Genomic DNA, 108,600 nt, shown 5'->3' on the forward strand with positions numbered 1-108,600 from the left:
GGGCTGGGGCTTCAGCTGGGGCTTTGGTGGGGGTGCAGGGAGACACACCCTCTGTGCGAGCTGGGGGCAGAGCAGCCCGGAGCCGGAAAAGCCTGCTTGGGTGGCCGAAATGACAAAACTCATTCGGGCTGTGTCGCTACAGGCGGCACGAAACACAAGCCCTGGTCCCAGGGTCTGCTGGGGTTGTGGCCAGCCAGGCCATCTGCGCCGAGATTGCCCCATGTCCCCCAGAGCTCAGAGAAACGGCTCGGGGTCCGCATAGACCGGGTAGTGCGGACCCTGGCTTTCTATCCCAACCACCATCATCTTCAGGAGGAGCCCACCTGCACAGACGGGAAGCAAGGCTCCACTTCCCCCAGAAGCAGACGAGGGCAAGCGGATGGAGCCTGTTGTTGTGGTGGGCCGGACCTGTGTTGGGGACTTTTGTCATGTCCCTGTCACTGTGGAGGGGGTGCCCTGCTCCGCCCTGGTGGACACTGGGTCCACAGTAACCCTGGTGAGGCCAGATATTGTGCCAGGTTGGACTCAGTGTGAGCCTACAACTGTGCAGCTCCGCACAGTCACAGGTGAGCTGGCACCCATGAAAGGGAAGGGAATAATGACTCTGACAGTAGGGGGCAGGACTGTGCGTCATCCTGTGTGGGTGGCGGCTGTGCAGGACCCTTGTATCCTGGGGTTGGACTTTCTTAGGAGCACAGGCTGCCAGTTAGACCTAAATAGGGGCACACTGAGCTTCCAGGGAGGGACGGAAGTCACCATGGCCCCCCCTAATGTCACATTCACTCAACCCAACAAACCCTTTACTCCAACAGTTAAAGCAGCAGAGACTCATGGCTGCGCCCCTCCCCCACAGCTGTGTGTGACTTTTCCCCAGTCCCCCTGTCACCTACGGCGGTGTGTTACATTCCCCCAGCTACCTCCATGACACAGCCCTCTGTGAGCCCGGGCCGCAACCCCCAGCCCAGCTACCCCAGATGGGAGAGGAGAGGACACTGTCTGCAGTGAGGGAGATATGGGGGAGGAACTGTGTTGGTCTTGACCCCGAGCAGCAGGAACGGTTGTGGCAGTTGCTGTTTGAATTCAGAGACAGTTTTGCGTTGAGTGAGGGAGAGGTGGGTCAGACTCATCTGGTGCAGCATGAGATCGACACAGGTGATGCTCGACCCATCAAGATGCGTCCCCGCCGTATCCCGCTGGCACGCCAGGAGGCGGCAGACAAGGCTGTGTTGGAGATGCAGCGGGCAGACTTCATTGAGCCCTCAGACAGCCCCTGGGCGGCGCCAGTCGTCATGGTTCCGAAGAAGGGGGGCAAGCTGAGGTTCTGTGCGGACTACAGGCGGCTGAATGAGGTAACCAGGAAGGATTCATACCCCATACCACGTATCGATGAGTCGCTGGACCTGGTTAGGGGGTCCTCCTGGTTCTCCTCACTAGACCTCCGAAGTGGCTACTGGCAGGTGCCCCTCTCCCCAGAGGCCAGAGCCAAAACTGCGTTCTCCACTAACAGAGGACACTGGCAGTTCAAGGTCCTGTGCTTTGGCCTGTGCAACGCTCCAGCTACTTTTGAGCGTTTGATGGACAGGGTGCTGGATGGCATCCCCCGACAGCAGTGTCTGGTATACCTCGATGACATCCTGGCCCATGGCAGCTCCTTCCAGTCAGCCCTGGAGGCGCTACGGCGTGTGCTGGAGAGGGTGGCTGCCGCAGGTCTGAAGCTCCACCCCGAGAAGTGCCACTTCATGAGGAGAGAGGTGTCCTTCTTGGGCCACCGAGTGGGGAAGGAGGGGATCAGCACCATGGAGGACAAGGTAGGGGCTGTCAGAGACTGGCCCACCCCCACCGACCAGCGTCAGCTGAAGAGCTTCCTGGGCCTGGCCTCGTACTACAGGAGGTTTGTACGGGGCTTCTCAAGCGTTGCTGCTCCACTGAACCGCCTGCTGCCGAAGGACAAGGCTTTCACTTGGACAGTGGAGTGTGAGGAGGCGTTCAACACCCTCAAACGTGCACTGATCGAGGCCCCCGTGCTCGCCCCCTGACCTCACCTTGCCCTTTATCCTGGACACAGACGCGAGCAATGTGGGCATGGGTGGGGTGCTGGCCCAGGTGGGGCCAGAGGGGGAGAGAGTGGTGGCGTACTTCAGCAAAACATTTGACAAACATGAGCGCCGCTACTGTGTCACCCGGCGGGAGCTCTTGGCTGTTGTGGCTTCCGTCAAACACTTCAAGTACTACCTGGGTGGTCTGCCCTTTACTGTAAGGACTGACCACTCTGCTCTCCAGTGGCTCATGTCGTTCAGAGAGCCAGAGGGGCAGGTGGCACGCTGGTTGGAGGAGCTTCAGCCGTATGACTTCACGGTGGTGCACAGGGCAGGGGCACGCCACTCCAACGCCGACGCCATGTCCCGTCGGCCCTGTACTGCAGACGGCTGCCGCCACTGTGAACGGAGAGAGGGACGGGAGAGAGAGCTGCGGGCAGAGGAGGGTGTCTGTGCCACAGTGTGTCGGGCGGCGGGCCTGTCTGCTGCGAGCTGCAGACTGTCGACGTGGCTGAATGGCGGCAGCAGCAGGGACGGGACACAGACCTACAGCCAGTGCTACAGTGGGTAGAGGCGCAGGTGAGGCCACCATGGGAAGAGGTGACAGCGCTCTCACTCGCGACCAAAGGGTTGTGGTCGAAGTTTGAGAGACTGCGGCTGGCTGATGGCGTGCTACAGCGGGCATGGAAGGAGTCAGCTACGGGAGAGGAGAGGTGGCAGGTGGTGGTCCCAAAAGCATTGCGGGAGGCTGTGCTCCAGAGTACTCATGGGGGTGGGGACTGGACACTTTGGGGTCACAAAAACACTGCGCCGTCTCCGTCAGGGCTTCTACTGGGGGCAGCACAAGAGGGATGTGGAGGACTTTTGTCGCCGCTGTGACAACTGCACAGCGAGAAAGGGCCCCCAGGCCGCTCTCATGCTCAGCTCCAACAGTTCCCAGTGGGGGCTCCCATGGAGAGGGTGGGAGTGGATGTAGTTGGGCCGTTCCCCACCACAGACAGTGGAAACCGCTGGGTGCTCACGGCCATGGACTATTTCACAAAATGGCCCGAGGCCTATGCTCTGCCTGACCAGGAGGCAGAGACCATCGTCGGCGCCCTGACAGCGGGGATGTTCAGCAGGTTTGGAGCTGCAGAGTCCATCCACAGCGACCAAGGCAGAAACTTTGAGTCCCGTGTGTTCGCCACCATGTGTGAGAGGCTGGGTATGCACAAGACCCGCACTACTCCTCTCCATCCTCAAAGTGATGGCCTTGTGGAGCGCTTCAACAAAACGCTTGGACAGCAGCTGGCCATCGTCTCTTCCAAACACCAGCGTGACTGGGACAAGCACCTGCCTATGGTCCTCATGGCATGCCGCTCCGCTGTCCAAGACTCCACCTCCTGCACGCCTGCCCTCCTCATGCTGGGGAGAGATCCGCACCCCTGCGGAGATGGCGTTTGGTCGGCCCCTGGATAGCCCTCATGTTCCTCCGGGGCCGGAGTATGCCCGGAGACTCCAGGACCGCCTGGAGACAGCCCACACCTTCGCCAGAGAGCAGCTGGTGAATGCAGGTGTGAGGCAGAAAAGGAACTATGACGTGCACACCCGGGGAAGGCACTTTGTGGCTGGGGAGCTGGTCTGGGTCTACAGCCCCCTAAGAAAAAAAGGCAGATGCCCCAAGTTGGACAGTCACTGGGTGGGACCCTGCAGTGTCCTGGAGAGGGTAGGGGAGGTTGTGTACCGGGTGCAGCTTCCTCCCAGGGGGAGAAAGGTGGCACTGCACCGGGACAGGTTAGCCCCATACAGAGGGGCCTCTTTTCCCCAAACTCCAGGAACCCCCACAATTCCCCTCTCTGGCAATGACATTCTCCAGGCACCCACCCTCAGGTGCCGCAGACAAGGCTCCAGACAGCCCACTCCCCCTGTCTCCCCCCCTGTGTCACCGCGTGGTTCCCCAGAGCCACGGACTGTATTACCCGTTCCCGCTTCCTTGTCCCCCATATCCCTGCCTTCATCCCCTGGTTCCCAGGGGGGCACTCTGCGACCATCACGGCCACGCAGGCAAAGGAGACCTCCGGGTCGCTTCAGAGACTTTGTTTGTTCCCTCGGGGACGAGGGACTTTGTGGTGGGGGGGCTGTGTAGCGACCCGCACAGACAGCTGTGTGTTATGTCTTAGGCTAGGATGTGGTTGTGTTGTACTGACCAGTACCCGGTGTTCGCGGGGTCCGACATGTCAGTCAACCTGCTATCTGCCAATCACGGGAATGCCTGGAATGTTCTGATGCCGGGCATCCTGGTGGTTGGCGGAGTGGCGTGGAGGGGGTTGGGCAGGGGGTGAGCATTGGAAGTTAAGACCAGGTTCAGCCTTTATTCTCTCTCTCTTACGTCTGGGCTGCCCAAGAGAAGGTCACGATTGGCTTATGGGTTATCTGTTATCTTTTTGGCGTGTGCTACGGCCCAAACAGTAGCCTGTGTAAAGTTGGTTTAATAAACCGTCAATTCGCAAACTCAAGCCTCTGTCTGGACAATTGTTCCTTTATGATCTAGTCAGGTCATTACAATATTTATAATGTGCAGGAATACTGGAGTGATAGAGGTAGATATGTACAGGGGTAGGGTGACTAGGCATCAGGATGTATGATAAACAGAGTAGCTGCAGCATATATGATGATTCATTGCCAATTGGATTCCTCTATCCTACTTTCTCCTTGTTCGACTATCTCTATAGCGGAGGGTTGTCCCTAGTTTACCACGGCCACAGTCGAAATTATGGCTAAACCCTGCCCAGTTCTACAATTTATCTTATTGAAATCTGATGTTAACCCTAACCTTAACCACACTGCTAACATTTTGGCTAACCCGAACCTTAAACTAAGACCAAACATATATATTTTTTGTTTTCATAAATGTGTATGATACAACCAATTCTGACTTTGTGGTTTTGGTAAACTAGTGAAAACCTCAGCGGAGTTACACGTGGTCACGTCACGTGTGCCATCATTCAAGATCAAGATGGCAGCCTCCGTGTGTCGGTGCTATGAGGTGAGATTATGCACATTCGTTTCACATTTCTCCCCCTGCTGAAGGGTGGATGTTGACGAAATTGTTTTAGGGCTCTATATTTAACGTTTAAGAGGAACACTCATTTTACGTTATTTCGTGAAAACGTTATATCATCTGAAGACAGTTATGAATATATGAATGGGCCAGTCGGTGTTCGTTCGTGAACATATGCTAGCTAGTGAGATCGCTAAACATGTCAAGCATTCTCCATAGCCTATTAATATTGTACATAACTGGTCAGTTCGTCTGCTTGTCGGAAATAATTCGTACATCAAACACGGCTGTAAATAATAGCTCACCATAGCCAGGACAGTTAGAGCATGTTTTGTAATAGCTTTAATTGTAATGTTTTTATTTTTTTATTTAACCTTTATTTAACCAAGTCAGTTAAGAACAAATTATTATTTACAATGACGGCCTAAATTTCCCCGGCCAAACCCAGACGATGCTCGACCAATTGCTGAAAATCTCCCCGAAGTCAGAACCCCACCTTTCTAATTGACTTAATTTTGTGGCTAGACTTTACAAAATACTAGTCGAATAAGACATTGGAGAGGACGAATTTTGGCAAAGATAAATATTTATAGACGAATACAAATCAGTAGCGGATTTAGGTACGGGCGGCATCTTGGCCGCATCTTGGGGCTGAAGGGGTGGTTCGCCCCATACAAGCTAGAACCGCCACATACACTTGAAACAAGTAGCCAAACCGAAAACTACAAAAATGCTTTGTGCTACTATACTAAATGAAATGTAGGCTAAACTGACAACGGAGTGAAGAGCAGAAATCACATCTATCAAGTAAGTCAGTATGAATGTCCTGTCATAGCGTCAGTAGAAATGTCTTGTCATAGCGTCAGTAGAAATGTCTTGTCATAGCGTCAGTAGAAATGTCTTGTCATAGCGTCAGTAGGAATCAAATCAAATTTATTTATATAGCCCTTCGTACATCAGCTGATATCTCAAAGTGCTGTACAGAAACCCAGCCTAAAACCCCAAACAGCAAGCAATGCAGGTGTAGAAGCACGGTGGTTAGGAAAAACTTCCTAGAAAGGCCAAAACCGAGGAAGAAACCTAGAGAGGAACCAGGCTATGTGGGGTGGCCAGTCCTCTTCTGGCTGTGCCGGGTAGAGATTATAACAGAACATGGCCAAGATGTTCAAATGTTCATAAATGACCAGCATGGTCGAATAATAATAAGGCAGAACAGTTGAAACTGGAGCAGCAGCACGGCCAGGTGGACTGGGGACAGCAAGGAGTCATCATGTCAGGTAGTCCTGGGGCATGGTCCTAGGGCTCAGGTCCTCCGAGAGAGAGAAAGAAAGAGAATTAGAGAGAGCATATGTGGGGTGGCCAGTCCTCTTCCAGCTGTGCCGGGTGGAGATTGTAAACAGAACATGGCCAAGATGTTCAAATGTTCATAAATGACCAGCATGGTCAAATAATAATAAGGCAGAACAGTTGAAACTGGAGCAGCAGCACGGCCAGGTGGACTGGGGACAGCAAGGAGTCATCATGTCAGGTAGTCCTGGGGCATGGTCCTAGGGCTCAGGTCCTCCGAGAGAGAGAAGGAGAGAATTAGAGAATGCACACTTAGATTCACACAGGACACCGAATTGGACAGGAGAAGTACTCCAGATATAACAAACTGACCCCAGCCCCCCGACACATAAACTACTGCAGCATAAATACTGGAGGCTGAGACAGGAGGGGTCAGGAGACACTGTGGCCCCATCCGAGGACACCCCCGGACAGGGCCAAACAGGAAGGATATAACCCCACCCACTTTGCCAAAGCACAGCCCCCACACCACTAGAGGGATATCTTCAACCACCAACTTACAATCCTGAGACAAAGCTGAGTATAGCCCACAAAGATCTCCGCCATGGCACAACCCAAGGGGGGGCGCCAACCCAGACAGGATGACCACATCAGTGAATCAACCCACTCAGGTGACACACCCCTTCCAGGGACGGCATGAGAGAGCCCCAGTAAGCCAGTGACTCAGCCCCTGTAATAGGGTTAGAGGCAGAGAATCCCAGTGGAAAGAGGGGAACCGGCCAGGCAGAGACAGCAAGGGCGGTTCGTTGCTCCAGAGCCTTTCCGTTCACCTTCCCACTCCTGGGCCAGACTACACTCAATCATATGACCCACTGAAGAGATGAGTCTTCAGTAAAGACTTAAAGATTGAGACCGAGTTTGCGTCTCTGACATGGGTAGGCACACCGTTCCATAAAAATGGAGCTCAATAGGAGAAAGCCCTGCCTCCAGCTGTTTGCTTAGAAATTCTAGGGACAATTAGGAGGCCTGCGTCTTGTGACCGTAGCGTATGTGTAGGTATGTACGGCAGGACCAAATCAGAGAGATAGGTAGGAGCAAGCCCATGTAATGCTTTGTAGGTTAGCAGTAAAACCTTGAAATCAGCCCTTGCTTTGACAGGAAGCCAGTGTAGGGAGGCTAGCACTGGAGTAATATGATCACATTTTGTGGTTCTAGTCACTAAATAAACTTCAGTTAGTGCTAAATACGGCTGCTAGAAAGCAGCCGTATTTAGCACTAACTGAAGTTTATTTAGTGCTTTTCCGGGTAGCCGGAAAGTAGAGCATTGCAGTAGTCTAACCTAGAAGTGACAAAAGCATGGATTCATTTTTCTGCATCATTTTTGGACAGAAAGTTTCTGATTTTTGCAATGTTACGTAGGTGGAAAAAAGCTGTCCTTGAAATGGTCTTGATATGTTCTTCAAAAGAGAGATCAGGGTCCAGAGTAACGCCGAGGTCCTTCACAGTTTTATTTGAGACGACTGTACAACCATTAAGATTAATTGTCAGATTCAACAGAAGATCTCTTTTTCTTGGGACCTAGAACAAGCATCTCTGTCTTGTCATAGGGTCAATAGGGATATTTTGTTATAGCCTACATCAGGGATTATTTTTTGGAAATCAGACTTGGTCTCAATTTGCTGTTGAGAAGTATAATTTATTTTAGGTTGCTAAATTAGTTTTGCAGTCAGCTATCTAAACTTATGGTCGAATTGCCCAGGGGCCCCACTGATTTTGGTAGTCAGTCTCACTCAAATATAATATTTAAGAAAAGATGCAAACATTTCTCTCCACCCTACGGCAAAATGTGTACAATTGCTACAAACTTTATTTTAAAGGTGCAACATTTTCTCTACACCTCATGGCAAAATGTGTAGAAATGCTCGAAATTAGCTCTAACATGTAGAAATGTTCTCTCTGCTGTCAAGAGCGGGGCCACTAATGTTTTGCTCGCAAGGGGGTGTGTATGGATGTGGGTATGCAGCTCCGCTGGGTACGCAGATCCCGGCTCCTCATGATGAGTTCAGATTTTTTGTGGTCCCCATCAAAGTTGCCCATCCCTGGCCTATGTTGTTGTTCTCTTTAGCTGGTCGGAAGACGTCTTCTGCTCCTGTCATCACGTGCTGTCGTCTCCTCATTCAATAGAAGAGATGCCTACAGGATATGTGGGTCTCTGGCTGTCCCTGTGCAGGTAAAGACCAAAGCGGTATCACCATTGGCCTTCAAATAATGATCGATCTGGAGGTAGCTAACTAGCGTTAGCTAACACACAAACTCTTAACATTGTATCTGTCATTCACTCATAATTGTGCCCTCTTTCTCCCAGGTGCGGTATGCGTCAGAACGACCTAGTCGTAAAGGCTTTTTCGGGGAGTTTGTGGAGAACCTGAGGCAGGAGTTTGGTAAGGACAAGGAGATGAAGGAGAACATCAAGAAGTTCAGAGAGGAGGCCAAGAGGCTAGAGGAGTCGGATGCCCTGCAACAGGCTCGGAGGAAATTTGTAAGCTTAAATTTTTATTTTGGAATGTATTGTCTCTTTAAGGCAAATGGTACCAACCTTGGTTGTGCAGACTTTTTTTTTCGCCAGCCCATCACTAATCTTCAACTATCGAAGGTCTTGACAATAAGTTCAAAAGGTTGTGTCAGTGCTGGGCTGAAACAAAAGCCTGCGCACAATGTTGCTGTCCAGGACCGGGGTTGGTGACAACTGGATAAGCATTTTTAACCTGTGTTACACACACATACTTGTGATCAAGGACACTTATCAAGCTCATTTCTTTATTTCCTCCAGAAAACCATTGAGTCTGAAACCGTTAAGACCTCTGAGGTGTTCAAGAAGACCTTTGGAACTCTGTCTGAAACTGTGAAGGAGGTGAGTCATTTTCACACTTACATATGATTTCTAGAAGAAAAGTTATTGACATCAGAAGTTAGTATTAGGCCAAAGTGCAAGTGTTTCAAGTCCTTTATATCTTATCAATGGGGTTTATCTATATTTGTATATTCCTTAATATAATTGCATGTGTTTACAGTTTATCAGTTGAACTTCTATCTTAGTGCCAACCCAGAAATACAATTATAAAGTACTGTTTATAGTAGCGTGCTACACAGGCTAATGTGATTTTCCATTATCCGTTAGTTAGAGGATAGGTACTGTTTGGCTTAGCACAGATATTTTACGACCAACTTTAACTTGGCGATACTATCTTCGTTCTCGATTCGGCCGAACACCTGTCTTCTAAAATGTCCGTGTCCAAGTTGCAGGTGGTTCATTTTGAATTTAGAAAATACTCCGTTATTAAAATATATTTTTTTTGCTCCATGAAGTAACCAAAAATGTTTACCCCGTCATCTTGCCTGTTTCAAATCTTCTCTCATTGATCGAGACAGGTGAGTGTCTTCGTGACTTGCGTCACTTTGGGGTGAACCCACCAGTCTCAATCGATGAGAAAAGATTTGAAATGGACATTGTTGGATTGCTTTGGCGCATTTTTCTAAATTCAAAACGAACCACCTGCAACTGGACACAGACATTTTATAAGATACATGTTTGACCAAATCGAGAACAAAGATAGTATTGGCCAGTTAAGGTTGGTCGAAAATTTGCGGTGCTACAGTAAAACAGCACTGTCCTGTAACAATTAATGGAGAGACAAATTAGCCCATTACAAACCTGTAGTTATGTTTTAAAGTAGCTCACCACAACTCTTTCTGAAGTCTTTCTCACATCCATGATAACGCCTGAACTCTGAAGTCATTCTGTCTATGTCTGTCTGTTTGTCCAGGGCCTTGAGGAGGTGACCCGTACAGACCTGGGGAAGAAAATCAAGGAGGGGGTGGAGGAGGCAGCCAAGACTGCCAGGCACTCGGTTGAGTCTGTGTCCAAGGGGGGAGATAAGCTGGGAGTGACCAGCGCCTTCAGGGCCATCTTACAGGTCAGAGACTGACATTTAAACAAGCAACCCACCTCTCCATCGAAGGCCATGTGTTAACGCTTTATTCTTTTTAGTTCTTGGTCTGCTTTTAACCCAGCTCCTGCTTAAGAATTGGCTTGGTTACATGGTTATTACTGATCATTATGTAGAAGGTGTTACCAGTTGTTTTGGTTAAATACCAGCTGTTGAGGGACATTGAAGCATCAACTCAAGGCTGAAAATGGTGTAAAATGTCATGGATTCTATGGCATCATTTAACTGACCTCATCTGTTACCCTCTGTGTGTACAGGGGATGGAGTCAGTGAAGAGAGAGATTGATGTGGTGGACGCTGGTACTTACAGGGCTCCTTCTCAACTCAGGAAGACGAGGGAATTCTCCTCCAAGGGAGGGGAGATCGACAACCGAGTGTTTGAGGCCAATGAGTATGTCCCTTGTTCATAGCCATGACATACTTATAACAGATAAGTTTTCCCATTCACTGACAATGCTATGGGTGTCCATTCAGCCATGCTTGAAATTATTAGGAAATACAACTTATTGATGTAACCAGTCTGTTGATTTATAGAGAGGACATGGGTGTTGTGCTGCACAAGGATTCTAAGTGGTACACACAGTGGAAGGACTTTAAAGACAACAACATGGTTTTCAACAGTAAGATAATGTTATTGTATTTCATCAGATATAGTTACATGAATGATGTAATCATAGGTCACATTTTATGGTTGAGTGCACTTCACTGGCCTGTCAGCAGGTGGCACTATATTCGTTGGCAAGGTATACCTCAATGTCAAGCCTATCAGAAATGGGATTTTTCCTGATAAAGAAACATTTTCTGTGACATTGTATCTTATTCGATTATCTGTGGATGGTCCCAGAGTCTTGGAAGTCTTTGGGATAATTTTAGTTCAGTATTTCTTCTGTTGCTTCTCCTCTCTCAGGGTTCTTTGAGATGAAAATGAAGTATGACGAGAGTGACAACGCCCTTGTCAGAGCATCTCGAGCCTTGACCGACAGAGTCACCGATCTACTAGGTAAACAACCTCTCCTTATTAAAAAAATCTGTCTGTTGAATAATCATATCAGTCAGGGGTTTAGTGGGTGCATTCAATAGTTTCTCTGTTATATTGTCTGTTATGTCAGTGGCCACTAGGTGACTACCCTCTTTTCTTTCGTAAGTTCTGATAGATGGCAGGACTACATACGTTTCCACTATTTTGCCATTAAATCTTTGTTTATTTGGTTGGCAGGTGGTCTCTTCTCTTCTCTACCACAGAGGTGCTGACGGAGATCTTAAAGGCAGATCCCAGCTTCGACAAGGACTCCTTTCTCAAACAGTGTGAGAAGGACATCATCCCCAACATCCTAGAGGTAAGGGGCCCGAACACTTTAACACTTTTTAAGCATTTTTGTAGATCAATGTTTTGCTATTTTCAATTGTAATAATACATGAGTACTTTTGAGATGCGTAACACTAGTGCAATCTATAGGCCACTAGAGTTGAATAGATGTTTCAAACATATAGATATTGCATGCTAAATATCTATGTAAATTAACTACATTTACATGCATCCAGAGCGACTTACATTTCATACTTTTATTTTCTCTCCGTACTAATGTCCTTGAACCCACCTTTGTCCGCAGGCTATGATCCGCGGGGAGCTCGAGATGCTGAAAGACTGGTGCTATGAAGCCGTGAGTACTTTCATACAGACAGCATGCTTTCTTTTCCTTTCACCCTTTCCACTTGTATTGATGTCTGAATAAAAGGGTTTACTTTGTGTTCTTCCGTTTGAGATATTTTGTGTTCGTTTTTCTTAGCAGGCCACGTACTTTTCAAATGAAAGGAACCTCTCAAGTTCTTGTTCCAAATAGAATTCTTCCTTCAGATGTTTTTATTTTACCTTTATTTAACTAGGCAAGTCAGTTAAGAACAAATTCTTATTTTCAATGACGGCCGAGGAACAGTGGGCCCTGGGTCTACTGCCTTGTTCAGGGCAGAACGACAGATTTTTACCTTGTCAGCTTGGGGATTCGATCTTGCAACCTTTCGGTCACTAGTCCAACACTTTAACCACTAGGCTACGCTGTGTGGTTGATGTCTTGTGAATGTGTTTTAACCCTCCTCTCTCTCCGTCCTCAGACATACAGTCAGCTGGCCCACCCTATCCAGCAGGCCAGGGCCCTGGGTCTAATGTTCCAGTCCAAGGTCCTAGATATTGACAACGTAGATGTAAGGACATGACTGTGTTGCTCAGGCCCAACCGGGCAATGTCCTGTACAAGTCACCAACGTTTTGGAAGCATGCTGATTTTAGTCCTTTTTATATCTTTGTTATATAATTTCTGTTCTCTCCTCTCTCATTTATTCATTCAGTTACTCTTTCATCTCTGTCTCTCAGTTGGCGATGGGGAAGCTCATGGATCAAGGCCCCGTGTTGATCAAGGCCCCTTCCAGGCCCAGGTGGTCATGGTGATTCGTAGTCCCAAGGGAGACCTGGTGGAAGGAGATCCGGTGAGTTGCCTCCTAAAAGGGTTCTCTCTATCCTGGCAGATTTTGTCTGGGTCACTTTGCCCCTAAACCTGTGTCTCTCCTGCCTATGATGGTATCTTTTGTTCTACTTCCCTAACCCTGTTCCTAACTCTGTTTCTTCTGTCCCGTTCTTCTAACCGTTGCCCTTTTTCCTCGACTGCTGGTGATAAGTCTTGTTGCTCCCACCTTTCCTTCACTCCTAACCCTGTTTTCTCTCTCTCCCCTCTACCCAGGAGAAGGTGTTGAGGATGATGAACGTGTGGGCTCTGTGTCGGGACCAGGAGGAGCTCAACCCCGACGCGGCCTGGAGACTACTGGACATGTCTGCCTCCAGCACCGCGCAGGCTCTTTGAGAGATGAGGGACCCGACAAAGGGACGGTCTCGGGACACACACACACATCCAGGATCTACACACACAAGCCAGTGTATACTGCAACATCACACATATCCAGGAGCCACACTGTATGTCAAGAGGACGTGGCGGCATGTCACTTTCCAGATCCGTACTAGAGTGGTGTGTTTGTGGTTAGTCCTCATGGCGCAGATGGGATCTTCCACTGGTGTGTGTGTGTGTGGTCTTAGGAACGAAATAGAGTGTGTACGGACACGAAGTGAAAGGACAGTTTGTTTTCAGTTGTGCACCGGAGCCTCCCACTCTTTCTATTCTGGTTAGGGCAAGTTTGCTTTCTGTGAAGGTTTGCTTTCTGTAGTATACAGCTTTGTACGAGATCTTCAGTTTCTTGGCTATTTCTTGCATGGAATAGCTTTCATTTCTCAGAACAAGAATAGACTGACGAGTTTCAGAAGAAAGTTCTTTGTTTCTGGCCATTTTGAGCCTGTAATCGAACCCACAAATGCGGATGTTCCAGATACTCAGATATGGATTAATGTTGTGAGGCCAGTTTTATTGCTTCTTTAATTAGCACAACAGTTTTCAGCTGTGCTAACATAATTGCAAACTTGTTTTCTAATGATCAATTAGCCTTTTAAAATTATAAACTTGGATTAGCTAACACAATGTGCCATTGGAACACAGGAGTGATGGTTGCTGATAATGGGCGTCTTACGCTAATGTAGATATTCCATAAAAAAATCAGCAATTTTCGAGTTACAATAGTCATTTACAACATTAACAATGTCTACACTATTTCTGACCAATTTGATGTTTTAATGGACAAAAAATTTGCTTTTCTTTCAAAAACAAGGACATTTTGTTCGAATGTTTTATGCTTTTTACGGGAAAACAAACTGAAGATAAATAGGATATCTATATATGTTTAAAGATCCATCGTGTCACGTGTCCAAATACTCATGGCAATTCAGACTAACTGTTGAATATGTCAAACTGCTTCATTGCAAGCTAGGGTGGGACCACAGTCAGGCTTGTCTTAAGGCCGCTACTTTTTCAGCTGAATCTCATAGACATGGCACTGTTGTTCTCAGTACTTTCAGATGTACTTATATGGTACTGTATGAGAGACTGCCTGCAACGGGTATGTATATGGCTGTTTTTAGATTTTAAAAAAATTACACGTTTATTTTTTGTCTTTATTACACGGTTTTCACATCAGGAAACTGGAATACTGGTAACTGAAAGGGTTATTTTTGTTAACCATAACTCAATAACAGAAAATAATATTTCAGGGAGTGTTGTCGCTAACTGATTTGAGTGTTTCATTCAGAGTTGGTTCGAGCATGGGGAAATGTGATATCTCATGACAAAGGGCAATATCATATTTCAGCCGTCTATATAGATAACATGTAAATCTAGTGCTCTGAGATGGACTATTCATCAAAACAAGGACCATCAACATCATCCATTAATATTGATTAATGTTGTGAGCTCTAGATTAAAGGATATAAACCAGGAGTTTTTATGGAAATGTTTAACTTGGACCATGAATGTGTTGACAGAAGGGTGAGTTTCTAACAGAAGAATATTCAGAAAATATTCAGACCCCTAGACGTTTTCCACATTTTGTTACGTTACAGCCTTATTCTAAAATGGATTAAATAAATACAAATCCTCAGCAACCTACACACTACTCCATAATGACAAAGCGAAAACAGGTTTTTAGAAATGTTTGCACATTTATTAAAAATTAAAAACAGAAATACCTTATTTACACATACATACAGTATTTACACTCTTCGCTATGAGACTCAATTGAGAGCAGGTGCATCCTGTTTCCTTTGATCATCCTTGATGTTTCTACAACTTGATTGGAGTCCACCTGTGGTAAATTCAATTGATTGGACAACAATTTGGGAAGGCACAGTTGACAGTGCATGTCAAAGCAAAAACTAATCCATGAGGTCAAAGGAATTGTCCGTAGAGCGCCGAGACAGGATTGTGTCAAGGCACAGATCTGGGGAAGGGTACCAAAACATTTCTGCAGCATTGAAGGTCCCCAAGAACACAGTGGCCTCCAATCGGAGGAGAAGGGCCTTGGTCAGAGAGGTGACCAAGAACCCGATAGTCACTCTGATAGAACTCCAGAGTTCCTCTGTGGAGATGGGAGAACCTTCCAGAAGGGCAACCATCTCTGCAGCACTCCACCAATCAGGCCTTTATGGTAGAGTGGCCAGACGGAAGCCACTCCTCAGTTAAAGGCAAATGACAGCCCACTTGGAGTTTGCCAAAAGGCACCTAAAGACTCAGACCATGAGAAACAAGATTATCTGTTCTGATGAAACCAAGATTGAACTGTTTGGCTTGAATGCCAAGTGTCACGTATGGAGGAAACCTGGCACCATCCCTACAGCGAAGCTTGCCATGGTGATGGCAGAATCATGCCGTGGGAATGTTTTTCAGCGGCAGGGACTGGGAGAATAGTCAGTGACGGAGCAAAGTACAGAGATCCTTGATGAAAACCTGCTCCAGAGCTCTCAGGACCTCAGACTGGGTGCGAAGGTTCACCTTCCAACAGGAAAACAACTATAAGGACACAGCCAATACAATGCAGGAGTGGCTTCGGGACAAGTCTCTGAATGTCCTAGGGTGGCCCTGCCAGAGCCCAGACTTGAAAAACCTAAACTTTTTGCTTTGTCATTATGGGCGATTGTGTGTAGATTGCTGGGGGGGACAATTTAATACATTTTAGAATAAGGCTGTAACAAAATGAGGGGAAAGGCCAAGGGTCTGAATTCTTTCCAAATGCACTGTGACTATCGATTTAACCTTGTTTTTTGGGGGGTGTTTGTGGTTGACAGATAAGGTCCATTTGAATGTAGAAGTTGCCCCTCTAGAATTAGATTTCCCCTATGCCCAAACCTATATGTAATAATTAGACGTGTAAAACGATATCTGACCCTAAAACGGGTTGGGGCAACTCAAAGCTCACTGGAAGTTGAAGAAAGTGATCGGCTCTTGAAGTGGCAGAAACCTCATACTCTACAGTATATCTAAGAACAGGGTTCTTTTGTGAAAAATTACCCTGTTCACGCTGGGCTGAATCCTAACTTGAGATACATTATTTGCCACCATTGAGCACGAGTATGTTGATTGGAGATTTGTGGAACTCTCAGGTTATGATTCCATCCTAAGAGAGTCTCACTTTTGTTTACATCTATTTGCGTCGACCAAAGGAAATATCTATGTATTGTATCACTTTATTTTTTTGCCTTGAGAAAAGAATGCTGTATGATACTGAGGCTTTGTTCATGTTTTTCATTGTCTGTCATTCGCCAGCATTAGTCTTTAGTGGTATAATAACCAGCGGCGACCCGTCATTCAGGGCAGGTTTTATTTTGGCATTAAGACGTATCACATATCAGTTTGCAAACAATGTAAAAAATATATATCATAAGGTTAATAAAGCTGCATACACACATGGCCTCTTTTTTTTTTTTTCTTGACTAAGGCAGCTCCAAAATGCAGGTGTTTCAGCCTAGCTCAATGCTTTCTGTGATGGAGGGGCAGCCAGCAGAAAATAGGAGCATTGCGCCGTGATTGGCTCAGTGTTCTGTCATTCATGGGGACAGTACGTCATCGGCAAGTTTAAGTCCTTATTAAGGGTAGACATCCAAAATTTCAGCCCTTTGGGTCCTGCCACAGAGTTACTACAAGTGCCCTTCCAAGAAGGCTCAAGGTCGTTGTTCACAGATAAAATTACATCGAATCACGTTATATCTATAGTAGCTTTGATTGGACTGATCATGTCAACATCTTGCTTTCATAGTCTTAGCTAGCATTCATAATGAATCAAGTTGATTAATCTAGTGGAAAATCATTTTTAATCCTTGTCATATGAAGAGAAATTAAAGATAAAATGAATCTGTGCTCATTGGACATAAAGATTACACAAGTTGAGATGAGTTGTTTGGAAGGAATCAGCGGCTAACTACAAGCATTGCAAAGCAACCACAAACGTTAGCCTGCTATTCAATGGAGTGGTGGTGGGGGTTTTTTTTCCTTTGAGTTCCCATCATAACTCCAAAGAATGCCAGACTTTGATGACAAAATGTGCCCACAAAGGACTGCCGCACCACCGGGTGAGTCCAAAAATGTCTTGTATGCTGCTGCATAAATTATGTAATATGCAAGGGAGATAAGTGTAAGGATGCTAAGAAAGTAATAGTATGTGTATGTTGTGTAGTAACCTGTTAGTAGGCCATGTGCCTCACCCTAATAATTTGGTCTATTTTCACCAATGCGGTATTGTAAACACCTCATTCGTGGCCAGTGTGTGCTTGTTTGCAAACTTTTTTTGTACAGCTTTTGTACAGCTACAGATGGTAGTGGTGGCGCTTGGCTTGCACGTGCAAATTCAGCACACACAACATTCTATAATAGAATTGTGTTATTTGACGCATCAAATAGTGTTATGTAACTTGTATCTTTTTTGGCACGCAAAGACCCAAACGGTGTTCAAGGTGCCTCACCCTAATAATTAGGTCTATTTTCACCTCTTAATTTCACCTACTGTTCTAACTTGGTGGTGCACATGTAGCCTATAATCTGTTTTAGATAAATGTAATCATAGAATATTGTAAGAGCTTTCATTGTCTGTTTATATGCCCCCTTTATTTATCCTACGGTTATGACTTGTTGTACAGGGAGAACACTGTAAGAACAGCCCTTGTTCGGAATTATGTTGCTGTACATTTCAAAAGTGCTGAACAAATAGTTATATTGACTACGTCTGTCATCGTTTGCTCATTGTCTTAATCGGAATTACGGATTGCCTCTTACACGCTTGTTGTCCCTTTATGCCATAGTTTGTACATCTCAATTGTCAGTAGAAACCACATTTGTTTAAGCAAGTCAGCCATATCAGCTATGTTTTTTTAAAGGCAGTAAATGAGGCTGAAAGAACTTACGGGTGTAGCAGTGGTAAGGTGTTGGAACTTCTGTTAGGATAGCTTTATGTAGGCCCTAGCAGTTTGTGGGCACCGTTTGTTGCTGTTGTAGTGCAATTAATGTGTTGTGTAGTGGCTTTGCTAGCATGCATCACACTTTTTTTTTTTTGCCCCACCAAGATTTGCATGCTAAAATCGGCACTGATAATAACTACATATAATTTTAATGTAGCACGTGTAAGCACATCGTTTTTGTTTTTCATCTGTAAAATTGACACACATTGTTTGGATTTGGCCATTGAGGCTGATAAATAAGCTATGGATTTGCCAATATAGGCTGATAAAGTTTCAAACAACACACACAGGGCCAATAACAGGGGAGCCTATGCCACTGCTGTCTCCTGTGATAAATGGCTCAGGCCATCAGTGCTACTCCTCTGTCCTCCTTTCTCCTCTACTCTTTTCTCTTACTGATCTCTCTTAGAATTGTTCATGCAACTTTAGTTGTGATAAAAAAAACGTTTGTTTCGATTTTTTTAATACATTCTAAGGCTGCATGATGAAGTAACATGAAAAGCATGAGCTCTGCTTTGTTATTTGCGCAGGCTGCACACACTTCGTGAGTCTCTCATTCACAATTTGACAAGAACTTGATAATGCCTCAAATTTAATAATAATGCCTTGATTTCCCAGCGGCATCCCCTTTGTGTGGCCGTAATGCCCCTAAAAGAATCCATGCCTTTTGCGGCCAGTGGTCATTGTGCCCTTAGGCTGAATATGATCATTATAATTCTCTTCTCCTGGCTGCATGCTCCGAAGCACCTCTCACTTACATGGCTCTCTCAGATAGTTCAATTCTTATCAGCCAATGCCCATCACCTGATTGGGTCTTTCTCACAGGCTACAAGTGAAGACCGACACATCGGGTACGCAACTGCGCGTCCTTATCCAATTCCCGAGGTGCATATTGGAAGAACTGTCCACATTTACTTTTCGTGCAGCCAACAAGATGAGTAGACCTAACGAACAGCAAAAGCACTAGCCTATCAACTTTTGTACTGTGGGGGATAGTATATAGTCATAGGCTGCCAATGTCAATCTACTATCCCCCATAGTATAAAAGCTGACCCATTCTGTGCGAGATATTAAATATCCAAACAAGGTCTGGGAAAGTTGTGGGATGTGATATATCCCAAATGAATACAACCACTAGCATCCAAAAAACTTGTTTAAGCAATGAGGCTGACACAACAGATCGGAACATTTATCTTAAAATGTTGCTGGCATGAAGAACATGTATTTGCTTTCCCCTCAATGCTTAGATCCAATCAGATAATACCGGGTCATTTCTGGTGTTTCTCCAAGCTTGTTTTGAAGTGACTGATGTGTTTTCCACTTGTCTGAAGTAGAAGATGTCCACTTGGCTTGACTCCAGCTTGAGCACAGGTAGTGGTAACCTGGAAAAAGTCTGAATTGCAGTGCAGCTCAGACTTGCAGTACTTGACGCTGTAGGTGTGTGCTAACAACAACAAAGCCATCGTTGCTAACCTCGGAATGAAGCATCCGTAGTAATTCAGTAACCCCAGGTAAGAACTGACTTTTCATTCCCGTGCATCTGCAAGTAAGCTTGGCAGAAGTCGATTTTGCTGAACTTTTGACCTCCAGCTAAGCCCATGAAAAAGATTGTCGATGTGTTGTAGCGGATACTGTTCAGTGGTCAACACTGAGACTCCACATATCCTGATTCCACCGTCCTTCTTAAGGACTGGTACGATGGGTGTTGCCCATTCACTCATGTTCTTTCTTAGAGTGTCCAAGTCATCCTTGACCTTTGGTCTGATAGCATAAGTTACGGGTCGTGCTTTCAGAAACTTTGGTTTGCTGTTTGGCTTAGTGCCTAGCTTCACTGTAATGTCTTTCATACTACCCAACTCTCCATGAAAGACTCCTCCACGTTTCTTTAAGATGGCAGGTAGGCTTGTCTCCACGTCTTAGTGTTCACACTGATGGCCTGTCCAGTGTGATTTTCTCCAACCACAAACGTCCCAGTAGTGGTAGATAGTCCCCTTTCACGACGTAGAGCGGCAGCTTGTCAGTTTATCGGCAGCTTATTCAGTTTAACTGAACTGTGACATCAGTGATGCCTGTCACGGAAACAGTTTCACCTGTGTAAGTCTTTAACGTGATGTGTGTGCTGGCTGATGTGGAAGGTGTTTCATTGTCTTTTTGTTGACTGTGTCTGACGCCAGAGATAGAGCTACCCCTGTATCAATCTCCATACGCACCGGCTGTCCCTCTAGCAAGTGAGACATAGTAGCTGTAACATTTTCTCTGAGCTACTTTTGTTTTTTGCAGGCTCGTTAGGAGTTTTTACCACAGGCTCAGAAATCCATGTCCTTACAGCAGCATTTTTATTTTTTTTTATTTTTTTATTTCACCTTTATTTAACCAGGTAGGCTATTTGAGAACAAGTTCTCATTTACAACTGCGACCTGGCCAAGATAAAGCATAGCAGTGTGAACAGACAACACAGAGTTACACATGGAGTAAACAATTAACAAGTCAATAACACAGTAGACAAAAAAAAGGGGAGTCTATATACAATGTGTGCAAAAGGCATGAGGAGGTAGGCGAATAATTACAATATTGCAGATTAACACTGGAGTGATAAATGATCAGATGATCATGTACAGGTAGAGATATTGGTGTGCAAAAGAGCAGAAAAGTAAATAAATAAAAACTGTGGGGATGAGGTAGGTGAAAATGGGTGGGCTATTTACCAATAGATTATGTACAGCTGCAGCAATTGGTTAGCTGCTCAGATAGCTGATGTTTGAAGTTGGTGAGGGAGATAAAGGTCTCCAACTTCAGCGATTTTTTGCAATTCGTTCCAGTCACAGGCAGCAGAGTACTGGAACGAAAGGCGGCCGAATGAGGTGTTGGCTTTAGGGATGATCAGTGAGATACACCTGCTGGAGCGCATGCTACGAATGGGTGTTGCCATCGTGACCAGTGAACTGAGATAAGGCGGAGCTTTACCTAGCATGGCCTTGTAGATGACCTGGAGCCAGTGGGTCTTGCGACGAATACGTAGCGAGGGCCAGCCGACTAGAGCATACAAGTCGCAGTGGTGGGTAGTATAAGGTGCTTTAGTGACAAAACGGATGGCACTGTGATAAACTGCATCCAGTTTGCTGAGAAGAGTGTTGGAAGCAATTTTGTAGATGACATCGCCGAAGTCGAGGATCGGTAGGATAGTCAGTTTTACTAGGGTAAGCTTTGCAGCGTGAGTGAAGGAGGCTTTGTTACGGAATAGAAAGCCGACTCTTGATTTGATTTTCGATTGGAGATGTTTGATATGGGTCTGGAAGGAGAGTTTGCAGTCTAGCCAGACACCTAGGTACTTATAGGTGTCCACATATTCAAGGTCGGAACCATCCAGTGTGGTGATGCTAGTCGGGCATGCGGGTGCAGGCAGCGATCGGTTGAAAAGCATGCATTTGGTTTTACTAGCGTTTAAGAGCAGTTGGAGGCCACGGAAGGAGTGTTGTATGGCATTGAAGCTCGTTTGGTGGTTAGATAGCACAGTGTCCAATGACGGGCCGAAAGTATATAGAATGGTGTCGTCTGCGTAGAGGTGGATCAGGGAATCGCCCGCAGCAAGAGCAACATCATTGATATATACAGAGAAAAGAGTCGGCCCGAGAATTGAACCCTGTGGCACCCCCATAGAGACTGCCAGAGGACCGGACAGCATGCCCTCCGATTTGACACACTGAACTCTGTCTGCAAAGTAATTGGTGAACCAGGCAAGGCAGTCATCCGAAAAACCGAGGCTACTGAGTCTGCCGATAAGAATATGGTGATTGACAGAGTCGAAAGCCTTGGCAAGGTCGATGAAGACAGCTGCACAGTACTGTCTTTTATCGATGGCGGTTATGATGTCGTTTAGTACCTTGAGTGTAGCTGAGGTGCACCCGTGACCGGCTCGGAAACCAGATTGCATAGCGGAGAAGGTACAGTGGGATTCGAGATGGTCAGTGACCTGTTTGTTGACTTGGCTTTCGAAGACCTTAGATAGGCAAGGCAGAATGGATATAGGTCTGTAACAGTTTGGGTCCAAGGTGTCTCCCCCTTTGAAGAGGGGGATGACTGCGGCAGCTTTCCAATCCTTGGGGATCTCAGACGATATGAAAGAGAGGTTGAACAGGCTGGTAATAGGGGTTGCGACAATGGCGGCGGATAGTTTCAGAGGGTCCAGATTGTCAAGCCCAGCTGATTTATACGGGTCCAGGTTTTGCAGCTCTTTCAGAACATCTGCTATCTGGATTTGGGTAAAGGAGAACCTGGAGAGGCTTGGGCGAGGAGCTGCGGGGGGGCCGGAGCTGTTGGCCGAGGTTGGATTAGCCAGGCGGAAGGCATGGCCAGCCGTTGAGAAATGCTTGTTGAAGTTTTCAATAATCATGGATTTGTCGGTGGTGACCGTGTTCCCTAGCCTCAGTGCAGTGGGCAGCTGGGAGGAGGTGCTCTTGTTCTCCATGGACTTCACAGTGTCCCAGAACTTTTTGGAGTTGGAGCTACAGGATGCAAACTTCTGCCTGAAGAAGCTGGCCTTAGTCCTGACTGACTGCGTGTATTGGTTCCTGACTTCCCTGAACAGTTGCATATCGCGGGGACTGTTCGATGCTATTGCAGTCCGCCACAGGATGTTTTTGTGCTGGTCGAGGGCAGTCAGGTCTGGAGTGAACTAAGGGCTGTATCTGTTCTTAGTTCTGCATTTTTTGAACGGAGCTTGCTTATCTAAAATGGTGAGGAAGTTACTCTTAAAGAATGACCAGGCATCCTCAACTGACGGGATGAGGTCAATGTCCTTCCAGGGTACCCGGGCCAGGTCGATTAGAAAGGCCTGCTCACAGAAGTGTTTTAGGGAGCGTTTGACAGTGATGAGGGGTGGTCGTTTGACTGCGGCACCGTAGTGGATACAGGCAATGAGGCAGTGGTCGCTGAGATCCTGATTGAAGACAGCGGAGGTGTATTTGGAGGGCCAGTTGGTCAGGATGACGTCTATGAGGGTGCCCTTGCTTACAGAGTTAGGGTTGTACCTGGTGGGTTCCTTGATGATTTGTGTGAGATTGAGGGCATCTAGCTTAGATTGTAGGACTGCCGGGGTGTTAAGCATATCCCAGTTTAGGTCACCTAACAGAACAAACTCTGAAGCTAGATGGGGGGCAATCAATTCACAAATGGTGTCCAGGGCACAGCTGGGAGCTGAGGGGGTCGGTAGCAGGCGGCAACAGTGAGCGACTTATTTCTGGAGAGAGTAATTTTCAGAATTAGTAGTTCGAACTGTTTGGGTATGGACCTGGAAAGTATGACATTACTTTGCAGGCTATCTCTGCAGTAGACTGCAACTCCTCCCCTTTGGCAGTTCTATCTTGACGGAAGATGTTATAGTTGGGTATGGAAATCTCTGAATTTTTGGTGGCCTTCCTGAGCCAGGATTCAGACACGGCAAGGACATCAGGGTTAGCAGAGTGTGCTAAAGCAGTGAGTAAAACAAACTTAGGGAGAAGGCTTCTGATGTTGACATGCATGAAACCAAGGCTTTTTCGATCACAGAAGTCAACAAATGAGGGTGCCTGGGGACATGCAGGGCCTGGGTTTACCTCCACATCACCCGCGGAACAGAGAAGGAGTAGTATGAGGGTGCGGCTAAAGGCTATCAAAACTGGTCGCCTAGAGTGTTGGGGACAGAGAATAAGAGGAGCAGGTATCTGGGCATGATAGCATGTACAGAGTCTTCAGAAAGTATTCATACCCCTTGACTTACTCCACATTTTGTTGTGTTACAGCCTGAATTCAAAATGGATTGTTGACACAGTACACACAATACCCCATAATGACAAAGTGAAAACATTTTTAGAAATGTTTGCTTATTTATTGAAAATTAAATGCTGAAATAATATCTAATTTACATATACTACTGTTCAAAAGTTTGGGGTCACTTAGAAATATCCTTTTTTTTTTAAAGAAAAGCACATTTTGTTCTCCATTGAAATAACATCAAATTGATCAGAAATACAGTATAGACATTGTTAATGTTGTAAATGACTATTGTAGCTGGAAATGGCAGATTTTTTAAAAATTGAATATCTACATAGGTGTACAGAGGCCCATTATCAGCAACCATCACTCCTGTGTTTCAATGACATGTTGTGTTAACTAATCCAAGTTTATCATTTTAAAAGGCTAATTGATCATTAGAAAACAATTTTGCAATTATGTTAGCACAGCTGAAAACTGTTCTTCTGATTAAAGAAGCAATAAAACGTCTTTAGACTAGTTGAGTATCTGGAGCATCAGCATTTGTGGGTTCGATTACAGGCTCAAAATGGCCAGAAACAAAGAACTTCCTTCTGAAACTCGTCAGTCTATTCTTGTTCTGAGAAAGGAAGGCTATTCTATGCGAGAAATTGCACTTACGAAGGTGGTTTGAAATATCTGATTCCATGTGCTTGCTGGTGTTCAGACTGCAGGAAAAAGAACAGATTTGAATCAGATTTACAAAAAAATAAAGGATTTGAGTCACTTCAAATTGCCAATGTGAACAAGGCTTTAGTATCAACTATTAGTCTTGTCTTGTCATCTTGCCTCAAATTAGGAAACTTGCTAAAGGTGGACAATGAGTTCAGAGCTGGTAGCTGTTTCTATTTTTGCTAACCAATGACCTCATCTGGTAACCTGGGGTACTTACAGCTCCATTTAGTGCCAGTCCTTCGTAGCTTGTGTCATCACCAGTGTTCTGTTGTTTTGTGGTAATGCAGACAAACAGAAATCCATGACTTCATGACGTGATTATATGGGCATGTAAACATATGTAATGACTAGGGTCAGGAGTGTTTCACTGACCATGTGAACTGACCAGGAAAGACTCTGGGCCCTCACTCATTACATTTCTAGTACTATTATCTGTACCTTACTTTTCTCAGTTAGGTTGGTGTACACACAGCAAACTCCCAGGAGTCTAATTCCAATATGTTTCCTGCAATTCCACCTCCTAGTGAGTGAGTGACCTACAACAGTTCACAATGGCCCTCTGTGAAGGCATATCCGTTGGCCCTTTGTAATTACAGCTTTAGCAATGAAAATGAATGGTGTGTGATTAGTGACAGAAATGATGCTATTGTAATAAGACAAAGAGTTATCACCAAGTTAAAATTGCATGTGAATTGCTTCCAGTTGACGGGAGCCCAATAGGACGATCTGAATAACAGCCACACCTCCCATCCCATTAGGCAAGCAATTAGCAAGGCAGATTGTGCCACAGTGGGTTCTGACAATGTAGTAACCTGGTAGGCACAAAGCTAATGGGACTCTTCATTCCTACCACGGACCAAAGCATTGACACTGCATGGAATATCACGTGTTGAACTTTAACCTCGAAACATTTTGGATGGTTGACATGCTTAGAAAATAAATAATCCAGTATGTATTCCCCATAAAAAGAGAGAATATTTGCTGTAACTTTACCAGAGTGATGAATAGAGGATAAAGTAGTGGCTCTCAGGGTAGGTCTTTGTGTAGGGGTAACTCACTCCTTCTGCCACCAATGTAGCACCCTCTGCTGTTAATTCCCACGTCAACTCAGAGACCATTTCCTACATACGTTTTCATCTTTGAATCTACTGAACAAAAATATAAACGCAACAATGCAACATTTTCAAAGGTTTTGCTGAGTCACAGTTCATATATGGAAATCAGTCAATTGGAAAAAAATTAGGCCCTAATTTATGGATTTCAGGTGGGCCTGGCTGCCAAGTGGGTGCGCCCATGGGTTTTTCGCGCCTATGAGTTTTTTCCCACAAAAGGGCTTTAATACAGATAGAAATACTCTTCAGTGTCATTAGCTGTCCAGGTGGCTGGTCTCAGACGATCCCGCAGGTGAAGAAGCCAGATGCGGAGGTCCTTGACTGGCGTGTTTACACGTGGTCTGCGGTTGTGAAGCTGGTTGGAAACACTGCCAGATTCTCTAAAATGATATTGGAGGCACCTTATAGGAGAGAAATGAACATTACATTCTCTGACAACGGCTCTGGTGGACATTCCTGCAGTCAGCATGAAAATTGCACGCTCCTTGCGACATCTGTGCGTTCGTGAGACAAATTGCACATTTTAAAGTGGCCTTTTATTGTCCCCAGCACAACTTGTACCTGTGTAATGATCATTCTGTTTAATCATCTTCTTGACATGCCACCCTTTTCAGGTGGGTGGATTATCTTGGCAAAGGAGAAATGCTCACTAACAGGGATGTAAACACATTTGTGCACAAACTTTGAGAGAAATAAGCTTTTTGTGTGTATGGAAAATGTCTGGGATTTTTTATTTCAGCTCACGAAACATGGGACCAACACTTTACATGTTGCTTTATATTTTTGTTCAGTGTATAAGCCTATAGCAAGCCGAATCATCTTGCCAGCTCACTGTCATAATATTGTGGATCAGATGTACTATCCATGTACACGTGCATAAGAATAGTGATTGTGGCATCTGCATATCAATGGCGATTACATCTAGTGACAGTCGTCTGGCTCCTTATCACACCAGCATAACTATTTTACCGGCCTGTGTGGCTGGCTGGCAGTAAGTGTGGAGGGTGGGCGGTAGTGTGCACAAGTCATGTTTAAGTTCCTTGACTGCTGATCCACTTGAGTACACACAAGGAGTGGCTGACCAAACATAGACCTATACTTCAAGTTGGCTTGGTTTCTTTTGACCTTTTCAAAGGGAAGGCAAGCAAGCTTGACGATGCCAATAAAAGCTCCATGGTGAAGAGTGGACCAACATTGACGCTGCAGGAGGGCATTTTCAATTTGAACTGATGAAAGTAATCAACAAAGCAAAGAGGGTGTGACTGAGTGCCATGTTTGAAAAATGAATGTTCAGTAAGGCTGTCTTTCCCCATCTTTGTACGAACCATCCTGATCTCATGAGCTCACATTGTTCTAGCAACAAACTTCAGTGATATTTTTTAATTGTTTTACAAGAAGCCTTGCCTCCAATACAGTACGATACTAGTTATTTCCCAGATGGAATAGATTTTCAGTAGCATTGGAGAAATTCAAAATGTAACCTGTGTTTGGAGACAGAGAGCGAAATGGTCCCTGCTTCTCCAAAATAATATATTTACTAGATCACTAAACTTGTGACCTGACAACACATTCCTTAGCTTAGAGGTTTAATTTACATGCGTGTTGAAGACTCAGAGCCTGGTTCCTCTCAAAGTTTCTAGGTTCCTGCCTTTCTAGGGAGTTTTTTCTTAGCCTCCATGCTCCTACATCTGCATTGCTTCCTGTTTGGGGTTTTAGCCAGGGTTTCTGAATAGCACTTTGTGCCATCTGCTGATGTAAAAAGGATAACGTTCATGCATGCCTTAGAACAATACAAAAGAACTCCATACAGGCACTAAATAATTTAACTTCTGTGTCACACAATGGTCAAGTAGCACACTGACATTACATTTGGCCTTGATTCAAGGATGGACAAATTGCTATCCTCAAACAAGTTATACCGATAGCCATCAATATTCTATATGGTCATTTTCAGTCACATTTCAATTACTGGTGGATATACACATTTTTTTTACTTGGTGGTTAGGGAGAGGAATTTAAGCAGAGCACCTTTTCAAAAATGGAGCCATAAAACCATGAACGTTTTTTCTTCTGGTCTTCGTTCCTCAGTGGAGCTTAAAAACTTTCGCACACTGAACACACCCCTTTTGTTAAATCGCAAACGCTGTTTTGGCATCAGTGGAACCAAAGGGCACAGCGCAGTTGGATCTTCAATTGATCCCCGACGGAGTTTTACAAATAAAGAGAGAGGGAAAACTCGCTGCTGAATGGATTAATTGGTGATTCGTCTTTTTATTTGTCAACGCACCCTCAATTACTCCAGCCAAGCTCCGACAGGTAGGTCGTTATAACTGTTCATGTTGCAACCGTTTTTACCTAAACTATTAGTTCTCAATAGAAATATTATGTTATTTGTATAGAATCAACAGTCAACCAGTTAAGATAGATAATTAATATATATTTTGATATAGGTCAACCAGGTGAAATAGTGTTGCCTATTTGACTTTCCATTAAAATAACAAAATGCATTGATCTCGTTAATTAATTGAATTATACACTTTTCCCCCACAAAGATTATTGTTTCTCATGATCACATGATTAACATCCTCACACTGTAGCCTAACTTTTCAGCAATTCTGATGGGGTTTTCATTATTAAAGCCCCCATGCAGTCTTTGTAATTTTATTTTTTAATCATCACTTTGTCTAATAAATCAATGTGTGCTGTAATAATCAATGCTTATTTAATGAAAATAACTCCAAAATATGTATTTTCTAAAATCATTTATTTCCCTGAGCCTCCTTTGGCCCTTGAAATGCTCAGTCTGATCATGTGGGTATTTGGAAACAAATGTGAAGATATTTACATACACATCCCTGATTGGCTGATATGATGGTATAGAGCCCACCCCCTTACCCAAAATGAACAGTCACTGGTCTATTACAGAGTCATACAGTTGAAGTCGGAAGTTTACATACACTTTGGTTGGAGTCATTAAAACTTGTTTTTTCAACCACTTCACAAATGTCTTGTTAACAAACTATAGTTTTGGCATGTCGGCTGGGACATCTATTTTGTGCATGACACAAGTCATTTTTCCAACAATTGTTTACAGATAGATTATTTCGCTTATAATTCACTGTATCACAATTCCAGTGGGTCAGAAGTTTACATACACTAAGTTGACTGTGCCTTTAAACAGCTTGGGAAATTTCAGAAAATGATGTCATGGTTTTAGAAGCTTCTGATAGGCTAATTGACATAATTTGAGTCAATTGGAGGTGTACCTGTGGATGTATTTCAAGGCCTACCTTCAAACTCAGTGCCTCTTTGCTTGACATCATTGGAAAATCAAAAGAAATCAGAAAAAAATTGTAGACCTCCACAAGTCTATCCCTGGGAGCAATTACTAAATGCCTGAAGGTACCACATTCATCTGTACAAACAATAGTACGCAAGTATAAACACCATGGGACCACGCAGCCGTCATACCGCTCAGGAAGGAGACACATTCTGTCTCCTAGAGATGAAAATACTTGGGTGCGAAAAAGGGCAAATCAATCCCAGAGCAACAGCAAAAGACCTTGTGAAGATGCTGGAGGAAACAGGTACAAAAGTATCTATATCCACAGTAAAACGAGTCCTATATCGACATAACCTGAAAGGCCGCTCAACAAGAGACTGTGTCTTGTTGCACAAGCAAGAGACTGTGTCTTGCTTGTGCTACGGCATTACAGTACCAGTCAAAAGTTTGGACAGACCTACTCATTCAAGGGTTTTTCTTAATTTTGTACTATTTTCTACATTGTAGAATAATAGTGAAGACATCAACATGATGAAATAACATATATGGAATCATGTAGTAACCAAAAGGTGTTAAACAAATCTAAATATATTTTAGATTTTAGATTCTTCAAGTGCCAGCCTTTGCCTTGATGACAGCTTTGCACACTCTTAACAAGCTTCACCTGGAATGCTTTTCCAAAAGTCTTGAAGGAGTGCATTGAGACAAATCTACCAGAGTTTTGTGTTATGTAATCTTCATAGAAATGCTGCCATCAGTGGAGGCTGCTGAGGGGAGGGCGGCTCATAATAATGGCTGGAACGGTATTTGACACCAGTCCACTGACTCCGCTCCAGCCATTACCACGAGCCCGTCCTCCCCCATTAAGGTGCCACCAATCTCCTGTGGCTGACATATAGCCAGAGTTGCTGAAAGAGGAACTCTGCTTCCTAATAGCCAATGTTTGCACATTAAATCGCTATTGACTGCCTGTCTTGCTTGTTGATATGCTGTGTACATACACTGATTATACAAAACATTAGGAACACCTGCTCTTTCCATGACATCGACTGACCAGGTGAATCCAGGTAAAAGCTGTGATCCCTTATTGATGTCACTTGTTAAATTCACTTCAATTAGTGTAGATAAAGGGGAGGAGTCAGGTTAAAGAATGATTTTTAAGCCTTGAGACATGGATTGTGTATGTGTGCCATTCGGAAAGGGAAATGGCTAGACAAAAGATTTAAGTGCCTTTCAACAGGATATGGCATACCGGTTTGTGTCAAAAACCTTAACGCTGCTGGGTTTTTCACACTCAACAGTTTCCTCTGTGTATCAAGAATGGTCCACCACCCAAAGGACATCCAGCCAACTTGACACAACTGTGGGAAGCATTGGAGTCAACATGGGCCAGGAGGGGCGACTCAGTGTTAGGAAGGTGTTCCTAATGTTTGGTGTACTCAGTGCATAGCTTGTCTAAATAGCTGCATGCAGGCTAACTCCCCTCCTGAACAAAATAACATGAAATCGCTAGACTGCCTGTTGTGTGGCGCTTATGTTTGCTTTGATAACTGTTAAGACAGACGAAGAACTACGTTTGTTCGAACAAGCCGCTGTCACGGAGTGAGCGAGCGCGGAGCAGCAGCTGAAAGGACTCAGAGGGGGAAGTGCGCAGTGGAGGGGGATGCATGCAGATGTGCATAAAAAAAATCCAGAGCCCAAAATCCAGAACCACATTCACTCTGATCATTTTGGGGGGAAAAAAATCACAATTTAACTGCACCGCCCCTTTAAATCAAAGACGTCTGCAAAATAGACACCTATGTTCTGGGACGCTCCACGAAATTAGTCAGTTTTGGGTAGTGTAAAAAACATTTGATTTCAACTAATTTTAACATTCTGTGATGAAGAGCACATATTTAGCTTTATAAAATACATGTTTTCCTACAAGGTAAGTCCTTATTAGGTGCCAATTAAAGTAACAGGGTTGATGATTTCATCTTAGATCAGCCATAAATCCCCTTGTGACAGGGGGAATGGAAGCTTGTTGTGTATAACAGGGAGGGACAATTGAATCACTAATCACTTGAAATAAATAACTCAATCAACTAATCAAATGTAATAAATAATAATCTGCAGAAATTACTTTGCAAAAGCAACAAAATAAGGAGGGCTTTACAATGATGGTGAAAAATTGGAGACATTTTGAGGTTATGCAGATAAAATTCTTCCTAGGAGTCACAGAGGGACATGTCAAAAGGCTGAATCTTGGTCTTTATGTTAAAAATCAGATTTATTGGATTTTCCATGTAATCTATATTAAAGGGCACTTCATTTAATATAACAGGCTTTTACAATTCATTACTCGTGTACAATTTCTACTTATAATATCAAAAGGGACTCATTTCATGGAATGAACAAAATGTATTGCTGGTACTACACATTACCTGCTATGTCAACCTTATCGTAAAGATGACACAACAATGTTATCTGATTAAGAAGCATTCAGAGCATAGTCACACTGTCAGACTGACATCCACGATTCAGAAATTCTACTCAAATCAATTATATATCATTAAGCCACTTATCCCTCTTCAGGCCTTCATCCAGCATGGACCTCCTGCCAGATCTGTGGAGGCATGAGTACTGGCTGCCTCCTGGGATCACCTGGAGAGACATGGAGCAGATGCAGGAGTGTCCGCGACCCCGTGACCTGCTGTTTGCCTTGCCTCTGGCTCTAGGGTTCATTGTCCTCCGTCTAGTATTTGACAGGTAACTTTTTTGGAACTACTGTATGGACCACATCTTGGATACGATCTTCGTTTGAAACAATACTTTGGCCAGTAATCAACAAGAATGTGTGTCTGAAATATGAATCAGTGACCTGTAAAAAGGGGAAGATTCAGCTCACACAATGGAACAATCTGATTGCACAGAAATGTGAAATTGCACCCTTTCACTGAAATCAAGGGAAAGAGTGAAAATGTTCGAGTAATGGCATCAAGTATTTTTAGAGTTGAAGAATAGCATGATCTTTCCACAATGGGACTCTTCCGCAGCACAGGTTTGATTGAATTCCCGATGAGGTCTTGTCATGTAACATGACCCGACAATAAACAGTAGCAGTGAAATGAAATCCGCACAGGTGGAGGCTGTATTGTTGGTTGCCCTGCCCTGTATTGCCTGCAGGTGTTGTTGGCGGGTGTTGTTGGCGGTAGCGTTGGCCAGTTGGGAATAGTAGAGGGAGCAGGTGTCAGCACTTTGCTGAAAGAGAAGAGCAGCAGCAGGTAGAGAGGAGAGAGGACGGGCTCTGTTGCTACAGCAGCCGTGTCCTAAGGTAACCCGACAGATCCAGTAAGCTTTCTCTGGCCTAACAAATGGCTTAAAGAGGTTATTACGGCAACACACAGACAAGTTTTAAGTTAGTGTTATTAGTCGTACGTACAGGATACACAATAATAATAAAATACAAGCACAGCTATTCTGTATAGTACACACACACACACACACACACACACACACACACACACACACATCATGTATAGATTATCAAAGAACTATAGAAACACACCTATATTGTCATTAGTAATAATACACCTCTTGCTATTATGTAGGTCAACATTTGCGCGTATGTTTTCCTCACCGTCAGGGTTGTGGCTCCCCCTTTGGGCAGATGTGTGGGGCTGAGGAGCCGATTACGCATGGCTGTCGCTCCCGCCACAAAGCTCGAGTCATTCTACACCCAACAAAACCGACAACCATCTCAGGTTAGTGTCCAGAGAAATCAAACTCTGACAATGGTATGTGCCGGTCTCGGTCTCTTACGTCAACATAGCTGCTGGAAGTGTTTGCACTGTGGGAATGGAAGGGTGACGGGGACATGCCTGCTATGATAGTGAAATAGATCGTGCACAAGCATCCTGCTCTACCAGTTCCTGGGAAATGTTGATACAGGTGCATAACCACAGAATTGAGTTACTGTGTAACTACATTGGAATAGTAACAGATTACAAATAGGTTTGGACATATTGGACGAATAAATAATGACTTTTAGCGAGAGCTGTAGTATATTTACAGCTGTAGTAATGTTCTGTCTATATCCTTCATATTTAGAGTGATATCATCAGTCTAATGGCACAATGTGATAAAACCCAGAGACAAATTGAGACCTGGTTCCGTCACCGCAGAAACCACGACAGGCCCAGCTACACCAAAAGGTTCTGCGAGGCTTGGTAAGTCCCGTCTTTACTAAGCAAAGGGTTTTTGCCCTTTCATTTAGCTTCATTCACTTGTATGACCATTTTCCCCCTATAATTTAATATAACCTTCATTTAACCAGTCAGTTGAGAACAAATTCTTGTTTATTTTACAATGAAGATCTGGTTATCTGGAAAAGGACTGTAAAATTCAATGAAGTTTGATGTCATTCCACTTTCATGTTGCCAATGCAGCTCAAGCTGTAAGACTTTAAGGGGCAATTCCACCACTTTTCAACATTTTCAATATCTCCAGCACAATACCAGTGTCTGTATATGTGAAAACGGCAATATTTCTACCTTTTGTAGAAAGAAATATATAGAAGTTAAAAAGCTCTACCCGATGACTTTATATATATATATATATTTTTTTTCTTTTTTAAATCACTGTTTAATTACTTTTAATCCTACCCTGTGAGGAACTTTCTTATCTTTTTAACCACAGATCATAGAAATGCACTGTTTTCACATACAGTACCAGTCAAAAAGGTTTTAAAAAATCAAAATATATTTTATTTTCGAGATTCTTCAAAGTACTCACCCTTTGCCATGATAACAGCTTTGCACACTCTTAGCATTCTAAACCAGCTTCATGAGGTAGTCACCTGGATTGCATTTCAATTAACAAATAGGAGTGCCTTGTTAAAATTTATTTGTTGAATTTCTTTCCTTTTTAATGCGTTTGAGCCAATCAGTTGTGTTGTGACAAAGTAGAGGTGGTATACAAAAAATAGCCCTATTTGGTAAATACAAAGTCCATATTATGGCAAGAACAGCTCAAATAAGCAAAGAGAAATGACAGTCCATTACTTTAAGACATAAATCTGGAAAATGTCAAGAACTTTGAAAGGTTCTTCATGTGCAGTCACAAAAACCATCAAGCGCTATGATGAAACTGGCTCTCATGAGGACCACCACAGGAAAGCAATACCCAGAGTTACATCTGCTGCAAAGGATAAGTTCATTAGAGTTAACTGCACCTCAGAAATTGCAGCCCAAATAAATGCTTCAGAGTTCAAGTAACAGACACATCTAAACCACAACTGTTCAGAGGAGACTGCGTGAATCAGGCCTTTGTGGTCGAATTACTGCAAAGAATCCACCTCTAAAGGACTTCAATAATAAGAAGAGATGTGCTTGTGCCAAGAAACATGAGCATTGGACATAAACCCTGTTAGGTAAAGCCCCGCCTTATCTCAGCTCGCTGGTCACCATAGCAGCACCCACCTGTAGCACGCGCTCCAGCAGGCATATCTCACTGGTCACCCCCAAAGCCAATTCCTCCTTTGGCCACCTCTCCTTCCAGTTCCCTGCTGCTAATGACTGGAACGAACTACAAAAATCATTGAAACTGAAGACACTTATCTCCCTCACTAGCTTTAAGCACCAGCTGTCAGAGCAGCTCACAGATCACTGCACCTGTACATAGACCATCTGTAAATAGCCCAAACAACTACCTCATCCCCTACTGTATTTATTTATTTATCTTGCTCCTTTGCACCCCAGTATTTCTACTTGCACTTTCATCTAGTGCACATCTACCATTCCAGTGTCTAATTGCTATATTGTATTTACTTCGCCACCATGGCCTATTTATTGCCTTTACCTCCCATATCTCAACTCATTTGCACACTTTGTATATAGATTTTGTTTTTCTGCTTTATTATTGACTGTATGTTTGTTTACTCTATGTGTAACTCTGTGTTGTTGTATTTGTTAAACTGCTTTGCTTTATCTAGGCCAGGTCGCAGTTGCAGATGAGAACTTGTTCTCAACTTGCCTACCTGGTTAAATAAAGGTGAAATAAAAAATCAAATAAAAAAACATTAGACCGGTGGAAATTTATCCTTTGGTCTGATGAGTCCAAATTTGAGATTTTTGCTACCAACCGCTGTGTCTTTGTGAGACGCAGAGTAGGTGAACAAATGATCTCTGCATGTGTGGTTCCCACCGTGAAGCATGGAGGAGGAGGTGTGATGGTGCTTTTCTGGTGATACAGTCTGTGATTTATTTAGACTTCAAGGCACACTTAACCAGCAGGGCTACCACAGCCTTCTGCTGCGATACGACATCCCATCTGCTTTGCGCTGAGTGGGACTATCATTTGTTTTTCAACAAGACAATGACCCAAAACACACATCCAGGCTGTGTAAGGGCTATTTGACCAAGGAGAGTGATTGAGTGCTGCATCAGATGACGAGGCCTCCACAATCACCCGACCTCAAACCAATTGCGATGGTTTGGGATGAGTTGGACCGCAGAGTGAAGGACAAGCAGCCAACAAGTGTGCAGTATATGTGGGAACTCCTTCAAGACTGTTGGGAAAGCATTCCTCATGAAGCTAGTTGAGAGAATACCAAGATTGTGCAAAGCTGTCATCAAGGAAAAGGTTGGCTACTTGAAGAATCTTAAATATATTTATATTTATTTAACACTTTTTTGGTTACTACATGATTCCATATGTGTTATTGCATAGTTTTAATGTCTTCACTATTATTATTAATAGTCAGAATAAAGAAAAACCCTTGAATGAGTAGGTGTTGTAACGGTTTTCATGCGGTGAAGGAGAGTCGGACCAAAATGCAGCGTGTAGATTGCGATCCATGTTTAATCAACAAACGTAAACACGAATCAATACAAATACTACAAAAACAAAGAACGTAATGAACGTTACGAAAACCGAAACAGCCTATACTAGTGTAAACTAACACAGCGACAGCAACAAGGACACTAAGGACAATCACCCACGAAACACTCAAAGAATATGGCTGCCTAAATATGGTTCCCAATCAGAGACAACGATAATCACCTGACTCTGATTGAGAACCGCCTCAGGCAGCTAGACATCCCACAAAACCCCAAGACAAAAACACACCACAATAACCCATGTCACACCCTGGCTTGACCGAATAAATGAAGAATAAACATAACATAACATATTTCGACCAGGGCGTGACAGGTGTGTCCAAACATTTGACTGGTACTCTATGTAGACACTGGTTTGGTGCTGGATATGATGAATTGATATGATGGTTAAAAAGTGGCGGAATTGCCCTTTAAATTGTAACTAAAACCTGTGTCATTTTGCAGTTGGAGATTTTTCTTCTACCTCATAGCGTTCCTAGCTGGACTCGCAACTTTGATCAATGTGGGTATTAGTATGAACCATAACCCTTCAGAAATGCGTTCAAATACATGTGTATTTGATTATGTGTAATTTATATACTTTGAGCATTTTCAAATAATGTGGCCCGAATCAACTAGTTCTGTTGGAAGTATTTTCAATTACTTTCCAATAAACAGCCTACCATCTGAAAGAATGTTCAAATACTTATTTCCAAATATATTATTTCAAAACCAATCAGACCTGGTCCAAATACATTCTAATATCAAATCAAATGTTGTATATTTTTTAAATAAAACAAATATATAACTACTTGTGTTTTCAAATACAACATATCAAAATACTTACTTCCACATGTTTTTGAAAGTAATTTAAATACTGTAAATAGTTTTTGAACCTAGGTCTGTTCAGGTCACATGGGCTTCATCTCCATGAGAAACTTGTTTTCCTCCTTTCCCTTTAGAAATCCTGGTTTTGGGACCAGAGAGAATGCTGGACAGGATATCCACAACAAGTAAGCTTACATGTTCTGTTTTCCCTTCAATCCATGTCTATACCCTCTACCTTTATATCCCTCTAGCTTTTAACTTAGAGAGCACAAATATGTATATGTCTTCAGAAAGTATTCACACCCCTTGACCTTTTCAACATTTTGTTGTGGTACAAATTTAATTGTCATTTTTTTGGTTACTGATCTACACAAAATACTCATGTCAAAGTGGAAGAAAAATTCACTAATATAGATAAGTATTCAAACCCTCTGAGTCAATACATGTTAGAATCACCTTTGGCAGCGATTACAGCTGTGAGTCTTTCTGGGTGAGTGTCTAAGAGCTTTCCACATGTGGATTGTGCAACATTTGCCCATTCTTTTTTAAATTCTTCAAGTTCTGATAAGGTGATTGTTGATCAATGCTGGACAGCTATTTTTAAGTCTTGCCATAGATTTTCAAGTCGCTTTAAGTGAAAACTAACTACTGTAGGCCCCTAGGGAACATTCGATGTTGTCTTGGTAAGCAACTCCAGTGTATATTTGGCCTTGTGTTTTAGGTTATTGTCCTGCTGAAAGGTGAGTTTGTCTACCAGTATCTATTGGAAAGTAGACTGAAACAGGTTTTCCTCTAGGATTTTATCTTAAAAATGTATCTCGTCCTTGCCGATGATAAGCATACCCATAACATGATGCAGCCACCACCATGCTTGAAAATATGAAGAGTGGTACTCAGTCATGTGTTGTGTTGTATTTTCCCCAAACATACATTTTTTGCAGTTTTACTTTGGCATTATTGCATGTTTTGGAATATTTGTATTCTGTACAGGCTTCCTTCTTTTCACGCTGTCATTTAGGTTAGTATTGTGGAGTAACTACAATGTTGTTGAGCCATCCTCAGTTTTCTCCTATCACAGCCATTAAACACTATAACTGTTTTAAAGTCACTGGGCCTCATGGTGAAATCCCTGAGTGGTTTCCTTCCTCTCCGGCAACTGAGTTAGGAAGAACGCCTATCTTTGTAGATACACCATCAAAAGTGTAATTAATAACCTCACCATACTCAAAGGAAAATCCAATGTCTGCTTTTTTATTTTTACCCATCTACCAATAAGTGCCCCTCTTTACGAGGCATTGGAAAACCTCCCTGGTCTTTGTGGTTTAATCTGTGTTTGAAATTCACTGCTTGACTGAGGGACCTTACAGATAATTGTATGTTTGGGGTACAGAGATGAGGTAGTCATTAAAAAATAATGTTAAACACTAGTATTGCACACAGTGAGTACATGCAACTGATTATGTGACTTGTTAAAGGGACACTTCGGGATGTTGGCAATGGTGCCCTTTTTCTACTTCCCCAAAGTCATATTAACTTTTGGAGACCATTTTTATGTCTCTGTGTCCAGTATGAAGGAAGTTAGAGGTAGTTTTGCGATCCAATAGTAACTAGCGTTAGCGCAATGACTGGAAGACTGGAAGTCTATGGGTACCTCCTAGCAGCTAGCAGATACCCATAGACTTCCAGTTATTGTGCTAACGCTAGTTAGTAATTGCGCTAACGCTAGTTAGTAATTCCGCAAGCGCTAGTTAGAAACTTCTTTCAAACTGCACGCAGAGACATAAACATTTAGTATCCACACGTTCATCTGACTCAGGGGAAATAGATTTTTTTAAATCCTGAAGTATCGCTTTAAGCACATTTTTACTCCTGAACTTATTTAGGCTTGCCATAACAAGGGGTTGAATATTTGTTGATTTAAGATAATTCAGCTTTAAATTTGTTCTTAATTAGAAAAATGACAAAAAACATCATTCCACTTTGACATTTATGGGGTATTGCGTGTAGGCAGAGTGACACAAAATCTAAATTCATTCCATTTTAAATGCAGGCTGTAACTCAACAAAACATGGAAAAAGTTTTAAGGGTGTGACTACTTTCTGAAGGCACTGTACTTTTCTGTACTGTTTTTGTCCCTTTAGTGTACATTACATACTGTAGGCTTAACCTTATACCAACAATGATATGACCTACTACACAATGGAAATATTCTCTGTTAGATCCAATCAAAAACCAGGTGTCGGTATTTGGTGCATATTTGTGATAGAACAAAACCTAAGTATGAGGATGTACAGTATGGTTCATTATGGTTTGGAATTCCCACTCATTTAATTTCCCCATTCATTTGGTGATGGACAAAGACATTCTCCGCAAAACACTTAGCTCAGAGCAACGGCTCATTGCCATCAGCAAAAATAACATTCTGTACACTTGAACAGTATAAACCCAAGTGTGCTTATTCAACTACTGTATTTACCTTTTCTATTATGGTTCTAAAATGTTGTTTTTTTTTGCAGATGAAAATGTATATTTTCCTTGATATTCAGCACTGGTACATAGCCAGTGGACGTGCATATGTTACTACACCCAATCATAGTTATGCTGTAGGCTAACACTGTGTTTCCCTATCCTCAAATCAAATCCAATACAATTTTATTGGTCACATACACATGGTTAGCAGACGTTAATGCGAGTGTATCAAAATGCTTGTGCTTCTAGTTCCGACAGTGCAGTAATATCTAACAAGTAATCTAACAAATTCACTACAGCTACCTTGTACACACACACATGTAAAGGGATGAATAAGAATATGTACATATAACTAACTATATGCATGAGCGATGGCCGAGCGGCAACGGCAAGATGCAGTAGATGGTATAGAATACAGCATATACATATGAGATGACTAAATGTAGGATGTGTAAATCCTCTGCAGCCAATTGAGAGGGCCCACTTTTGGTACTACCAGCTGGAGCTGGGCTTCTACCTCTCCCTGCTTCTCTGTGTCTCTGTGGACGTCAAGAGGAAAGTAAGTCCCTTACATCTGCCTGCTCCTCACTTCCTGCCAGGACCATGATAATAAGCAGTCCCTATTTAGCACACGTGCTAATAGAGAAGGGCAAGGGTCGGGGTGCGGCATTATTTGCCGCACCCGCATATTTCAGACACGATCAGCTCTACTGGCTGTTCTGCTATTTAAAAGACACTGTACATGTCACTTGTACTCCGGTTAACAATAGACTCAAAGACCTGTCCGGTGAATGGATCATCGACTTCAAAGCTCACATTTCTTCCTCAGAGAAATAAAGGGTGAACAGGGTCTTTCAATGATTTAATCCCTGGGCTGCCGAGTCGTTGAGATCATGTTGACCAAATACGGCATAGCAAAGCATTTGGTATTCCCCAGAAAGGGTTTCTTCATGTTTGGATGTACACTAACACAAAGTCGTACTTTTGACATTAGCTATCACATTACTCTACTGAGCTCTCTCATTTCTAGGATTTCAAGGAGCAGGTGATTCACCACATTGCCACCATCTTCCTGCTTGGTTTCTCCTACTGTTCCAACTACGTACGGATAGGTACTCTGGTGATGCTGCTTCACGACTCCTCTGACTTTCTCCTAGAGGTAAGAGCTGGATCACAGTCCAGCCAATTTCCCCATAAACATCAGTCTGTATGTTCTAAGATATTCAAAACCATGTATTTCACTTGGGACCGGTGAAATGTACTGTACCTAAACAGGTTAGAGCTTGTCTGATGTGTTGGGAAAATGTCTCTCTCTTCCCCTCCACTGGTCTCACTATTTTTGTCATTCAATGAGGAACATAATGGTCAAATTAGCATGACATGTCTTTTGACTCACTAGCCCTGTTTTTACCTGGTTCTAATTTGTGTTCTTTGTCCTGATCTTGTCCACATTCTGATTGTGCCCACATACAGTTGAAGTCAGAAGTTTACATACATTTAGGTTGGAGTCATTAAAACTTGTTTTTCAATCACTCCACAAATTTCTTGTAAACAAACTACAGTGTTGGCAAGTCGGTTAGGACATGTGCATGACACAAATAATTTTTCCAACAATTGTTTACAGACAGATTATTTCACTTATAATTCACTGTATCACATTTCCAGTGGGTCAGAAGTTTACATACACTAAGTTGACTGTGCATTTAAACAGCTTGGAAAATTCCAGAAAATTATGTCATGGCTTTTGAGCTTCTGATTGGCTAATTTACATCATTTGAGTCAATTGGAGGTGTACCTGTGGATGTATTTCAAGGCCTACCTTCAAATTCAGTGCCTCTTTGCTTGACATCATGGGAAAATCAAAAGAAATCAGTCAAGACCTCAAAAAAAATTGTAGACCTCCACAAATCTGGTTCATCCTTGGGAGCAATTTCCAAACATTCATCTGTACAAACAATAGTACGCAAGTATAAACACCATGAGACCACGCAGCCGTCATACCGCTCAGGAAGGAGACGCGTTCTGTCTCCTAGAGATTAACATACTGCGAAAAGTGCAAATCAATCCCAGAGCAACAGCAAAGACCTTGTGAAGATGCTGGAGGAAACAGGTACAAAAGTATCTATATCCACAGTAACACGAGTCCAATATCGACATAACCTGAAAGGCCGCTCAGCAAGGAAGAAGCCACTGCACTAAAACCGCCATAAAAAAGCCAGACTACGGTTTGCAACTGCACATGGGGACAAAGATCGTACATTTTGGAGAAATGTCCTCTGGTCTGATGAAACAAACATAGAACTGTTTGACCATAATGACCATCGTTATGTGTGGAGCAAAAAGGGGGACGCTTGCAAGCCGAAGAACACCATCCCAACCGTGAATCACGGGGGTTGCAGCATCATGTTGTTTGCTGCAGAAGGGACTGGTGCACTTCACAAAATAGATGGCATCACAAGGAAGGAAAATTATGTGGATATATTGAAGAAACATCTCAAGACATCAGTCAGGAAGTTAAAGCTTGGTCGCAAATGGGTCTACCAAATGGACAATGACCCCAAGCATACTTCCAAAGTTGTGGCCATCACAATGCCCTGACCTCAATCACATAGAACATTTGTGGACAGAACTGAAAAAGCGTGTGCGAGCAAGGAGTCTACAATCCTGACTAAGTTACACCAGCTCTGTCAGGAGGAATGGGCCAAAATTCACCCAACTTATTGTGGGAAGCTTGTGGATGGCTACCCAAAATATTTGACTCAAGTTAAACCATTTAAAGGCAATGCTACCAAATACTATTCGAGTGTATGTAAGCTTCTGACCCACTGTGATGAAAGAAATAAAAGCTGAAATAAATAATTCTCTCTACTATTATTCTGACATTTCACATTCTTAAAATAAAGTGGTGATCCTAACCGACCAAAAACAGGGCATTTTTTACTAGGATTAAATGTCAGGAATTGTGAAAAACTGAGTTTAAATGTATTTGGCTAAGGTGTATGTAAACTTCCTACTTCAAATGTATTTAGACAGGTGTAGACCATCAAAAGACACATTGTGATCTGATTGTGATCAGATCTTCCTAACCCTCCCCGGAGATAGTCAGACATGCATTGTGTCTGGATATCTTACAAGTGTAGACAGATATGGACAGAGAAACCATTTGAATCATAATTATTCCGCCCTCTAATATTATTGACAGGTAGCACCATTGACTGGTTAAATCAATATGTGTCTTACAATAAGTAAATATTACTTTGAAAGAATAGCTATGAAATCATTTGCATAAAGGAAGGACCAGGAAATCTGGTCACAGTCCAGACACAGTGGATGGAAAACGGACACGTTTTAATACCATGTGTAGACACATTTCTGGAGATGTGGGCACAATTAAAGAATGTAGACAAGATCAGGACAAAGGACCCATGTTAGCACCAGGTATAAACGAGACTTCGTATTCATAGTCAGTGTGACCTTGGTTTACCTGTAGTGCCAAGAATGTGAACCAGTCTGTCAATTATAATTCAACACCAATAGAGAGAAAATTCAAGAGACCAAAAGCTAAGTGTAATGAATTTTATGCACATTCATACATATGAGCCTCATCGCCTAATTTATTCCAATAGAAACATATTTCAATGTTAAGCATTTGTTTGCATTATGGATCCATCTTAGAATATATTACTGTTTTTACAGTCTGCAAAGATGTTCAACTATGGCACGGGCTGGAGGAAGACGTGCGACACGTTGTTTGTCATTTTTGCTGCTGTTTTCCTGGTGACACGCCTGGTGGTGTTTCCCAGCAAGTAAGACCAACTCAGTGGTGTCTCTTAGTTCTAAATGTTTTTTCATGACATTATAATACCATTAACGTTGTGTGCAATTGTGAATTTATTTGTATTGATAGTGAAGGCTTTTCATTGGTTACTTAATTGTATCGACTTTATTGGCCATCTAATCCACAACAATGTTTGTTGGAGCAACAATTTAATAAACAAAATGTCTTAGAATATAATGGTTTACAACTGGGATATATTGACTCTAATCATTGCATTACTTGCTTCCTCTTCCCCTCCCTGCCCTGATTTCTAGAATAATCCACACAACTCTTGTGTTGTCCATGGAAGTCTTTGAACCCTTTGCTGGCTACTACTTTTTCAACCTTCTTCTGATGGTGCTACAAGCACTTCATGTCTTCTGGGCCGTGTTAATCCTACGGATGGCCAACAAGTTTCTATTCTTGGGCAAAGTGAGTATGTGAGTATGTGAGTATATGAGGTCACAAAAAGTCATGTTTCATGAGTGTTCGTGGTGTGTATCTTTTTGTGTCTTTAGCTGGATAAAGATGAACGCAGTGATGAAGAGAGTGAGCTGGAAGAGGAGGACGACGACAAGGGAGAGGGGGAGGAGAAAGCCGAAGAGGGGGAGTGTTGTTGGGAGAGAAGTAAAGATGCCCTGAACTCCAAACTGAAAATGCTGAACAAAAGCTTTGTCTTAAACAACCTGACCAATCACAGAGCTGCTATTGTGAGCAAGATGCGCAAAGCAAGGTAGAATTATGAACCTAGACAGAGTGATTGTTTTCTGTCAACAATTAAGTTTCATTATAGACCAGTTCGAATAGAGTACTTTTTCTCCATCTGGCCACTACGCATAGTCTACTTGATAGCAATTGGTCTGCCTATTTCAGTCTTTTCATGACTGGAAAACTCTGTATGACAGTGGTATGAAAGAGATTGCTTTCATATTTTGACTACAGATTATTTGTTGAATTAAGAGATTCATGCTTCAGTATAGTGAATGTTTGTCACAAAAAGGTTTGATATCTCTAGGAATTGTTTTGAGTGCAGTTTTTGTAAATGTAATTGTTTTGTAATTCAACATGTAGTTTTTCAACTATATAATTGTATTTCATGGTCAAGATTTATAATAGTGGGCTTATCGTGAAGCTCTAGAGCATTTGTATAATTTCAGCCAGTAATTTAGAAAGTATTGCTCGAGAGTCCCCTATAAAGTGGTGCACAATAGTGTACTACGTCATCCAATTCATACAATATGTTACGAAATTGTAAGTGATACATCTCTTCTCTTAACATGTATGGACCCAGAATCCAGCATCTGACCAATTACACAAGACTTTAGTTCTGGGTTAACCAAGGGAAGAGTAGGCTACACTGTTGTAAATGATAGGGCTATATAACATCTGTAATGCAGTTGCAGAAAAACAGATTTGACTAGTTTTGCATGGATCAACAAAATACACTTAAAAAATTATAGTAAAGTGTGCTAGCTTAGCTGGCCTAGATTACACATGTCCTAAAATGTATCTTCGAGTATGTTCTTTTCGTTTGACCAATGTATGACGTTTTTACCAAGACATTGGTAAAAAGTATGATTTTGGAACAAGTCCTGCTATGCTAACACTTTGAGTTTTCAATATTTAATGATCTTTTGCATTGAATTTACTCAATTTACCTTTGGGCAGAGGGGTGCAGGTCATTGTGTCATAGCAAATGCCGCCTCATAGCATGGTGAATAAACCATAATTTTGGAATGTATAGGCCTAACTTCAGTGACTTTGGTAAATTAGTTGAAACTTTTAATCATGTGAAATGCAATGTATCAATTGTTGCATGACACAGAACTAGGGATAAGTGCGTGTTGTTGGTGTGGTCCCACAGACGAGGCCTACCTGTTTTTAAAACCTCTACAGGATCGGTGGTTCCCCCACGGGACGATTGAGCTAATGTAGGCTTATGTGATTAGCATGTTGTAAGTAACAAGAACATTTCCCAGGACATAGACATATCTGATATTGGCAGAAAGCTTAAATTCTTGTTAATCTAATTGCACTGTCCAATTTACAATAGCTATTACAGTGAAAGAATACCCTGCTATTGTTTGAGGAGAGTGCACAGTTATGAACTTGAAAATGTATTTATAAACCAATTAGGCACATTTGGGCAGTGTTGATACAAAATCTTGAACAGAAATACAATGGTTCATTTGATCAGTCTAAAACTTTACACATACACTGCTGCCATCTAGTGGCCAAAATATAAATTGCACCTGGGCTGGCATTAATACATTATGGCCTTTCCCTTGCATTTCAAAGATAATGTATTATCTTTTACCAGATCTAATGTGTTATATTTTCCTACATTCATTTAACATTTCCACAAGCTTCAAAGTGTTTCCTTTCAAATGGTATCAAGAATATGCATATCCTTGCTTCAGGTCCTGAGCTACAGGCAACTGTTTTTGGTGAGCTCAGTCGGGGTCTCAATTCACTGTCGAGAGTTAGAATACTATAACAGAATACTCAAGGTGCAATTTCGAAATTTGGTTTCGCATCATGCATCAGCAGTGACGATTTTTTGTGGCTACCTTGATAGGGGTGGAGGCCAATCTCTGGTTTAGAGGGAGAACGTCTTTGAACTGCTTGCCTTTGTCTAGCCTATCTAACGTGAGTATATTTGGATGAACTGGTAGTATGTACGACTGAAGAAGCACAACTTTACTTTTGACTGAAAGAAGCGAAACTTGCGGCACTACCTGAGCTGCATCGGCTTTCTCGGCTCAAGGCCAAGCGTCCACCTGCCCCGACAGGTGACTGTGATGAGTGAGCTCTGGCTCTGTTGTTAGTGAGGTTCAATTTTACAGAAACCACATTGCAACACCTATCACATCTGCTTGCTGGATTGCTTTCCAAAGACAACATATATAGAAAAAGACAAAGCCCGGGAGGCATTTGTACACTGATTAAGGCAATTATCTTCCAGCATGGCATGATTTGCAACACTATGATCAGCCATCCCAATTTGCAATCATTTCATGTCTGGTGGTCAAGGCGCCAATAATCCTCCAGACCAGTAGATGGCGATAACTATGATAACTAACTATATGTTAGAAGGAAGAACTCGTTCAAGTTCCTGATGTTCTGTTCTCCTGAAGCCAGCAGTGGTGTTTGACGGTGAGTTGTTTAACCAGCTAGCTAAAGAGTCAATATAGCCCCCGTTATATGTTGAGGATCGGCTATCAGCTGTTATGTGTCTAGATATCTTAAACGGACTGGTTGATAGCTCCACTGAGTGTGAGAACAGGTGGATAGTGGGCTAACATTAGCTGATGGCTAGCTTGCTAACACCCGTGGCCCAGTGTGCCATTTCCAAATGAGCTAAGCCAACAGCCATATTACGAATATATAAAGCATGATAATCATGTTATCTAGGAATAGTTATCAGACGAGTGACTGGTGAAATAAACTACTGTAACGTTATTCAGACACGTAGTTAACTAAACAGCCCGGACCAAGCTGACAATCATTGCCAGTTTTTCATTAGCTAGCTGACGTTAACTAGTAACGTTAACGCTAGATGTATGAAACTAGTAGCCTGCTTATTTCCCAGACAGACGCATGATAAAACTAAGTAGATATTCTCATTCGAGCATGCATTTTTTTTAGTCCAGGACTAGGATTAATATTTTTCTAGGAAACTGTCCTTGTTATGTTTGCGAAACAAGCAACTACTGTCAATTTAATAAATGCAACCCCGCCTTGTTTCTACTACAGCCATCAAAAATGCAGATCTTTGTGAAAACCTTGACGGGTAAAACCATCACCCTTGAGGTGGAACCCAGTGATACTATCGAGAATGTGAAGGCCAAGATTCAAGACAAAGAAGGTAAATCAATCTCAGCAAACGTTGCTTGGCCCAGATCTAGGATAAGCTTACCCCAGGGCTGTCAAACCTGTTTCTGGAGAGCTACTGTACTGTAGGTTTTCACCCCAACCCCAATCTAGCGCACCCTTCTCTAATAATTAACTGGTTGATAAAACCGACTCAATTTAGTTTACAACTGGGGTTGGAGGGAAAACCTACAGGAGGAGAGGAACAGGGTTGGAGAGCCCAGGCTTTCCCTCTCTAAATCCTTCTAAAATCCACATTAGATCTTTGTAGATGGGCAACTACTTAATTTGGGGTACATGTGGATGGTTTCTGCCAAACACACTTATGTTTGCGCTGCTTACCTTTTCAGGTATTCCTCCTGACCAACAGCGACTCATCTTCGCTGGCAAACAGTTGGAGGATGGCCGCACGTTGTCAGACTACAACATTCAGAAAGGTACTACTTGACAAATCCAATTATCAATAATGCTGTTTGTTCAGACCATGACGGACAATTGCTCAGTCTTCAGTGTTTACCCTAATCATGGCATTGAGGCTTATATCATCTCTTCATAGTCCATGGGAAAATGTGGACCTTCTGTCTAATGGTATGCATGCTGTAATATTCACAGATCACATATTAGCAGGTTTATTGTCTCCTACATTATTGACATGTTTATATAAATACAATGTCAGTTCAAATGTCCAACTTTTAGAAACACATTTTGTGACTCCATGGAAAACAGTGTAAAGTGTCGAATACTGTGTAATTTTGTTCACGTGTCACCACTTTGCTTCCCAGAGTCCACTCTTCATCTCGTCCTGCGTCTGAGAGGAGGTATCATCGAGCCTTCCCTGAGACAGCTGGCGCAGAAATACAACTGTGACAAAATGATCTGCCGCAAGTATGTCTGCTTCCATTTAACTGAAGATTAAATAAAATGTCCACCAAGTCGCAGCCATCTACTGATCCATGTCTGTGTGGAGCTTGGGGTCTTATCATTGATGTTGGTGCTCTCTGCATTTCAGATGCTATGCACGTCTTCACCCCCGTGCAGTCAACTGCCGCAAAAAAAAGTGTGGGCACACCAGCAACCTGCGCCCCAAGAAGAAGCTGAAGTAAACTAGCATTCTCTTTTGTCAATGTTTTCAATAATAAAAAAATGGAATTGGAAAAGGGGAGGACTGTCATTCATGCTGCCATAAACCTTGACTTACTATACAGAACAAGACAAATGTTCTGATTATTCCATGTCCTTTATTATTATTTTTTTTACAATTTCTTTGAACAAGGTTCATTAAAAATGCAACATTTTGCTCCACTTGTGTGCCTTGATCTAAATATCATATGTGCAATTAAACTTGCAATTTCATCAGGCATTCTTTAACAGTAAATATAAATACAGCCACTCACATAAGGCATATAGTATTGTCTCTAAGCTAAACATTAAGCCCCACCTACTGCTATTACTGGTAGATGCCGGAGGGAAATAACCACTGATCAGATGAATTGATTCAAGTGTCAATGATACATTTCTATCAATTAAATCTCATTACTGGACAATCTGGCTAGAGACAACCGCTCAAATCTTAATTTATACATTGATTTATTGCAAGAGCAAGCACTTACATGTAATTCTTATCGCCTAAATAATCTACCTAATTACCAGGACTAATCTAAGCTTTAGTTTAACATTCTATGAACACAGGAGAAGCTGAGTCAAGCTTTCAAAAGCTCTTACTTTGAGAACTCAACTCTCTTTGGTGTCTTTAGATGGATGGAGCATTCACAGGAATTCAAGATACCCTCATGCTTCATACCTCTTGTATCGCACTACTACCAGCATGCAACACATTTCTATATCTACAACTCAAACCCGGAGACGGCTGACGCGCCAAAACAGTACCGTGAATCCTTGCTTCTTTACAGATCGCTCATTCTTTGACGCATGTGTTTTAGTTTATTGGATACATGAATCGTTAACATGTCACAGGTCAACTCCACTGTGGCGGCATAACCTTCGGCCTCTTGACACTTTCACTAACTTTGCTTTGTATAAAAAAAAGGTGAATAATTTGTCAATTAGGCAAATTTATTTTCCTCTTCAATACCAATTCTCTTGTTGTATTCTAATTGGATGAGGTGATAGCTGTCAACCACATTTAAATAAATAAAAAATATTTTCTGCATTGTGTACTGCTTCTTTTCAAATACGTAGTTTGGTTGCACTGAAAGATCTCTCAAAACCATTTTTTATCTCATCTCACTGGAGAATTAACAGATCATCCACTTTGCTCATTATAGCATTACATTCCCAATTTTGTATAAAATCAGTTGATTTCAAAAGTATGAAAACTATATCTACAAGCACCTAATGATCTCCTTATTGTTCTCATTCATGACAATATTCCTAATCTCAAATGAACAGTCAAGCATTTAGATTATTGCCTTGAATGTTAAGACAGCAACATGAATTACAGCACAACATCGGACATAGCAGACACACTGCCTAGGTAACACCACAACCTACGCTTAACAAGCTGTACAGTGATGCTGCTGCTGCTGTAAGGACCCAGAGCAGCCATCTTCCCACAGCAGAAGTGGTGTTGTGCTTTACAGCAAGAGAGGACCAGCTCGTTCTCTTTTCCAAATTCCTCTCTTTGCATTTGGCCATCCCTAAGAGACCCATCCTCTTCTCTTTCACACTATTTGTCAATGAGCTTGACCAGGCTCTGCCGAAGGTCATTCAGGTCAAATATCTTGACGTCCAGGATCTCGATGGCCCTCTGCACTTCACTCTCCGTGCGGTCCCGCTCCTCCAGGGAGGCGGACAGGTTCTGCTCCACGTTCTGCACCCGCCGCTCCAACTCCAGGTTACGCATCTCCATCTCCTGAGAAACCAGAGCATCCTACTTGCTTGTTGTTCAAATCAAATTGTATTGGTCACATATTTAGCAGATGTTATTGCGGGTGTAGCGAAATGCTTGTGTTCCAAGCTCCAACTGCAGTAATATCTAACAATTCACAACAATAAACAAATCTAAAAGTAAAAGAATAGAATTAAGAAATATGTACACTACCGTCCAAAAGTTTGGGGTCACTTAGAAATGTCCTTGTTTTTGAAAGAAAAGCTAATTTTTGTCCATTAAAATAACATAACATTTATTAGAAATACAGTGTAGACATTGTTAATGTTGTAATTGACTATTGAAGAAAGTTCTTTGTTTCTGGACATTTTGAACCTGTAATTGAACCCCTAAATGCTGATGCTCCAGATACTCAGTTTTCAGCTGTGCTAACATAATTGCAAAAGGGTTTTCTAATGATCAATTAGCCTTTTAAAATGATAAACTTGGATAAGTTAACACAACGTACCATTGGAACACAGGAGTGATTGCTGATAATGGGCCTCTGTACGCCTATGTAGATATTCCATAAAAAATCTGCCGTTTTCAGCTACAATAGTCAATTACAACATTAACAATGTCTACACTGTATTTCTGATCAATTTGATGTTATTTTAATGGACAATTTTTACAAATTTTCTTTCAAAAAACAAGGACATTTCTAAGTGACCCCAAACTTTTGAACGGTTGTGTAGGACCAGCAATGTCGGAGTGGCATTTGAGTGAAATACAGTAGAATAGAATACAGTATATACATGAAATGAGTAAAGCAGTATGTACACATTATTAAAGTGACTAGTGATTATTAAACCAGTGATTCCATGTCTATGTACATAGGGCGGCAGCCTATAAGGTGCAGGGTTGAGTAACTGGGTGGTAGTCAGCTAGTAATGGCTATTTAACAGTCTGATGGCCTTGCGATAGAAGCTGTTTTTCAGTCTTTTTCAGTCTCTTGTTCTTGCTCATGCAAGGTTTTACCAAATGCGCCGTCTTCAGTGTGCAGGTCTACCTGTAATCGGTGTATGGCCTCTTCTCTCTCCTGCTCCATCTCATGGTATTCTTCTTTCTTGTGCTGCAGAATGTGGATTTCCTGGAAAACAAGCATGATCATTCACAAGTTAGCCCAAGGACATTTGCCGTCAGCACCACAAAACAAAGGAAGGTTACAGGTTCACAGGTTTGATCTCAATTGCCAGCTTTGTGATAAGACTATGTTCTCCATCTATAAAATGGTATAAAATCCCATTTAAAACATTTAAACTCAGATACTTTCGGCCTTGGTCTGATCGAGAAATGTCTCCCCCTACCCTCATCCATAAGCATGAGTAGAACAGCCTTACACTTGTTGCCGGAGGGCATATAAATGTACCTACAATACCTCCCTTTTCCCCTGTGTGTATCTTGCCCCCCTGACCTCATCTTTAGCCTTGAGCAGGGCCTCCAGTTCCTCCAGAGAACGAGTCAACTCGTCTTTGAGTGTGTCACTAGGGCCGTGTCCGCCATGTGCCTCCAGATCAGTCACCTGCCAAAAGACGAGAGGTTTCAGTCACGACCAGGGGAAATGATCATAGACTTGAAACTGCAGCTCCTGTCAGATCTCTACAGGGAGCGGGAATGTTATTGTGACATGTGTGACAGGACCCCTGGGTCCAACTTTCTTGTTGACACTTTATAGATTGCACTCCTGAATGGTACTATACTTGAGTCCAGAAAGGAATTATCCCTGGTCTTTACAGCTTGCCCCTGCCATTTTACAGTGTATTCACAGTTGTGGTCATTCAAATCCTTCAGAATCTTTTCTCTTTAATAGGGTCTTTCCACCTCAAAAAGCACAAGAAAGAGGATTTCGACACCCACCATCTCAGATTGTTCTGAAACGATTTCTGTTGTTGGAAACATATAAGATTAGCTTTACTGCAACATTATTTGGTTGAAATATAAGCTAATTGTATTGCACGCATATTGGACAGTTTAATGTATAGGATTCATATAACATTCAATAAATATAGTATCTAACATCCGATTTGGAGCTAACTTTTTTCTAACAATGGGTTAGACATGAGGAATCCAAAGGAATGGTCAAAAGCTACTCACGGACCTCCCACACTTCACGCCAATCCCACCCCAACAGCACGTTTATAGTATCAGTTCTCTGTGTCTGACAAGTAGTATGGGGCTGCGGCTCGCAGTATTGTTTCTTCATCCTATGTAATCTATTCTCAGTGAATTAGGTGATATCCCCCGCCCCCGCCCCTTAGTCATTGAAGTTAGTCATTGAAGTTGTTCGATTTGTCCCATCCTACATCCTGATATTTACAGGTTATTGAGAACAATCCATGCGTTTGGCTTTGTTTTACCACACTGCAGGTAAAGGAAAATACAAAACCCTTTCCCCCATCTGTGGATAAAAATGTCCTTGGTTATACAGGAAAAGTGAGGAACCTTGCCATCTTTCAACCTGGATAATTCCCGCAGGATACCTCCCCCTCCAACCCCCTTATCCCTCTTCAACCCAATTAAGTAACAGCAATGCCCCCTAAAAATACTGTTCATAGACATACAAAAAAAGCAGCATCTCTTGCTAACCAAACAATAAGTCATACACATGAAACATATACAACAGTACAGAGCCCCAATTGCAAAAACTGGCAAGCAACAAAGCTCTAGTACAGAGTAGTTAACAAAGTAAATATCTCTCATTGGATGATGAAGTCAAAGGCATAATGCCTCCTCCGAGGATCAGATATTGTGGTCTCAATAATACACACAGCATACAACATCCCCCTGATCCCCCTTTACCATGGCCAAGGCTGCTGCCTTTATTGCGCCAGCCAAGGACAGAGACACCACCATGATCAGGTAACGGGGAATTGAAACCTCACTGCAGTGTTAACTCAGCCTGTAAAATAGGAGCTAAACTAAAAAAGAGACCTCTAAAAGGTCTCTGCCTTGAGAGAGGCTGGATTATTTTTAACTGTGTATGTTGGAGGGGGGGGGGGGGGGCAGATAGCTGCCAGCTCCCTCTGGTGATTTTTCATTTTTCTCCTAACTAGGGCATTGAAAGTAGGATATCGCTGTCCTACAAACCCCTCTCTCTTCCACCCCCAGGAGACGTGAACCATTTTCAGCCACCTGGTCGCCCAATTCAGATCCAAAAAAGCGAGAGATCTTGGTCCACTAGACCTGGATGGCTTGCCTTTTTCGAGGACGATTAACGTAAAGACGGGGAGGACCGTAAGTCGTCTGGGACTGTTGATGTATATCCACAGTGCAGTGAAACACTGCAGGAAGTGGTAAAATAATTGTGGAGATCAATGTTCTCTGGCTAGACATTATAAGCTTGCACCACTCAAACCATTGAAGTGGTTGAATCCAAAGGTTGATGAATCCAAAGGATTTCACAAACAGGCTTGGAGCCAGCAAATCCCCTAGTGACTCAGTACTTAGCAGCCAGCGACCCTGAACAGATATTGATGACATAGAACTGGAAAAAATAGATAAAGCTTTTACATTTACTGGGCCCAGCTAGCAATGATGCATTGGAGAATGTCTCATCATGCACTTGTCTAGTCGTCACAGAATATTCATTAAGAACAGTATTATATACTTTCTCAAATACATCTCAGGGGTGAGAGGTAAAATGGGAATCCATGTGTACTCTCTAAGCCACATATGGATGAGATTATCTGCATTCAGACTAATAATGCCTTAAAGCAGGGGTTTACAAACTGGGGAGGTTCACGGAAAAATGTAAAAAAAAAAAAAAAAATTCTGTTTATATTTTTCGATAAATTAAATATTGGTTTTATTATAGCATACCTGTAAGTCGGGTAATATTATTTATATTTCTGTTTCTCCTATCCACCGCCACTGACAATCATATTTTTTTCTATGCAGTGATTTCATTTAGGATCAGGTTTTGCCTGCTGCTCAATTGATGGATGCTGTGCTGGTCTGTTGTTGTTGTAAAAACCATGTGGGGTTCTTATGAGGACAACATCGAATGTTGGCTTTAACTTTTCATACATAGCGTTACAGTACAATAGGAATCTCATTTTTGGTCACTTGCTTGTTTTAAAAACACGATACAATGACCCAACATCTCAAATGCCGAAGGTGAGATTACTGCTACCGCCACATAGACTTTATTAATGGGGCGGCAGGTAGCCTCGTGGTTAGAGCGTTGGACTAGTAAAACCGAGGTTTGGTTGTTGTTGTTGTATTATGCCTATAACAATATATATAATTGAGGTCTTTGAATATTACAATGAAGTGCTTGAAAAAGTCCTTGAACTTGACATACCAATGTCTGTATGAAGCCTGTATTATTTACTACTCATTAAAGCAATATTATAGCCTATAGGTCTACACATGAAAATATGTGGAAATATATATATATTACAACAACAAAAAAACCTTAGTAGGGAGATCTACTATTTTGGGGGTCCTTGATAAGAAAAGTTTGAGTTGGTTAATTGAATCGCGCAGGACTGAGTTTGGGAAACCCTGCCTGAGAGCTTGTGTCAAACTTCAATGCGGTCTGTGTGTGGTTCAACCTCAGTCTACATTTGAAATGACAAAAAAACAAATCGGAACTATATTGGATCTAGATTTACACAATCTCTTCACTCTATCCATGTTGCTACCAATCGCAGAAACGAAAGCTGGATAGTCAGCGAGCATAGAAAATTCCCAAAACTATGGATAGAGGAAAGTTTACTAATTTGGACGGCAAGGAAATGAACTCAGCAAAAACAGATAATTCGTAAAAATCCAAATAACTTCATAGATCTTTGGGAAACTGTTTACATACGGTTTCCCATGTTTATTCAATGAACCATAAACAATTAATGAACATGCACCTGTGGAACGGTCGTTAAGACACTAACAGCTTAAAGACAGTAGGAAATTAAGAAAACTTAGGACACTAAAGAGGCCTTTCTACTGACAGGGTCCCTGCTCATCTGCGTGAACGTGCCTTAAGTATGCTGCAAGGAGGTATTAAGGACTGCAGATGTGGCCAGGGCAATAAATTGCAATGTCCGTACTGTGAGACGCCTAAGACAGCGCTACAGGACGGACAGCTGATCGTCCTCGCAGTGGTAGACCACATGTAACAACACTTGCACAGGATCGGTACATCCGAACATCACACCTGCGGGACAGGTACAGGAGGGCAACAACAACTGCCCGAGCAACACCAGGAATGCACAATCCCTCCTTCAGTGTTCATGACTGTCCACAATAGGCTGAGAGAGGCTGGACTGAGGGCTTGTAGGCCTGTTGTAAGGCAGGTCCTCACCAGACATCACCGGCAACAACATCGCCTATGGGCACAAACCCACCGTCGCTGGACCAGACAGGACTGGCAAAAAGTGCTCTTCACTAACAAGTCGCGGTTTTGTCTCACCAGGGGTGATGGTCGGATTTGCGTTTATCCGCAAAGGAATGAGAGTTACACCGTGGCCTGTACTCTGGAGCGGGATCGATTTGGAGGTGGAGGGTCCGTCATGGTCTGGAGCGGTGTGTCACAGCATCATTGGACTGAGCTTGTTGTCATTGCAGGCAATCTCAACGCTGTGCGTTACAGGAAAGACATCCTCCTCCCTCATGTGGTACCCTTCCTGCAGGCTCACCCTGACATGACCCTCCAGCATGACAACGCCACCAGCCATACTACTCGTTCTGTGTGTGATTTCCTGCAAGACAGGAATGTCAGTGTTCTGCCATGGCCAGCGAAGAGCCCGGATCTCAATCCCATTGAGCATGTCTGGGACCTGTTGGATCGGAGGGTGAGGGCTAGGGCAATTCCCCCCAGAAATGTCCTGGAACTTGCAGGTGCCTTGGTGGAAGAGTGGGGTAACATCTCACAGCAAGAACTGGCAAATCTGGTGCAGTCCACGAGGAGGAGATGCACTGAAATACTTAATGCAGATGGTGGTCACACCAGATACTGACTGTTACTTTTGATTTTGACCCTCTCCCCCTTTTTCCGGGACACATTATTTCATTTCTGTTAGTCACATGTCTGTGGAACTTTTTCAGTTAATGTCTCAGTTGTTGAATCTGGTTATGTTCATACAAATATTTTCACATGTTAAGTTTGCTAAAAAATAAACGCAGTTGACCGTGAGAGGACGTTTCTTGTTTTGCTGAGTTTATAACACAACTTTCATTGCAGCCCTCCGGACCTCAGTGAAGACCAAATGTGTGTGGCCCGCAGGCAAAATTTGTTTGACACCCCCTGCCTTAGAAACATAGGTGGGATAGTGAGAACATGCAAAGAGCATGTTTAACATACTGCAAGGGGTGCCCTGTAATCCAAACCAACCAACACACCTCGATTAAAGCTTCAGGGAAAAGGTCTGCAGCCTCTTAAGGCCAGTGTTGTCAAAAGATGACAACGTGAGCTACCAACAGACGCGTCCTTTCCCTTTTCTCCAAAGACTAAAACGAAAACCCATTGTCTGAAAAACGATGACCCAATCAAAACTTACATGACCTCCCCGGCAGGGAAAGGGCATGTCGGAGACTTTCAAATGTTGTCATTATCAGCGGCGGTGACTCATCACCTGTTCATGTTTGAATAAGGCTTTGCTGCTACACTGGCCCCACCGCCTTCTGTCTCGATTCTGGATGCAGCATTTTACAGCACTGGCGTTGATAATTAGATGTGACCTTAACTATCAAATGGAGATATTTATGGTGTGAGCGAACGTGAGGTGAGGTATTAAGCAAATGAAAATAACTTCAAATCTTCATCATGGTCATGTATTTAATTGTACTTTACATTGTACAACCGGAAATGTAACATATCTTTACATTCTACCAATGTATTTTTCACAATTCTGTTTTCTTGAACGATTGCATGCACTTGCGTAATTACATTGAACTTTAACATTTACCCATGATTCCACTGAGATTAGGTCCACTCATCATTTGTGGGAACTCCATTTGAATTTAATCACTTCCATGCATGTCCATTGTTTCTTTTCATATTTGCACATGTTGTAGTTTAGACCCTATTTTTACTTATTTTATCAGAGGTTTTTGTGTTTTGCCTGCCATCAGACACAACATGATCTTGAATACAGGGTGAGTGTCATGTTTTGGCTGACAAATGTTCAAATGGTACCACAAAGATGGTTGGAGGTCCAGACATCAGAATGTTCAATGTTGACTTGAATGGGAATATCTGGGAATATAGATAGATTACACATGACCATTTAAATTGACATTCGACAGTGGGTAGCCATTGTGGTAGTAATTAGAAGTTACAATTTCAATCAAATGGTGTACTAGATAAATTGCAGTGGTCTGAAGGGATAGGTCCATTCTATGCATCCTATTTCTATGATTGAAATGCACCCATCGTGTATTCAAGAGCACGTTGTGTCTCAACCGATGGCGGGCACAACACAAAAAACACAAATGACGTGAAATAGGGTCTAAGCTACAACATATTTCAATATGAAGTTATGAAGTTTATGTGTTTTTAGATAATTGATATTAGAAGGTAAAAATAAAATGACATAATATAAAAAACAACAACATTTTTATCAATAAACTATAAAATAGTTTGACCACCATGTTTAGAAGTTTTTAAATTATATCAAACTCAACCGTTTATCTTTTCCAGTGATGAACACATGATATGGTGGGTTTATTCAAAACGGGAAAACTTTGAGCACCTTGATCTCCTTAATGTTTTGGCATTCAGGTCCAAAAAGTCCCTTTCTGACCACTTCTTCCATGGGCAAACATGTATGGAACGTTTTGTTTCAATCAAAAGGGCTGCTGTCAAAAAGTGATTGAATTCAAATGGATTTACCCATCTGACAATGGCGTCCATAGTTCTAGATCAAAGAAAGCAAAGCGATCTTGTGGATCTTTCATCGTGACAACACTCACCTGGTCTCGTAGCCTCTCGGTCTCCTCCTGGTAGGCAACTAGCTGCTTCTTCCACTGCTCCACGTTATTGTTAGCTTCATGTAGCGCCGCCACCAGCTTGGAGTTACTGTCCTGCAGGGTGAAGAGCTCTGCCTCCAGGTTCATCTCGCAGATAGACCTGCAAGACATCGTACGAGACCTCAGGCAAACACCATCTGACCTCTCAGGAATGGAACAGATTTGAGGGGACATTCACTACACGGTGGAGAAGGGCTTAATGATAACGCTCGGTAACCAAGACTATCCTTTAACTCTTGGGTAAAATTTGTGAAATTGGTCCATTAAATATGTTCCTGCTCCATGATCCTGTGCCCTTAGATGCCATGTAATTTTACCATTAGAAAGCGAGAGATTATCCAATCGTTAGAACTCACCATAGCAACCATAAAAGTTGCATTGTGTAGTGATAATGTACAACAGTGTAATGGGCAACAGGGACAAAAGCAGAGTGAGTAGAATGGGCCACTGAATAGCAGGGTAATATGCAACCTTCTCTCTCTTTGTGTGAGTCAGCACATTAGCTTTGCTTACACTCCCCCTTGCTCTTGTCTGGACCATGTGTCCCATAAGCAGCTCTATTCAATGGGGAAAGCGTAATCAAAACAGGCCATCAGAACTAAAGCAACGACTGGAAAATCCTCTTTACCAAAGCTCTGTTTTCGTGTGTGAACCTTTGAGATCCAGACCAATTATCTTACCTTCTAAAATGGAACAGTCGGGTTTGAGACCAAGAACATTTCCACAAAACATTTGGTGTACTTTCAGACAATGAAACGAACCCTGGCTTGAGTGAAACGTTGAGGACAAGAGCGTGTATAAGTGGGTTACCCTTCAGAAAGCATCTTTTTAATGCGCTCCTTCTCAGAAGACAGTGTGATATCTGCGCTTTGGCTCCGGAACATCTTGTCCTCAGGACCGTTCACACACATCACCGGCGGCGACTGGAGCTCATCGCTGAGGTCCTAACACACAACACAACACAAACAACACACTTTAAACCAATACCAAAGTCCTGAGGGGTACAGTGTCTGCTGGTTCTCTTTCAGTCGGTCAACTCAGTACCACACATCTATGGGGAGTTTGCAATTCTTCCTCTCTTCACCACGAGATGAGCAGAACAAGTTTCACGTACTCTTTAAAATAAACATGGGAATGCAAAATCTATCAGGCTTTGCTCCAACTTAACTATTCCACTTTAGGAGGGCATGGCTCATCCTCCTAAATGTTGTGTGCTAAATCTTTGGAACTGGTTTTGTGAGTTTCGTACTGATTCTGTTATTCTTCTGCCTGTTTAGCCTGGCTTACTACGATGGCTAATGCAACCAAAGCAGCGAAGGCTATACTGGCGTTTTGTTGTCTGGTATGTCTTGACGCGGTGCATGCTCCGACTGCCCCCACTCGGGTCAGCTTGTGTGCGAGAAGAAGGGACGGTGTCAGTAACAGTGGCTTGCCCATGGCTGACACTGTTCCCCTAGTTCATGGTGCATGCAGGTTCCCTTGGCAAACATGGAATTCTTATGGCTTCCTCTCACCTCAGCTGGGTCTGAGTTACGGGACCAGGGGATGAATTGGGGCTTTGGTTGTATCAAATGTCTTGTCTGCCTGGGCTGAGGCATGTGGAAGCTTCCCCAGCTAAACCAGGTTGCTGTGTGCTCTGTTACCAGCTAAGGGAGGCGACTTGAAGTAACAGGGTGGCCGGGACGGTGGGCACTCCCTGCCGCCTGTGTCTGCCACAGTCAGACACCGTTTCCCTCTCGATCTAGACTTGGTTGTTCTAAATGGACAGTGCTGCGATCAGAGAGATTCCCAACACCGAAGGAAGATACCACACATTTTTCTTTGGTTAGCTCTGTGCTGGCAGTGAGCTTGGCAAGTGCTAGCCCACGGGGATAATGCAAGGTAGCTGGCTACTGGCTTAGCAAGACTGAGAAGAAGTCGCATGGCTGATGTAGGCTTGCATACGGTACTGTGACAACAGTTGGGCCATTGCTGGAGCTCCTGTACCCATTTAAGGGCAGGCTTCAGGCGGGGCTATACAGTATCACAGCGCTCTCTGTCCACAAGTGGGCACCCCTCCCCCATTGGTGGCTTCATTGCTGATTCCTCCCTGTAGCTCACCGGTTCCTATGAGGTGCTTAGTGATACAGGTTATGGACTCGGTAGGCGATTGGCAGTCATGCTATTATCCCACATTACCGAGCTGTTTGTCTCCTGCTCAACACGTTTAGTTCCTGGGAATCAGATTCAAATTGGAATCGCCCTGTCTGTTATCACATATGGGGTCCGTTTTTCAGCGCTCTATCTCTTTTCAAGCTGGGATTCAAGGTGCAGTATCACCGGTAGCTATGACTGGTGGGCCTGATAACCTCCACAATCATTTTGTTTTCTGTGTCTATTTTTAATGTGTGCAGCCCCCACGCACATAGCGTGAAGATAGAGGAGGTGGCACGGGCTGGGGTCCCCCCTTTCCCCCCTCCCCAGATGTTCGCTGTGACAACGGCCAATCAGGATTCGTCACTGTTAGGCTAAGCCCCGGAACCCAGAGTGGACTTGTCTTCAGGCAAATGTTGGCACTTAAACACATTGTTTCTACCCAAAGTTCCACGGTGTCAAGAGTGTCGTGTCCTCCACATGGGAGCAGAATTAAAAGAGCCCCTCCCCCCAGTCAGATACACAGTTGTCGAGAATGGTGGAAATGAAAAAATAACCATGTTCCCCCAGTACACACTTTATGGGAGACTTGCTGTCTGTGTCGACCAGTGGCTCACATGTGCAGTGTCACCCTGGAATATGCAAACAGTGACATTGGGGTACAGGCTACAATTAGTTTTGCATCCCACACGTTTTTGTCAGAGTGGTTCCTACGTCCTATTTTTGACCTGCATGCCCTAAACAAGCACCTCAGAGACCACAAATTCAGAATGCTCAGGAACAGCCGGTTATTACAGTCAGTGCACCCAGGCGATTGGTTCACCTCCATCGACCAGAAGGACCCATACTTTCATATGGCCATATCACACGAAGTTCCTTGAGGCTGGTTCATATCGAGGCTGTAGCGTACAAGTTTCTGGTCCTCCCTTCCGTGCGTTCCCTCTCGCCTTACACTTTCACCAAAGTTGTGGAAGCAGGTTTGGCACCTATGTGGTGTCTGGGGCTGATGGTAGCAGAGTTGAGGTAGCATAATGCTGTTACACACATCCATGCTGGTTTCCCATGTTCATGTTCATAATGAATCAAGAGAAGAGCTGTTTATCTCCATCTCGCATTCCATTTCCGGGTCTCGAGTTAGACTCAGTTGAGAATCGTGCATTTTTGTCCACGCAAAGGGAGGCCAGATTCCGATTTTGCTTGGCCCAATTTCAGCTAGGTCACACACAGTGCATGCGCCTATTGTGGATGACGGCTTCTATGATAGCCGTGGTTCCCGCCGGGCTGTTGCTGATGCAACCTCTCCGGTGGTAGGTGATAGATACCCGCATGGACGCATCGCGCCACCTAAACCGGTCACTCCGGGTGTCCCCATCATGCCTATGGGCGCTGGCTCAGAGTAGGGACCCACGGCTGTTGTTGCTGGGGACCTCCATGGGTCCAGTTATATCCCGCAAGGAGATAAAGACAGACGCATCTCCCCAAGGGCGGGGGGCGCTGTGCGTGGGCAGTTCAATTCTGGGGTTGTGGACAGTGTCGCAAAACTCGGTGCACATCATTTACCTGGAGCTTTTGACAGTGTAGATATAGTACTCAAGTGCTTTCTCCAATTGTTGACAGGCCGGCATATGCTGGTGAGGACCGACAGCGGGACAGTGGTGGCATACATCAACAGACAGGGGGGGGTGCGGTCTCACACCCTCTTATCCTTGGCTTGTTCCCTACTGCTGTGGAGTGCAGCGCACTTTCCCTCGCTCCGGGTGATGCATCTCCCCTGGCAGGGCAGACAGATCTTTCTGTATCACGAGAAAACGCACATTGTTGGCTGTTTTTCGCAATACCTGAAAGCTCAATTGGGAACGGATGTTCTTGTGCACCAGTGGCCTCGGAACCTCCTTTACGCCTTTCCCCCTTGGAACTGATTCAGCCCACGATAGGGCGGGTGCGGCGTTGATCCTTATGGCTCCCGAAACAACCTTGGTTCGCGGAGATCATTCGCCTTTAGGCGGGGACCCGTGGCAGCTCCTGGAGCGCAGGGACCTGTTGTCCCAGGAGCAGGGACAGGTCTGGCACCCTTGGCTGGAGATTTTGAATCTGTGGGCTTGCCACCTGAAAGATCCAATCTGATGTCAAGGGGTTTACCTCTGAACGTTATGCACCCACAAACTCCCCATAGCTGTGTGTGTTGTACCTCCTTTCTCTCATTCATGGAACAGTATTTATAGTCACTGTATGTTTTTGTTTATTTTTCAACTTTCTTTCGAGCTGAGGCTCGATGTCCTGAGTTTACCATCCTTGATGGAAAGTATGATTATTATATCAATGTAGTCTGGCGTTATTTAGCTAAATATTCCCTACCCGTCATGGTTTATACGTCATCCTTTCAGTTACATCGCTCCTATCTTAATTTCCTGTTACACTATAGGTTTGGCATGGGAAGTGAATTACATCTACCCCCTTTTTTCCTCTGAGAGTCCACACTGTGGATCTTCCCAGGCTCTGTAGCCCTCAGTCACAACAGGAGTGTCGGAGAGGCTGAGGTCACCAGAGGATATTACCAGCTAACAACAAACGTTCCCACAGTTTTAGATAACGTTCCCTTAAATGAGAAGTTTTTTTTTTTACAACCGTAAATGGTATGCTATAGAAGGTACCAGACACCTTTTTTTGCGATTTCACTTGTTTCTGAGAAACTTACCGCAAACAGAAAATCACTTCCTCATCCTTGTTGTGTAGTATGAGGATGACGGCTTCTATGATAGCTGAAAAAGAACCTGAACAAAAGATCCAAAAACACTCAAATACGTACTTTTAGAAACGGCAAAGCTCTCAGTATATAGTGATGCAGGTCATTCCGAACCCTATCTGCAAGTTTATTCCATTTTGTTGCGACTCGAGCGATCCCTATCTGTCATTAGACATGTAGCTGCCAAAATAAAGGAAACACTTGAGCAAATGAGGGATACAAAGTATATTGAAAGCATAGGGTGCTTCCACACAAGAAGTCGCCTTGAACCTGTTCTGTAGACTCGTGGTGTCCCAACCCTATCAAGACTCTTTATGTTGGTTTTTCCTTTATTTTGGCAGTTACATGCAGCAGCAGGCTAGATGAGAATGGGACAGCTGGATAGGGGAAACGGCTCGAGTCGCAAAAAAAGGAATATAACGCTGCTGAAAATGGAATGACACAATTTCATGTGTACAACATCTAAAGACCTGGATCACAACACTGAGTGCTTTGACATTTCTAAAAGGATGTATTTGGGTGTTTTTGGAGCCTTTGTTCATGTTTTCTCAGGGCCCCCATACTACACAACGAGGATGAGGAAGTGATTTACGGTTTGGGGTAAGTTTCTCAAAAACAAGTGAAATCCCCAAAAAAGGTGTCTAGAACCTTCTATAATATCCCATTTACATGAAAAATTGAGATTTGGTTGTTAAAAAGAAAACTTCTCCTTTAAGTCTCTAGGTTATTACCTAACATTTTCATAGGAATGTTTCAGTGTTGCGCAAGGACTGTGTCTAAGAGACCATTCCCTTAAAGGCCCAGTGCAGTCCAAAACGTGATTTTCATGTGTTTTATATACATGTCCACACTACGAGGTTGAAATAATACTGAACTTGTGAAAATGATCATTCCCATTTAGTGTAACAGCAGTCTGAAAAGACTGCCTGAAACTTCACCCTGTTTTGGTGGGATGGAGTTTTGGCCTGCCTGGCGAGGTCACCATTATTCTACAATGTAGAAAATAGTACAAATAAAGCAAAACCCTTGCATGAGTGTGTCCAAACTTTTAACTATATATATTCACACTATGAAGTTAGAAGTAATGTGAAATTGTGAAAAGTATGATACTGCCCTTTTAGTGTAACAGCAGTTTGAAAAGACTGCCTGAAACTTCAGCCTGTTTTGGTGGGATGGAGTTTTGGCCTGCCTTGTGACATCACGGTTCCAAACCGCTCTGCCAATAACCAGTCGTTTTCAGTTTCTCTCCTGACTCTTAGACACTTCAAGCAACATTCTTGCTTGAGAAATTGCTCTTTGCTAAGCAGCTGTGTTTGTTTCATTTTTGTTTAACCAAAATAATCACAGTAAAGTACTTAATTGTTACCCAGAAATGATTTGACAGAGATAAAAACCGCTGCATTGGACCATTAATGTCAAATAGAACCAGAATGTGGTTACCATGTTCTCAGAAAATTCCATATTAAATGTGATAGACATGTTTCATGGGACGTTGCAAGAATAATAATGTGCCTTGTTTTCTGAGGGTTAGGAGATTATTCTATCAAAGTCACACCTAAACATACACAAAACATGGTTCCCATGTTCTCTGAATATAAGATACTGTATTAATGTTCTAGACACGTTTCATGGAAATATTGTGTCCAATAACGTTTAAAAGATTGGGTGTTCTGTCATGATCCCCTGGAGGTTTTTGTCTCGTTCCAAGCTTGTTCCGGAGACATCCCTGAGAGCGTTTTTAGGACTTTGCCTGATGTTCCCAAATAACCCGTCACCCTTGTTACTGTTGCGAAGATAGATTAGTGGCTCACCAATCAGAGCCTTGTCTATGTATCTTCCTTGATCACTATGATAAAAAAATACATATATTCTTGAGTGTACTTTTAACAGAGCTGAGATTTACTTCAAAGTGCAAAGTGTAGCAAATCAGGTGAAATCAGAAATGAGCTAGATTTCTATCCAATTAGTAACAGATTTCCATGCAAATATTCAAAAATCAACATAAAGAAAACATTTGCATTTTCCCACCAGTGGTGCGTTTCCACCAAAAGGACTTGTTGCAGATATAAAGCAGTGTGTGATGACGTAGAGCACTTTAGTTTTCACATAACGAATAAAAATCTAAAGTTCAATGTATTTCCATCACATTTTCAACTCTACTGATGATTTGGTCACAAACACTGTTGCGTTAATGATAAATGTGCCCACTCTGGTCTTGGCAAGTGTGCTCTAGCCAACAGCTTGCAGATACAAGATTAGCTAAGATTAGCCTATTAAGATTAGCCTATTAAGATTAGCTAAGATTAGCCTATTAAGATTAGCCTATAAGATTAGCCTGATAAGATTAGCCTGATAAGATTAGCCTGATAAGATTAGCCTGATAAGATTACCCTATTAAGACTAGCCTGATAAGATTAGCCTGATAAGATTGGCCTGATAAGATTAGCCTGATAAGATTGGCCTGATAAAATTGGCCTGATAAGATTGGCCTATTTTGACTGGTATATAGTACCAGTCAAAAGGTTGGACACACCTACTCATTCAAGGGATTTTCTTCATTTTTACTGTTTTCTACATTGTAGAATAATAGTAAAGACATGAACACCATGAAATAACACAATAAAAGAGTAACCAAAAAGTGTTAAACAAATCAAAATATATTTAGATTCTTCAAAGGAGCCTTGATGGCAGCTTTGCCCACTCTTGGCATTCTCTCAACAAGCTTCACCTAGAATGTTTTTTCAGTTTTGTAAGAGTTCCCACAAATGCTGAGCACTTTTTGGCTGCTTTTCCTACCCTCTGCGGTCCAACTCATCCTAAACAATCTCAATTGTGTTGAGGTCAGGTGATTGTGGAGGCCAGGTCATCTGATGCAGCACTCCATCACTCTCCTTCTTGGCCAAATAGCTCTTACACAGCCTGGAGGCTCGTGTGTTTTGGCCCAAGCAAGTCTCTTCTTATTATTGGTGTCCTTTAGTAGTGGTTTCTTTGCAGCAATTCGACCATGATGGCCTGATTCACTCAGTCTCCTCTGAACAGTCGATGTTGAGATGTGTCTGTTACTTGAACTCTGTGAAGCATTTATTTAGGCTGCAATTTCTGAGGCTTGTAACTCTAATGAACATTCTCTGCAGCAGAGGTAACTCTGGGTCTTCCTTTCCTGTGGCTGTCCTCCTGAAAGCCAGCTTCATCATAGCGCTTGATGGTTTTTGCGACTGCACTTGAAGAAACTTTCTAAGTTCTTGACATTTTACGAATTGACTGACCTTCATGTCTTAAAGTAATGATGGACTGTGATTTCTCTTTGCTTATTTGAGTTGGTCTTGCCATAATATGGACTTTGTATTTTACCAAAAAGGGCTATATTATGTACACCACCCCTACCTTGTCACAACACAAGTGATTGGCTCAAATACATTAAGAATGAACAAAAGTCTACAAATGAACTTTTAACAAGGCACACCTGTTAATTGAAATGCAATCCAGGTGACTACCTCATGAAGATGGTTGAGAGAATGCCAAGAGTTTGCAAAGCTGTCATCAAGGCAAAGGGTGGTCACTACATAGCTACTACATGATTCCACATGTGTTATTTCATAATTTTGAAAACCCTTGAATGAGTAGGTGTGTCCAAACTTTTGACTGGAAATGTATTTAAACACAGCAAAAAAAGAATTGTCCTCTCACTGTCAAATGCGTTTATTTTCAGCAAACTTAACGTGTATATATTTGTTTGAACATAAGATTCAACAACTGAGACATGAATGGCCCAAGCCCTCACCCGCCGATCCAACAGGTCCCAAACGTGCTCAATGGGATTGAGATCCGGGTTCTTCGCTGGCCATGGCAGAACACGGACATTCCTGTCTTACAGGAAATCACACACAGAACGAGCAGTATGGCTGGTGGCATTGTCATGCTGCAGGGCCATGTCAGGATGAGCTTGCCGGAAGGGTATCACATAAGGGAGGAGGATGTCTTTCCTGTAACGCACAGCGTGGAGATTGCCTGCAATGACAATAAGCTCAGTCCGATGATGCTGTGACACACCGCCCCAGACCATGACAGAACCTCCATCTCCAAATTGATCCCGCTCCAGAGTACATGCCTCGGTGTAACTCTCATTCCTCCGACAATAAACACGAATCCGACTACAAAACTGTGACTTGTCAGTGAAGAGCACTTTTTCCCAGTCCTGTCTGGTCCAGCGACGGTGGGTTTGTGCCCACCCTTTGTTGCTGGTGTTGTCTGATGAGGACCTGCCTTACAACAGACCTACAAGCCTCCAGTCCAGCCTCTCTCAGCCTATTGCGGACAGTCTGAGCACTGATGGAGGGATTGTGCGTTCCGGGTGTAACTCGGGCAGTAGTTGTTGCCATCCTTTACCTGCCCCGTCGGTGTGATGTTCGGATGTACCAATCCTGTCCAAGTGTTGTTACATGTGGTCTGCCACTGCGAGGATCATCAGCTGTCCATCCTGTCTCCCTGTAGCGCTATCTTAGGCATGCCACAGTATGGACATTGCAATTTATTGCCCTGGCCACATCTGCAGTCCTCATGCCTCCTTGCAGCATGCCTAAAGGCACGTTCACACAGATCTGTGAAGTTTTTTGGATTTTTACAAATTGTCTTTGAAAGACAGGCTCCTGAAAAAGGGACGTTTCTTTTTTTGCTGAGTTTATTAGCTGTCAGAGTTAATCAGTTAATTCAAGTTAACGTTTTGTAATTTTAGGGCACAATTAATTTTTTCCACCAATAATCCATTTTTTTGAAAACATTCAAAATACATATACAGTTAAAAACAACAATGTCAAAACAAGTTTACATTAAGGTTAAAGATAGTGTGCTTTAGTAATTTGTCAGATTTTGCTTACCATTATTTTAGACAAAATCAAGACATCAATATTCTTGTGCTTTTTGTATAAAAACTATTAAATTACAGCTCAATTTGAGCAAATTCGGAATTTGAGCAGATCCTCCGATAAACTTGTTTAAATGTTCTAATAATTTGAGAGTCCTACTTATACTGAACAAAAATATAAATGCAACATGTAAAGTGTTAGTCCCATGATTCATTCATACAAACAAAAAGCTTAAATTATCGCAAAAAAATAATTAATCCCTGTTTGTGAGTATTTCTCCTTTGCCAAGATAGTCCATCCATCTGACAGGTTTGGCATATCAAGAAACGAATTAAACAGGTGCATCTTGTACTGGGTACAATAAAAGGCTTCTAAAATGTGACGTTTTGTCACACAACAATGCCACAGATGTCTCAAGTTTTGAGGGAGCGTGCAATTGGCATGCTGACTGCATGAATGTCCACCAGAGCAGTTGCCAGAGAAATGAATGTTCCTTTCATTAGCATAAGCCGCCTTCAACATTGTTTTAAGATAATCTGGCAGTGTGTCAGATAATTTGTAACCACTCAAGCCCAGGACCTCCACATCCGGCTTCTTCACCTGTGGGATTGTCTGAGACCAGCCACCCGGACAGCTGATGAAACAGGAGTAATTCTGTCTATAATAAAACCCTTTTGTGGGGAAAAGCTCATTCTGATTGACTGGGCTTGGCTCCCCAGTGGGTGGGTCTTGCACCCAAGTGGGTGGGCCTGTGTCCAGTCATGTGAAATCCATAGATTAGGGACTAATTATCTTATTTCAATTGACTGATTTCCTTATATGAACTGTAACTCAGTAAAATCATTGCATGTTGCATTTATATTTTTGTTGAGTAGATATTCGGATAACATGGCAACCATGTTCTGTGTTTGTTTCATGTGACATTGATGGAATGTTCTCCTAAACCTCAGAAAACTGGACCCATGATTGTTCTACCAACGTTGCCATGAAACATGTCGAACAATAATATATTATATTCTGAGAATATAACAACCATGTTCTGTGTATGCTTGGAGTGATGTTGATGGAATATTCTCCTAACCCTCAGAAAACTGGACACAAATGTTTTTGCAGCATCTCATGAGATGCATTAATACTGTATATTATGAAAACATGGTAGCCGTGTTCTGTTTGACATCAAGGGAATGCTCTCCTACCTCTAAAACATGCTAAATAGATTCTCAGGAGGTTTTGGCTAACATTTTTTCAAACATCACAGGAACATTACGGGTAACATTACAAAAACGTTCTCTCTCCCTACAATTGTTAGCTGGGTTAAAAGGATATCAATTTCAGCAGCAAGAACAGTTTGAGGAGTGACTATTATCCTGTAAATGTTCATCAAACTCTGAGCAACTCAACCACGCGAAGATAAAGACACAAGATTTTCTGTTTGATTTACTTTCTTGTCATAGCACATTGGTACTGACCCTTCTTAGACGTGAACGGCGAAGGTTGGAAATCAAACACACGTGAGACCTACCTGTGAGAACTGGAGAAAAGTCGTCCGATAGCAAGAGAATAAAGAACACAGCAATATCAATTAAACATACTGTATATCAGGGCATCTCATACTGTATATCAGGGGTTCCCATGAAGGTACCCATTGGGGTCCGCAGCCAGATCTCAAAAGATACAAATAATATGGCGTCTTCAAAAAGTATTCATACCCTCTGACCTATTCAGCATTTTCTTGTGTTACACCCTGAATTCAAAATGGAATCATGTAGTAACCAAAAAAGTGTTAAAACAAATCAAAATATATATTTTAGATTATTCAAAGTAGCCACCCTTTGCCTTGATGACAGATTTGCACACTCTTAGCATTCTCTCAACTAGGTTCATGAGGTAGTCAGCTGGAATGCATTTCAATGAACAGGTGTTAAAAGTTCATTTGTGGAATTTCTTTCCTTCTTAATGTGTTGTGACAAGGTAGGGATGGTATACAGAAGAAAGCCCTATTTGGTAAAAGACCAAGTCCATATTATGGCAAGAACAGCTCAAACTGCCGTGTATTTTTGAGATGCAGAGTATGTGAACAGATGACCTCCGCATGTGTCGTTTCAACCATGAAGCATGGATGAGGTGTGATGGTGCTTTGCTGGTGACACTGTCTGTGATTTATTTAGAATTCAAGGCACACTTAACCAGCATGGCTACCACAGCATTCTGCAGCGATACGCTTTCCCATCTGGTTTGCGCTTAGTGGGACTATCATTTGTTTTTAACAAGACAATGACCCAACACACGTACAGGCTGTGTAAGGGCTATTTGACCAAGAAGGAGAGTGATGGAGTACTGCATCAGATGACCTGGCTTCCACAATCACCCGACCTCAACTCAATTGAGATGGTTTAGGATGAGTTGGACCACAGAGCGAAAAAAAAGCAGCCCACAAGTGCTCGGCATATGTGGGAACTCCTTCAAGACTGTTGGAAAAGTATTCCTCATGATTCTGGTTGAGAGAATGCCAAGTGTGCAAAGCTGTCATCAGGGCAAAGGGTGGCTACTTTGAAGAATATAAAATATATATTGATTCATTTTAAAATATATTTTGATCACTTTTTTGGGTTACTACATGATTCCATGTGTGTTATTTCATGGTGTACATGTCTTTACTATTATTCTACAATGTAGAAAATAGTAAAAAATAAAGAAAAACCTTGGAATGAGTAGGTGTGTCCAAACCTTTTACTGGTACTGTATATATATATATATATATATATATATATATATATATATATTTTTAACAAATTAAATGAATTTTGGCCAATGGATCCGTGGAATACGTTTAGAGTGTGTAAATACAACACAACTTAATATTATTAATCACAGTACTCCACACCAATTATACATTTCTCAACTCAATAGTTATTGTACCCCCCCAAAATGTTACATTTTTAGATAAATAAACTGTAATTTAAAGCTGGAGTCCTTCATGGTAAAACTGACACAGCCGTTTTTCGATATTACAACAACAAAGAAGTTACTCCCCTTGGACATCCTTGGACGTGCGATAGAAGAGCACAATATGTAGTGCAATTCTTTTTTACCATGCTTCACCACGCTCCTCAGCTCTGCAACAAAAACAATAAGTGGCGAGGCAGCCGGTGGAGCAGCCAGTGGCGCCGTTTCCCCCTACTGCGGATTCCATCTTTAAACTTTAAAACTGTAACATTCTCTCTGACACATCGAAACATTTGTAGAATAGCAGGATATTAGCTTTTAAAGCTGCAAAAGGTTCTCTCCGATGCCAAGAGGCGGGCCTTTAAAATGTTCCTTCCCGAGCTTGGTTCGTCCGGCCATGCACTGTTGAAGTCATAGTAAAACTCCATGCATGTCATTTTATATCTCACTCAAGTTGTTCTGATTACGAAAGGGTCCCCTGATGAATTTGCTACCACAAAAGGGGTCCCAGGCCCTGCTGTATGTTACACATTTTGTTAACATGTGACTACCATAATCAAAATAGCCTATTGATCAATGCAATTAAATCATTTCAGAGGCTTCTGCAGTGAGCAGACATAACCAGCCAGGCAGAGCACTGGGCTGCATGGGATAATTTTACCATCGCCCTAGATTTCCTCTCACTTTCCTCAGAGACGAATGACCCAGCTCTTCCTTCTTACGCCTTCCTTCCCATCCCGTTTCTCTTTCGCAGCCGGCGAGAGATAGCAATACCTCGATGTGTACCGCAGGAGTTCCGCAGACATTCAAAAGTTCCTCCTCAGAAGCTTTTCTCTTAAAAGCATTCTGTCTGAGCTCACCTGTGGGGCAGCAATGCTGAGGGCTGTGTTGGCCAACTCCATCTTATCCTGGGACTTTTCACGTGCAAGACGGGCAGCCTCTTTGACCTCCTTAAACCGCTCAGAAAACTGAGGACGGACAAGAGCGAAATGCATTTAGTTTGACATTGCAGTAAGCCTTGGATAAAAATGATGATCGCACAAGATAAATGAGTTGTCCATAATTCAACAACTGAATTATTTTGGGACGCCAGGCCCTTGTGTAGAGTGAAGTTAGAAGATCTTCACCTGATGCAGCTGCTGCTCTGTAGCGAAGCCCAGGCCGTAGACCGTGTTGGCCCTGCTGTCCGCCCATTGGCCAAACTTCTGCGAGGTCCTGGTGAACGTCATGCTGGGTGTAATCGTGCAGTTGATAATGGCCTGGGGATAGAGGGAGGAGGACATCATTGCTTACTGCAGTAGTAGTTCCTCACCTCACTTGATGAACATCAAAAGCTATCATGCACAACAGATTATTGTTCACGTTGGTGCCAACGTGAGGATTCGTTCTCTCGGACTTTGAACAAAGAAGTGAAACATCTGCGATCATAACGGAAGCATCCTTTTCATAATATCCGAATGGATCGTTTCAAATCCATTGTACAAACAGATGGTTATACACATCTTCTCTGTAAACAGTTATCTCCTTTGGAAATGTCTTTTGAGCTTATTCGGATAACATGACATGCCCATATTTTAGATTGGACTGTGGGTGCATGGCAATCAATGGCTTGCATTATTTTCAGGACGTAACAAACAAATGGCATTTATTTGACTGGCCGACCCTTTAACAGATTAACAAACATTGCATCAGGCAGTGCGGAGAAGTGGCTACAGCCCCTCCATTTGGTTTCACGTCACATGAGAAAACACATTAAGCAGACCCATTTATAAAACTTCTGCATCAGCTGCAGAATTACTATAATATGACTGATGTAAAACCCCAGAATCAGAGGGCAAGGGAAGCTTAATGAAGAGGAGCTTTTTAAACAAACGATTACAAGAGTCAGGGGCAACATGTTTCACATGACGTGGTAAAAAAGATTACCACGTTGCCAGACAACAGATGGGTGGAATTAAGTTGCTGACCACAGGGTCTGCTGGGAGTGGGGAATGTGGGTCAGACCAGAGGTGTTAAGAAGAGATCAGATAAATTACAGGGCAGCATTGGGGAATGAGCTTTTGACAAGACCACACGTTCACATACTCTTAACTGTGGTCTGCATTCATGTTCCAGAGAGTCACTGTACAGGACAGCACAGCTGCCTGGCTCACCTTGGTACCGCCCACGCTGATGATGCGGTACACATTCCTGTTGCCGTCGTAGAAGAAGGAGACGGTGACGGCATGCTTACTGGCAGGGATCCAGTTCCTCTTGGTGTTCGGGTCGATCTGGAACACATGGGCCCTGGCGCTGAAGATCGGTTGCTCCCTGGGGCAAGGAGGGGACATGGAGCTAAGCATGTGAAGACAAATTGTGGCCAATAATTTTATATTCCTTAACATGGCCCAGCAAATTAGAGTATGTGAAGACTAATGCAAAGACAACTTGACCAAGGCTCACATTTTTCTAAATATTTATTTTCTTCTCAGTTTAAATTTTTGAATTAACACAGTTCACTAAACAAATTGACATCTCATGTTTCCGGACAACCCTCATATTCTAGACCAAGACCAACTGGTCATTTTCTGATGAATACGAAATGTCTGCAATTTCTTTGTGCTTTCGCAGAGGAAAAACAACCTCCTATTCCTCCCATAATGGAGCATAGCTCCCAAACCTGACTGGCTGCCATAATGCTACAGATGTTGGCATCACCTTTGGCAGTTCTTTATATGTCCTATTCTCATTTGCCAGTGGGTTGTGGTTGGCACAAGACCGTTGACTAAAAAGCTCAGAACCTTTGCACAAGTCCCCTCCCAACCCCTGCTCCTGCCAGTGTGACCATGCTAGGTATCCTAGAAACGAGGTAAATATTTCAAAGCAACAACGCCACTGGTGTTCGAGTTTAGTTTGGCAACTGTGGCACGGAAAATGGAAACCCAACCAAATCTGAATGACAGCAGTGGAAAGATCGTACACAGAGGGGGAGTTAAAGTCCAGTTACTGTGCAATGCAATTAGACAAAGTGGAGAGGCTGTGCCTCATCTATAGCCTGGGAAGACAACCAATCTCTGCAAGAGTAGCCTAAGTATCTTTTCTTTTTCAATAAGTTGTTGTTGTTGGTATAGTCTGGCTTGGGCAATTGTAGTTAAGTGTTGTCTCTCTACCAAGTAGCCTGCTAAATCATTGCTGTTTGAACTGCTGAATGCTCAGTACTTGTGGCTGTGAAGGGTTGAAACATGGACTTGAACTGGTTTCAGGTCAATTTGAGTAGTAGCTTTTGTGATAATTGGTGGGTGTGTCTTTTGGAGGGGGTATCTTTCTTCATCTTTGCTAGGTAATCATCAATCAGTGCTAAGCGGCGTGTTGTCCTTCAGTCCCCACACTTTTTGACCTTAACGGAGACATAGATTACCTCCAGAGAGCACTGCTACTTCGTTATCTGACTATGTGTTCTCTCATAGTCCAAGAGCATCTGGTCGTGGCGGTGGTGGCGAAGGGATACTCATTTCTCTTCAGTGGAGATTTTTTATTCCCCCCCTCTCTCACCTGTCCATCTCCTCATTTGAATTCCATGCTGACACTGTCACTTGTCCACTCAAGCTGTTGTTATCTATCACCGACAGGAGGGGTACACTACAAAGCAGGATCAATAAATCAATTAGCTAGCGAACTTCCACAAAATATTTAAAACTAGATCTTTTGAGAAAGATATGCTTGAAATGGGCATGGTCCAATTAACTCAACACCACATACGTTTAGATTTCTTAATTTCGGGTTGTTTATCAAAGTTATCTGGTTAACCATTGAATCTTCTTTGTGGAACACCCCTCTGGTGCCCTTGGAAAGTTCCTCAATGTGTTTGACACCTTGATAAACTAAATTCCTGACGATGGCTCACCACTCATTGTACTGGGCGACTTCAACCTCCTGACGCCTGACCTCAATTTCTTTCCACCTCTTTCTTTCCACAACTTTACTCTTTAGACCTCACCTTTTCCCAGTCCCCTCCCACTCACAAGGCAGGCAATGGGCCTCATTTACTAGAGGCTGTTCGTACTAATCTCCTTGCAAACCCCCTCACCCCATCCTCCAACCCTACCTACTTAGTCCACCTAGCCCACTCAGCCTTCCCAGATGGGCATGCGCCATCACATTCTTCGCCCTCTCTCTCCCACCACTCTCTCCTCTTCTATCATATCATCTCTCCCTTCTGCTCAATCCTTTTCTTTCCTGTTTCCTGTCCCTTTGACCATACTCTCCTCTCCTTCAGAATCCTATGACTCTCACTATCCCCTTTCCTCCAGGCCGGCTCGGCCCTCCCCTCCTGCTGCGTGGTGGAGTGACTCACTGCGAGCTCACAGAACAGGGCTATGGGCAGCTAAGCAAAAATGGAGGAAAACTCATTTCCGGAGGACCTATCATCCTTCTACTCTACCTTCTCTTTGTCTGCATGCGCTGCTAAAGCTGCTTTCTATCACTATAAATTTCAAGTTCCTGCCTCCAATCCTTTCCCACCTTCTTCTCATCCTTAATCCTCCACCAGCTCCCCTTTCCTCTCTGGGAACGACTTTGTCAACCACTTTGAAAGAAAGGTTGATGACAGCCACTCAGCCAACTGAGTCCACTGGTCCCAATTACACAGAACTACCCTATGCCTTGACCTCTTTCTACCCTCTCTCTCCAGATTAAATCCTTATACCCGTGATATCCAGCTACCCAACGACCTTCCCACTCGACCCCATCCCCTCCTCCAGACGATCTCTGGAGACCTCCCATTCTTCACTTCCTTCCTCCCTGACCATTGGCAAGATGGCCAGAGTCGCTTCTCTCCTCAAGAAACCAACACTCGACCCCTCTGACTACAGACCAGTATCCCTTCTTTCTATGCTTTCCAAAACACTTGAGCATGCTGTCTATGACCAACTTTCTTGTTATCTCTCTCAGAACGACATTCTTGACCCTAACCAGTCAAGTTTTAAGACGGCTCACTAAACTGAGACCACTCTCCTCTGTGTTACGGAGGCTCTCTTCTCTGGAAAAGCTGACTCTCTCTCCTCTATTCTCATCCTCCTAGATCTACCCGCTGACATCAACACTGAACCATCACATCCTCTCCACCATCTCAAGGATAGACGTCTCAGACTCTGTACACTCCTGGATTGCATCCTACCTGGCAGGTCGCTCCTACCAGGTGATGTGGAGAGGATCTGTGTCTGCACCACATGCTCTCACTATTGGTGTCCCCCAGGGCTCGTTTCTAGGACTTCTCCTCTTTTCTCTATACACCAAATCACTCGGCTTGGTGTACACCCCACTTTGCCATACCCACTTTGCCATACCCACGGTTAGCTGAACTGACGCCACTGTGTTCATCCTTCCCAAGTTATCCAATGTCACTCCGCTCCTCAGTACACTCTACTGGCTTCCATTTTAAGCTTGCATCCACTTCAAGACCCTGGTACATAACGTCAGGCTATGCTCAAACCCTACACCCCCCCCAAACCGAGCACCCCATTCTGCCACCTCAGGTCTCTTGGCCCTCCTACCCCTACAGGGGTCAGCTCCCGCTCAGCCCAGTCAAAACTCTTTTCTGTCCTGGTACCACAATGGTGGAAGAAGCTTCCCTCTATCCCTGCCCATCTTCCAAAAATGTCTGAAACCCTACTTCTTCAAATAAAGAGTATCTTAAATAAGACATCTCAGTCTTATTCCCCCACTAACAAAAAATGTTGCCAGTTTACTAACCATCGGTTCTGGCAAACAATCATTATGCACACCTGCGTCCCATAATTAGACACACCTCGACTTTATCAATGCCCTGATTACTCCCTCTTTATTTAATCCTCAGTTGTCATCAGTCCTTAGGTGTTATTGGTTTTCTCTCACGTTCAGTACGCTTCCCATGTTTGTTCTTTGTATCTGTTCAGTATTAAACTCACCTTCTGCACCTGTACGTTACAGAATGACACCTCACAATATGGAAGCAGCAGAAGATTCAACGCTCTTCCAGACGGTTAATGAACAAGGTTACCGTATCTACTCCATTAACACCATGACCAGCTGGCAAAACTGGGTACGTTCTCTACTGCCTCGACACCGCCAGTGAGGTTCTCTATACCCCTATCAGAAGACCTCCTACCATGGGTTGTTACAGTGAGCCATCCCCCACACTACCCAGTCTTCCACCCAGGTCAGGGATGCCCGACTGTCCCTTCCAGAGAAATATGATAGTACTCCATCGAAATTCTGTGGCTTCCTACTCCAGTTCTCCCTTTATTTCGCCTATCAGACGAGAGCTCCCACCACCGAGATGTCCAAGGTTGCCATGGTAATTTCCCTGCTGGCTAGACGGGCGTTGAAGTGGGCTACGGCCGTCTGGGAGAGAGAAAGAGCTGGGTTCCTATGAGAGGTTCATGGCTCTGTTCAGGGCAGTCTTCCACCATCTTCTAGAGGGCAGAGAGGGAGGTGAGCGACTTTTCCAGCACCAGCAGAGGGCCCAGACTGTTGCGGAGTATGCCCTCACCTTTCAGACTGTGGCAGCCTCCAGCGGATGGAATGAGCCGCCGCTCCACCCTCTATTCCGCAGTGGACTGCGCAAGGAGGACCTGACGGAGTTGGCATGTTGGGATGACAACATATCCTTTGACACTCTCATCTCGATGGCCATTCGTCTGGATAACCTTCTTCGGGAGCACCGGTGTACACATCGCCACTCTCCTCCCTCCTTTGGCTGTCTTGAGGCAGAGCCTGAACCCATGGAGGTACGGGTCACACACCTCTCCGTGGCAGAGCGGCGTCGCCAGAGACAGCTGGGGCTCTGTTCCTATTGCGGCCAGGAGGGGCGCCAGCTTCAGCGGTGTCCGGTGCGCCCTAACCGAGGCAGCCCCGTGATCTTCCGTTTCCCAGGTTAGGAGTGAAACTCCTAAAAACATGTTTATCATCGTTTCCCACCAAACCCTTTATGGTTCCTATTTCACTGGCTGGCTGTCCCTCAAGTGTTGTCTCTACAGCTCTAGTGGACTCCGGTGGCGCTGGGAACTTCATCGACCAGGGCCTCGCCTCCTCCCTGAACTTCATATCTGCTCCTGCTACCTGCCCTCCAGAACGCATCTAAGTCCCCATGGGGGTGAGAGATCGGCTGTTGACCTAGGCACATACATCCCTCACCACTGGACACCCAGGTATCACCCGCAACATCATCCATTCCCTCTCCAAGAAGTACTGGTGGCCACCTTGGCGCAGGACATCACCCACTATGTCAACTCATGCGCCATATGTACCCAATCCAAATCTCCCCAGCACGCTCCAGCAGGGAAACTACTTCCCCTTCCAGTGCCTCAGCCGCCTTGGTCACATCTGTCCATAGACTTTGTTACTGATCTTCCCCTGATGGTTTCGTCACTGTTATGGTTGTTGTGGACGGATTCTCCAAATTCTCCCGTTTTATCCTTCTCCCTGGTCTTTGTAATGCTCTCCATGTCACTGAGAGCCTTCATGGAGAAGCTGGGGGTCACGGTCAACCTCACATCTGAGGTACCGGCCTCAGTCCAATGGGCAGGTGGAGAGGACCAACCAAGAGCTGGGGAGGTTCATTTGGAGTAACTGTCAGGGCCGGCAGGGGGAGTGGGCCCGGCTCCTTCCCTGGGCGGAGTACGCCTAGAACTCACTTCGTCACTCCTCCACAGGGCTCTCCACCAGGAACCTCCCGCTGCGCCTGCCCTACCGGAAGTTGAGGCACTGGTTTGTGGGGCCTTTCAAAGTCCTCCTGAGGGTCAATGAAATAATATACGGATTACAGCTCCCCACTGACTACTGGATCTCACCATCTTTTCATGTTTCCCTCCTCAAACCTGTAGTTCCTGGTCCAATGGCTGATGCTGTCCCCTCCACCACCCCTGAACATCGAGAGAAGCCCCACCCTATGCCATCAGATACCTTCTGGACTCCCAACGTTGTGGGAGTCAGCTACAGTACCTGGTGGACTGAGAGGTGTACGGTCCAGAGGAGCGGTGTTGGGTTCTGGTGGACGGCATTCTAGTTCCCAACACCAATCGAGATTTCCACCCTATGGGGCTGTCCCCCTGGCTGGCGTTGGGGGGGTGGGGGGGTACGCTTCCCATGTTTGTTCTTTTGTATTTGTTCAGTATTAAACTCACCTTCTTCACCTGCTTTCTAACTCCCAGCGTATACGTTACACACCTAGTCATTTTAAGATGAACACACTATGTTGCTCTGGATAAGAGCGTCTGCTTAACTATGTTAAAAAAATGTGAGGAGACGAGTATAGGCTATAAAAAAACAACTTTCATTCATAAAGCCATTGGATTACGTACTCAGTAAGGTCAAAAGGATTATACCTTGACACGTAGCTGCAGATTGATAGTTTGCCTTTTTCACCCTCATCCTATTCAATTCAAAGCTGTACAAACTATTCAGGACATACACTCCACTGCAGTTAGAGGGTTGATGATATAAAGTACCCACTAAATCTCATACTGACATGTACGACATGATATGGGTGTAAGTGTCTGATTTAATGTGTATTGGATGAGTACTAGTGTGTATTATTACAACAACATATGGTAGTGACGATCCTGTCCATTTCGTTTGCTGATGATTGCGATAAGTAAAATAAATCTAGCACGAATATCAACTAGATCATTGTTGGATGATTTAAGACATGGCAAATACCAGGTCACCGTGCACATTAAACTGTATTCAAATGAACTCTAGTCTGACCTCTTCGGTGATGAAGGTAAGCAGACACAGGATCAAATTTAAGTTAATGGGTGTTGAATCTTTGCTCTAATTCTATGTGCCAGGATCTCTAAATCTCATGAGTTTTGGTGTAAATTAGCATAGGCCTAACATTCCAACCTCAAGAATCCCAAGTATACAAAAACAATTAGCTTACAATGATAACTATTGGTTGCTAGACAGAGTTATTACTTTCCACGTCAAGACTTTTCTTCACATTAACGCTACTGCTAATAACAACTACCATCAAAGTAGACCCACAGACTCTCTCTCCCCCTCTCTTACACACACACACCCCCCGATGGGCTTGTGGACCATGTTTGGCAAACTCCCTGATAAAAACCCTGAGCTGTAATTCTCTGTCTCATCACACAGTAATCCCACTCTTGTCAGCTGATCTCATGCTTAATAACCAGCTTCTATAAGGCTGGCAGTCACCCCAGGCTCAGACAGACACTGATCAGAGGGTTGGCCAGGCAGGGGACGGAAGCAGTGCTGTGGAACAGAGTCGGACAGAAACGGTAGGCTACAAAGTTCGGCAATCTCACTTTGAGACATGGAAATTCAGCGACTACCATGTTGGCACCGAAGCTTCCCGATTATTAGTTTACATATGAGAAAATTGATTGACATTCTGGGTTAGATTGTTATTACCATGGAACGTTTGGTGCCGAAAGTAGGGAAGGGTTTGTCAGCCCAACTTTGACCAGGCATGAGAAATTATCCTCTATGGGGACTGAGCTACACCCACCATCCATCTGATTGGTCTTTTGATCAGTTGGGTTTGTCCTTCAAGCCTCTATCATAGGGAGTAACATTACTGGCTCCCGGCACCATAGGGATCACTCCAATGCGATGAGATCACCCTGCAGAGCCTGAGCCACCAGGACGCCAGGGAGCTGCCTCTTTAACCTCCACACACATTCCTCCAGTGCCAAGGAGGTGTGGTGCTACGAGAGACCTGAGGGCTTGCATCAGGCACAGCGCAAGCCAGATGTTTCAGTGTTTCAGACGACTGTCTCTCTGTTGGAGCTAAATGGATAACGGATCTCTTTCCAGGATCTACTATTCATCCTTCATGTTAAACAGATGGACATGGCTTAGTGGGATGTGTGGACGTGTGCTGTGTACACACACGCACGCACATGCACACACACACACAGTATGTGCACAGTCGCGCGCACACACATACAGTCACAATTTCAGGGGGGTCCTCACATTTATATTTGAATTGTGATAGGGGGCCCTAATTTTTACCCTGCACACGGTTTGAAAATATTGATTGGTTTCATTAGATATGCTCCAGCTGTTAAATAGGTGAGCTGAATTCCACCAGGATAGAGGTAGGGAGAAGAATCCGATTTCAGATAATGAAAAACAAGCTTCTGGTGATGGAAATTCCACAACGATGCTTTTCCTATATCTATTATGATTAACAACCACTTTAATTCATGTTCTCTTTTTGTAGAATGGTGTACCACTCCCACTATCAGTTCTAACGGGTTTCTTGGCATAGTATTACAGTAGATTCCTCTCCACGCTGTAAACAGAACAATTTACATGGATGCTTCTGTAGAGGAGATTCTGGTGGCATACTGTGCTCGGCGAGTACTACTCTCCCTGAATGAGTACAGCAATAATAGCCCAACAGTGGCCTTAGAGCAATTACATAAATGTACTGCTCAAATAAGGTCTCTGCAGTACCACTAACATAACCTGAGATAAACGGATAAACAGCATAAACACTAACTGGTTTACTTTGTAAATCAAGTTTGAAACCACTTATTATCAATATAACATCAGGAAACAATGAATCTAGTGCGATATTCTCAGATGCAACATCAACATCACTCCAAAACTTGTAAATGTAATTCCAGAGCCATTTGACCTACTTGCGTTGTGATCACAGATCTGTGCACTATCAGACTACTACTCCATAAGACACAAGAGAAGACTCTCTCCTCCTGTTGAAGTAGAGGTCCTGTAAGAGTCATAGGCATCCCAAGGTCATTACACCAATACTTTTACTGACAACTGTTGGGATGGATCTCTTTAGACTTTGTGGTCATTATGCCACCACAGACAAGACAATAGGGGCTATTGAGTAGATGTTCAGGAGAGGATATCACCACTGTATGAAACATAAATCCCAAATAACAGCCACTTACCTTTCTCGATGGTGTGGATACATCTTATTAAGCAGGAGATGTGTTCTTTCTATGGAAGAAGGAAATTAACACACACTGATACGTGTTACAAAATGTTTCGGGTGAAAACGTAATCTTGATGTATGCACATCCATATTATGGTTTCAACAACAAACAATATTTTGACATTAACAGACAACTGGACTAGATAATAATGACCGGGAAAAAAAGTGACCGGTTGGTCAATGTATCAATAGCCTTTCAATTTACAGATCAAGGTTTGTGTACACCAATATTAAAACGAATTGTCCCGACTATTGAAATATGGTCCAGACTGCAGCATAGCCTAAACTTTTCTCTCGTAGCAAATTTAGCAGCGGTCCAATGCAATAAGTCAGTGAGAGTTGAATAGTTACTCGAAACACTCACCTCATGTCGTTGTAAAATATTAATGCGATGTATTAATCCAGATCTAATATGGGCTCCTTTATGTTTTAGAATAGTGGCGCTGAAATCCTTCCTCTCCTGTGTCCGGATACGGATGCTTCCCAATTTACCACCGGAATTTCACTGCAAAGGGCAAGACTTGACTGTGAATAGGCTACTGTGGACATTAGCTGCCAATGAAATTATATGCGCTCTGTCCCTTCACTTGGAAAGGCTTACCACGACGTTGGACATCGATGGCATCACTAAACTGGAGCAACGTGTATCAGTTGCCACAGTCCGGGCGGTCCATCATGTGCATATTTCTCCGATTTTCTTCTCTTTGGCTGTACTTCAGTAACCTTGTTGTAGCGCAGTGCCCCGCGAAGCTCTGGTTCTAGGCTATACTCCTCTTGACGGCTCAATGTGAGACGCAAGCATACAGTGTTATGCACTGGTAGGCTACAAAGTATCGCTACTTTTATATTGGTTACATTTCTTATCCCGTCAAGAACCTCGCGCGGTGCAGCACTTCATGATAACGATTTCCTACAGTTGTGTTTATAACCAGTCGATATACCACCACCTGCTGGTCACAGTTTGGTGGTGGGTCAAATTCCATTTCATTTTAATGACAAAACTCGTGCTGTAAACTACTTCATTTTTGACCATAGGCAAATAAATATGGCCTACTTAACACTAATTAAGGCCATACACTATTTCATTTTCACATTGCTCACAATAAAACAAATTCCTTAACCCTTGTGTGGTGTTGGAGACTGTGGGACCCATTTTCAAAGTTGACTAAAATAAAAATTATACAATTCATTATTGTTTTCAACCTGAGACTCATGGGCCTTGGCACATTTTCTGCAAAATAACACATTTTTATTGAGTGCACACTGTGTACCCCCCTACACATTTATATTACATATGTGGTATTCGGGTCCACTTGACCCGAGGGTAATAAAAGTGTGGAAAAGTGTGTGTGTAGGTGAAAACAAGTAAAAACTAAATAAAAAGGTTTGCTGTGTGCCTTCACTTTGTCTTCCTCCTCCCTGGGCATGCTGTTTCAACATAACACCAAGAACCTGTCTGTCTCCCTGCCTGTCTCCCACTTTTCTCGCACTCTTTACTACACAATGTCTTGCGGGATCCTGCACAATGTTATTACTTAATGTTAATACATTATTTCAATTTTTTATATATATATTTTTTACAACATATCGAAATAATGTATTTTCCCACATTCGACCCCAGCCAGGTGCAAATTGGGGGAGGGGCATAAATAAATAGCTTTGCATGTGTGGCTCCTTACCACAATCAATCAGTATGGCAAAAATAATCTATGCTTAGAGGGCCTTAGAAATATTTTTTTGCAGAGAGAGAAGCTGGTGTGGAAGGAGCGTCCTTCCTCTTTGGAAGATGAAAAATCTTCGGAATATGAGGATCATGTCTCTGTCAATTCGGAGTCTGACAGTGAGTTGGAAGGAGAGGATGAGATTGACCCTCAGCCTGTCCAGGACCAGCCCGTCAGCAACCAGATCATCAGCAGCCTGAAGGAGGAGAAATACAGATGTAAAAAAAAGTGAAATTGAATGGTCTTCTTGCTGAAGGAATGAGCCACCCCGCATGGCTGCCAATGTGATAAGGATGCAACCAGGACTGACGCGGATGGAGGTTACTTATGTGCAGGACATAGTCTTCTTTTGAACTGTTCATCCCAGAAACCATCCAGAAAATCATTCTGGGCTACACTAATATGGAGGGAAGGCGTGTTATTGGGGAGAGATGGACCAAACTCATTTACATGCATACTTTAGGGTTGTTATCCTTGTTGGTGTTTTCAGATCCAATGCGGAATCCACAGAATCCATGTGGGATGCAGAAACTGGCAGATAACTTTTCCATGCAACGTATCTGGAAAACTCCCACATTATTTCCAAGATTATCCGCTTTGATAACCGAGACACCAGACCAGCTCATACAACGTGCACATTTGTCATCTGCACGTGCATCATTTGTCACCAGATTGGGACGGAGGGAAGCTCCAGAGGAGACAGCTTTCTCGAGGAGCTGGGCAAGGCATTGGTAAGACCTACAATCCAAGGACCCCAGCTTCTGCAGCCATCGTGAGGAGGATTCATGAGAAGGATGCTAGTGCCCCATCCACCCGGCCCACAGAATCAACAACTCCAAAACCGGAAGTAAGTGTGTGATGTTTCATGTGTGTGTCTGACTCTCCTACTTTGGTCTGCTGTAACTACAGATGAAGTCAGATGTTTACATACATCTTAGTCAAATACATTTAAACTCAGTTTTTCACAATTCCTGACATTTAATCCAAGTAAAACATTCCCTGTTTTAGGTCAGTTAGGATCACCACTTTATTTTAAGAATGTGAAATGTCAGAATAATAGTAGAGAGAATGATTTATTTCAGCTTTTGTTTCTTTCATCACATTCCCAGTGGGTCAGAAGTTTACATACACGCAATTAGTATTTGGCAGCATTTCCTTTAAATTGTTTAACTTGGGTCAAACATTTTGGGTAGTCTTCCACAAGCTTCCCACCCAGTTGGGTGAATTTTGGCCCATTCCTCCTGACAGAGCTGGTGTAACTGAGTCAGGTTTGTAGGCATCCTTGCTCGCACATGCTTTCTCAGTTCTGCCCACACATTTTCTATAGGATTGAGGGCAGGGCTTTGTGATGGCCACACCAATTCCTTGACTTTGCTGTCCTTAAGCCATTTTGCCACAACTTTGGAAGTATGTTTAGGGTCATTGTCCATTTGGAAGACCCATTTGTGACCAAGCTTTAACTTCCTGACTGATGTCTTGAGATGTTGCTTCAATATATCCACAATTTTCCTGCCTCATGATGACATCTATTTTATGAAGTGCACCAGTCCCTCCTGCAGCAAAGCACCCCCACAACATGATGCTGCCACCCACAACATGATGCTGCCACCCCCGTGCTTCACGGATGGGATGGAGTTCTTCGGCTTGCAAGCCTCCCCATTTTTCCTCCAAACATAACAATGGTCATTATTGCTAAACAGTTCTATTTGTGTTTCATCAGACCAGAGGACATTTCTCCAAAAAGTATGATCTTTGTCCCCATGTGCAGTTGCAAACCGTAGTCTGGCTTTTTTATGTTGGTTTTGGAGCAGTGGCTTCTTCCTTGCTGAGCGGCCTTTCAGGTTATGTCGATATTGGACTCGTTTGACTGTTGATATACTTTTGTATCGTTTTCCTCCAGCATCTTCACAAGGTCCATGCTCTTTTCTGGGATTGATTTGTACTTCTCGCACAAAAGTACGCTCATATCTAGGAGACAGAACGCGTCTCCTTCCTGAGCGGTAATGACGGCTGCGTGGCCCCATGCTGTTTATAAGTGCGTACTATTGTTTGTACAGATGAACGTGGTACCTTCAGGCATTTAGAAATTGCTCCCAAGGATGAACCAGACTTGTGGAGGTCTACAATTTTTTATCTGAGTTCCTGGCTGATTTCTTTAGATTTTCCCATGATGTCAAGCAGAGGCACTGAGTTTGAAGGTAAGCCTTGAAATACATCCACAGGTACAACTCCAATTGACTCAAATTATATCAATTAGCCAATCAGAAGCTTCTAAAGCCATGGCATCATTTTCTGGAATTTTCCAAGCAGTTTAAAGGCATTGTCAACTTAGTGTATGTAAACGTCTGACCCACTGGAATTGTGATACAGTGAATTAATTAAGTGAAATCATCTGTCTGTTAACAATTGTTGGAAAAATGACTTGTGTCATGCACAAAGTAGATGTCCTAACCGATTTGCCAAAACTATAGTTTGTTAACAAGAAATTTGTGGAGTGGTTGAAAAACGAGTTTTAATGACTCCAACCTAAGTGTATGTAAAACTTCTGACTTCAACTGTATATATGTGACTGAGTGAGATGTTAGTAAAATTCCTGAACTAAGTGTTTTCATCATTCTAAATGAATCCGGTAGCAACAAGAAGCAGCGTTGTAATGTGTGTGGACCCAAGGACAGGAAGACACAGTACACATGCATCAAAAGCAAGAAATACATTTGCAACACACACAGTAAAACTATGTGGTGTAGACAGGCCTTCATTTGTGGTGTAGACCGGCCTGTGTTCAATGGGGCTCATTTATCATTTCCATAAAATACAAAAATGTGTCCTTCCAATTTGTTCAGTTCAAAGCAATAAACATTAGTGATGAAAACCTTGTTTCACTTGTATTTGTTCAAGATAAACATGATTTATTCCACCCATTATGATTTTCATGGATGTTGTGCGCTTTTATTGATAAATATGATCTAGCAGATGTAAATATGAACCATGTATGCTGTCTATATTGCTTGTAATTTATATAAGGCAACATCTAAGTATTAAGTATTTTTACATAAATTGTTATGGTCCATCAGACCCGCGAACATTAAGTGAATATCAAGAACATGAACACCACACAAGGGTTTACAATAATAGGCTAACGAGGACAACAATTCTGAAGTCCACATCTAGGCCTAAGCTTGAGTTTTGGGTTCCGCAATAACCTATGGGGCCTAGATGTCAAGTCTTTAAAGCTCAGTGCTGGTAGCAGTTGAGTAAATCATAATTCCAGTGATTCGTTAAAGAAGTTAAAGCACTTAAAATGAATGAAAAGAAGCAACCTTTGTTTTTCAAAGATTTTTACAAGGATGATATTTCAGTGAGCGACACAGATGATCAAAGAACTACAATCATATTCAAACTATTTCCACAGAGAAAGAAAAATCACTTCGCTCACTTCAACACAAAACCCCCTCAGAGGCAAATAATACTAAGATCAGACAGGCAGGGGGGGTTTGGCTATTTTGTCCGAATTGAAGGTTCTTTGCATTCTAAATTCCCTGTACCTCATGGGGCACTCAAAAGTGATGTTGTTTGCTCATCTTCAAACACAGTTCAAAGGATCATTCGCTGATAATTAATCTACTTGAATTTCAATGCTCTGCATTTAGTTCCCCCTTTGAAATTATAGGCCGTTTCATAAAGGAACAACAAAAATACATGAATGTTTAGTGATGAAACCTGCCAATTGATGTGTACTATTGAATGGTACATACACAGTTTGTCAGATAGGGATAGTTGTCATGGGAAAATAACACATTTTCATAATTTATCTGAGGGTAGTGGTTAATGTCTATAAGATACCAAAATATCTGATGATATCTGTAAGTACAAACATTTAGTCAGAATGGGTGGCATCTTAAACATCTTTCCACAGGTGTTAATAACTGACTGTTTAACCACGTCACTAGCATACAACTATGACTTGTGAAAATCGTAGCCTCTCACGACTCACAACTTAAATGTCAAATGACACTTAATTATCACAAGCATGGAAGGAAGGGTACCACAATTACTGAGTGATGGTTACACACATTTCATCATATCAGAGTGAAAGATCTCAAACCTAAAACGAACATGGCAGCAGCGCTAGACTTGGTCAGGAGCTCACCGGAGCGGAGACCCGGCACCTAAAATGTTCTACTGCTTGAACTGCTGTACCTCTTATAGAATATTAGCTCAAAACTATTGTGGAGTCCTGCTAGGCTTGGGCGATATACCGTATACCAGGATATTTCAAAATACAGACAGTATGATTTTCAATACTGTATGGGTGGGGGGGTTTGTGGTTATTATCGTTTTGAAATAGCGCCCCTTATGTGCACTTCCGGTAATACCGTATACCCCAGTATGGTACAGAAACTGTAAGAAAATCTGGATGCCGCCCAACCCTAACTCCTGCACTTAAATATAAGCAGTACCGGCACCTATTTCTGTCCAAGTCAAGCACTGCATGGCAGGGAAGTGACAGAAATAGGACTTACACAAAATACTACTTTACACATGGAAACTTTACCATCAATGATACAAACGACATCAACATCTTCTCTCTGTGTGAGACAGGGTAGACCTACTACATGTTTGAAGATGTAAGTATTGGCGTTTTCATCAAAACTAAAAGGACATTGAGGGCAAAAGTCAAATGTCAACTTCAACTGGAAAATACAGTTCACGCAATCTACTACATCCCCCAACATTTTTTAAAGGGGGCAAGATGTGGTGGGGGCTAGACAAATCTACACCACACCCTTTAAAAATGGGCACTAAATAAAAACTACCTGTGTCTACAACACCAACGTGGACCAAAATTAATTCACGTCCTCTGGCAGACAGAAATGCCTCCCATCTGTCAAGAAACTCATACATTTCAGTTATCTTTTTCATTTGGTGCCAATGATAGCCAGCACTGAATACCTACATTTAGCAGGTGCCAGACGCTTCAAACCTTCCTTTGTAGTCAGTTACACTTCAAGACTTCCAGTCTTATGACCGTAGTATTCACAAGCTTCATGTCTATAACCTCTCTGAACATAAATTCATGTTCCCATGTGAAGCACCTCTTATCTGAAGCTAGGCGAATCATGACCAATAAAAGGAAAACATGATTTAATACACATACATTTCATGTTTAAACTTAGGGCTCTAGGGATAACTTCCCCCCCCTTACTGTGGGGTTAATGAATTGTAGCCATGGAAAATATGTGTCCTACAAGCGCTTTTATGTCTGTGGAGCTGTGATGCTTTTTAAACTAATAACCTGGATGTCATTTAGAAGATCAAGTGATAGCTGCTTCAATCGATTACAATCAGTTGGTTATGATATTCTTTTTACTCTTTTTGTACTACAGAACAATACACAGCAGGAAAAAAATGAAAACTTGTCTCGCAAACTACCACTTTGGATCTCGAGACAATAATGTCTTCCTTTAATAGTTTCCAAGAGCCATTCCACCACTTTTCCTTAGTAGACCACCTTGAGAAAGACCCAAGCGGAAAGCCAGCGAAAATCACAAGCTTCTTATTTCAGAACCTCTGCGACGACAGACCTCGTGTAGAAAACTTTCCAACTCAAAGCTGAAAAAGATGAACGGTCAGAATCCTTTCCCGACTCCTGCACCATTTGATTCCGCTTGAGATGTTCCACCAAGACCTCTTGGTCCGCACGAGCCCTCTCCTCTCTCCCCCTCTCAAACATGTTCAAATGCAGAGCACGGTTCAACTTTGAGGTTAGAAATTTTCCCAAATCGACTGACCCCCCCCCCCTCCCCCCTCTGGCTGGTAGGAGACGGTTTTGTGGATTGAGCTTGAAGGGTTGTGTTAGAACTCCTCTTCTCAGTCTCTCTGCTCCAAGAGCAAGAAACTCAGCCAACTAACTGGTGGTCCCGGGAGGCGGGGAGATGTGACTCCTGTGTCCCCCAAGAGGATTCACAACCTTCGTCCCTCAAATCATCACCGAAGGTCCCGTCTCTCCGATGGCGCTACTTCCGACGTATGCTGCTTCTCCTTTTTCTCCATGTCTCTGTGTGCGAGCAGGGCCTCCTCTCTCCCTCCCTCCCACTCGCTCGCTCGGCCTGTCCAGCTCAACCCCCATTTTGCTCTCACTCTTGTGATTGGTTGGTCTCTCTCGGTCTCTCTCCTGTTGCTTTCACACAGTGGTGCTTCAGTTGTAGCCGTGGAAAACGGGTATCCATGTTTCTTTTTTTGATTTTACCCAGATTAAAATGCAGGCGAACTAAGCTCAGCACAGGCTTAGCTCCTTTTCCCACGACCTAAGAGTAAAATAAAAACAAAAGATAATTGTAATACCCTGATAGAGAGCTTCTGGTATCCTACTTACTCCACCTGATACTATGATATTATTAAATAACATCTTACAGTAACTGTTGGCTTAGCTCATAGAATGTACAGTGCAAAAGGTTCACTGTTATCTTAACTGTTGTTGTAACTGTTGTCTTACACTCTAGTACTGGGACAGTCCAGTCATGCCATGTTGATAGGCTCGTTCACCCTGGTAGGTAGAGTCTTGGGAGAGAGCCACGTCAATCTGGGACTTGAACTCATCACCAAGGTAGCTGTCCTGTAAGGAAAACAGCAAAGGAGAAGCTTTTAGCCTGCTGATTTTCATGCCTGTATGTCTATGTCAGACCAATAAAGTCTGCTAAAAGATGAATATGTAAAGGGTTCTGCTGACTTACTTGGGAGAGTTCAGGCTGGGACAGGCCAGGCTGGCTCATCTGGGAGGGCTGGCTCATGGTGATGTAGCCCTGTGTGAGGGGTCCCTGGGAGAAGGGCTGGGAGCCCAGGTCCTGGCTGGCCTGGCTGCCAGTCATGTGGCCGTGCTGCCCGTTGCCCCCGCCATGGCTCGCCATACCACGGCTCCTCTGGCGCCCGCCTCGTGCCCCTCCGCCCGCCTTACCCTTCATACCTCCGCCACGGCCTGCTTGGGGGCCATTGACCTGGCCCAGGTAGCCTGGAGGAGGCATGACCAGGTTGAAGGGGATGGGGATGTTCAGAGAGGCCATGGGGCCTGGGCCAATCATTCCAATCTGGTCGTGGGTCTGGAAGTACATGTTGGATGTACGTGCTGAAGGGAGAATAAAAAGAGACCATTTTTAGACAACGGCAAAACAAGTACAAAGACACAAGTTTACATTTTGACGTCGCCTCTCACCAGTGCTGCTGCGGTCATACACAGATCCAGGAATAAGAGCTTCCCTGGCATCATACATGGCTGTGCTCATGAAACGGCCCCCCTGAAAAACCCACACATAGAAAAAAAACACTTCACTAAGTCGAAACAGAAGCTGACGCACATTCTTTTTTTAAATAACAGTGTACCGTCTACACTAAAGTAAAATCGGGAAAAACAGCACACCGCGTAAACATGTACACGGTCAAACACATACACGTGTTCAAGGGGCCGGACAAGACTCACAGGGTTGACGGCGTTGACCAGCTTGCGAGGCTTGCTGAACTGCATGAGGCTCTCCCTCAGGTTGTTGAGGGGTCCCTCCACCAGGACCTTCTGCTCCTTGTAGTAGTTGAGAAGGTGGTTCCACAGAGGCTGCTTGGACAGGGCCTTGGGGTTGCCCACGATGATAACCCCATACCTACACACACACACACACACACACACACACACACACACACACACACACAGTTCCTTTACTGTCAGAGTAATGATCATTTGTGAATCCTCACAGCAAAAAGTTGACATAACGCCAAAGACAAAGACATTGACATAGTCTTGCAAAATATATATTTTTTTTAAAGACAGGATAATAAGATGTTTCAAAATATCTGTTGAGCATCAGGAGACAGAGGGACTGCACATGTCCTGGTGTTACTTACCTGGCCCTGGTGAGAGCCACATTGAGACGTCGTGGGTCGTTGAGGAAGCCGATGCCCTGGTGCTCATTGGCTCTGACACAGGACAGGATGATGAAGTCCTTCTCTCTGCCCTGGAAGGCATCGACACTGGCTATCTCCACCTCCTGGGGACAGCCAAGAGACAGAAACTATGAACTAGTACTGTTCCAATCACCATCTGGCTTCCACTTAAAAACAGTAAACGTAGCCATTTTTCTTTTTTTTAAGTCACTGCAGAAAGCACTACAGACTTGAGTGCCACAGTGGCGTGCCATTATTTTATGTTCTTTCTCCCTAACCCTGTGAGCATGCCGTACCTGATAGAGCTTGGTGTGGAGAGAGCCACTGAACTGCATGTACTGCACCAGGTAGGACCTCTGGCCCTCGTAGGGGGTGATGATGCCTATCTGGTCAGGCTTGGCCCCGGCCTTTAGCAGCCTAGTGGTGATCTTCTCCACGTTGGAAGCCTCAGTCCTGTACACAGAGAGAAAGAGAAAAGAAAAGCTTATTCATTTAAAAAAATTATAATAATACACTTTTTATGAATGAGGTCTGTCTGTTTGGTCAAAAATGACAAATGCTTCCATTTGTCAAATACCTGTTTAGATAGGAGGTTCCGGAGCTTGCGATTTCCTCCTGGCCCTGGGTCACATAGAAGAACATGGGCTTGTCTGGCTGTGGCCACTGGAAGTCAAAGCCTTTCTTGATGCGGTCAGCTGATAAATAAAAGAAAGGGGTCAAGATGGGGAGAGTTAGCGCATTTACATGAAGGTTAATCCAGAATTAAGTGTGGAAGCCAGTGACATGTTTTAGCTTTGTTTTCAGTGTTTTCCACCTTGTGCAAACTTAGTAAAACTTGCTGTTATAAAGCAATACACGATTGTTCTGTTTTCTTGGTCTTTTCGAGACAGATTATGTAAACTGCCCATCTAGCTAGTAGACAGCAGGGAGTCCATTCCCCGCTTGATGGCCAAGCACATCAGCAGAACAAGCTAACCCTAACCTCTGTTTGTGAGGGTTCTACACACTGGCCCCAAACCCTTCTCCCTCAGTGACTTACCCGCGGTGACTCCATTCTGCAGGGAGCCCTCGTAGAAGATGTTGGAGGGGAAGGCGCTGAGGGCCGGGTGCATACGGTACTGCACCTGCAGACGGATGGGCCTGATGCCCAGCACCACAAGACGCTCAAACAGGGACTGGGACAGGCCCGCTTTGGCTGCCTTCTTACACATCACTACTGGACCCAGCTGGCAGTGGTCTCCCACCAGAATCAGCTGGAGAGAAACAGACCAAGAAATCCTAGATTTAGTATGAACAGAAAGATCATTCCAATTCAAATCCAATGTTGTGTGGTTTGGGAATTAGCGTTGGGTGTAGGTAGTGTGCCTCACTCAGTGTTCTGCACCTGCAACAATGTTGAATTCAACCAAGCACAGACACCTGCAGGCAATAAATGGCACTACACATTTCCATCAGCAACAACTTTTGATAAACATTCTGTACGAGAAACAGAGAGAAGTTGGGGCCTGTCATTGAACTAAGTGACTGGGCATCATTTTTCTTAGAGGTTAGAGATTTCTTAAGAGACTGAGACGTACCTGTTTGGCCCCCAGTATGACAGGCACCATGCACTCGGGCTCAGTGGCCTGCGTGCTCTCATCAATGAGGATGGAGCGGAACTGCATCTTGGCCAGGCGGGGGTCTCCTGCCCCCACACAGGTACAGCAGATCACATCAGCATTCTGAGGAGCAGAGATGGGAGTGAAAGGAGACATGGTCAGTGATAGGAAGTAGATATTTTTCACAGTGGAATTAAAACATTTGAAGGACTTTGTTTTAAGGGAGTGTGGAAAAGGAGCAGGCGTTACCGTTAGTAGTTCCCTCTCGGCGGTGCGCTTCAGGGCCCTGTATCGCTTCTCATCAGAGGAGGACAGCTCCCCAGTCTCGTCCTTCAGCTGCTGCAGCTTCTGAAGCTCTGGTATGCTGCACACAAATACAGAAAAACACAAACTGAGGAAACAGTGCTCTTTACTGTGCTGAAATTATGTAGCCTATAATGAAGGCTAACGCGCAGAAAAGCTGTAAGACAGAGGAAAGACCTCGGGAACATGACCTGCGCATCTATGCTTCCAAACTGAGGCAACTCTCGTTGCCCATAGCCAAGTTCTCAAGTGGAATCGATCCTTTGTCTCTAGTTAACAGGACACCTGATGAGATAAAGATACCATTCCTCCCCGGGTAGCAGTCCCAGGTTACCTGTCCATGTTGCGGATCTGGTTGTGCAGAGCCAGGAAGGACACGGGGGAGTCGATGGCCTCTCTGCTCTTGGCACAGAGCCTCACCACCTTCAGGCCCGACATGTGGATCTTCTCAGTCAGCTGGTCCACCGCGATGTTGCTGGGAGCACACACCAGCACTGGCCTGAGGAAACACACACAACTGGTGTTAGGGACGGATAAAAGGGGCTTTTATTAACCCTTTGGTTGCTCAACTGAGAACAATGTGTCATTTGCAATGTTGACCTCTACCAACACTAATGTAGTCACTACTGTAGTGGAAGTTGTTTACTAAGTACTGTGTATGGTGTCCCCTATTAAGTGAGCACATCTTACCCGTTGCCCTGTCTGGCCAGGTGGTAGACTACAGTGGCAGATGTGACCGTTTTCCCCGTGCCAGGGGGCCCCTGAATGAGACTGAGAGGACGCTGCAGCACGGTCTTCACAGCATACACCTATGTGATGACACACGACGTTGGCATCTGGCAAACGGTCAGCGAACATGATCGTCGAAGGAATAACTCAAATATACTCATAGATTCTGTCTACGATAACACCCACCTGTGAGTGGTTGAGGTCAGGCAGGCCCTGGGCAGTGAAGCGTTTGGGCAGCTGACACTTGATGACCACGTCCTCCACCTCGTGACCCAGCAGCTTGTGGTAGATGTACCCGGACACAGAGGTCTCGTCCACCGCAAAGGTCTTCAGGGCACTCTGCATCCTGGAGGAAAGTTGAAACAAGTCCCCGTGTCAAGCCAGCTGAGCCCAAACCATTGCATCACATATTGATTTGTGTCAGAAGACCTACCTGTCAAAAGAGGTGGACTTCCACACAAAGTCAACCTGGAAGTTATGTGGTACTTCCACGGGAGCCCCAGCACTGCTCCTCAGCTCGATGGCTATCTCGTCACCATAGTCTATTAGGGAAGGATTAAGGACAATACACCACAAAACCTTACACCGATTCCTCCCAGAAACTAATGTGGCGATACTGCGGTGCTATTGAAAGGATAACGCCAAACAAAGAAACAATTACGTCAATCAATTGCGCGGCGAACAAGATGCTGAAGAGTAAAAGATAACAACGTTACAGCATAGTAATGAAAAGGATACTGTCTGGTACTTTGATGACATGTCCAATACCCTTCCAGAGTGGGGCAAGATCTCCCTTGTACCTCAGGCAAATTTCATCACCCTGCATCAAGCGCATGTCTACAGAAATACAGAGAATGAAAAGAGGGACAGCAAGGGAAAGGGAATTAGCTTATGAAAGGCACAATATAGAATTGATAGACTATGGAACATTTATCATACAAAAATGTAATCGTACATGCACACACATTCAGACTTAGACTAGAAGACAGGCCAGCATGCGCGTCAGGGAGAATGTAAGGGGAGGTTGTGGCCAGAATGGAATGGACATGGACCACGTGACGTTGATGGAGATGAACAAAAAAAGGAATTACCACCTGAGTCCGTCTTGGGAAGGCTGAAATAAGCAATCCGCTTTTTATTGAGTCCCAAGTCCCACCTGACAGTTATATTGTCTTGGGTCTGTGAAACAAACAGATGAGAGAACGATCAATCAAACATGTAAAACCAAAACTGCTTTTACATCCAAAAGCAGGAAGAGCTAGCCTGAACAGTCTGGCAGAACACAGTTGGTCTTACCTGGGACTCTTTGAGTTTCTTATCGTAGTCGGCCTCCAGTTTGACCAGGGGGCCAAATATGTTCTGGTACTGGTAGGCATCCTCATAGCGCAGCAGCACGTGCTGAGGCTCCTCGTCCACGCCAGGCTTCTCAAGGTCCTCCAGAGTGGCTGTGGGGTTTTCCTGAAGACACCAAGACAGATTGATACAGTCAAACAACAACAACTAAAATTGGCTTTTATATCAAAAGGACCAAAGTAGTAGGCCACTGGCCTGTAGCAAATTGCTGGTTAACTTATGCTAAATAAGGCATCTCATAAACCTTCCAGAGCTCCTCCAGCTTATTGATCTGCTGGGCGGTGATCTGGCGGGCCCGAAGCTGTTCCTGTTCTGAGGGGATCTTCACCAGCCAGGAGAGGAAGCAGCGGTCCTGGATCAGCGGCTGCCACTGGGAGCTGTCCCAGTTGATGTCTTTCAGACTGCTCTGACTGGCACATGGCTGCCTGCATTACCAAAACACACACATTACGCCTATCAACACACTATTACAAAATCTCTTTGATTCAATGATTAGAGCCACTGGATCTGAGAAGGCCCAATCTGATCATTGTGATACAGAATGGTATAAAGAAGGTTAACAAACACCATAGATCTGCTTTACCTGCAAAGCAGTACCACCACAGAGTCGGCCTTGGCGGGGATGAACCCCAGGAGAAAGACGTTGCGACAGCCACAGTTGTAGCACTCCAGCACCGTCTCCCCCAGAGGACCGTCCTTGTGCAGAGTCACCTCCTTGGACTTTGCTCTGACCAGGTGGTTCACAATGTGACTGAGATGGTAGATGAGAGAAAAAGCACAAAAATGTATGTGCTCACTACCGTAAGTTGCTCTGAATAAGAGCGTCTGCTAAATGACTCAAATGTAATTGTGAAATGTAGGTTTATCAACATGTCTTTCTGACCCATGTTAAAATGGTACAAGTCAATTCAGTCTCCATTTGCATCACATTTCTACTTCATGTGTGCAGCCTCCCACATCGAGTAGACAACAACTACATTTAGCTAAATACACCACAGATGGAAGGTCAACAACCGCCCGTTGGTTGGTCTTTGAAGCCTACCTGCCAGACGTATTGCCGCGTCCATTGCAAAACCACTTCTTGCTGGTGTTGCAATACACCACGCATGCCGGATCGTGAATACCACAGTAACTGGGCAAAAGGAAAGAAATAACACAATGACAACTTTAATATTGGTGTTTAGAGGAAGGTAACGTTGGATAAAACAAGCTATCAACACTTCAAACCTCTTTTCGTTATCTGTCCGACAGAACTAAAAAGTATTTCCGAACATTACCTGCATGCATGGACTGGGAGGTCTTTAGTATAATAGGTGTCCTCCTCGTCTTCTTCAAAGTTCAACTCTGCAAGGAGTTGACTTGTTTTTACAACAGAGTCTTCCCCATTCTGCAGAACTCCATCAGGCCCATTCACCTGGAGAGTAACGTGGACATTTAAAGACAGTGGCAAAAATAATGTAAATAACCTGGAAAAGGACACACCACCACCACAAAAAAAAAAAGGTTTTAGCGACAAGTGCATTTGACAGCTAGTTAGATAACTTGCTATCACATGCACTTGCTGTCGCAAACTCGCAGCAGCTAGCTAGTAACGTTATGCCTACTATCTAAAGCATGACAACTACCTGTTGTAACTGTCATGCCGATAAATGGTTCAGTCATGGCTATCTTATCAAGAAAACGACAGACTGCTCGTCAAATACTCCTGGTGTCCATCTCAGGACGCATATTAACTCATGTTAGCATGCTAAATCATTATGTAAACATTCTGGCTAAGCTAATTCGTTAGCCAGCTGCGTGGCCTGTGGGGCAGATGCATGTGTTTTCTATGTAGCTCGAAAGCTAGCTATGTTAACATAGCAGCTTCTGCTAACTAACTAGCTAGCTACCTCCAAGATCCATATTAAGAACGCTATTAGCGAGCAAGTTTGCCACAAAACAGGCAACAATTACTCCACGAACCTGGTTGTCCAACTGACTCTGCGTCTGGCCTGTTTGAGTCTGGCTCGGTAGAGTAAAATCTGTGAACTCATATTCCGAACCCTGGGTATCTGCTCCAAGCAAGTCGGCTTCCTCGGTGTCCAGGAACGTGAGAGTCTGCGAGCTCGGCCCGTACGCCTCAACACTCATGTTCTCCGCCAACAGTGATATTTCAGAATTATATTTTAGGTATAGTAGCTAACTCAGCAATGTGTAGATATCCCTGTCAAAAGTGTACTTGAACAAATGTCGAAAAACCTGCGCAAATGAATAAAGAACTGACGAGATCGAGAGCCTCAACTCTCACTCGAAATGATGACGTATCACCTTGCACCGCAGAACAAATGCATAGAGCACAGGAGTGTCCATGACGTTTACACAAAAGTCTATTTTTCACCATCCTTGATTAGGCCCACTGTACAGTCCACGGAGCTTTATGGCACAGTCGGAAATGGTTTAAGCACAAGTGCTTACCCTTCCTGATAATATTATGTCAAATGACATTCAACTGAATGCTTTTCATTTGCAATAGATGTAATGAAGAACAGCAAGTACTCTACTACCGTATACACCACAATAGTTATTTTGTGAATTTCTTACAAAAATACAGAAGAGGCTAACTCTGACATTAGTGATTTAATCACAGGATTAGACCTGTTCTGAAGTAGAGAATACAGATACTGAACACAAGATAAAAAACGTAATATCATTATTCATCACATTATAAATATTGATTGTATATGCAATAAATTACCTGAGATATTAACACATGATTGAGGTACATTTATCAAAGAAAACATTTTTTCCTCCTTATATTGTACACTATAGTAGTATACAGATATTGTACAATTTCACAACAAATATTAATGACAGACAAAGGGGGAGCGGAGCTGATCCAATAAACGGCACACTACATTAAACATTATGTCAAAGCGAGAGTGGTTGGTGAGGTGAATAAGGAACTAAAAGGGGAACTATTGAAAATTGTGAGAAGCAGCCAATGGTAAGGCTGTCAGGAGGACTTGGCTTAAAAGCACACGTCTGTGCACACTGGATATACAAAGATGTTTCTCTCATCTACAGCGCTGTTCATTGGACCATTACTCTGTTTGTGAAATGCAGTCAAACATCCACACCCAGAGCCATAGATAGATCCATGGCTCTGCCTATGTTTATTCACATACTCTTCCTTTCTCTAGTTTCTACAACAGTGGAGTGCCGATGCCCCTCTCTTTAGCTAACGCTCCCCAGACTACAATGGGTAGATGCTGATGATGTTTTAAGTGCTTTATCTGTCCATTGAGGACAGCAGCAATGAGTTGAGGACAAAGGTCACCAGAAGTCTTTCTTTAGTGAGCATGCTGATGGTGCTGGTGGCTGCAGTGGTGGCGGTGATGGTCATCACCCTCAGCTTGACCCACAAGCTCCAGCATCTCTCCCACTATGGCCTGCAAGGCTCTGCCTAGGTCCTGGGCATTGTAGGGCTTCCCCAGAGGAGGAACGTGAACGAACGCTGACCTGCCCTTCCCCAGGTACAGTGACGTGTAGTAGGTGTAATCACATAGGTATCTGACAGGGACAGAGGTTGAGTTAGGGTAAGAGAGACAAAAAGAGGCATTATCAGAATCAATGGATTTGCCATTCAGGTGAATAGGATTTCTGAAGCGGAAACTAAAATTAGAAATTCAGATTATAAAGGCATACACCAACCAAATTTTGGCATAGCATTATCTCATCAATACCTAAAAAGTATGCTACAATTACAGATTTGGATGTTCCTAGATAGAATACATTTGTAATTTGAGTAACCTATCCCTTAATGGAGTTTCATTGAAAAAAAAATAGTGCATTTTTTTTAACCTTTATTTAACCAGGTAGACCAGTTGAGAACAAGACAACACATAAACACACATATAGTCAATAACACAAAATAAAAACTAATTGAAAAATCTATGTACAGTGTGTGCTAATGTAGAAGAGTAGAGAGGTGGGCAATAAATAGGCCCTAGTGGGGGAAATAATTGCAATTTAGCATTAATACTGGAGTGATAGATGTGCAGATGATGATGTGCAAGTAGAGACACTGGGGTGCAAAAGAGCAAAAGGGTAAGTAATAATATGGGGATGATGTAGTCGGGTGTGCTATTTACAGATTGGCTGTGTACAGGTACAGTGATCGGTAAGCTGCTCAGACAGATAAGACTCCAGCTTCAGAGATTTTTGCAATTCGTTCCAGTCATTTGCAGCAAAGAACTGGAAGGAAAGGAGGCCAAAGGAAGTGTTGGATTTGGGGATGACCAGTGCAATATACCTGCTGGAGCGCGTGCTACAGTGGGTGTTGCTATGGTGACCACTGAGCTGAGATAAGGAGGGGATTTACCTAGCAAAGACTTATAGATGACCCGGAGCCAGTGGGTTTGACGACGGATATATAGTGCGGGCCAGCCAACGAAAGCATACAGGTCGCAGTGGTGGGTAGTATATGGGGCTTTGGTAACAAAACGGATGGCACTGTGATAGACTGCATCCAATTTGCTGAGTAGAGTGTTGGGGGCTATTTTGTAAATGACATCGCCGAAGTCAAGGACCAGTAGGATAGTCAGTTTTACGAGGGTATGTTTGGAGGCATGAGTGAAGGAGGCTTTTTTTTTTAAATAGGAAGCCGATTCTAGTTTTAATTTTGGATTGGAGATGCTTAATGTGAGTCTGGAAGGAGAGTTTACAGTCTAACCAGACACCTAGGTATTTGTAGTTGTCCACATATTCTAAGTCAGAACCATCCAGTGTAGTGATGCTAGTCGGGCAGGAGGGTGCGGGCAGCAATCGGTTGTGGATCATGCACTTGGTTTTACTAGCATTTAAAAGCAGTTGGAGTGTTGTATGGCGTTGAAGCTCGTTTGGAGGTTTGTTAGCACAGTGACCAAAGAAGAGCCAGATGTATACAGTATGATTGGTTGATTGAGAGTAGAGTCCAGCACATCACTCACCGGCCTGCGTCCTTTGATACCGACACTGCCACACCCAGCCTTGAGGAGTTGACCCTCTTGCATACCAGGTCCATGTCTATGACTGAATCGATGCATTCAGGGCCCCCCTCCATACAGCACTGAGAGTCTGGACAGAAGCTGCAGTTGTCCACCCGCTTGTAGCCGTGGTTGCGGCCACATTTCTCCAAGGTGACCGTGGTGGCTATGCCAGAGACTCCGACATGGACCACCAACTGTTGACCAGCGGATAATTTTTATTTGACCTTTATTTTACTAGGCAAGTCAGTTAAGAACAAATTCTTATTTTCAATGACGGCCTAGGAACAGTGGGTTATCTGCCTTAGGGACAGAACGACAGATTTTGTACCTTGTCAGCTCGGGATTTGAACTTGCAACCTTTCGGTTACTAGTCCAAAACTCTAACCACTAGGCTACACTGCTGCCGAAGAGGATGTGTGGGGTGGGGGTTGTTAGCGGGAATTTAAAGAGATGATTGTATTCACTGTAACATGAGATACTGAGTAATATCAATAAAGGCAATAAATGATGGCAATAAATGATGTCATTATGTTTACATCATACAGTAGAAATAAATAGCCTACAGTATGTCATACAGTAAGTGTGCAGACTGTGCACCTAGACACTGCGTCAGGGCTTTTACACCATGCCATAAATAAATATAAAGTGAGGAACAACACTTGACTCTTGCTATGATTTCTTTTGGCTACCTGTGGCTGGTGCTGTTTCCATAGAGATGGAAGCAGACTTTGAACTGCCTGGTACTCCACTGGCACCTCACAGATGTGCAGATCCACATTCTGAGCCAAGCCGATCCGCTCCAGTTCCTGTACACAGAGGAAACAGGAAGGGTGCTTGAAACCACAAAACCTATTTTATTTGCTAAAGCTTTATTATACCTCTTGAGTTGTGTATCATTGTTTTAAAAACCTGTTGATTTTATACCTGTGTAGTGTGCCGTGATAACACTAATAACTGTAGTAACAACATTCACACATTGTTAAATAGGTATTCGTGCTATTCTTTATTCCATTTGTGTAATAAAGAAAAACGCTAAACTCCATTTCTATGTAATTACTAAATTACATTTAATGTTATACAACTGTGTTACTAAATAATAACAGTGTTACTATGTAATTACTAAATGACATTTCATGTGATACAATTTTGCTACTAAATAATAGCAGTGTTACTACTGATGGACACGGGCAATCAGTGTAACCAATAAGACTAGACCTCTTAATGATGCGCCATGCAGAGCACTCAAACTCACGTACCTGTACTGCCACCCAGCTAGCATTGATGGTGTGATCTCCAAAAGTTCCAAACCCTAAAAATGAAAAAAACATAGATGATATTGATAGCCTCTTAAAGTAATCGCATAGCAACACCAGTATACCCCAAACGCCGGTGGGAAACACTGTTTTTATAGCTGGCTGCTTTATCACTCTAGGCCTATGTAAATGAGAGTGGCAAGACTCTTCATTCAAAGTCTAAAGGTTAGATCAAGTTAAATATGATCCATTACAACAGCTGACACCTACAGTCAATTGTCAAACAATATATGCCAATCAGTGCATGGGTTTTATAGATGAGGTGACACTATAGGCTGCTATAATTTTCATTTTAGTTGCATAGGAGAAGACCAGACTTCTTGTCAATACATAATTCACAGGAGTATCACACCGCAACAATGTATCCATGAATGGCTGAATGGCTACATTGCCGCCTCTGTCTTGATATGCTTGTCATTGGTTGGTTTGCTCTTCTGCTTCATGACGGAGTTGAGTTTCGTCCGCTATCTGACAGACAGACATTTCCTGAATGGAAGATGACAATACTGTACAGTAGTTTAAAAATAATTTAGTTTTCAAGGTGTAGAAACAACATTATAGGTTAAAGTCATTCAAACCTAAAATGGTTATTCTTATGGCTCAAATAGTGCAGGCAACTAATTTCAATTAACAGTTTGGTGACAACTGACAGCAAACTATCAGCAATTTACATAAATTAATTACCTGTCACTATTACCGTGCTTTTAGTCGCCATAATTTGTGAGTTACTGTAAATTCTGCAAAGATTTCATAAATTATTTCTGAACGCCGTTGAGTTGAGAATTCCTCCTCGATTCTCTTTCGCTATCTATTGATTCGTGTTTTTGCAGGAGCTCAAGCGTTCTCGTTCTTTCTTCGACGCTTTGACAACACTGTACACCTCAACATCCAGCGGTCTATCGCCATCTACTGTAATGGCATGCATGCAGGGCCGGCTCTCTCGACCAATAGGGGCCCACCATCCCAATATATAAATAAAATACAAACAAAAAAAATATGAGTAATTTAGCAACGCAATTTGCTATTGAGAGTAACAATAGTAGAATACATCAGGATGGCATCATTTGGCAGTCTCTCTCTTGATTTGTCAGTCACATACAAATTACCTCAATTACCTTGACTAACCCTTTTGTAAATTTTTGTATTTCACCTTTATTTAACCACATAGGCTAGTTGAGAACAAGTTCTCATTTACAACTGAGACCTGGCCAAGATAAAGCAAAGCACAAAAGTACAGTCAAAACACAATCGAAAAGTCTATATATAGTGTGTGCAAATTAAGTAAGATTAGGGAGGTAAAGGCAATAAATAGGCCATAGTGGTCAAATAATTAGAATTTAGCAATTAAACTCCGGAGTGATAGATGAGCAGAAGATGAATGTGCAAGTAGGGATACTAGGGTGCAAAGGAGCAAATAAATAAATAACAATATGAGGATGAGGTAGCTGGGTGGGCTTTTTACAGATGGGCTATGGACAGGTGCAATGACCTGTAAGCTGCTCTAACAGCTGATGCTTAAAGTTAGTGAGGGAGATATGAATCTCCAGCTTCAGTGATTTTTGCAATTCGTTCCAGTCATTGGCAGAACATTGGCAGGAAAGGCGGCCAAAGTAAGTGTTGGCTTTGGGGATGACCAGTGCAATATACCTGCTGGAGCGCGTGCCACAGGTGGGTGCTGCAATGGTGACCAGTGAACTTAGATAAGGAAGGTGCTTTACCTACCGATCGCTGCCTGCACCTGCCCGCCCATCCAGCATCACTACTCTTGGAAGGTTCTGACCTAGAATATGTGGACAACTACAAAAACCTAGGTGTCTGGTTAGACTGTAAACTCTCGTTCCAGACCCACATTAAGCATCTCCAATCCAAAACTAAATCTAGAATCGGCTTCCTATTTTGCAAAAAAAGCATCCTTCACTCATGCTGCCAAGCATACCCTCGTAAAACTGACTATCCTACCGTTCCTCAACTTCGGCGATGTCATTTACAAAATAGCCTCCAACACTCCACTCAGCAAATTGGATGCCATCTATCACAGTGCAATCCGTTTTGTCACCAAAGCCCCACCACTGCGACCTGTATGCTCTCAGTTTTACGAGGGTATGTTTGGCAGCATGAGTGAAGGATGCTTTTTTTGCAAAATAGGAAGCCGATTCTAGATTTAATTTTGGATTGGAGATGCTTGTACCCCGCACATTGACTTGGTGCCGGCACACTCTGTAAATAGCCTCGCTATTGTTCTTTGATTGTGTTACCTATTTTTCTTAAAACTGCATCGTTGGTTAAGGGCTTGTAAGTAAGCATTTCACGGTAACGTCTACACTTGTTTTATTCGGCGCAAGTGACAATTACAATTTGATTTGACATGGATAATTGAGTGACTGTCAATGTACGTAATGTGTAAAGTGACTATGCATAGATAATAAACAGCGAGTAGCAGCAGAGTTTCTTTTAAAGGGGCGGATAATGTAAATAGAGTAGTCATTTGACTGTTCATCAGTCTTGTGGCTTGGGGGTAGAAGCTCTTAAGGAGCATTTTGGACATAGACTTAGGTCCAGCCTATGACTAGGGTGGCTGGAGTCCTTGACAACTTTTAGGGCCTTCCTCTGACACCTCCTGGTATAGAGGTCCTGGATGGCAGGAAGCTTGTCGGTGATCAGACCTACCACTATTGTGTCATCGACAAACTTAAAGATGGTGTCGTGCTTGGACACACAGTGGTGGGTGAACAGGGAGTACTGGAGGGGACTGAGCACGCACCCCCGAGGGGCCACCATGCTGAAGATCAGCGTGGCAGGTGTGTTGTTGCCTACCCTTACCACCTTGGGGCAGCCAATTGGAATTCCAGGATCCAGATACAGAGGGAGGAGTTTAGTCCTAGGGTCCTTAGCTTAGTAATGAACTTTGAAGGCACTATGGTGTTGAATGCTGAGCTGTAATCAATGAACAGAATTCTCAAGTAGGGGTTCCTTTTGTCCAGGTGGGAAAGGGCAGTGTGGAGTGCAATAGAGATTGCGTCATTTGTGGATCTGTTGGGGCGGTATGCGAATTGGAGTGGGTCTGGGGTTTCTGTGATGATGGTGTTGATGTGAGCCATGACCAGCCTTTCAAAGCACTTCATGGCTACAGACGTGAGTGTTACAGGTCGGTAGTCATTTAGGCAGGTTACCTTGGCATTCTTGGGCATGAGGACTATGGTGGTCTGCATGTAGGTCAGGGACAGGTTGAAAATGTCAGTGAAGACACTTGCCAGTTGGTCAGCGTATACTCTGAGTACACGTCCTGGTCATCCGTCTTGTCCTGCGGCCTTGTAATGTTGATCTGTTTAAAGGTCTTACTCACATCGACTACGGATAGCACAGTCGTCCGCCACAGCTGGTGCTCTTATGCATGCTTCAGTGTTGCTTGCCTTGAAGCGTGCATGGAAGTAATTTAGCTGGTGTGAGCGTACCAAGTAATTGGGTGTCACTCTAAAGCGGGAAGGTGGAATAAACGAGTCAGGAGTAGGTTTTCTTGATTGAACACAGTTCTCTATTGAGAGCATTTTGTCAACAAAAACATTCTAACATAATCAATGAAAAATCTTCCAAGGAAAAACATACATCTTCTTCTCCAGATGAAACAAGAACACAATAGGATTGTCTTTAAACTACAACAAAAATAAATTGCGGGATTGTCACCGTCTTAGTGGTTCTTTCTGCATAGCTTCTCTCTGTCCGTGGCCATCTTCCAGAGATTTTTTCCCCCTCTCTGCTGGTTCCATTCTCTTTTTTATAGGGGAAGGAGAGTATGTCATTAGTACCGTCAGCTGTGCTTAATTGACTCTGGTTACCTTGTCTCCCATGCCTTGTTGGACTACTATCCGTGAGCCCAGCATGCCCTCTAGTGGTCCTTCCACACCAGTCTAATAGGCTTGTGTCACTGGGTAGCTCGAGGCTGGGCTTCCCTTTGTCAGCTAACAATTTTGAGATTGGTAGTTAGTCTAGGCAGCTATCTAAACTTGTAGTAATCATGGCCGATCCTTTTGTTAGTCATTCTCACTCAGATATCATATTAACATGGCAAAAGTCATGGCAAAATGTGTAGAATTGCAGGAAATTAGCTTTAAAACTGAGAAAACTAAAATCTCTGTTCCATGGCAAAATTAGTAGAATTGCATGAAATTTGTTGTGAAATTGCAACATTTTCTCTGTGCCCAATTGTCTTTAAAACTTGTTTTGCCGCAAGGTGGGGGGGTACCCAACCAAATCTTGGTCAGGGCCCCCAAAATGCTAGAGCTGACACTGCATGCATCCTCCCATAGTTCATTCTCCTGAGTTTATTGGCTTGACTAATTTGTTTTGCCTATTGTTGAAATGACACATGCAATGATCAATTTGTAAAGGCTGTCTAAAGCCAGAAGATAGCAAATGTATATTAATAAATGTTTGTATTTATAAGGCATTTCAAGTCTTCTTTTCACTATCAGATGTATTTTCCTCATGCATTTATAATCTCTTCATTTGGTAACATTGGCACTTTGCATATGATAAAATGTAAATAATTTAAAAAAAATCCCAACTTCCAAAATTAGGACAGGTTCAGCAGAATAGAGCAATTTCAGCTGTAGAGGTCTTTAAATTCATAGGACCTGATAGGATTTGCATTTAGCCATTTATAAACTTCATTACAAAAAAAGGTAAATGTTGTTACATCTAACTTCAGCTATCTTCTCAGCTTTATCACATATGTAAAGCAAAATATGAATCCATTAATTGAATTTGATAATAAAGGCACTCCCATGTTGATATCTGTTCACCATAATAACATGGTTTGTGTTCAGGCCACACCCCTGTTTCGGGACATGACTCATACATTCTAGCCTGATTTTAAATGCCATGCTGATTCTGGATGAATAAAGAAAAAAGGCAGTTGTTTCTGACAAAATAGGAAACTTTTGGTTGGTTTGAGTAATCTATTCCAAGAAAGAGACATCAAAGGGAGATGATTTCACTAAAGGTACATATTTTAATTGATGACATCCTAACCATATGTATTTTTAATGTATAATATTCTGAAGAATGCTGGAAGACGTAAATCTGGAGATTGTGTGTGTGATTATTGGTGAGAGACAATCACAAACACATACTGCCCGATCCTCCATTCACCACCCACGCATCATCCTGTACTGCAGTCTTCAACAACCTCGATCCCCCCCCATTCATTCACCTGCTCTTGCGTCACAGTCTATGTCAATGTTGCCATGGAAACAAATGATGCCCTTGCTATTCTGTGGTGCTGATGCAGCCAGTCTATGGACGTCATTACTTTTTACTGGGGGTATTTGGCTATTTTGGCTGCCTATCACCCCACTGCGCTGGGCTATTCATAGGAACAGTAGACAGCCATCACCCTTTACAGTGTTATTGGCCTAGAGCTTGAAACCATTTTTCATCACTCCTTATTTCTCACTCTGGCTTTCTGGTCTGAGGTGGCATATCTCTCATGCTTAACCAGTCTAATCACCAACATAAGAGCTATAAGCTAACCATTCATATTTTTTTGGTTGAGTTCTTAGAAAAATAACAGCCAATGTTTGACTAAGAAAAAACATGGTTTCCTTTTCTCTCTGCAGTATTTCCTTCCTCTTTTCTGTTAAAACCTATAGGTAATTGCATCCTCAATAAAATGCACCTTAATCTATTTGGCAAAGCTGTGTCTTCTCTCTTAGAAATGTGCTTGGATTGAAAGACACATTATTAAACAATTTTTGAGATCAAATGTTTCCACTCAGTGTTAGACTGCACACCTATTACTGAGCCCATGTTAATGAATTCTTACAGGGCAGGGTGCCTTGTAAGAACGTGCCGACGAGTAGGTAAACCACCACTTCCCTCCGTATTATTGGCCAATGTGCAATCATTAGAAAACAAACGGGACGATCTAGGATTAAGACTATCCTACCAACGGGTCATTAGAAACTGTAATATCTTATGTTTCACCGAGACTTGGCTGAACAACGACGCGGCTAATATAGAGCTGTCTGGCTTCTCCGTGCATTGGCAGGACAGAGCAGCTATGTCTGGTAAGATGAGGGGTGGGGGTGTGTGTCTATTTGTCAATAACTGCTGGTGCGTAATGTCTAATATTAAAGATGTCTCAAGGTATTGATCACCTGAGGTAGAGTACCTTATGATAAGCTGTAGACCACACTATCTACCAAGAGAGTTCTAATCTATATTATTCGAAGTATCTCGGACCTGCCTGGTGTGTTCCTTGTTCTTCATGATGCTCTCTGCGCTTTTAACGGACCTCTGAGACTATCACAGTGCAGGTGCATTTATACGGAGACTTGATTACACACAGGTGGATTGTATTTATCATCATTAGTCATTTAGGTCAACATTGGATCATTCAGAGATCCTCACTGAACTTCTGGAGAGAGTTTGCTGCAATGAAAGTAGGGGCTGAATAAGGGGCTGAATAATTTTGCATGCCCAATTTTTCAGTTTTTGATTTGTTAAAAAAGTTTGAAATATCCAATAAATGTCGTTCCACTTCATGATTGTGTCCCACTTGTTGATTCTTCACAAAAAAATACAGTTTTATATCTTTATGTTTGAAGCCTGAAATGTGGCAAAAGGTCACAAAGTTCAAGGTTGCCGAATACTTTCGCAAGGCACTGTACCACCACAAACTGATGCTGGCACTAAGACCGCACTCAACGAGCTGTATAAGGCCATAATCGGCACTCCTAGTGACTGTGGACTTTAATACAGGCAAACTTAAATCTGTTTTACCAACATGTCACATGTACAACCAGAGGGTGAAAAGAACTAACTCTAGACCACCTTAACTTCACACACAGAGACGCTCTCCCTCGCCCTTAATTTGGGAAATCTGACCATAATTCTATCCTCCTGAAACCTGCTTACAAGCAAAAACTAAAAGCAAGTAGTACCAGTGACTCACTAAATACGGAAGTGGTCAGATGGCGCGGATGCTATGCTACAGGGCTGTTTTGCTAGCACATATGTTCTGGGATTTATCCAATGGCATTGAGAAGTACACCACCCCAGGCGCCGGCTTCATCAATAAGTACATCGGCGACATTGTCCGAACAGTGACCGTACATTTCCCAACCAGAAGCCATGGGTTACAGGCAACATCCGCACCGAGCTCAAGGCTAGAGCTGCCGCTTTCAAGGAGCGGGACCCTAATCCGGA

General features: G+C 43.3%; 5 protein-coding genes and 1 pseudogene across 7 annotated transcripts; 3 read left to right on the plus strand and 3 right to left on the minus strand.

Annotated features, from left to right (window-relative positions):
- The first annotated feature begins 5,031 nt into the window (after positions 1 to 5,031).
- On the plus strand, positions 5,032 to 14,161 carry LOC135507223 (mitochondrial import inner membrane translocase subunit TIM44-like; annotated as a pseudogene).
- Positions 14,162 to 27,970: 13,809 nt separating this feature from the next.
- Positions 27,971 to 46,028, plus strand: LOC135515997 (ceramide synthase 2-like). Of its 2 annotated transcripts, XM_064939932.1 has the most exons (11): positions 27,971 to 28,135; positions 31,680 to 31,853; positions 32,731 to 32,848; positions 33,195 to 33,313; positions 36,428 to 36,485; positions 36,925 to 36,975; positions 39,726 to 39,818; positions 40,290 to 40,418; positions 42,956 to 43,065; positions 43,352 to 43,508; positions 43,595 to 46,028. In XM_064939932.1, exons 2-11 carry the CDS (start codon positions 31,693 to 31,695, stop codon positions 43,811 to 43,813), a joined length of 1,215 nt encoding a protein of 404 aa, XP_064796004.1. In that variant the 5' UTR covers positions 27,971 to 28,135; positions 31,680 to 31,692; the 3' UTR covers positions 43,814 to 46,028. The 2 variants fall into 2 exon arrangements, with proteins under 2 accessions (XP_064796004.1, XP_064796013.1); XM_064939941.1 differs by lacking the exon at positions 39,726 to 39,818.
- Positions 46,029 to 46,138: 110 nt separating this feature from the next.
- Positions 46,139 to 48,106, plus strand: LOC135516016 (ubiquitin-ribosomal protein eL40 fusion protein-like). Its single transcript, XM_064939977.1, has 5 exons — positions 46,139 to 46,232; positions 46,833 to 46,944; positions 47,300 to 47,386; positions 47,732 to 47,834; positions 47,959 to 48,106. The coding sequence occupies exons 2-5, from the start codon at positions 46,842 to 46,844 to the stop codon at positions 48,050 to 48,052; spliced, it is 387 nt and encodes a 128-aa protein (XP_064796049.1). The 5' UTR covers positions 46,139 to 46,232; positions 46,833 to 46,841; the 3' UTR covers positions 48,053 to 48,106.
- An 898-nt stretch (positions 48,107 to 49,004) lies between these two features.
- On the minus strand, positions 49,005 to 82,325 carry LOC135516006 (homer protein homolog 3). 2 transcript variants are annotated; one of them, XM_064939956.1, is made up of 11 exons: positions 82,044 to 82,323; positions 81,807 to 81,947; positions 81,399 to 81,447; positions 72,642 to 72,798; positions 71,616 to 71,747; positions 71,349 to 71,456; positions 58,615 to 58,748; positions 57,748 to 57,904; positions 51,251 to 51,358; positions 50,846 to 50,926; positions 49,005 to 49,821 (listed from the first exon to the last, which is right to left on the minus strand). In XM_064939956.1, exons 3-11 carry the CDS (start codon positions 81,419 to 81,421, stop codon positions 49,636 to 49,638), a joined length of 1,086 nt encoding a protein of 361 aa, XP_064796028.1. In that variant the 5' UTR covers positions 81,422 to 81,447; positions 81,807 to 81,947; positions 82,044 to 82,323; the 3' UTR covers positions 49,005 to 49,635. The 2 variants fall into 2 exon arrangements, with proteins under 2 accessions (XP_064796028.1, XP_064796037.1); XM_064939965.1 differs by having other exon boundaries at positions 49,709 to 49,821; positions 50,815 to 50,926; positions 82,044 to 82,325.
- Positions 82,326 to 88,512: 6,187 nt separating this feature from the next.
- Positions 88,513 to 97,378, minus strand: LOC135516023 (regulator of nonsense transcripts 1-like). The gene is made up of 23 exons (XM_064939989.1): positions 97,038 to 97,378; positions 96,353 to 96,489; positions 96,118 to 96,207; positions 95,659 to 95,826; positions 95,320 to 95,500; positions 95,019 to 95,180; positions 94,814 to 94,901; positions 94,461 to 94,559; positions 94,156 to 94,264; positions 93,909 to 94,068; positions 93,684 to 93,802; positions 93,328 to 93,492; positions 92,940 to 93,054; positions 92,670 to 92,813; positions 92,132 to 92,345; positions 91,670 to 91,787; positions 91,389 to 91,545; positions 91,054 to 91,196; positions 90,638 to 90,812; positions 90,374 to 90,455; positions 89,898 to 90,286; positions 89,660 to 89,779; positions 88,513 to 89,471 (listed from the first exon to the last, which is right to left on the minus strand). The coding sequence occupies exons 1-22, from the start codon at positions 97,203 to 97,205 to the stop codon at positions 89,663 to 89,665; spliced, it is 3,300 nt and encodes a 1,099-aa protein (XP_064796061.1). The 5' UTR covers positions 97,206 to 97,378; the 3' UTR covers positions 88,513 to 89,471; positions 89,660 to 89,662.
- Positions 97,379 to 97,676: 298 nt separating this feature from the next.
- On the minus strand, positions 97,677 to 102,243 carry LOC135516030 (pyroglutamyl-peptidase 1-like). The gene is made up of 5 exons (XM_064940002.1): positions 102,079 to 102,243; positions 101,338 to 101,390; positions 100,771 to 100,887; positions 100,043 to 100,275; positions 97,677 to 98,624 (listed from the first exon to the last, which is right to left on the minus strand). The coding sequence occupies exons 1-5, from the start codon at positions 102,107 to 102,109 to the stop codon at positions 98,405 to 98,407; spliced, it is 654 nt and encodes a 217-aa protein (XP_064796074.1). The 5' UTR covers positions 102,110 to 102,243; the 3' UTR covers positions 97,677 to 98,404.
- Between the last annotated feature and the right edge of the window lie 6,357 nt (positions 102,244 to 108,600).

The sequence above is a fragment of the Oncorhynchus masou genome, chromosome 3 (assembly GCF_036934945.1).
Source record: "Oncorhynchus masou masou isolate Uvic2021 chromosome 3, UVic_Omas_1.1, whole genome shotgun sequence".
Taxonomy (NCBI): Eukaryota; Metazoa; Chordata; class Actinopteri; order Salmoniformes; family Salmonidae; genus Oncorhynchus; species Oncorhynchus masou.

What these genes read in the sequence shown, in the direction of transcription:
- LOC135515997 (XM_064939932.1), top strand. Translation starts at nt 31,693, where the DNA reads ATGGACCTCCTGCCAGATCTGTGGAGGCATGAGTACTGGCTGCCTCCT. An exon ending in CTCCGTCTAGTATTTGACAG is followed by an intron (nt 31,854 to 32,730) that starts GTAACTTTTTTG and finishes CCTCACCGTCAG; the next exon opens with GGTTGTGGCTCCCCCTTTGG. An exon ending in AGTTTCTATTCTTGGGCAAA is followed by an intron (nt 43,509 to 43,594) that starts GTGAGTATGTGA and finishes TTGTGTCTTTAG; the next exon opens with CTGGATAAAGATGAACGCAG.
- LOC135516016 (XM_064939977.1), top strand. Translation starts at nt 46,842, where the DNA reads ATGCAGATCTTTGTGAAAACCTTGACGGGTAAAACCATCACCCTTGAG. An exon ending in CAAGATTCAAGACAAAGAAG is followed by an intron (nt 46,945 to 47,299) that starts GTAAATCAATCT and finishes TTACCTTTTCAG; the next exon opens with GTATTCCTCCTGACCAACAG. An exon ending in GACAAAATGATCTGCCGCAA is followed by an intron (nt 47,835 to 47,958) that starts GTATGTCTGCTT and finishes TCTGCATTTCAG; the next exon opens with ATGCTATGCACGTCTTCACC.
- LOC135516006 (XM_064939956.1), bottom strand. Translation starts at nt 81,421, where the DNA reads ATGTATCCACACCATCGAGAAAG. An exon ending in TCAGCATTGCTGCCCCACAG is followed by an intron (nt 58,749 to 71,348) that starts GTGAGCTCAGAC and finishes GTTGTGTGTTAG; the next exon opens with GACCTCAGCGATGAGCTCCA. An exon ending in TGCTCAAGGCTAAAGATGAG is followed by an intron (nt 50,927 to 51,250) that starts GTCAGGGGGGCA and finishes CTTGTTTTCCAG; the next exon opens with GAAATCCACATTCTGCAGCA.
- LOC135516023 (XM_064939989.1), bottom strand. Translation starts at nt 97,205, where the DNA reads ATGAGTGTTGAGGCGTACGGGCCGAGCTCGCAGACTCTCACGTTCCTG. An exon ending in CTCCCAGTCCATGCATGCAG is followed by an intron (nt 96,208 to 96,352) that starts GTAATGTTCGGA and finishes CCTTTTGCCCAG; the next exon opens with TTACTGTGGTATTCACGATC. An exon ending in CAGATCCGCAACATGGACAG is followed by an intron (nt 93,055 to 93,327) that starts GTAACCTGGGAC and finishes ATTTGTGTGCAG; the next exon opens with CATACCAGAGCTTCAGAAGC.
- LOC135516030 (XM_064940002.1), bottom strand. Translation starts at nt 102,109, where the DNA reads ATGGCGACTAAAAGCACGGTAATAGTGACAG. An exon ending in AAGCACGGTAATAGTGACAG is followed by an intron (nt 101,391 to 102,078) that starts GTAATTAATTTA and finishes TTTCATTTTTAG; the next exon opens with GGTTTGGAACTTTTGGAGAT. An exon ending in CTAGCTGGGTGGCAGTACAG is followed by an intron (nt 100,888 to 101,337) that starts GTACGTGAGTTT and finishes CTCTGTGTACAG; the next exon opens with GAACTGGAGCGGATCGGCTT.